The sequence below is a fragment of the Eschscholzia californica genome, unplaced genomic scaffold (assembly GCF_041429995.1).
Source record: "Eschscholzia californica isolate CP2 unplaced genomic scaffold, dmEscCali1.0.p SCAF_2, whole genome shotgun sequence".
In the NCBI taxonomy this organism is placed as follows: domain Eukaryota; kingdom Viridiplantae; phylum Streptophyta; class Magnoliopsida; order Ranunculales; family Papaveraceae; genus Eschscholzia; species Eschscholzia californica.
Genome location: NW_028238309.1, coordinates 60,889,578 through 61,031,368, shown reverse-complemented (window position 1 = coordinate 61,031,368; position 141,791 = coordinate 60,889,578). Strand labels below are relative to the sequence as shown.

The 141,791-nt window shown below is 35.4% G+C and overlaps 13 protein-coding genes across 23 annotated transcripts; 5 read left to right on the top strand and 8 right to left on the bottom strand.

The window, feature by feature from the left end:
* Window positions 1-954: 954 nt before the first annotated feature.
* Window positions 955-1,899, bottom strand: LOC147559883 (uncharacterized). Its single transcript, XM_086659225.1, has one exon. It carries the CDS (start codon window positions 1,897-1,899, stop codon window positions 955-957), a length of 945 nt encoding a protein of 314 aa, XP_086515351.1.
* Window positions 1,900-8,739: 6,840 nt separating this feature from the next.
* On the top strand, window positions 8,740-10,508 carry LOC147559882 ((RS)-norcoclaurine 6-O-methyltransferase-like). Its single transcript, XM_086661823.1, has 2 exons — window positions 8,740-9,700; window positions 10,057-10,508. The coding sequence occupies exons 1-2, from the start codon at window positions 8,945-8,947 to the stop codon at window positions 10,351-10,353; spliced, it is 1,053 nt and encodes a 350-aa protein (XP_086517949.1). The 5' UTR covers window positions 8,740-8,944; the 3' UTR covers window positions 10,354-10,508.
* Window positions 10,509-15,614: 5,106 nt separating this feature from the next.
* On the bottom strand, window positions 15,615-18,118 carry LOC147559881 (uncharacterized). The gene is made up of 2 exons (XM_086659224.1): window positions 17,529-18,118; window positions 15,615-15,804 (listed from the first exon to the last, which is right to left on the bottom strand). The coding sequence occupies exons 1-2, from the start codon at window positions 18,116-18,118 to the stop codon at window positions 15,615-15,617; spliced, it is 780 nt and encodes a 259-aa protein (XP_086515350.1).
* Window positions 18,119-21,897: 3,779 nt separating this feature from the next.
* On the bottom strand, window positions 21,898-29,153 carry LOC147559880 (uncharacterized). 2 transcript variants are annotated; one of them, XM_086661847.1, is made up of 9 exons: window positions 27,882-29,153; window positions 26,593-26,684; window positions 25,749-26,446; window positions 25,046-25,116; window positions 24,080-24,169; window positions 23,800-23,994; window positions 23,438-23,582; window positions 22,651-22,832; window positions 21,898-22,394 (listed from the first exon to the last, which is right to left on the bottom strand). In XM_086661847.1, the coding sequence occupies exons 1-8, from the start codon at window positions 28,254-28,256 to the stop codon at window positions 22,669-22,671; spliced, it is 1,830 nt and encodes a 609-aa protein (XP_086517973.1). In that variant the 5' UTR covers window positions 28,257-29,153; the 3' UTR covers window positions 21,898-22,394; window positions 22,651-22,668. The 2 variants fall into 2 exon arrangements, with proteins under 2 accessions (XP_086517973.1, XP_086517972.1); XM_086661846.1 differs by having other exon boundaries at window positions 21,898-22,832.
* A 9,803-nt stretch (window positions 29,154-38,956) lies between these two features.
* Window positions 38,957-42,751, top strand: LOC147559879 (uncharacterized). The gene is made up of 3 exons (XM_086661845.1): window positions 38,957-39,358; window positions 39,465-41,256; window positions 42,392-42,751. The coding sequence occupies exons 2-3, from the start codon at window positions 39,466-39,468 to the stop codon at window positions 42,599-42,601; spliced, it is 2,001 nt and encodes a 666-aa protein (XP_086517971.1). The 5' UTR covers window positions 38,957-39,358; window position 39,465; the 3' UTR covers window positions 42,602-42,751.
* Window positions 42,752-43,556: 805 nt separating this feature from the next.
* LOC147559878 (importin beta-like SAD2) lies at window positions 43,557-53,658 on the bottom strand. Its single transcript, XM_086661822.1, has 22 exons — window positions 53,445-53,658; window positions 52,984-53,116; window positions 52,796-52,883; window positions 52,517-52,666; window positions 52,089-52,251; window positions 51,801-51,985; window positions 51,548-51,721; window positions 50,834-50,979; window positions 50,599-50,722; window positions 50,335-50,515; window positions 49,283-49,442; window positions 49,137-49,178; window positions 48,937-49,055; window positions 47,550-47,751; window positions 47,271-47,402; window positions 46,157-46,260; window positions 45,809-45,988; window positions 45,406-45,545; window positions 45,175-45,314; window positions 44,893-45,053; window positions 44,487-44,613; window positions 43,557-44,260 (listed from the first exon to the last, which is right to left on the bottom strand). Exons 1-22 carry the CDS (start codon window positions 53,532-53,534, stop codon window positions 44,079-44,081), a joined length of 3,123 nt encoding a protein of 1,040 aa, XP_086517948.1. The 5' UTR covers window positions 53,535-53,658; the 3' UTR covers window positions 43,557-44,078.
* A 1,856-nt stretch (window positions 53,659-55,514) lies between these two features.
* LOC147559877 (uncharacterized protein At5g01610-like) lies at window positions 55,515-58,135 on the top strand. 2 transcript variants are annotated; one of them, XM_086661821.1, is made up of 3 exons: window positions 55,515-56,315; window positions 57,601-57,675; window positions 57,786-58,135. In XM_086661821.1, the coding sequence occupies exons 1-2, from the start codon at window positions 55,794-55,796 to the stop codon at window positions 57,661-57,663; spliced, it is 585 nt and encodes a 194-aa protein (XP_086517947.1). In that variant the 5' UTR covers window positions 55,515-55,793; the 3' UTR covers window positions 57,664-57,675; window positions 57,786-58,135. The 2 variants fall into 2 exon arrangements, with proteins under 2 accessions (XP_086517947.1, XP_086517946.1); XM_086661820.1 differs by having other exon boundaries at window positions 57,601-58,135.
* A 9,209-nt stretch (window positions 58,136-67,344) lies between these two features.
* On the bottom strand, window positions 67,345-83,412 carry LOC147559876 (histone H3-lysine(4) N-trimethyltransferase ATX1-like). Of its 7 annotated transcripts, none has more exons than XM_086661838.1 (27): window positions 82,330-83,364; window positions 82,178-82,229; window positions 82,020-82,094; window positions 81,672-81,891; window positions 80,638-80,761; window positions 80,342-80,446; window positions 79,063-79,262; window positions 78,794-78,886; window positions 78,539-78,636; window positions 77,582-77,749; window positions 76,127-76,243; window positions 75,933-75,980; window positions 75,598-75,715; window positions 75,433-75,498; window positions 75,223-75,284; window positions 74,978-75,034; window positions 74,674-74,742; window positions 74,339-74,537; window positions 73,575-73,856; window positions 72,728-72,789; window positions 72,545-72,622; window positions 71,162-71,257; window positions 69,307-69,410; window positions 69,085-69,227; window positions 68,509-68,683; window positions 67,708-67,766; window positions 67,345-67,618 (listed from the first exon to the last, which is right to left on the bottom strand). In XM_086661838.1, exons 1-24 carry the CDS (start codon window positions 82,932-82,934, stop codon window positions 69,086-69,088), a joined length of 3,240 nt encoding a protein of 1,079 aa, XP_086517964.1. In that variant the 5' UTR covers window positions 82,935-83,364; the 3' UTR covers window positions 67,345-67,618; window positions 67,708-67,766; window positions 68,509-68,683; window position 69,085. The 7 variants fall into 7 exon arrangements, with proteins under 7 accessions (XP_086517964.1, XP_086517961.1, XP_086517960.1 ...); XM_086661835.1 differs by having other exon boundaries at window positions 76,127-76,246; window positions 82,330-83,305; XM_086661834.1 differs by lacking the exon at window positions 68,509-68,683 and having other exon boundaries at window positions 76,127-76,246; window positions 82,330-83,412.
* A 1,485-nt stretch (window positions 83,413-84,897) lies between these two features.
* Window positions 84,898-86,328, bottom strand: LOC147559875 (large ribosomal subunit protein eL33w). 2 transcript variants are annotated; one of them, XM_086661843.1, is made up of 5 exons: window positions 86,213-86,328; window positions 86,074-86,109; window positions 85,725-85,953; window positions 85,575-85,617; window positions 84,898-85,134 (listed from the first exon to the last, which is right to left on the bottom strand). In XM_086661843.1, the coding sequence occupies exons 1-4, from the start codon at window positions 86,242-86,244 to the stop codon at window positions 85,576-85,578; spliced, it is 339 nt and encodes a 112-aa protein (XP_086517969.1). In that variant the 5' UTR covers window positions 86,245-86,328; the 3' UTR covers window positions 84,898-85,134; window position 85,575. The 2 variants fall into 2 exon arrangements, with proteins under 2 accessions (XP_086517969.1, XP_086517970.1); XM_086661844.1 differs by having other exon boundaries at window positions 84,898-85,153; window positions 85,563-85,617; window positions 86,213-86,313.
* A 1,681-nt stretch (window positions 86,329-88,009) lies between these two features.
* LOC147559874 (aspartic proteinase 39-like) lies at window positions 88,010-93,774 on the top strand. Its single transcript, XM_086661842.1, has 11 exons — window positions 88,010-88,309; window positions 89,501-89,630; window positions 89,723-89,806; window positions 89,850-90,013; window positions 90,846-91,070; window positions 91,401-91,563; window positions 91,667-91,740; window positions 91,923-92,019; window positions 92,895-92,970; window positions 93,252-93,323; window positions 93,554-93,774. Exons 1-11 carry the CDS (start codon window positions 88,083-88,085, stop codon window positions 93,706-93,708), a joined length of 1,467 nt encoding a protein of 488 aa, XP_086517968.1. The 5' UTR covers window positions 88,010-88,082; the 3' UTR covers window positions 93,709-93,774.
* Window positions 93,775-95,568: 1,794 nt separating this feature from the next.
* On the top strand, window positions 95,569-139,945 carry LOC147559871 (aspartic proteinase 36-like). Its single transcript, XM_086659223.1, has 11 exons — window positions 95,569-95,604; window positions 95,755-95,927; window positions 96,517-96,646; window positions 96,735-96,979; window positions 97,153-97,377; window positions 134,703-134,853; window positions 134,926-134,993; window positions 136,656-136,752; window positions 137,202-137,262; window positions 137,721-137,792; window positions 139,594-139,945. Exons 1-11 carry the CDS (start codon window positions 95,569-95,571, stop codon window positions 139,692-139,694), a joined length of 1,359 nt encoding a protein of 452 aa, XP_086515349.1. The 3' UTR covers window positions 139,695-139,945.
* On the bottom strand, window positions 99,257-103,625 carry LOC147559873 (beta-glucosidase 4-like). Its single transcript, XM_086661825.1, has 12 exons — window positions 103,133-103,625; window positions 102,967-103,033; window positions 102,351-102,491; window positions 102,186-102,260; window positions 101,668-101,755; window positions 101,322-101,544; window positions 101,036-101,151; window positions 100,437-100,651; window positions 100,225-100,259; window positions 100,041-100,143; window positions 99,844-99,949; window positions 99,257-99,752 (listed from the first exon to the last, which is right to left on the bottom strand). Exons 1-12 carry the CDS (start codon window positions 103,253-103,255, stop codon window positions 99,506-99,508), a joined length of 1,539 nt encoding a protein of 512 aa, XP_086517951.1. The 5' UTR covers window positions 103,256-103,625; the 3' UTR covers window positions 99,257-99,505.
* On the bottom strand, window positions 120,159-125,684 carry LOC147559872 (beta-glucosidase 4-like). Of its 2 annotated transcripts, XM_086661826.1 has the most exons (12): window positions 125,518-125,684; window positions 125,351-125,417; window positions 123,244-123,384; window positions 123,079-123,153; window positions 122,570-122,657; window positions 122,224-122,446; window positions 121,938-122,053; window positions 121,339-121,553; window positions 121,127-121,161; window positions 120,943-121,045; window positions 120,746-120,851; window positions 120,159-120,654 (listed from the first exon to the last, which is right to left on the bottom strand). In XM_086661826.1, exons 1-12 carry the CDS (start codon window positions 125,638-125,640, stop codon window positions 120,408-120,410), a joined length of 1,539 nt encoding a protein of 512 aa, XP_086517952.1. In that variant the 5' UTR covers window positions 125,641-125,684; the 3' UTR covers window positions 120,159-120,407. The 2 variants fall into 2 exon arrangements, with proteins under 2 accessions (XP_086517952.1, XP_086517953.1); XM_086661827.1 differs by lacking the exons at window positions 125,351-125,417; window positions 125,518-125,684 and adding an exon at window positions 124,988-125,072 and having other exon boundaries at window positions 123,244-123,518.
* Window positions 139,946-141,791: the final 1,846 nt, after the last annotated feature.

The following is a 141,791-nucleotide window of genomic DNA, read 5'->3' as shown; positions in this document are numbered from 1 at the left end:
AATCGAGAAAATTTTCCATTATAAGCAACACATCAAATCTCCATACATAGTTGCAGATATCAATCGACGACAAGCTCCTCCATTTCCGGCAAACTTATAATGAAAATCGCAGTGAGTGTAATAGATGAACAATATCATTACTCTTAGAGATAGAAAATCGATGAAAGAAGTTTTTAGAGAGAGAAAGTAAGTGTATACCTTCAAATCACTCTTCAAATATACTCTCTCAAACAACAAAATGGATGAGGGAGGATCAAATGAGAACAAGTAAAACAAGATTGTTAGGATCGACGACAAACTCCTCCATTTCGGCAAACTTATAATGAAAGTAGAGTAATTCACAAAACCAATCTTCTTTCCCACACCCTCACTCTCTCTATATAAATTTTAGTCTTTCCTGCAACTCTCTCTAAAATTTTCTCTCTCTACATTTTATTCATCTCTAATGGTGATTGATCTATTTTGGTCCCCTAGATTTAGTCTTTCCACATCAAAAACTTTATATTCAATCATGGAGGTGTTCAGAGCTGGGACAACGGATTTGGTGTTTCAATTTAAGTTTTGGGGTTTTAATGGATGGTTGTTGATGTGGAGGGAGAGTTGAGTTTTGATGCAAATTAAAAGGCTTGATCTGAAGGGAGAGGAGGAAGTTAGAGAAGTATTTCAAAAATTGAAAAAAAGTTAGTTTGATTTGAGAGACAAGATTTTTTTTTTGTTTGGGGAGAAAATAACTTCATTAATTGCCACTAACGGCTGCTTCGAGATACAATGAAGTTAAATGACAGAATTTAGACCTAACTGAAAATAAGGACTAAATTACAAAAGAAGCGAAAGCTAGCAACTGAAAACTGATTGAGCAATACTGTGGGCTAAAGTGTTGGCTTCTCGAGAAACTGCTTTGATTTCACCCTTTTCGAGACGGGACAGCTGTGCTCTTATCTCCAGTATTGTACCTTAGATGCGCCACGGGATTTGATCCTCGCCGTCCCTTGCCGCATGTGCGATTGATCTGGAATCCCCTTCAAATAAAACCCTACGAAACCCTAGTTCCTCCACTTTCTTACAAGCCAGCAGCAGAGCTTGTGCTTCGCTATCTAGCGGCGATTTTGGGTTTATTCTCTTGCCTTCATGATATAGCGTCACCCCTTCACTATTTCTAAACACAATACCTACTGAAGCCCCTTGAGTCCCAAAAGCTCCATCGAAATTTGCTTTTATCATCCCTTCTTCTGGAGGTGTCCACCTTAGATCTTCATTCATGTTCATGTTTGTGACAGACATGTTAGTGGACTCACGCAAGGTTTTGAGTATGATACCTGGTAAGAAGACCCGAGTGTGGTTGAACTGTGTGCTGTTCCTTTCCTTCCAAAAGAACCATAAAAGGTAAGCATAGAACTTAACACTTTTTGGATTAGATTTACTCAGTTTGATCAAGTTTCTTATTAACATCTCTGGTTCTTCTTCTTTTGCGAGTGGTTCATGAACCTGTGCAAGTGACCATAGCTCTGTAAATTTTGGGCAGTCGCTGAAGAGATGTTTGGTTGACTCGGCTCCCTGGTTGCATAAGCCACACTCAATACTGATGTGGATGTTGCATTTGACGATGTTGGTTAACACTGGTAAGCCGTTGTTTACTAATTTCCATATAAATAAGAGTACCTTAGGTTCAATAAAGTTTATCTTCCATAAGTTTGACCATGGAAACTCCCCACCAGCCCTTGGGTTAGGGTGATTTGATGTGATTTGTTTGAAGAAGGACTTTGAAGAGAAAACACCATTTGCTGTAGGGATCCATATTAGTCGATCTAGAGGAGTAAATCTTGATAACTTGATTTGGTGGATTGCCATTGCTGTAGTATTCTCAAAATACTGAGTTAATATTTCAGTTTTCCATACCATGTTCGTAGTATCGATCAGATCTGACACCCAATGGATATTTGCAGGCAAGGGGGCAGTGCAATGTGGTTTGAAACCTAGAATGTCAGGGATCCATGGGTCTTCAGTAATACTCAACGAAGAACCATCACCCACCTTCCAGCCAGTGGCGGACCCAGAAATTTTATTTAGTGGGGGCACTTTTATTTATAAAAAACAACTTTAAATTGGCAAAAAATTGGATATGATGTTCGACCAATTGATTATGTTTCTTATACCTACACTCTCAGCTTATTTGACTAGTGCTAACATGTTAGTTGCATTAACTATTGTCTTAATAAAAATAAATATTCTTATATACATATGCATTATACAGAAAATAATGTTTATGTTTTATGTTAAAAGATTGAGAGTCCTTGTGTTGAAAAATGATTACCACGTTCTACGTTCTTAAAGAAATTAAGAAGAAAGAGAGAAAACGGACTAAGTTAAAAGAAAATAACTCGAACTATAATATATATAGGAAAAATAAAATAGAAAAGGAAGACATAATAATAATATGAGAAAAATAGGTACGACAAAGTTTACGAGAAAAAACATCGAAGTTAGAAAAAAAAACCATATAGGAACTTATTTGAAAGTATGCAGTCATAAGGGGAAAATACAAGGATCAAATGATGATGAATTGAAAGCTAGGGGCCACAAACAAATTAGCCATAAAAACTAAAAACACAAAAAAGAAAAATTTGGAGATTGGAACTCATGCCCTCATACACATTGAACTCTCACTCTATCCACCCGGCCAAGCAACATTCTTTATGCATAAGGGTTACTTTATTATTTTATAAGGTTATAAACTCATTTAATTGAGAACCCACATAGGTCCGTGGGGGCACGTGCCCCCACGGGTCCCTATGTGGGTCCGCCCCTGCTTCCAGCAACATTGTTTTTGGAGATCATCCTTCACCTTCATTAAAGCCGACCACAAAGGAGTTGAATTTCTTTTCTTTTCTTCATTCCAAAAAGAATTTGTGGTGTAATACTTAGCTATAATGATCTTGGCCCATGTAGTATTAGGTTAGATTAGCAGTCTCCAGGCTATCTTAGCCACCAGAGACTGATTGACCTTGGTCAAAGCCCTAATACCAAGACCACCTAGCTCTTTCGGTATTTGGATCACGTCCCATGGGAGAAAGTGCATTTTATGCATCCCTTCTGACGGAACAATTAACGAAAAAATAAAAAAAGGGAGCCACAATGGAAACTAGTCATCTTTAGGGGCTATTTTGATGATTTGGTCATCTTTAGGGGGCAAAATAGAATTAACCCAAACAAATTAGTAAAACTAGGTTGTTGGGTTTTGTGAAGGAATTTCTCCCAACCTCTCCCCAGTCCCCATGAATAATTAAATCCAAGATGCTCGTATGTACTGAGGCAGTATAATTATATTAAATTGTAGCTTTCACTTGCAACAACAAAAAAAAGTTGTAGCTTTCACGCACCTAACCTGTGACATTATCCCTGTCCAAAGTCTTTATTACAAAGAAATGTTAACCTAATTATTCTTTTGGTACTAATAAAGATAATAATTAATTAATTAAATTTATAGGGTGACATGTTACTCAGTTTATCGAGAATGATAACAATCTTTTATAATTGAGAGAGAGATATACTGGATGAGAGATTTCATATCATCTAAATATAGACATTGAACATCCTGGGCCTCTAAGTCGACTTTGTTAGAAACAAATTCAGATTATATTGCCAACAACCCTTGGCTAGAGTGGTAAGAGGTATAGTCTTCCACTTTAGAGATCAAGGATTCGAAGCACGCTGAACAATTAAAAAAAAAATGTTCAAATTGTCATATAAAAATTATTCAGATTATCATATAAAAATTTTAACTAAAAAGATAAAAAACTTATTTGACAATAACTTCTATGTCAATACGTGGATTTTTTTTCAAGGAACCCCATATGCTCCATACAATGTCAAACATTGACATGATATGTTATGGTTCTTTATCATTTATGGTTGGGTTAATGAATTATTAAAACAGAGTAGTAAAGTCACCAATTACTTAATTAGTAATTAGTTCAATTATACGATTTTTAGCTGAAATTATTGTCTACGGTTTTTATTATATTTTTTTCTTTGGTCAAATGAAGTTAACTAGTCAAGTATATTAATATTGTGATTACATTCACCTGCAAGAATTATGAGTTTAGAAGAGTAAACTCTCCAGATATTAGAGAATTTTGCAAATTAATGTTCCAGCCATAGGTGCACATTGTCATGCTCACTGATGTCTATATCTGCTGATCGTCTGTGATGCTAAGAAGTATTTTGATTGTGATTCCAAACGACTGCTACTGCTACGACCACTTTATTATTATTATTATTATTATTATTATTATTGAAACTTTGAACCTTCACATTTTACACATTCAATGCTACATCTTAGCCTACCATCATGCCCTTAGGGACGGGCCTTGGACATATATTTATTATTTGACCATGGCATTGTATGTGTTTGGTAGGATGTGGATGCCCTACTTGGTTAGGTGAGTGAAAGCAACTCATAAGAATGTGGATAATGAAGTTGATTATCATGAGTTCATGAAATAATCTCATGGTGTGTTTGGTTGCAGGATTCCTAACTAGGATTCCTATCAAAAGTGGAATTTGGTAGGAATCATGAATCCTTGGTCTGTTTGGCTACCAAGAATCCTAGGACTCTTGAATCCTAAGGATTCCTAATTCCAAAATTTGTATTGGACCAAAATCCCACCCTACCCCCTAGGATTTGCTAGGATTTTGGATTAGTGAACCTAAATTTCAAACTAAAAATCAACAAAAAAATATTTCCTTCTACAAAATCATTATTTATTTTTTCAAAATCATTGTTTTTTTCAAAAATCATATTTTTTCTAAAGACGTTAAAAAATACTCAAATAATAATAAATCATAGGATTCTTAGTTGCCAAACAAGCCAAAAAATATTACTTGGATTCATGAATCCGTGGAATCATGAATCCGAAGGACTCATGAATCCGCGGATTCATGATTCCGCCATCCAAACACACCATCACTTGATTTGTTAAGAAGGGAGGTTGACAAGATCCCTTATAGTATTAATAAACCAACTTCTATGTTTTAAAATCCTTATTCTTTTTTCTTTTTTGTAATTAAAATCCTTATTCATTTTTCTTTTTTGTAATTAAAATCCTTATTTTTATAATAATTATTAATATCATGATTTCATGAAATAATTGAATATTATAGGTTTACTACTTGAATATCACCATGTCCAAGTTCAGGGTGGATTAGTAGGTACCTATTAGATTGGCTTTACTTTTCTATACCAACTTAATTTGAATCCTTTAACAAAACAAAAACCTTGAATTTTTATTTAGAGGTTTTAAGTGAACGGAAAAAAAAAACAATATATTTTAAAACTATTTTCTAGGTCAAAAAATATACAAAGGATAAAAATATTTTTTTTGTCATTTTTGTAACAAAGTTTTTTATTTTATTTTTTTTGTTCATGATTATATATTTACAATGGATTTTAATTTGACAAAAAGAATTTGAAGACTTCCATTAATAGAGATCGTCTTTTGGAGAGAAAGATAAATACATGAAGACAAAACAATAAAAAGAGATAAGTATAAGGGACTAAAACAGACATAAAGAATGAAAAGACAAAAAAACAGTATTCGAAAGTTTAAATTCGACTTTTTAGTCAATACATCTAAAAACACAAAAAAAGAGCATCTCAGTGTTTCTCTACTTTAGGATGCCACGCAGAAATCCAGTCACATTTTAGGAGGCCAATCGAGAAATAACCCTACTTTTTTTCCATTCTAAGTTGGAATTCTTTTACAAATAAAAAACCTTAAACGACATATTTTTATTTCTAATTTTATTTTTATTATTTAGGATAGTGTGTCCCGACTTCACCTAACCTACAATATTTGGAAGAACATTAGGCGTACTTTGACTAATTCATGGGACTTGAATAATCTAAGGAATTTCGAGTATTGCCTATGATGCGGAGAGACTTCGGGCTTTGGCAAGAAGTAGCCATGTGTCCTTTTAGTATCGCTACCGAAATTTCAATCAAGTGGCCCACCTCTTGGCTGCTCGAAGATTACTCCCTTAACGGGTCAACTTTACTTTCTGATCTACTAGCGGTTAACTTTTCTACCGATTAGTCCTTACTTTAACTTTTTTATTTTGTTGTGGACCAATTTGTAATCTTTTGTTTCTATTAATATTTTGGCTGTTACTCGAGAAAAAAAGAAAGTAAAATTGACCATGGAACGCCATCCCAGTATTTCAAGATTTCATTGTTTTTCTTGTCCCTTTTGTAAACTTACTTGTGTTGGGGGTTTGACGCCTATGTTGTTGGTCCCCTAACCCTAAGTATCAACTTTCTGACCTTGTGTTACTAATCCATCAACTATAAACGAAAAAAATGAAAGATAAGTTTGAAGGTCAATATTAGTCTAGAAAGGGATTGTACATTAGAGTTACCATTCTTGTCTTCATTAGAGGTAAATGATCTTTTTCAATAAGTTCTTAAATCTTTCATTATCATATGTGAAAAAAATATAACTTGGTTTTGGAATAATTCTTTCCGCGTATATGGGGTAACCTTATTAGTTATTACCTAATTTTTTTTTTGAAACCAAGGGAACCATTTCCATTAAAAGTGACAAAATCACATTGTTTACATGGATAATACATCATTCTTATTTCTCTCCTATGAAAATTTCATGAGAGTTACATACCTTTAAATGTAAAGTGCCTCATGAAGAGAAAGAAATGGGACTAGACACAGACTCAATAAAATGACCCTAAAGGTCGAGAATGAAAAGACCCTGAAGGTCGTGAATAAGAAGACCCTAAAGGTCGCGAATAAAACCCTAAAGGTCGACAAAAAGAAATAATAATACAAAATATTAAATAATACAGAATAAAAACTAATATAAATCCCCGTCGCTTTTGCCGGGAAACCGCCATTGTCGCCGGAAACCACCGTCATCACCGGAAAACCGTCACCACCATTGAAAAAATCCGCCGTCATCATCGGAAAGCATAATTTACTCAGCCGAATTGCTTCTACTTGAAAAGAAGAACATACCCAGATCCTATAATAAATCTCCATTTTCTGGAACCAAAAGAAATCTTGATAATGTTGTTCAAACTCATCCAAAAACCTCCACTGATGAAACTCAAAAAAATCAATTTCTTCAATCCAAACCCTACATATCCAAACTGTTCAAATAGAATAAAAATTCCAAATCCCAATTTCAATTTGTAACTCCTCAACTGTTGAATTTCTTCTTGATAAAGAGAAGTAGAAATGAGACAAGAAGATGATGAAGAAGAAGGGAATAGGGATGTGATCTCTCCATTGATGATTGATGGTGAGAGAAAATAGATGTTCGGTGAAGGGGAAAAGAAGATGTGGAAGAGGAAGAGGAAGAAGATGAGAATAAAGAGTGAAAATGAACAATTCTACAACATTGAAATCTCTAGAAACTATTAATGGATAAAAACAAACTACATGGGAAAGATAAACGGGTTCCGGCGAAGGGATTACCCTTCGCCGGAGGAAAAAACTTAAAACTGAACCTTGTAAGTTAAATGGGACATCTTCAATTATATTCGTATGTCCTCTGTTAAGGTAAAAAAACCAAAATTGATATTTTGATCACACGTGAAGATGTTCAATTACACATTTCTTCAAACAAATTCTACATGAAGTTGAAACAATTTTACAAGGATATTAATAAGGAAAGAGTTTTTTAAGCTCTAACTTTTTATGTACAATTTGCACTACTGGAATGGGTTAATACAATTTGGAGTAGCACATATTTTTCATACATATTTGTGATCTTCATAGATTTGGAACGGTAGTGTCATGTCAACACAACTCTTTAAATGTCATGTCAAAATTACAACGACGCTATTGATCTGTTTGGTATATGCACAACCATGAAATTGGTTGTGTACTTGAGTTGTAGTGTGATCGAATGACATAAGTCCAATAATGTTCCACTCCATAGCAAGGATACACATCTTACCGTGGCGTGTTTATGACATTTAACCTCAATTTTTACGAGTCCACCATCTGTGTTTGGTGACTATCAAAATTCTGAGTTTAATGGACTATTATTATATGAAAGTTAATGATGCGAGACTAATTTAATTATTCACGTCAACTGAAATTGGAAATTGTTACGTGGACTATTTACATATTTGATGAACTGAATTTTCATAGTTCTAACATTTTAAACCATTCTTAACATTTTTACCTTTAAACAACATTTTATTTATACTTTTTTTTTTTTTTTTTTCGTTAACCACTTCTTATGTTTAATGGACCATTTTTTCTTAATGACTCTAGAGAAGTACTCCCTACATTTAAATTCAGGGTGGCTCTATAAGCCCCCATTTGGCTTGCTCAGTTTCAACATAAACTAGGTTGTTCCAGTGTTATTGGACTTATCCGATACGTAGAAGCACGAGAAAGAAAACATAGCTGAGTAAAAATGAGACTATGAGAGCCACCTACGAACGCCTCCCTTAAAGCTGATACGGGGACTCCTTGGTACACTCTCTAATGTATTATGTACTCAACCTAATATGTCAAGGAGTAGGTCAGATCATTTTTGTAATTTTAGTGAAGTGTTGGCTTTTTATGTTCACTCCCTAATCCCTTGCACAAAAATGATTAGGAGCAATCAGTCACGTTTCATTTAATCGGGAGTTCCCACGTTATTCTTGCTCAACTTTCACGTGGGCGCCCCCTCCAAGAAATTTGTACAAAAGATCCCCAAATCTTTTTTTTTTACTCATCAGTTTAACAGTACAGTAATATCCCAATTAAGTCCAAACCACTATAAAAACAGGACTAATCCTCAACTTGTCTTCTCAAATTTACAACATAACCAAATATCTTTCTTGATTCAAGAAAGAGAGAGAGAAATAACATTCTTCTCCATTATTAGTTCTATTCTTCTAGAGAGAAAAATAGAAAAAAAGTAGAGAGAGAGATATGGAAATGGAAGGAGCAGACAAGATTGATCAAGCAACCCAAGCCAAAATTTGGAAACACATCTATGGTTTTGCAGAATCCCTAATTTTAAAATCAGCAGTTGAACTTGAAATTGCTGATACAATTCATAACCATGGAAAACCCATGACTCTATCCGAGTTAGCTTCAAAATTACCTGTTCAACCCGTTGACTTAGACCGTCTTTACCGAGTCATGCGTTATTTAGTTCATATGAAGCTTTTCAAGAAACAAGAAGATGAAGAAGAATCAATTAAGTACTCTTTATTACCACCAGCCAAATTTCTGATTAAGGGTTGGGAGAAATCAATGGTGAGTGCAATTCTTTTAATCAATGATAAAGATTTCATGTCTCCATGGCATCATTTGAAAGAAGGATTAGTGAATAATTCTAATGCTTTTGATAAAGCATTAGGGAAAAGTATATGGGATTATATGAGTGCTAATCCTGATAAAAACAAGGTTTTTAATGAAGGTATGGCTTGTGATTCTAGATTAGTATCATCAGCTTTAGTTAATGAGTGTGGAAATATTTTCCAAGGAATTCAAACTCTTGTTGATGTTGGTGGTGGAACTGGAACTGCTGTCAAAGCTGTTTCAAAGGCTTTCCCACATATTAAGTGTAGTATTTATGATCTCCCCCATGTGATTTCTGATTCCCCTGACATTCCTAATATTGTCAAAATTGAGGGAGATATGTTCAAATCAATTCCAAGTGCTGATGCCATTCTCATGAAGGTAATTACTTATTTTATTTATTTTTCAGATTGTTAGTTTATTATAAACTATAGAAAAATGTTTCTCTGTCGGGGCACTATCTCGGTTAAATCTCCACTGGAGTATGTGTTCGAACAGGATTTAGAGAGAAAAGTGTTTTACTTTCTTTCTTTAAATCCTGTACAGATACATGTCCCGGTCGAGATAGTGCTAGGGCAGAGTATTACAGTTGCGTATGGTTGTGAAGTAAATATGCAAGTTTTAAACTAGGGGTTGGATGTAAAAGACTATAATAGGTTATACTTGAAGATAATTTGATATTTTAATCGTCCGAAAACTTTTGTTAATGCGTTCTAATGGAATTTTATCTAAAACAGTGCATCCTTCACGATTGGAACGATGACGAATGCATTGAAATTCTAAAAAAATGCAAAGAAGCTGTGCCGAAGGAAGGGGGTAAAGTTATTATCGTCGATATAGTTCTAGACATGGAATCAAAACATCCTTATTCCAAGGTTAGACTAACTCTAGATTTGGACATGATGCTCAATACTGAAGGAAAAGAGAGAACAGAAGAAGAATGGAAGAAATTGATTGATGGTGCTGGTTTTGCAAGTTACAAAATCACTCAAATTTCTGCATTACAATCTGTAATTGAAGCTTTTCCTTATTGATCATTAGGATAAAAACTTACTCCTATCTTTTACTTTTCTCAAGACTCTATTTCCTTTACCCACTTTCTATTTTGTTTTGAATTTAGTAATGTCATAATAAAGATTTGTTTTCTCATGAAGGTGGAATGAGAATGTGATGATCTTCTTGCTTTTCATTATTTGTTCCTCTATTTTTTATTGTTATTGCCGGTCACGTTCTCTAACTTCTAAGTATTAAATTAGAATTGGTACCCATCTTTAGTATATTTATTTAATATGTAACTAGTATATCCTTGACTTGGCACGATTATCTCATCTTTCATTACTCACATTTGGTGAAGATAAACTTACAAGGGTGCTTCTATAGGCGCCCCGTCTTTTTTGTTACAGGTGTCAGGCTAGAGTCGCTGACTTCAGTCAATTCCGTTTAATTGGCGCCCTTTGTTGGTGTCCTACTTTTCGATGGACAGTCCCAAAGATTAAGCACACTCACAAACTATCCAGACCCTAGTGGTGTCGGATTATCAAGTTAGAAGGTCTTGTTTACCCCCTCGGACTGGACAGTCTAAGACATTGCCTAGGGCTGAAACCACACCAAGACTATTCATACGTTTTCCCCAAATTTGTTTCACTTCATTACTAGTTCCAAATCACTCTTGTAATCAACCGAAACGTCTAGAGTTTAACTACTTCGAAAATCATTACAAAACTAAATTAAAGAATAAATTCGTCAAAAAAATTGGAGTTTCTAGAAGGGATCTTAAATGGGTAATTAGGTCTTTTGAAGTCTTTTTCAGTCTCTTAAAAGAAAAAAACCAACCACACATAAGTCCCGAGACACTGCTTTTTCTTTATACCATTTTCTTGTATTTTTACTTTAGTGGTGATGGTGATGGTGATGGTGGTGGTGGTGGTGGTGGTGGTAGTGGTTTTTCGGTGATGACGGCAGTTTTCTGGCGACAATGGCGGTTTTCTAGTGAAAGCGACGGGGATTTAAATTAGTATTTTCTTTATTTTAGTATTATTAGATAATAAGTTGACCTTTAGAGTCCTTTATTTCGTGATATTTAGGATCCTTTCATCTTGTTTCTATCTTTTTTCGTCAGAGTCTAGTCCAATTTCTCTCACCTCATGAGGTACATTTTAAATTCTTAGAAATTGCTTATGTAACTCTCATGTCGCTGAACCGAGAGGAATAACAATTATCCATGTAAATTAGTGATCTAATCACTTATAAATGAAAATGGTTTAAAAAAAAAAATATCCATGGGTTATTTTGTTTTGCCCCCTAATTTGTGAGCAACTTCTCTTTTGGACCCTTATTTTTTTTTAATGGCTCACTTTTCTCAAGACCTTAGTTATCTCTAACCGTTTATTTGTCTTTTCCTTTATTACCCTTCCTCTAAAATTAGTTCTCATTTTTTTTCATCTTCTCCGTCCTAGAAGTGGTCGCCGACGACCGGCCCATCAACAACTGGCGACCTTAATGATGACGACAAACTTGTGGCATGGAGCATTACAATGTAACATCCTTACGGATGGCACAATCCTGGTGATAAAAAATGACACCTAGGTGCTTCAGAAGTGGTGAGCATCTTCACTAGCAGTTTCCTATGCTTACAGAGACAAGTGAGCTAAACTTCCTAAATGTGACTATGTGAGTAAGTGGGATTCCACTACACTAGCGGTTGGGATTTTGTTTGCAGCAAGTATGGAGCAGTATAGCACTACAATAGGCATCGATCATGGGACTACCTACTAGGTGTTGGATAGGAGAATACGAGATTACCCTTATCAAGCTTGTCACCTACGATAACATCGAGTGGAGCGCTCGAGTGTATGTAGTGTTAATTTCATAGGTTAGCCAACGTTTATATCGAGTGGACATCTAGCGTCCAGCCTAAGGCTTGGGTAGAGTGCAAGTACCACCAGGCTTCATAGCTTACATGTCTTGTAGGTTAAAGGTTTTGTTGGGCTCGCCAACATGTGCGTCCAGAGAAAGGAGTTTTTGGACACTCTGTTTAGATAAAATCTTGTTCTTACAATCCCACTAGAGGTTGAAGAGCAGAGACTTGGAGAGTAGTTAAGTACGTCCTTGATTAAGGAAGAGCATAATTTTTTTGCTACCCACGTACCAAATGCGGCGCATTGCACTTGGTATATATAACACGCACGGGTATCTCGTGTGTCACTTCTATGCAGTGGTATTTATCGGGTCGGCCTGTCCAGGATTGGGGCAGGCCCGACTGGCCTGTAAAGAAAACGAGCTAGGTCAACTCGGGTTGTATCTTAGACCGTTGTTGGGCCTCTATTCTGGGCCAGACAGGTTGGGCCCAGCAGAAACGAGGTTAGGGTCGACCAGTTTTCTTTTTTTCCTTTTTTTTTTGAATATTTCAATTAGGATTTATATTAATTATCTTTTGTGTTTGATATCATTTATTTTAAAAAGTGTAGGTAACTTGTTCCACATGATATATTTTTGTGTAAGTTTTCATTTTATATTATTCAGGTAAGTTGTCCCACAAATTATATCTCATAACTTTTAGGTAATTTTTCAATTTATATTATTCAAGTAAGTTGTCCCCTCCTTTCAACAAAAAAAAAAAAAAAAAAGTAAGTTGTCTCCTAAATTATATCACATAAATTATATTCCATATAATATATGATATATTTTTGTGTAAGTTTTTATTTTATATTATTTAGGTAAGTTGTCCCATAAATTATATCTCATAACTTTTAGGTAATTTTTCAATTTATATTATTCAAGTAAGTTGTCTCCTAATTATATCACATAACTTATATTCCATATAATATATGTTATCTTTTATTTTTGGGTTGGTTCTATATATTATAAACTAGCGTATATCCCGTGTCCTATGGCACGGACACTTGTATCAATCAAATGTTACGAAATTTATTGTTATATTTTATTGAGAGAGAAAGATTTTTATTAGTTATTATTCTTTTGTTTCTTTTTTCTTAAATTAGTTATTATTTTATTGAGACAGAGAGAGAGAGAGAGATTTTAATTTCTTTTTTTAACCTTAATGAATTTATTTTGTTTCTTTTTTTCTTAAATTAGTTTTTCTATTTCTAAGAAGGAAATGATTATTGTTTTTTAAATATGTAACTTTATTTTAAATTTTGAGAAGCGCTTCTAGACAATATTTTTTACTAAAAAAAAAGGATGTTTGTCCCAGCCATCTCGTTTTCCCTCCTGTTTTATTATATAGATAATATAGTACAATTAATATTTCATAATGTATTCCCTTTTCTTTATATATATTATCTTTTATTTTTATGTAAGTTTTATAATATAGTAAATAACATTTGATAATATCTTTTCTTTATATTTGTTATTTTATATTGTTATCTCTTCTTTTGATTTACTTTTAGATAAGCTTTCTATACAAATATATATATATATATATATATATATATATATATATATATATATATATATATATATATATATATATATATTTTAAATTTGATTTATTAAATCTTTTTAAAATCGAAATTAATCTACAGACAGAACCTGGCCCAACCTCGCTAAACCAGGTCAGGTCCAGATCCCAGCTGGGTCGAGGTCTAGTCAACTCGTGTCCGACCTAGGACTATTTTTGTCCGACTTGGTTGCGCCCAACCGATAACGCAGCTCATTTCCTGTCAGACTGCCCCGGCCTAATAATGATGTAGATTGTTGCGGAAGCGTAAAAGTAATGGAATCCACCATTGTTAATAAACTAAACTAACGAAATAAAACTGATAAAATAACGATAAACAATAAACTTGATTAATAATAAACTTGGTTGATAATATTCTCTGATCTGAATAACAAGAACAGACCTGACTTCCTTTTATAGGAACTTCGAAACTTCTAGATAGACTCAAATTAGGATTCCTAAATATTAAAGATACTCAAATATAGAAACTTCTAAACCTAGACTTAGTAGGAAATACTAAAACATGGAAACTCCTAAACTCTAACCCTAATGGACTCAGCCATGAGACCCTCTAACTAGTTCGGCCGTGAGGCCCATCTTGATGGTCTCCATCAAATAAACACCACTATTTATGTAGTGTGGCACAACGGGGTAGTGTTTGCACCCGCCATGTGTGGGCGAGGGCTCTGCTCTTGCTGTCCTAAAGCAAAGCTTTATCTCTTGCTCTTCCGACACTGTCTTGCCCTCTCGTGCCCTTAGTGCTTGGACTAGCAACGATAGAGTGTGGAGTGTGAGAGCATCTCGAACGAAATACTCAAGAAAACTCCAAATATTCTAGTTGTCGAATGTCAATTAAGATCCTCTTTCTTAAGTGGCAAAATAGAGGCTACAATTTTTTTTTTGTCTCTAATGGGAATCTCCAAATCAAAATAACTCGATTTGATACACATGCCAAATACAATGATAAAAAACTTCAACTACACTTTGCAAAGAAAAGGTTTTTTTGTTAGTCTAGATTGTCGAAAAAAAAAATTTGAAATAGACTACGGTAGTCATTATATGACATTGATACATCATCAAGATTTGATAAACACGATGACCGCCTAAGTTAAACAACCAACTAAAGGGCTTAAAGCCCAACGACGTACCTAAGAGCCCAAGAACCATAGATTTTTCCTCCTTTCAAAATCGAACTTAACACCTGCAGGATTTTCGAGTATACTACAAACTGAGCTATCAATTCATGGTGATTGTCAGAATATTAGGTTACTGAGTATTTGGTGGAATTTAGTTGTATTAGGTTAGAAAATGTTTGCAAAACCACAAATTTCATAATGAAAAATATAAATGTCTCCAAATTAGAAGACAAATCATGAATCAGGGAAAGAGCCTAAACATATTATACTTGGGGAGTCATTGCATCTTACTGGTGTACTAGATGCCTAAGAACATGTGATATATAGAACAAGATGTCCATAGTAGAGGATGTTGCTTCCTCTCTCTCCCCATTTCTTATAGTTCATAATGAAGAAGAGAAAGTTCTAATTTTCTCTAACTATATTCTTGCAGATAAAATCTACAAGATAAGAAGATATTCAGTAGATAAAGAGTTGTCACATTAATATCAATTATGAAAAATATTTCTCTCCATCCCGAATATAACATACGAGTATGTAAACATTCGACTAATGCAAAAGTTCTTTTATTAAAATTGTAGCATAATAGATCTTTGAATATGCTTCAAACTTAGCACATGTTTGAAAGCAGCAAAGCCCAAAACAATCAAGCAGAGAAGGAGCTCCATGGATTGTTGAAGGCTGATTTGGTGGCCCATTACTACTTCCTTCTTGATGCTCTAGGCTTAAACAATTTTACCCACATATCCTTCCCATTCACAATGTATTTAGCTGTCTCTTGTCCTTTCATAATTATTGGGATCACCTGTGGGTTTCTGAGTACTACTTTTGCTGACTTTGCAGGTGTTTTTCCATCCAACTTTAACCTTTCAATCCATGCTCCATATTCTCTGCATTCACATTTTTAATCAAGAATGTTAAGGAATATATCTAATTATCAAAACACAATTTCTTAATCTAATTGGGTTTTCTGATTTTACCCCCTCAATATTAATCTCTTAATATTAAAATTGAGTTTACACTATTCAGTAATTGCTAATTGAGTTTATCTCTTTCGAGTGTGAGTTTTTGTTAAAACTACTAAGGACATGTATGTCGTGTGATAATAAAATCATAGATTAAATAACATTTAGACTTTACTAATCATATTTCAGACCAAATCAACAATAAAGTAAGGTGGAATATAACTTCTGAGAATCGTATTGAAAGAAAATTGTTCTGGGTAATCACATTTCTTTCACGCACGACAAACATAATTTTAATGTTTTTGTTAAAAATAGTAAATCTAAAGGTTAAACTCAATTATTAATTATTGAGGTAATCTCAATAACCAATCAGTGATTTGGTAAAGCCAAAAGAACCATCTAAAAAAAGATCTATGTTTTTAAGCCCTCTAACAAAATATTGCTACAATGACAAAAATTTTGACTTAATAACTCAATTTTACTCTTTTCAAAGTCTGTATCCATTTCCCCTATCGGAAAAAGAATTGAAGTAATTAGAATGTCCATTAGCTAAGTCATCATGTTATTATCAATACAAAATAAAAATAAAAACTAATCATAATTATTGTAATATATAAATGTTTAAATCTTTTAGCCAACTTCTTAAAAATATTACCTTCTACTTTCTAAATAAAATATTAGTAAATGTTTACCAAAAATGAGTCTAATTACCTGTTTCATTTTCTTTATTTCGACTGACTTCATACCAAAATATAAAGCACCCAATGAACATTTAATGATAGAAATTATTATTAGCATTAATTAGTTGAAAAATATGTCAATACTTGATACAATGAAGCTAATAATATTGATTGAAGCAATGAATAATAATAACAATAAGAATGGTAAAATATTTCATTAAATGAGTAATAATAACAATAAGAATGATAAAATATTTCATTAAATTAATAGCTATATTAATAAAAAATACTAATGTTAATAAAATTTATCAAAAGAGAAAATTACAAAATTAAAAGATTAATCTTGCCTTAAAATTCAAACAAGTTTTTAAAAAAATATTATAATTTTGGTTGAGAAGACTTGGGATATAAATCTACCCCATGGATAGAAGATGAACAGGAAATCCTAGCGCAAGAATAAATAAAAACCAAAGTCCAATTAGCAGAAATGATATTTTTGTCTACTTACTTTTCTACAAAAAGTACGTGATAATGACGTTTCGAAAAATAACATATTATATATAATCATTTAGGTGGTATTATTTTGATCAAGAGAGAAACAAAAATTTGTAAAATTGTACATTAAAAGAGTCTGAGAAAGATAATTGTCCATTTCGTGACACATAATGAATATTAAGTCTATTTAAGTCACATTAAAATGTCAAACGTCTCTGGAGTAACTTTTTTTTTTTGTCAAAACCCAATTACCCTTTGTTCTTACGACGTCAAAAGTGATCTAAGTTTGTATGCTATTTTTATATACAGTTGAAATTTGATCAAATTAACAAGAAAAATTAGAAGACAAAAATAAATATATATATATATATATATATATATATATTATATACACAATTGAATTTGATGAAATTAACAAAAAAAATTAGAAGATAAAAATAACATAAAACAGAGTAATGGGATAAATGTACTTGCCTTGTTAAGAAATATTGGACTTCGATAGGAGCTAAAGGATGGCCAACCGAGAAGGTCACAAAGAGTGATCTATGCTTGGGGTGACAATTCATGTTTCTAACACTCATGAAAGGCTCAGCAAAAGGGTTCAAATTTGATGATAAAGCCCTAGAGGAACCATTATTATCCATATTTAGTCCTTCTATTTGTCTATCTTCACCAAATACCACTGCAGAAATACGCTCTTTGGTATTTGTCAATAGTGTATGCAATCTCTCACGATCGTAAAAGAAATAACTTTTGTCTAATTTTTTCTTAAGAACTGAATTAAGAAAAGGTATTTCTCTTACTTCAATGGATGGTACATTTATAGGGTTCTTCCACTCTAAACACGAAACAGTGTCTGCAAATATCTTTTCTACTTGTGCGTACGGTAAAGATGATATTTTTTCAATCACATCACCGAACCCCAACTCTTGCAAAAGAATCCAAAAAGAAATAATAATTTTTATTGCATACTTTATTTTATACTTATCCTCAGAAAGTCTATTAAAAAGTACGCGACCTGCTAAATATTGAGAGCCTCTGCAAATTTCTTCAAAAGTCGCCATGTTTACAGAGGAACCTGAGGTCGAGATAAGCGGTGATGGGAAAATTTAACTTGTAATTCTCGTACTCGATTTTCTTATATAGGGATGGATATTAATGTCATATAAAGTGATTAGGCCATTTTTTATTTAACTTCCTCTTATGCGATCATTTAAAACCGTCAACGTTCAAAATTTGGTAAAGATTTTTTTTCTTAAATGTTATTTTGTTACCTTCGAAAACCAAGTAGTTTAAATACTCTTAATTATCTCAAATATGCTCCTAAAAGTTGTCAAATATTTTACTTTAGCATTGATAGGAAATAGTGCTACAATGTTTTTTCAATGACCCACATTTTTTTGTTAAGATTTCAATGACCCACATGAAATTCAAAAGAGAATGAATAACAAATAACAAATTAAAATTGGTAAAGAGTAAATACTTTCTTGTAATGGGGGTTTTCAAAATGAGATAGGTCATTATTTGTTACTAAAAATAAGAAATTTAGATCTTGGGGTTCCATATTGGTTGGTCCATTCACTATAGTATTAGGGTACCCATAGTACTCCCTCTGTCCCATTTTGTTTGATTGTTATTCCTTTTATAGATGTCCCAAAATGTTTGGCCACTTTTTTTTTATAACATTCATTTCATTATTAAAATGATGAAACTTTCAAGATTACCCTTTAATTTGAATACCATTCAAAGGTTCTAATTGGTTATACGCTTCTACCAATGTTGTATTTAATGACATACTCTATATTAAATGAGGGTAGTTTAGGGGAAGTCTTTATATTTGTAAACAATAAATACTATTTCTTAATAAGTTGAATTTCCCAAAACTACAAACAAAATGGGACGGAGGGAGTATTAATATGCCCAACTATTAATTGGCTCCCAAGCTAAGTGTTGGCTTACCGCCTTACCCTGACTATTCAGTCATCAAAGTTATGTATTTTTTGTCTCTTTTCATTTTATTTTATTTTATTTTTAGTGTTTGTCTGTTCTCTTCTTTATTTATTTTTGTTTTTTCCTTTTCTAGTTTTAAATATGGTGATTTTTACTTTAAAAGGTTAATTTGGTTTCAGTCTCTGATTTGTCATCAATTCATCGTTTTGGTCTCTGTAAGTGTCTAACAGTTCGATTCGCCCTCCAATACAAAAACAACATCAATTTTTTCCCAAAAATTCTCTTAGATACCACAACGGAATGAATGGCAACAAATGATAAAACATACTTTCAACATAAAAAAAAAACAAATGATAGGACATTAATTCCATAAAGGATACAAGTATTTGTCTAGAGATTTAGTCTTTGATGAAAGCTTTTTGGCAAGTAAGATGAAGTATAGATAAATAAGATCAAGTATAGATCGGATGGAAATATATAGAGATACCAGTTTTGCCTTCTTCAGAATGATGTACTTGATTGTCCATGAATAGTTAGTCTAGTTACGAAGACAACCACTATCAGGGACGGAACTACAGCTAGGCCGAAGGGGCCATGACCCCCCTCGACCTAGCTGTATTGACTATTGTTGTTACCTTGATTCACAAGGATTGAAAATATTAGTTCAAAGAGTACATAAAATATGACAACAAAGACTGGTAGGCTTTATGGTATGACCCGTTGCTAATGATTTGAGTAACCCGTATTCAATCCTTTGTGGCTACATAACTTTTACAATATAGTCTTAGGTTGTGTTTGTTTTTTTGTAAGAGTCTAAATCTGAATTTGTTGAATCTGAAATGTCTAATCTGAATTTGCTGAATCTGAAAAATCTGAATATATTTAAAAATTAGGTGTTTGTTTTTTAAATCTGAATGATGAAATCTGAATTACTATTTTGACTATAATAGCCCTCCTTAATTTAGTTCACCAAACAGACCCTAAGCCTATCTAAATAAAATGTTAGAAACCCTAAAATTGTATTCTTTCTCTTCTCAAAAAGTTCAGACATCAGCCTCCCTCTCTCTCTCTCTACCGATGGAAATATCTCGCCGGAAAGTTCATCTCTATCTCTTATTCTTCTTCTTCTCTCTCTCTCTGACTCACTCTCTCTCTCTTTCTACTCAGACTAGGGTTTGAATGTTGATCCCTCGTAAGATGAAGATGATAACTACATTTCCCAACACCAAATGGATCAAGAACTAGGGTTTCATTAAATCCTACTTATCTAGAATCATGTTCAAAGAAGAGAACTGAAAGAGATGATTGTGGTGACTCGATTGGAAATGAAGGGGATTCTGTTTGTTGTTCCATTAGTATGGAGCCATGGTCTTCAGAAGATGGTGGTGGTGGTAGCCGCAGTGTGTGGTGGTCGTGGTGTGGTTTGTGGTGGTTTTGTCAGTGGTGGTGTTGTTGGTTTTGCCAGTGGTGGTGCTGTTGATTTTGCCGGCGGTGGCGTTTCCGGTGGTGTGGTGTTTAATGTTGGGACGTAAATTTCTCAAATACTAAGGGGCATAAACGTCATTTGTCGTATTTCAGCAATTGAACCTAGTTTTCAGACTTGTTTTGAAGTCTGAAAAAAGTTGGCTCTTTTTCAGCCATTCCAGACCTTGGCCAAATTCAGACCAATTTTCAGATTTTCTTAAATTTGAAAACAAACATCTGAAATCTGAATTGGACTCCAATTCAGATTTCAGATCTGAAAAAATAAAAAAACAAACAACACCTTAGTTTTTAAGACTAATTCTATATAAAACCATCTAATTTCTCTGCAACTTGAATTTAAAAAACCTACAATTTATTTTGTTGAAAACCTCACATATATGTCGATTTTTTTTAAATTTTTTATAGAGTTTGAGAAAGAGACCACAACTCACATGGATTGGACAATAAAAACAATTTGTGACTAATTTAGCAAAAGTTTAGTCTCAAAAAATCTCTATTTAGAAGACGGTCTCAAGTGATGAAAGTAAAATGAAGTTAAAAAAATCATAATTTTAACCGATGGTAGTACTCTTATCTCGAATTATTTATACACAGATATCATTTTTTTATAAGCGAAGTATAAGTATGAAATGTAAATAAATTGTCAAACAAAACAACCAAATTCGTATTAAAGTGGCCCCCCTTGGTCTGTAATTCTGGTTCCATCCCTGACCGCTATTAAGATTGTTCTTACTGTTGCACTTCCCAATAGGTAAAGTATTTAGCAGTCGGATGTTTTGGTTTTCGTGCGTGGAACGACGTGGCTTCATTTATCATGTTAGGCCTTCTATGTATGTCACCTTAACCTTGAGCAGACACCTTTAGGCCAAGCCATGGTTTAATCGATTTGGGTCCTTATTGGTCACCTGACTTCAAAAAGAGCACAAATGGCTTACTCCACGTAAGTTCTCTCTACTTCGATCTATATTTATGTGTTTCTTCTCTACGTGGATGACATTATTTTAACTAGGAGTAATAATGCAAATCTTGTTTCCACCTTACAACTCCCATCTCTGAGTGTTAGGGTCTGAGCCCTCTCGATTTCTTATCAGGCATTTAGGTGGTAAAGCGTTCTACATGTCCTCTCAAAAGAATGTTTGATAACTTCTGAAGAAGGCAAACTTATCCTACTGCAGACGAAGCTCCTCCGCCGTCTCTTGTGGCTAAAGAGCTTCTAAGATCAGTTGTGTTTGTTCGTTTCGATATAAGTATGGTAGGAGGTCTTCCATACCGCCTTCTGATTAGGCCTAATACCCAATCAACTACTGGGTTATGAGTAGTATTTCTTGATGCCATGGCGAACCTCTCCCGGCACCTAATTGAAGTCAGCCCAAACTTTGCCAAAACCTGACATTTATAATATTGAGCATAGTGTAAATAGTATTTATTCATATGACCAAATAAATTACGAGAGAGAAGTTATATTTTATGTTTCACATATTGTACAAATAATGAACAGTAAGTAGATTTTACAACAATTGTGATGCCTTGACAAGAGTATCAAAAAATTATCCACCACTACCATCTGAATCTAACAATATGCAACAAACTTCATATAGACATCTACATATATTCTGGGGAAAAGCAGCAATTTAGGGCTCACTCTGTTCTTACAATATCTAGAAACGCCGTTCGCCCACTCATAATGTGGGCAAACCTAAACCATAACTTCATTTTCTTTGTCCTAAAATTACAATCACTTCACATGGGTCCTTATGTTGTCTCGAAAACAGATAATCAATGGTACAGGTGCTTCCTTATACTTGTCACGATCATTGGTCACATCTGAAACTTCTCTTCCTTTTGATACGGTTTATGATCAATTAACGTGACCCATCAACCTAACTTGGATTATAGGCTCTATAGCTATGTTTGATCGAGTGATAAACTGAACAAATGAGATTTTCTGTGATAACAAAGACAATTTTCTAGATGGGAAATGCTACAATTACTTAGAATTTCCTAGATGACATGCTGATTCATTCAGGTAAAAGGAACGGTCCGGATCGTAGTCAAACTTTGAAAAACTGTCTTTTTAGAGAAAGTGAGTCAACGTGTCATCCTATAAGTAATCCTCTAAGTAATTGTAGCATCTCCCTTTCTGAATAGCCCATCACACTACCTGTTGAGTGTCATGATGTCATCTTTGGGTTGTATTAGTAGGACCTGAATCTTTCTTTGTTAAAGCTTCGAGCATAGATTGTGTAGTGATGAATTTTTCCCTCAGCAATAAGTTGTATTCGTACATATTTTGAAGATTCTTCCGGAGGTCCGAGATATCAGTCTCAGAATCAGCTTTAAACTCTGAAATTGAATTCAGCTAGGAAATTATAGTTGATACTTGATACAAACAATAGTTGTATTTGACAAGAAAATGCAATATGTTCAGAAGTCATGGTTTTAGGGCTGATAAATCCTGCATATATCCTTGTAACTATTCATTTCAGGTTTTGGACATAGCATCTTAGTTGAGACTTATTTATGGATGCTTTAAATGAACCTAAAATAGCTTATATCAGCCACAAACTGGTCGGAAATCCTAAGTCAACTTTCAGATCTGAATATGACAAAAAAAAAAATACCACCTTACTCGTAGCTAGTTGGCTCGGGCTATGGGGTCAGCCGAACGGCTCACTAGGGACAGCCTGAAATGAAGCATGCCCAAATGTGTCATAAGAGCAAAGCAAATGAAGCGAATCAAGGTCACACTGGGCAAACTCAGCCAATGATTATATCCGTTGGAGATTATTACTTTTTCCGCAGTGATTATATCCTTGCCCTAAAGTTCAAAGAATAGGAAGTTCAATGGTTTGGAGTGTCCTATAGAAAGTCCCAGCCTCTTTCTGTGGATACATCTATAACGACCAAATTTTTTAAATTCAACGTCAGAAAAGCGTGATAAGTGATACCTAGACCAGGTGGTGGTGGAAGGATTCTCTCATCTGCAAGAGTCCGACAGTTATTCTGCTTATAAGAACAATGTTCAACATTTACTGGAGCGCCTGATGATATGTTTTTCACTATCTCTCCACATGCTGTCTTTGGAACGACATTCTGTAAGGGAATGCAAAAGAAAAAGGATTTAGGTTTGGTTCCATGCTGCATTTTTTTACTAGGAAGAACCTTCTTATTTGTTTACTGAACAAATTTAAAGTGAAAAGTAAAGAAAATGTAGTTTTATCCATAAGAAAATCAGTGTGAAACTCAATATGTATGGTAATCGAAATGTATTTCCATCCAACAAAAGCAAAATTATTAAATAAGCACGTACCATCTCTGTAGATGAGTTAACCTTTTGATTAAGACTGATGGAATCCATTTTAATAGATGCTTTTCTTTTGTGCAAAGCTCCATTTCTGGGAAGAGTACGCACCGTCACACAGCCACAAATAACATCATCTCCGCTATTTATGTTATTATTATCAAGTATCCTACAACCCCATGTGTACATCACATATTTGCGCAACTGCAGAAAGAATGTAAGATAATGAAATGTTAGCATGTTACAGGTGAAAATCCGATAACAAAAGATTGAGATAGATGACAAATACCTTATCCCAATGTTGTTGAGCTTTCTTCCGATTTCTAATATTTTGCAATACGCTATCTTCATTTCGGAGCTTCTTAACTCTGTACTCACACTAACCCAACAAAGTAGAAGTAAATTTTTATTCAAAATTGAATTTATTGTCTCTTCTTGTCTTCGTATAACTGTACGATTTCCTATACCGATGAATGATTTATAAGAATGAGATCGTTATGAACTATTAAGGTGATCCTTGAAAAAATTGAATGGCCTAATAGTCATAATGTAGTGGACTCCACATAGTTCAACCAAGGTATGCTAAAGATAATTCTCCTGTTGTAAGAGATGATGCAGAGCATCAGCAGCAATGCTTTGAGAAATAAGAAAGAACGGCCAACCGAGAGATCGAACAGAGTGGGCAGACGGGAGAAAGAAGGATAAGATAGATTAAAACCATCTATTTTGAATGTTTAATGATGTTTCAAAGAAATTTAAGAACAAATTCTTCTTCAACTCTAATTCTACTTCTGTCCTAGCGTTCATGATTATGTTCTTTTGATTCACCCCTGATATTTTATATCTAACCAACATGATAAAATTTGGTTCTAAAAATGGACTAGAGTTGGTCGACGGGTTAATTTATAGTCAAAGCAGAAACTCTTTTTGAGTTTCTTCAAACCACGAAATAACACATTTGCCTTTTATCTCTTTCTGATGATGGCGGTGGTGGTGAGGCAGCACACGATGAGAAAACAAAAAACAGGTCAAGGTTTTTTTTTCCCACCAGAGGTGTAATGAAAGGAGATTGAGGGCGGGGGATTAAAATGGGGACCGTGGAATTCCCCGTAGTCATTATAAATAATCAATAATAAATATGGCATTCCTACCTTAAACAACATGTAGCACAAATATAGAAAAATCTGTAGACCTGCTTGAGCAAAAATGTAAAATTTAAGCCACACCAATAGCTGTAGTAGCATAAGAAACTTACTTGTATCAAGAGGTAAAAGAATATGGCAAAACTCATGACATAAAGACCACCAAGATCCGCAAAGAAGCTAACTGCATTGTTAAATAATGAAATATCAGTCAGTAGAGGGGATGAACGCGAATAAAATCCATAATTACTGAAGCAGATCAGATATGAACACCATGGATGCATACTAAACTAGAATTTCCTTTTCTCTAAAAGCACAATAAACTACACTTGTGATGATGTTCTTATATCCCATATTTACCAAATAGCAAATACCTTACCTATAATCATTTTGAGTCTTTTGACAAATGATATTCTTTTTTCTTGAAGAGTTAATATATAAGTTATTTTTTCCTTCAGATTTAGAAAAAGCATAGACATTATTTCACAACGGATGTGCAAATATAGAGGGAAGTGAGAACAACCAAATGCAAGTCACTTATTCACATTAATAGGGCTATAAATTACCCCCCTAATCAGTCAAGACATACTTGAATCTGAAAAACATTGGTTAGTTAAATTCCAACAAAAGTAGTATCTTCAAATGTCGTATAGTATTGATAATTGTCACATCGCATACTATTGTTTTCCTAGAGAATATATAAGTAATGTAAATATAACACAAAGTTTTCTCTGAGATAGGGAAAGAAAAGAGGCAGAGGATAGTGCTTGAAAGGAGCAAACCCAAAGACAATATAACATGGAGGAGACTTATTACCAGGTCCTGAAATAGTTTCTTCGTCAATTTCAACAATGTAAGCGGAGAGAAAGTTGATAAATAAAGTGGTGTTGATTAAGCCATCTCTAGAACTTTGAAGAGAGTTTTGGAGCTGATTTGCGTCAACAAAAGATGACCCCGGGACAAATTCATGGAAAAGAGGTTGAATGAGTTTTAAACCATGATGATTACGATATAGTCGAGGGAACAGATGAAACTTTAATATATTTATATCAGATCCTCGGAACGTAGCTGGGTTATCGTCCAGGTTGCTCCCATTCTTCAGTATGCCACTGACAAAACTCACATGCTTGTTGTCGATGTTCTTTGCTGTTAAGTTGAACTGATACCCAACAGCAGTAGCAGGATCACTTGGAAGATCAACGAACTGCCAAGAAATGTATAATTCATCTCGAATAAAACGGCAATTTCTGCACCTAAGTGTAATAGTTGGACCCAAGCTCGTATTCTGACAGGAATAGTTTCCAAATGCTTTCAAAGGAAATACTCTATAATCAATGGATCCTGGAGTTCCAGCCACTAAAGTACCAAGTCCACGTAAACTTGCGCAACTCATACTAGAAATAGTGGTAATATTGAATTCCATGTCATTGTTGAAGGAAAGAAGATCAGGTGCATTTGCTGCTCTCAAATTATGCACCTCGACAGATCTTTTTGAAATTGTTTGGTAGAGCAACCTGTAGAAGAATTGAACACATTTGAAAATTAACACAGTTGACAATGAAAGAATGACTACAAGCAATGTTCAAAGCAGTGCTGAAAGGTTTTAAACGTAGAAGGCATCAACACATTTAGGTGACAAAAAAACGTATCCAACACTTACGCAGCAAACAAACCAACGAAAAGCAACCAACTAGCAATGGAGAAAGCTCCACCCAACTCCGTTTTCCGCTTTGTCACAGCCTTGTGATCATCCTACTCAACAATTGTTTCACCAACAAACCTCAGTCAGCTCTGCTCAGTGATGATTCCAACAGAACAATTAACTTGAATTTGTAAAAGATGGTTGTTGTGTTCCTCAGGACGAGGAAAATATGATTCTATGAAATAAGAGAACAATCATGTTTGCATCTTTAATCAATATAACGCACTGGTCTTTTAGCTTTAATTGTGGCTCATGCCTTCATGCGTTTTCTTTGCTCCCAAAGTGGTCTTGGGACTATCACGCTCCAAAAGCTAGTTCATGAGGTAAGGCTTCCCCTCACACTTATAAAGTGACCACCCCCTCCCACAACCAATGTGATACTAACACCAACATTTTTTCCCTTCACACATTGAACCTAGAAGACTATATTTCCTTTACAATGGGATCTAAAAGGCTATGGTAGACCTAGGTTCTGATACCATTTGGAGGTGTGGGGAATTACTTGCCTCGGAAGTGCTCTTGAGGCTATCTCACCTCAGAAGCTATCTCAAGAGGTGAAGCTTTCTCTCACACTGATAAAGTGACCACCCCCTCTCACAACCAATGTGGGACTAACACCAATACTTTTTGCCTTCAGAATTTGACCTGGAAGACTATATTCCCTCTGCAATGGGACCTGAAAGGCTTTGGTAAACTTGGGGATTACTTGCCCCCAAGTGCTTTTGGGGCTATCTCGCCTCAAAAGCTAGCTCAAGAGGTGAAGTTTTCCCCACACTTACAAAGTGACCACCACCTCTACCACAACCAATGTGAGACAAACACCAACATTAACACCCAATTAAAGGTATAGAGGTTGCATAAGACTAACCCTATTCCATTACTTTATGTCGTGTAAAGAATATGAATTGCTAATACATTTGCAATGTGTTCTTTTAGCTTGTTCGACTCATTTGCAATTTAAACATTCAAATTGTGTCACTTGATTCTCTAACCATCTAATACCCTCAACTTTACAACAAACACCTAACCTAAATGCAGGTAGAAGCTCCAACAAGACCAAGTATGATATCAACTATGGCAGATTCAACTAAGGTATAGAGAAATAAATTCAAATAATCTGAACAAAATATGGGTAAATTCGAAATAGGAAAGTTATTAATTCTGCTGAAATTGAAATAATAATTTACTAAAACTGGAATTACATAAACAAATCAAACAAAGAGATAGAGTGAGAGAGTAAATCTAACCAGCCAATGTCGAGTAGCAAAACAGAAATCCAAACGACTAATCCACCATCTGATCTTAAACCAAATACTAGTTCCATCACCAAGCTTTTTAAACCTAACAAAGAAACAAAATAGAAGCCAAGATACAACCATAACAAGGGTAGCTTCAAGAAACACAGCTTCTGATTGAGTAAATTTCTTGATCGATTCAAATGCAAAAATTGTCTCAGGAAACGTAGCTGAGTACTCAACTCCAGAACTAATTGACCATTCATTGATTGATGATTCAAACAAAGAACAGTTATTACTTGATGATGATGATTTGAAATATCCAGGATTACAAGCACATAGACTTGAATTATATGTAAATGAATTTGATGGACATGATGATGCCATCAATTACTCAACTTCAAAGTTACAATGAAGAATAGAAAGTAGAGAGAGAAACAAGAAGAAGAAGTAGAGAGAGAGAGAGAGAGAGATGAATCAGATCTCAGTTGTGGTTTTGAAGTTTCTTTCTACCTTGTCTAAAAGAGAAGATTTGAGAAGAAAAGGAACCTTTTCTTTATTCTCTCTAGAGAGTTGAGTTGAAGAAGACTTGTAGGTGTAGCTTATTGAATGGGTCTAGATTATTCAACAACATTGTGATTTCTTTCACAAAGATTCTTCATTTGAGATGTAGTAGAAGCCAAACATCTAACTTCCATTATATCATGTGGACACATGTGCTGTCTGAGATTTCGGAAGCCCGTAGCAAGTTTTGAGAGTGTGACCAAGATATGCCTTTAATAAGTATATTGGAACTCTATACATTTTTTGGTTTCTTTATTGTGGGGTTTAAACGTGTTTATCACTATGCATTTGGACTCAAGTGATCTGATTGAGTGACTTAGAAATTAACTCAGATTTGAAGAAATACTAATTGGTCTTTGGTCGAATTTTCGATTTAGTGGTTTAACAAGCAACTCGGTTGGCTTGACGAAGTTAAGAACTTGGTTGGTTTCTTTCTTTTAGAAATAAAAAAATAATAGAACTAAAAGATCAAGATTCCTTGAGAAGATGAAGTAAGAGAATAAAAACTCCATCCTTCTTTATCTTTATTTTTGTGTGGTGGTGTGATAGTGATTGTGTTGATTGTGGTATGATGATAGAGGTGGTTGTAATGGGAGAAGTGTTGACATGTAGTACTAGTAATAGTGATTATGGTTGTGATAGTGGAGGTAAGGTGGTGTATGTTTAGCAGTAGTATTATTGTAGAGGTTGGGGAAGTGGTGGTTGTTTAGATATAGTGGTGATAGTGGTGAGTAATGGAGGTTTTGATAGTGGTCTACAAAAGAGTAGATAAGGAAGGACACAAGGTTTATATGGAGAAAAATAAAACTATAAAAGAAAGGGATAGCATTTGCTTTACAAAATAAGTAAAATAAAAGAAAATTACTTATTTTTGCCAACTAGGCCAAAATAAATACCACATATTTTACCAATTGAATTTTTTTTTTTTGTTAAAAGGACTGAGAGGATAAGCAGTTGGAGAGGTCTTGGAGGGAGTGCCATGAGCGCCTACGACGGTTTTACCTTCCCCATTTCGCTAATTTATCTGCTCGATCGTTGTTTTGTCTGGGGGTGTATGAGAAAATGATGTTGTTGAAGTTGTCTTTGAGGTTGGAGATGTTGTCTATATGTTTGACGGACTGTCGATGTATTGACGTGTTGTTGTTGTGAAGGTGACGAATCAAGTTATGGTTAATGCTTTCAATGTGTATGTGTTGGATTTTGAGTTCTCTTGCCCATTGTAAAGCATAAATGATCACCCGACATTCACATTCTTCTGCATTTTGACCCCTGGTTGTGTCTGTTATTGCTGCAATGGAATCCACTCGATCGTCGTGCATAATACAGCCTATACCCGCTGATTCCGACAGAGAGGTGAAGGAAGCATTGACATTTATTTTGAGGAACGGGGTTGTTGGCGGTTTCAAAGGAATTTGAATTGTTGTGGATGTGTCTGTAATTTTGGTATTCGTGCTAGTTGAGGTTCCATTGATTCTAGTGATTACCTGTATTGGTGATTGTTCCTGCGACGAAAAACATTTGTCACATCTCGCTTTCCATATAAATCATAAAAATTTCGCGTAAAGGCTAACTGTTTCCGCCGCTAGTTCTTTCCATTGGAGAATCCACTCTCTGAGGGTGGTGATATTATCTGTAATTATATTAAAGTGAAACTAGATAGGACGGGTATGACAACAGTGTAACAAAATATGGGTAACAGTTTCGGTGTTGTCACGGTACACACATTTGTAGAGGTTAACAATGTATTTACCTATTTTGTCTCTTACAGGTAAACTGTTCGTACAACATTTCTAATTTTCCATATGAATAGTTTGATTCTTGGAGTAGTAGTGATGTTCCAAATAAATTTCAATTCCATCGTGTCATAAATATAATTGTTGTTTCTCAGATGAAAATACATAGAGCTGACAGTAAAGTTACCTGACTTGGTTAACGTCCATTGTATAGTATCTTCCTTATGCACCTGTAGATTAATGCTAAGAATCGCATTGCCTATGTAACTATTAAAACATTGAGATATAATATTCATATTCCACTGGTTATTACTTATAAGTTGCGCCACTGTCGTTAATTGGCTATTTTTTGTGTTGCTAAGGGGAGGTGGGTGGTCCAGGATTCAGTAGTCATACCAAATACTCCAAAAAATGAGACTCGACACTTTGTCAAAATGTTTAGCTATATATTTCCAGAGCCAGGAGTAGTTGGGTTTAGTGGATCCGGGCTTAGACTCCTTGGGGGAATATTTAGCATTAAGAATTTTGGCCCAATGAGTTTCAAGGTATCTGAGGATACGCCAGACTATTTTACTGAGAAAAACTTCGTTATCAAGAGCGGGGAGCCTGAACCCTAAACCTCCCAATTTGCGGGACATGCAGATTGTAGACCAATTGATGGTGTCGATAGATCGGGTTTTCCCCCATTAAGATATACTACTCACTATTTTAAATATTTTTAATAAAAGATATACGAAGTCGGAGTCCCCTTCTTTTGTGACGTCTTTTTGACCTTGGAGCATGAAGCGAGTCTTTGCTCGCTTTGCCCCAGTATTGGTCCTATATGAACACAAGATCAAATTACATCGTGACGAGATTGAACACGACATTGTAACGACACCATATATACTTGAACCTTTAAAAACCATAGCAAGATCCTGAAAGACTATACTACACCGTTAAAGGTCATAACAAGACCTAAAAGCCTATATTGTCTAAAAAATGATAAAAGATTGTACATAAGTAGACATATTCCATACCAAAATATGAATCAATAGTGTATCAAGTGTGAAAAAGTTCATCAAGAGAGAGTTGACTTCTAAATGATTGTTGATTACGCGTATTCTAGAGTAGATTTTGACCTATAGCCTCTTTTATCATTACTGCATTGCACATATTTTCTTTATGCTATATATTCACGGAATGTTTACATCAGAGTGGTGAAAAAAAACATTTTATGAATTGAATATGTGAGATCTTGGATTCATAATACCACACATCTAACTTCACACTTAGAGGGGAATATTGAGAGTTAATGAGTATGTGGATTAAAGTTATTGATTGAATACTATTGTGCCCAAGCATTTCGTCTGATATGAAGTTGATGAACTAGCTTTGTTGGTGGCTTAATTCTGGCATCGGAGTTGTCAATCTTTAAAAACTTCGAATCATTTAGTTTCTAACCTCTCTAATATTTTGACAAGATGAAGACATTATGCAGACAAGAAGTGAAAGCAAAGTGAATACAACACGTTCGAACAGGTTTCACCTCCATCTCTGAACAAAGATTATTCTGAAAGTATGTAAGGAAACATCTTGAGAGGCGATAATGAAGAAGATCCAACTGAGAGACAAGTTCCTCTTAAACCCTCTTCGGAGTATGACTGCGATTACATCATTCATCATGACAACACTAATAATCTCCTTACAAATTAGAGAGATATAAGAAATAACTAAATTATTAACGATGAGGCAAATATGAAAAATCTTCTTGTTGCTCCAAAAACATCTCGAATCACTCCTCAAAACAAAAACACTTTGAATGTCCATATAGTCCACATCGCTCGAGAGAGGGTTGAGAGTCTAGTTGTAGATGGACTCCCGAGTTTAGTAAGTGACAAGAAAACAAAATTTTGTACCTATGGACTGTTGGAATCGGAGCCAATTTTGGCTCGACCCGACTCGTCAAACTCAGAAACCGAATGCGCCATTGCGTTCGTCTCGTCGAGCTCTTAAATTTAGAGCAAAGAATTACTCGAATCCGATTCCGGATGAATGAGAAATTCGAGTTTGAAGTTTGGGTGAAAAAACGGTTAAGTCAGGGTCTGAAACGTCAAACGGGACAAGTTAGATCAGGGGTCGTTTGAGCGAATACCACGCGCATCCAAATCTGTGGGCACATTTCGGTATTGATCTGACGGTGGGCGTTCCACCCGAGATTTCCACCCAGATCCGACGCCCCAGATTATAACCGACTTCAACAATCAGTTATACTTCATGTTTGGTCCCTAATTCCGAACAGATATGTCTTTTAACCCAACAGACACTATGCATCCATTCAACTCCTATATAAACCAACCAAACCCACTCCATTTTCATTCAATTCATTATCTTCTCTTCTTCTCTTCTCTCCTAACAATTAGAAGTTCTGGTTTGCCTAGAATATCTAATTAAGGGAGTAATTCTAGAAGTTCTGGTTAGACTAGAATATCTAGAAAAGGAAGAAAGAAGTTTTTCATAGGTCGTCTAGAATATCAATTCAATTCATTCTCTTCTTCTCTTCCCTTCTAACAATTAGAGGTTCTGGTTAGCCTAGAATATCTAATTAAAGAAGTATTTTCTAGAGGTTCTGGATAGACTAGAATATCTAGAAAAGGAAGAAAGAAGCCTCGAGTGAAATCTGAATTTCCGAAGCATCTAGAAGATCATCCGCATTAGTCAAAGAGCTCATAATACTGACAAAGGTTCGTCCGCTTTCAGAATATAGAAGTACCATCTTAAAATTCTGAAAGGTTAGTCGTTGTATCCCGAAGGCATTCACCCTAACGTTTGGTACTGTTACGGGGGTGTAAAATGTCTTAAGGAAAGAGAATTTATTCTTGCCTCGACTACATTAACACCTATCTCGGTTAGTCCGAAAGAAGGAATATTGATTAATCATTATTCCTTATTAGTTTATCTCTCTATAAGTTAGAGAAAGGAAGCTCTGTCTAAATTAAGCCAAGACAGAGAGAAATCGACTTATCGATTAATAACCGGAGAACAACAATCTTAAGACATTTTATAACAATTATTTCTCTGGTTATAAGATATTGATCTGGATTATTTTCTGTGTGTTTCAGAAGAAAAAAATGGCAAGAACAAGAACAACCCTACGGGTTCTTCAGCCTAACACCACATACGTGGAAAACCCAGAGATGTTCAAGGGAACTGACTTCGCTCTGAAGCGGAAGCGTCCATCTCAAAACAGAGGCAAGTCGAGGAAAAGGCAAAGGCCTGTCGAATGCTACAAATGTAGAAAGCGAGGCCACCTAGCCAAAGATTGTCACTCCACATATGACAGTCAAGGGGAAAAAGCCGATAACAAAGCTTCATTAGCAAAAGACACCGAAAATCGGAATCACCGTCTAATGATTACTGAATTCGAAAAGGCGTTTGATATACTTCATAAGATGAACCTCTGTGCTGAGGCACATGAAGATAACCTGGTTAACAACCAGAGATGGTGGGTCGATTCTAAGACAAATCATCACGTTTGTAGTGACAAAAGCCTATTCTCTTCCTATACAGAGGTAGCCGAAGGAGAAACCTTATTCAAGGAAAACGGCTCGATCACCCAAGTCAAAGGAAGGGGAAAGATCGTGTTAAAATTCACTTCCGAAATAGAGGTGACTTTGACCGATGTACTCCATGCTCCAGACAATCAAAAGAACTTGATTTCTGGTTCCCTTTTAAGTGAGAACGGGTTCAGACTAATCTTTCTGTCAGATATCGTTAACATATTTAAGAAAATGATGTATATTGGAAAGGGCCACTTATGTGGGGGGTTATTTCAATTAAATGTTACCCATGTAATGCCGAAGGCACCTATTATTAATAAAATTAATAATTATGCGTATATTGTTGAGTCCTCCAATATTTGTCACGAAAGATTAGGACATGTGAATAATAAGTCATTAAAGAAATTAATGAGCTTGAAGTTAAATTCCGAAACTCGAAATTTACTCAAGACGTACATGTCAAACATGTGTATAGTCAAAAATGACTAAAACGTTGTTCAAAGTCTTTAGACTTAATTCACAATGAACCCTATAACCTAAGAACGGTTCAAACATAAGGTAGAAAAAGGTAATTCATTATCTTTATCAATGACTCCACTTGTTTCTGTTATATTACTTACTAAAGTGTAAGGATGAAGCAATCGAAAAGTTCGAGCTTTATAAAGTCAAAGTAGAAACTCAACTTTGTAAAAAGATTGAGGCTTTGAGAAACGACTGAGATGGAGATTATGAATCTCCTTTCGCCGAGATATACGCCAAGAATGGCATAGTTCATCAAACGGCGACTCTTTTGGTATAATGAAAGCACAGAACATTAGAAGGGATAAAACTCGATCAGTGGAGATTAAAAATCGATGATCAATCTAATCTCGATGAATTTTGTGAAATATTTCACTAAAACTTTACTACTAGCCAAGAACAGAAATAAGGTTCAACCCATGGTGACCATGAATATCTTGTCAGAGACATCGAAAAACTAAACGACACCTTGACCACCAAGTATCGACATAAATACTGGGTGTGAAACCGTCTATTGAGAATACAGAGAGCGATCAATAATGAATACATGATCCTAACGGTTAAATTCGATGACGAATCAAAGAAGACAACCACATAAGTAATCGAAGAAGTGTGTCAAGGCAAATGTCAAAACCTAAACGGTTAGACAAGGTCGATGACAGAATGTTCTCGTTATACAAATAGTTACGAGACGATGAACTGTCCCAAAGAAATCATCGGTCTGAGATAATGAAAATTCCGTGAAGCATTCTCGAATACTAAGTTTACGAAGAATGCAAAATTCGAGAAAGTAAGTTATTTCGAATAACATATTCAGGCGGTAAATACTTTTCTAGAAGGTCCTTAGGCCTGTCTAAGAATTACAAGGAATCCTCAGATGTGTTAAAAGGACCTTGGCTGAAAGATCTCAAAATCAGGAGTTATTATAAATAAATCCTTAAGTCTTTGTAAGGAGGTCCCTAGTTCTGTATCATTACAGAATAGTCCTTATAAATCCTCATGGCAACCTAATCTTCTTGGATAGACAAGAGAATTAAGGTTGATAAAACGTAAAGTTGAATATTACATCATTCGGTCTAGACGTGACTCGAATAATAAATTCAAGGGTCTTGATAAGATTTTCGATTCAAGAGTATGAACGAAATCTAAAGACGATAAAGGACAAAATAGGGAATGATAACTTTGATGATCATGCGATAGTCTATCAAGGGAGTATATATGATTAAGACATATAACTTAAGATAGAATTAAAAGAGAAACTCACCTTGTGTTATATCTCAAGGTTCTAATGATCATAAATCATCATAGAACAAAACTAAACACACTACACTAAAGAAATTGTGTACGAAAATAGTTTTGTCAAAAAGGAGAATCCAATGGTTACCCTAGAACTGTGGGGGCAGATATTATTGCATATCTGAACGGTACCCTATATGGAATAGTATAAGATTCCACCCAAGTTGACGAATAAGAGAAAATACTCTTAAAATATGGGGGGACCCGAGAAGGAACCGAAAAGCCAAGTATAAAGAAAATAAAATGGCATATAGAACTCCAAATTCTCCTGAAAATATAACGTCATAATGACGTAAAAAGAGGGAAATTATAGAGTACCTCGGAAACCAGATTTAACCAATAAGAGTGTTTGGTCAATAAGGTTTCATTGAGTTAAGAACTATGGTTATATTCACTAAGTTGTGACAAGAGTCGGAAATCAAGTGTGTGAATATAAGTAATGACGTGAATGTCCAATTCACTCAACTAATCTGGAAAAATACAAATGGAAAGAACTTCTCTTCCTAATCCTAAACTAAGTAACGAGATTCAACCATGAATCATCTGTTCAAAAGAACAGACAATACTAGTTAGGAATAATAAGAAAGTGTTTAAAAAGATATGATGCTTTTCCAGATTGAATCGTTACTCATGATTGATAATCTAAAGTGCATGGTTAAACAGAGAATGGTAGAATAACCACTCAAAAACCACGATAAGCATAAATACTTGAATTTGAACAAATTCAAGAAAGAGTTATCAGAGTAACAAATAGTTCTTAGGTATCTGAGCAGACTCGTATTAATGTTTGTACATGTCATAAAAGAAAATGAAGATATGTGGACAACACTCGAATCTCAGATACAAAACAGTGGATATGACAAACCACTAAGGGCTACGATATCACAAAATCCTCAGAGGCAGACGTGCATAGCTGGATCAACAATGTAATCCTAAAGGCCTTGATGGATACATTGCTTTGGAGAAAGCAAAGGAAGTAGGTGAACTTCCTGGAGGATATTTGTTTGTGATTGAAGCCAGTGCACGCAATAAACCTGAGTAGTTGTTGCGTAGGCACTAATACGGTAAGTCTAGAGAATTCTAAATAAAATAGACTAGCACCGTAAAGCAATTGCTCTCAAGGAATGCATAAATTAAAATTATGCTCAATCCTAAGTTACCTGGCGGATCCGTAAAGAACAAGGGTGAACAAGAGAGTTGAAATTGCATCATCAAGGGGAATGTGGCAAAAACGCCTAAAGTAAATGAGTAAAGGCATGGTGAAACCCTACCTAGATGACTGGAGATCCCACGATCTAGGTTCAAAGGGCAACTGAAGCTATATCCTGACTCGACAGTAACACTGTAAGAGATTTCTATCTCTTACCCATTCCTAGGATGACAACAGTGTTACCTGCATTGAGAGGTTAAGCATTAAGCTTTTAATGAATCCGAAAACTTAGAACTTGATTCTAACGTGAGGTATAGCAGGATACCTTATTACGGATAACCTATATGTGTGTGAATTGATGCCGGTTCTATGGGAAGGTCGTCTAGGCCGACTTCTCTAAAGCACACACGAAATCGGGAATGTTCAGGGCCGAAATGAACACAACCGAGAACCTAAGTCGGTAAGGGATTAGCTGTGTGATAGCTATTCAGGTTTACAATTTCCAGGACTCAGTTCAAGACGATAAGTTCACTGCCGTCCTTGTAGACCTTGTAGTTATTCACTAGGAAAGGTTCAAAGTCGAAAGACTACCTTCTTCCGATGCAGCGAAGTTCCGCATATGAGCTCTTTTAGTATCAGTATGTCAGTATAGTATGTTTGTATATAGTAAACCTCGAATTTTCATTCATGTGGGGGATTGTTGGAATCGGAGCCAATTTTGGCTCGACCCGACTCGTCAAACTCAGAAACCGAACGCGCCATTGCGTTCGTCTCGTCGAGCTCTTAAATTTAGAGCAAAGAATTACTCGAATCCGATTCCGGATGAATGAGAAATTCGAGTTTGAAGTTTGGGTGAAAAAACGGTTAAGTCAGGGTCTGAAACGTCAAACGGGACAAGTTAGATCAGGGGTCGTTTGAGCGAATACCACGCGCATCCAAATCTGTGGGCACATTTCGGTATTGATCTGACGGTGGGCGTTCCACCCGAGATTTCCACCCAGATCCGACGCCCCAGATTATAACCGACTTCAACAATCAGTTATACTTCATGTTTGGTCCCTAATTCCGAACATATATGTCTTTTAACCCAACAGACACTATGCATCCATTCAACTCCTATATAAACCAACCAAACCCACTCCATTTTCATTCAATTCATTATCTTCTCTTCTTCTCTTCTCTCCTAACAATTAGAAGTTCTGGTTTGCCTAGAATATCTAATTAAGGGAGTAATTCTAGAAGTTCTGGTTAGACTAGAATATCTAGAAAAGGAAGAAAGAAGTTTTTCATAGGTCGTCTAGAATATCAATTCAATTCATTCTCTTCTTCTCTTCCCTTCTAACAATTAGAGGTTCTGGTTAGCCTAGAATATCTAATTAAAGAAGTATTTTCTAGAGGTTCTGGATAGACTAGAATATCTAGAAAAGGAAGAAAGAAGCCTCGAGTGAAATCTGAATTTCCGAAGCATCTAGAAGATCATCCGCATTAGTCAAAGAGCTCATAATACTGACAAAGGTTCGTCCGCTTTCAGAATATAGAAGTACCATCTTAAAATTCTGAAAGGTTAGTCGTTGTATCCCGAAGGTATTCACCCTAACGTTTGGTACTGTTACGGGGTGTAAAATGTCTTAAGGAAAGAGAATTTATTCTTGCCTCGACTACATTAACACCTATCTCGGTTAGTCCGAAAGAAGGAATATTGATTAATCATTATTCCTTATTAGTTTATCTCTCTATAAGTTAGAGAAAGGAAACTCTGTCTAAATTAAGCCAAGACAGAGAGAAATCGACTTATCGATTAATAACCGGAGAACAACATGGACTTGGATATGGGTGTAAACAATATTGATAATGATTAAAGCTTATGACGGTATTAATGCTTAAGAGTCAAGGGTGGGGGATAATTTGATCAAAACTTCCTATAAAATTGTTGTTGCGGTGAAAAATAATCACTCAATTTTTTTTAATTTTCCACATCCTACGTAATTTCGTATTTGCAAGAGGTTTGCAAAAAAATTTGCAACGGTTAGCAAGAGGATTGCAACTGCTTGCAAAAGGATTGTAAAATATTACAAGTAAACAAAGTATTGCATAAGGGTTGTAAAATATTGAGAGGGTCTGAACATCCGAATACATTGTCGAGCTCTTTTAAGTTGATTCATGGAGTACTCGTTAAAAATTCCATAAGGGAATTCTGAAGCGGAGATAATATCAATAACTAGGACACCATTCAAGAATTCAGGTATCCGTCGTTTCTTTTCTCACCCCTAGCTGAGGTATCCAAGCAATTTTTTCTGTCCCAAACAAACAAAAAGAGTGTGAAGTTGCCCGAACAAGATAAGAGCTGCAGGTGTGGGAAGTAAGAGAAAAAAAAAGACAGCAGTCAATTGGAAACAGGGGTGGTGGGAAACACCTCCATCCTCTGCTCTCCACGTTGAAATGCGTGATACTCATCCTCTGCTCTCCACGCATCTCATCTCATGCATGAAAAACTTCCCATCTCTCTTTTTCACCCTCGAACAAATCACCAACATCACCAAAAACCATAGACACCCAAAACAACAAACAAAACCCTTCTTAATTCCTCCCCTGAATCATCTTCACCAAATGGAAGAAGATTACCCATGTCACAAATCCTAATAACACAAACCCCCCAAAGCAGTAGTAGCACCAGCAGAAGCTCAGAAGGTAACTAATTAATGTCCAACAACAACCCTTTATTTTTCTCTAGTTTATTTGATGAATTTCAACCTATTTTTAATAATCAAATGATTTTTTGTTCTTGTTGTTGTAGGATGGAAGAAGAACAGAGTATGGAGTGGAGTGAGATTGAAGAAGAAGAAGAAGAGAATAAACCATCAAGAGAAAGTAAATTAAGTTTGATTTGGAACAGAGGATGGAGAATAGGAAAGAAGATTATGATTACAGGAGTAGTATTTTCATCAGCTCCATTTGTTCTTCCTCCTTTAATGGTTGTTTCTACAATTGGGTTTGCTTTTGCTGTCCCTTTTGGTTTTGTTTTTGGTACTTATGCTTGTACTGATAAGATCATGAGTAAACTGCTTTCTAGACCTAATCCTCCTCCACTTCTCATGTTACAACCTAAAATTCAAGAAGAAGATGAAGGTGAATCCATGGATGAGGATGAAAAGGAGTTCATTAATGACACAAAAGATAGTCTAGAAATGAGATTTGAATTGACTGATGAGGATGAAAATATTGCAGAAACAAATGACAGTTTTGATGTTGAAGAGAAACTTAAAGATCATGCAAGTCTTGATAACTATGTTGAGACATCTATAGTTGAACCTCAGCTGGTTGATATTGAAGGAAAATTTGGAGATGAGGTGAAGGTTGATGAAACCCTAGAAGAGGACAAGGAGCCTGTTGGAGAGACTAGGCAAGCGGTCGAAGAAATTGAGGGTGAAGAAAATGTGGGTAAGGCTTTAGAAGATAAGCAAAAGAGTGTAGAAGCAAATGTGGATGATATTGAAGGAGATGATGAAAAAAAGAATGGGGTAGAACAAAGTAGAGGTGAGGAAAATGGGATGGAAACCAAGGAAGAGGAGAAGATTGAAGAGGAAGAGAAGACAGTAAGTGAAACAAATGAAGTTGGAGAAGAAGGTAGAGATGAGAAGAATGGAGTTACAATAGTGGAAGAGAATGACATACCTGTGAAAGATATGGAGGGAGATGTAGGAATAGAAGTTCAAGACAATCGATTCAATGCGGTTAACGAAGAAAGGGAGGTTCCACTAGCAAAGTCAGAGAGAATTGTAGAAGAAACTAAAGATGGTACGCTTTTAGATGAGATTTCGACAAAGGATGAGAGAAATTTAGAAGATATAGAAAGAATTGCGGTAGAAATGTGTGACGAACAAGATGTCTATGATTTTCCAAGGGAGGAAACCTACATTGTTATAGAAGAAAAACCAGTAGTTGATAAAAATGGAGTGGTGGATGAACATCTTGGTGATGTTGTAGAAGACAACTTGGATAATGATAAAGAGGCGAAACCATTCGAAGAGAGAGAACTCATTCAAGAAAGCATAGGTGATGAAAATGTCGGTAAAGGCATAGAGGTAGATGATACACCAATGGAGGACAAATCAATGGGAGAAGGAATGAAGAATGTCGGTAAGGACATAGAGGATGAGGATATACCAATTGAGGATAAATCGATGGGAGAAGCAATGAAGATTGCAAAAGAAAGACGAGACCATGAAAGTGTTGATAGTGCTCTGAATGAAGAAGAAAAGACAATAGAAGAGATTGATGGAAGGTTTGAAGATAAGAAAGATAGCGAAAACATGATAAATCGGGAGGCAAAGAATGCTATAGTGGAGAAGGAGAAGAAAATAATTCTCTCGAAAGACGATTCTAGAGAGATTGCTGATGAAAGTGGACTTTATTTCTTCGACGACGACAATGAGGATCGTTACTCCGCAGAGTACCTTGAGAAGGGGCATCTTTCAGATGACTTGAGGAGAGAAACTACAGATCCTGTCACACATCCTGTTTCATCGGAAATTGTTCGGTCTGACAAAAGATCAGTTGTTGACAACACTACTGATCTTTCCAAAGAGGTGAACTTCAACAACTCTCTCAATTTTAGCTCTCCACATAAGATGACTTATTATATTCATGCTGCTTTCGTATCGAAATATTTGTTCAATCAACACACGCAATATGCGTACATTAATTGCATGAGATAGTTGAATGAGGATTGCCTGTACAGAGTTAGACGTATCCCCTAATCATAGTATTGCTCAATGAGGACTGCCTGTATAGAGTTAGACGTATGCCTAAATCATATTAGTGAAATTTATTAACCATGCGATACTAGGAATCATAAAAGTTCACCCATTTAAGTTGCACGAGATAGTCGAAGTTAGTGTTGGTGTGCATGCACGAGGGAAGACGCACGGGCTCTATAGTAGATGAAAATCGGATATCAAATATTTCACAGAGTTCATAATTTGACTGAATAAGATGCACCATCGGAGATTACATTTATAAAATACTTGCTTCCGCAAATGTTTATTCCACAGTCCATGACGGTAATATTTGTTTGCAAAGAATTCGTGACATATAGGAGTTTATCATCACAACCATGACGAAGTATTCCAGAAGTATTCCAGAGGCGTGGCTGAGAATTTAAGGGTCTGGGCCCAAAATGCAAATGGGGCCCTCATATGACAGTAGTAAAATTAAAGAATAAACGGAAAGTATTGGGTTGAACTAATAGAAAGGGAGAGGGGACTTCTAACATGGAAGGTTAGGACATGTGCATTACTGTGCCCCTAATGTGCCGTAGAGGCTCATCACAGGCTATGTTTATGCATCCAATGATCCAAGTGGCCGGTTAAGAGTTAGATGTATCCTTACAGTCATGACATAATTTTCTCTGTTATAGCACTGTCGTGTTTCTGATCTTCGTAACTTTTATTTTGTCAAAGCTATTTCAATCTCAATGGTGATTGATATAACAGTGAACGAGTAATCTCTTTACAAGAAACCGTAGAAACGGAAACTACCAACTGAAATGAATTAGAAGTAGTTGAGTGCAAGTGATAACTTGGGCTTCGGCCTTTCGTGTGTTTTTCTGATTTTGTATGTTTGATGATAAATTGCAGAAATCATTTGATAATGGAGCGGCGGAGAGTTTAATAGTGTCTAACTAGATCAAACTTATGTTTTGTTTGTTATATCTGTTGGTAGGTACTTTATACCGAAGGAAAGATATGGGAGCAGATCGATGCACTAAGGAAAATAGTTGGTTACAAAGCTGATGTTCAGGCAACTTGCTTAGAGGAACTCAAGGCTCTATATGTTTTCACAGGAGTTGAACCGCCGCCGCTTCCATCTAACGATCTTGCCCAAGTCAATAAAAAGCTTCGTCTCCTCATGTCGATTGTTGGTGTCAAATAAACGATAGAACCGGTTGTGATTGTTATGTCTTGTTTTATGTTAAGAACTGAAGATGTATTTGGGGAGTTCTTTTTTGTCATCTTAGGACCAAATACTTTTATGAAAACTTTTCAGTATTTCAGTAGTAATATTTTGTTTCAGGGAGGCAAAGAACTGTGAAATTTTTTTGATATTTATGTCTTGTCTCTCTCTCTCTCTCTCTCCCTCCCTCCCTCCCTCCCTCCCTCCGTGGGCGCTTGGTGACCAGGCCGGTCAAAACCGCCCAACCGATTCATCTTTTTAGTGGATGAACACGCCCAAGGGGGTCGTCTGGCGTGGGCCCGAAGCTTTCCTTCAGGAACGTACGATTAGAAAAATGGACAACGTCAGGACCAATCCCACCCCCCTGGGTGTGGTGGTGGTGGTGGTGCTGTTCTCTTGTACAATAAAAGGTTGAAGTCAGGTTATTTCAAACCTAAACAAAATCAGATGCTTTCAGTTTCAGGTCAGCACTCTACGACTATCGAGTTGTTGGCTCTATATCTCTATTGATAGATTGTTACTTTAAAGCAAGATTATGTCTGGAGTAGGCGTGTTTTTTGCCTTTTCGATCGTTTTTGTTCAATATGCAACTCTAAGGTTCATGTTGGTAACAGGAATCGAATTTTAGATCTCCAGTAGAAATTCCTCCACATTCTCAAGTAAAGTCCTTTATCGAACATTCACTACTGTTGGAGTCCTTTCCTAAGGTGTAAACCCTAGAAGGATATCTCAAATATATATTCTAGATACAGTTCTCATGTGCTTTAAAACTAACAACCTCACAGTCGAATTGAGTCCCACCCCAATGCTGCTCAAACTTGACTTTTTTTTTCGATGAGATAACTTTATTTGTTTTAAAGTGAGAATATGATCAACCAAAAATTGGTTGATCGAAAAGCTATTTTCATAATTAAAAAGTGAAGTACCAAATATATAAAGAATAAAAAGATTGTGATTCATATTCGATACCAACCCCTATAACAAAAAATAACTCTTTAAATTACAATCTTCCAACCAAAATATATTATTAATACCAAAAATATGTATACTCTATATCTGAACCCCTTTCCTTGCCTTTACACCCAAAAATAAAGACAGTTCTAGGGTTCTCATAACCAACTTTTGCTGCTGCCAAGGTCTTTTCTAGACCCCATTATACCCGGAATATAAAATCACAAAAGAAAAAAAAAATTGTTGGAGATGGGACTCTTCTGCCATAAGAGAAAAACCTGTGTGGTTTACGAGTGCTCGTGACAGACCAACGCATCCGTCCCCTTCAGAATAATGTCTTCGGAACCCTAACACGATCAGGTTTGACACGGGAACACCTCAGTTCACTGATCACCACGACCAGGAGGAACCAATTTCGCTTCACTAAGACTAGACAAATCGAAAAGAATTAGCGAGCACAACAAGACTTCAATAAATAATATAGCGCTCGCCCCAAACTTTATAATCACGCGGTAGCTACTGCTGCTGCTGCTGCTGCTGCTGCTGCTGCCTTCTCGATCTTCTCTTTCTCTATTTCGATCCTCCTTTGGTCAGCATGCTGTGCTATGCCACTGGCTATCGCCTGATGTTGAAAGTCGAGTGTCTGCATAAATGCCTGGAATCTTGCAGGATCCGATGCTTGCAGTACTTGAAAAAGGTGGAAGATAGTTTTTGTTAGGCTAGCGTTAAGAAGAGAAATCCAAACAGATCGAAGAAGAGGAGAAGCGGTATATGGTCGAACCATTTCCACAAGTTATCATTAAGGACTTAAAATAGATATTGTTATTGACTTTTTAAGCCTAGATCAATTTCATGACATGGCCACAGGAACCAATGGAAGTATACGAACTCAAGGAACTGTATGAAATAATACCTTTGACTGTATCAACAAATAAAATGAACGGGTCAACATCATCTATTGGTGATTGTAACTCCTCGTCATCACTGAAATTCTCATCTGATTCGTCGTCATCGTCATCAGTTCGTCGGAAACATTTTGCCTGTCACGTCCAGAACCGTAAACAAAAAACTCCAAAAAATTATTTCTTAAAAGAACGAATGCAAATCCACGTCGATAATGTTAAGCTTTACATAGCCATTTTAAGAAAAATAAAAGTGCACATTAGTCTACACCTACGAAGGGAAAGGCTGATTTTTTTTTGGTCAAATTGGAATGCTAATTTTCAGAACCATCAACGGCGAAAATTATGCTAGGACAAGTTCAAGAATTCAACCGACAGTAACTGAATGGATGTTCTCAAATAGTAAACCAGTCCAACCTGTTCTGCTAGCTTCTGGAGCCTAAGACTGTCAGCTTCATCTCCGTCCTCTACTTCACCTCCCATATCCTTATCAGACTCATCCTCCTCATCATCCTCAGAATCAGATTGGAATTCGTCCATGTCATTATCATCCACACCATCTTCTGCCTTGGCTGCTTCTGTCAAGTATAAAAAATCAAGTAAGCATGGAACAGAATATATCACACATAAATCCAATTGTTTCAGATAACAATGTGAAAGAGATGTTAAAGCAAATAAGAAAAGAAATCACTAACAAACCTGCTACTTGATCCTTGTACGCAACAAGTAAATCAAGGGTCGCCGAGAAAACACGTGCAAACGCTTCATCCGGTAATTGGTCTCCTGGAAGTGTAAGGAGTGATGTCAATCCCAAGCAGCAAACCTTTTTCTCATGTTCCCTGCGCAGTCATTTTTTCGGAAAATGTTAGAAACCACAATTAAACAATCTGAACAACAAGCTAAAATAATAAGTTACAGAAGAAGGTTTACTTTTTGAAGTTCGCGCGGACACCACTCTTTTTTACTTCTTGCAACATTTGAAACCAGAGATTAAACACTTCTGCGGTAACCCCAAGCTTTTGTAGTATGCGAAGTGTCAAAGGTGCATTATAATAAAGAGCATCAGCTATCTGCAAGAGTGAAAGGTTTAAAATGCATTATTTATCAAACTTCTTTCCCCCGAGAAAAATACTTCAATGGTCCAGATAAGATGCAGATAATGATTAAGACCACAAACAAGAGCTTTAGCAAAGTTTTACGAGTTTGTGAACTTCCTTGAACAAATGAAAGGAGGATAGAGCAGAAATTGGAAGAGTGAAACACTAATTTGCTAAAGAAACATGGTATCTAACAAATCATTCATCCTTTCAATGTAGAAGACTAGATTTCTCACCACTTGGATCAGGAGGCATTTCAAGTAAGATGTTTCTGTTCGTCGTAATCTGTCAATGGTTATAGTAAGATATGGCTCAACCCAGTGGTCCACTTGCCCCTTGCAGTTTTGGAAAACCACTTCAATAAGCTTAGGAGCAGGTTCAATGTCATCGTCCTCCAGATTTTTATCCGTCATAACCTACATATAAACAACATATAAAATTGTACAAAGATTACCATACGAAAGAGAGGAGAGAGTCAGAACAAAATATAAAGTTCAACCAATTTTATTGTACCTCTTTTCTGCTACCAATACAGAAACAAACAGTAAGAGAATAATATGAAAATTTTAGTAACAGTGGCTCACATATGAAAGCATATTCCAAAGGCTTTGCTGGTAATCTGGATCCTTGCAAGTGAGAAAATGTGCAGTACTTCTGGATATGTAATTGTCTAGTGGCACCAGAATATCTACACAATGAAAACATACATGATCACACTGAAAGTTCAGTTATATACATTAAATACTAGACCAAGTTCACCAACCACGGCAAACCCCAGATAACTTCCACGAAGCATTCAAAAACAAAATTCACTTGTGATACATCTACAGTTATTCACGTAACAGGACTATAAAAGATGGGATAATATAGACAACTAGACAAGGAAAAAACAAATAACTCAGATACAAAACTGATGGTTTAGTCAATAGTTGAATTAGAGAAAAGGCCAAAAGGAGTTTGATGGCGTACTCAGATATCATTGGCACATTCTAGATAGATAAGACACCCAGCAAGGATTAAGTCATTTACCCAACCGGGAGGTCGTGTACTCGTGTACTGTTAGTCGAACAGGGTAAAGTGGGGTGAGGGACTAGTCATGAGAATTTTAGTAATATAGCTTGCACCATTTTTTCCTAGTAAATGATAAAAGATGGTCCTCGCCTATAGCATGTCCGGAAAATGAAAGTCAAAAAGGTCAAACTGAAAGTACAACCTTGTCCACTACTCAGACTCGTTTAAGATGTTATAAAAGATTACAAGGAAACAGAGGCAAATCAACAGAACAAAATGATGAGAAAATGTATTGATGTATACTATTATATATCCTGAATCCTGATATCAGGTATTCCTATATCATATTAGTGTGACCAAGATTCAGAGGGGTCGGTTAAGTAAAAAATATTATCTTTTCTTTTAACCTGGAGCAACAACAGGTATTATGTTTCTGACAGTGGAAAATCCAGAATGGACAGAATATAGCTGGTAAGTGTAACATTCGCAAGTAACACACTAATACTAAAAAAAACTTTTTATCACATATCCAGATTTAGAGTCTGCATTATTATGCACATAACACTTTCTTCTTGAAATACTAATAGGTAACAGAAAGAACAATCATAAACCAATTGCCGTTTGACACAATAAAATGCCCACTGCACGTAAAGGAGTGGTAAAAAGGAAAAGACAACAGAAACTTACTTGGGAAGAAATCGATGGCCCAGTCCCTCAATGCTTCCATCATCAAAGGCCAAAGGCTCCACATGTCCAATGAGATTGTCGGAGATAAAAAGGTCATGTATGAAACTATTTCGAGAACTTCCTCATAGACCTCTGCAAAAGGAAGTAGTAGTGTCAATCAATATTATGAGGAATAAGAACAAAGACAACTGTCACCTAAAGAGTGATGATGCAATGGTTCAACTACATGATGTGACCGAAAGAGGGAATACAAAAAAACTAATGAGCAAAAATGTGTACCCTGTCCATCGCTAGTCAACATCCTACGCAATATAGGTAAGAGGGTGGGCTCAATTTTGGTGAAATAATCTGGAAGCCTGCTCACAGATTCCAGAATAGTGCTAATGGCACGCAAACAACCAACTGCTGCAAGTGCACCGGATTCATCAGCGTCGTCATCATCAGCGTCAGCAGAATCTGTACACTTCCAGAAGGCAGCAGCCTGAAAAGCGGAATTCTCGTCAGAAAGGGGGAGTTACCCCAAAGATTATTAGAAAATAAGTTTAATACATGGATACAATGTCAACCTATGTTGTAAAAGGCGTCGCCTAGGCGAGCTTAAGCGCCAAAAGCGCCAGGTTGATGGAAGAGGCGCTTAAAATTGAGGCGAGAAACCCAGATTTCCCCTGGTGGCGCCTTTAGCCGCTTAGGCGAGCGCCTTTAGGCGCCCCAGGGGAAGCGTGAGGCGGCCCAAGTCGTTAGGGTGGTGCCCTCAGTTTTTTTTTTTTTTTTTAGGGCTTTAGCCCAAATCAAAGACAGATTCCCTAATCTGTTTCTCTCTCTAAACCTCCCGCCCACCACCATGAACGGCTCTTGAAACCGAAACTTCATCTTCTTCTCCTTCAATCTTCATCAATCTTCATCAATATCATCAGGTAAGTCGGTTATTCTAAGTTCTAACCTGTTCATCTTCTCCCTCTTCTTGTTTCTTTTTCAAAAACTTTTAAAATCGATTTTTTTGCTGTTTTTTTTTTTTCAGCAACTATTTTTTTTTTTTGTTTACTTATTCTTAATCTTAAGTCATAACCTATGTTATTTACTAGTTAGTTAGTAGTTACTAACTTATTAATACTATTAAAATCTCTTTTTTTGGCTGTTTTTTTTTATAATTTTCAGCAACTAATCTTTTTTTTTTTTACTTATTCTTAATCTTAAGTCTTAACCTACGTTATTTACTAGTTAGTACTTAGTAGTTAGTAGTTACTAACTTATTAATACTATTAAAATCTCTTTTTTTGCTGTTTTTTTTATAATTTTCAGCAACTAATTTTATTTTATTTTTACTTATTCTTAATCTTAAGTCTTAACTAATGTTATTTACTAGTTAGTACTTAGTAGTTACTTGTGAATTATATGGTTTGTGTGAGTTTGTGAGTTATATGGTTTGTTTTTGAATGCTTGGATGTTAAGCTTTATACCTTTAATTTTGGCATTTGAGTGTTTATTTTGTTATTTTTATGTTAGGTACTTAGGTATGTATGTATTACTAAATATATATACTATTTGTTTGAGACAAACGCCTCAGCTCGCCTCAGCTCGCCTAAGCTCGCTTAGGCAAGGCGATGGTTCTGTCGCCTCGACTCGCCTCGCGCCCGAGACAACATAGATGTCAACAAAAGAGACTTACAAGATTCTGGCATAATCCAAAGGCATAAGGTGCAATCTCTTCCCCAAACTTATCGACAATGGTTTCAAGGGTAAAGACGATGTCCTCGTTCTCAACCTCGTTCATAAGCTTAAAGAACTCTGAACAAAAAAAGTAGCGTCTAAGAAACATAATAGACCTAAATGTGGACTGATATCAAAACAAAGCCACAATTTGCGTACCATCAAGTAAACGAGGAAGAATTGGACGGATCTCACTTAAATCTGCATGCAAGAGAAATCATAACATTCGTTGATACATGCCGAATAAATGACATCACTAAAATTTGGCATAGTAAACCAAAAACAGAATGCAAGGAGAGACATACCTTCACAAACTTCAATAAAGGACCGCAATGCAAAAACTGAATCAACACGGACTGGAAGCTCAGAATCACACAACCCAGCAAAAACACTGTGCAATGCTTTTCGGAAATTATTCTGGTCCGAAAAGTTAATAGGAGCATACTGGCCAGCAACCCACGCAGCCTATAGAAAAATATAAATTAGAGACGCTGAAGAGATTAAATCAAAAATAAACTATTAGGAAGAATACGAGAGAAGTCAAGCAGTGTTAATGTTAAGACGGTCAACTGACCACAGTGCCAAATCAATCCCATTGGAAACTGAGTTAGCCTAAAAGTAAAGGAGGACTTGAGTATAGCGATCTCCTTGTGAACAAACTTTGTCAATAAACTATGAAGTTTGATAAGATTATTACGTCTACTGTCTACAATCATGAGATCATTTCGCAACCTGGTTTGTGTCTTGTTACCTGCCTCTTTCAATTTTTTAATTTCTGACGTGCTTTTCGTTTTTTTTTTTTTACTCGTCATTTCCTCTCAAGTATTTTCTATCTTTCTATTTACAACTCAAATCACCATGAAATGGAACTAATAGTTGTAGACTATCAATTGCAATGCTTAGCTCAACCACTACAATGTTAGTTGTAACTTGTAAGCCATTAAAGGAACAAAAATGATGAGGCTCTTTCGCCCTACGTGCAAGAGCAGCCACTATAGACCAAATCTTGCGATCAACTGGAAAACTTCAACCATGGAAGTTATCGCATCCACTAGGTGTCCTATCACTCTATCAGCAAACAAATAAACTGCTAATAAATAGATGTTATACGGCATTAACCTGTAAACAACTAAACATGAAAGAAACAAGTCTAAGCCAACAAAACACAGGTAAGCAGTGGATGATTAACAAGAAGAAAAACAGAAAGAACGCATGTTTTTCATATAAACGGGATAACATTCAATTGTGTCTCTCTCTAGCTAAGGATCTCCCAAACATCACAAGCTTTCTGTGGAAACAGGGAAACTGCAGACATTAAATATTGAAACAAGAACATGAAAAAGTGTAGGAAATGAACCTTTGCTCTAAGATGTCCAGCAGGACAGCTGAACTCGGGAAACACATGCTGCACTAGCATATTCTCAAGCTCAGACTTATAAGGTTCAGTTTGCTTCAGTTTATCACATAATGCCCCAATGGCAAGAAGAGCACCATCTTTCTGCCGATATGGCTTGTATTCTAAGGGTGTCTCGTCGTATCTGGATCAGAAAATTACAATATAAAAGACGGATCTCCAGCAGAATAACACAAATTAAATCAACATATTAGGATTTAGCAATACCTTTTGAAAATCTGCACAATAAACTGAACGAACTTTTGCAAGTTCTCCTTCCCACGTTTTCTAACCAACTCGCTTACGAAATCCATGGCAGCTGTCCTAGGACTATATAAATCCTCAATAATATCTGCAGAAAAGCATGAGAAGATTAACCAACTTAGTATAATATGACTATATCGAAGTACATTAATGTACAAAAGTAAAAGATTTGTAACCACAAAATAGATCATAAACCTACCATAACCCTTCCTGACATACTCATGTGGATCCTCCCTCCATAAGATTTCATCATTGTCGTTGAAGCACATGAGAGGGAAAATGATCTCAAATAAGAGAATGTCAAGTTGGGGCTGCAACAGCTGATACATACTATTCTTCGAAATACTGCAAACGAGAAGGGAAAAGATGATTGAACGAACTCAACCAAGTTAAAGACCAAAGACACGGCCCAGACTATATACTAAGACCTTCACTTCGCAGTTCTCAATCTCTGTAAAATCCACAAGACATGGACTTCTACAGGAAGCAAACTCAAGGGGAAAGGGTGTAAAGCAGCTTTCGTAATTTTAGTCACAAGATCTGAATTCTGAGGGCATTCCTCACAACTCTATGAGAAATACTTCACAAGGCTACCCTCTTGCAAAGTTGCGAAGATGAACAAGACAACTATTCCAGAAGTCAAAGTACAGAATCAGAGTCCACTACAACATTGGCTAACACAAGCAATGTTTAAAGAATAGATCTAAGCATTGAGGTCGGTTTCCTTTTATAAGGCAAAGCATAGCCTGAAGGCAGCATCAAGGTGCGTGCTTGTTCAGGGCTCAATACCTTATCAATGTTTTGCACAGTGTTGAACTCCTAATTCATTTAGTTTAGTGCTTCTGATAACTTTACGGGGTGAGAACAGAAGAGACACATAATAGACAAGCAAGAACCATCATGTAAGACAAACCTGTTGCTCAAATATTGGAGAATAAGGTTGATTACTCTATCAGGTAAATAACCACCGACGCGTATGACATTCAACAAGTTCAAGTAACGTTCCAAAATTTTTGCAGCATAGTTCTTCTGAAACATCTGAGCAAAAGCTTTTGTTTCTGGTTTCTGGAGCTTCAAATCTCCAAACCTGTGAATTATAGAGCTTTAGTATAAGCTACCAAGAATACAGACAATTTAAAAGCCAATATGAGAAACCACGCACTCACCGAGTGTACAGTCGGTTTAAAATTTGGACTGTCCATTTTTTAACCTTCCACCATCCCCAAACTTTTCTCATATCTGGATCAATAGGCTGGCCTTCAACAGGAACATGCCTTTCCAGTATAGTCAAGAACAAAACCATCCATGCATTGAAAACGTTTGGATCAAACAACTGCTTTGGAATCTCTAACTGAAAGACAAAAACGAACTTGACTAAATGAGGGTAACTTTGAACAGAAAATTTTGGTGATGCTCCAGAGCAACTATTGTGATAAACTTTAGAGAAAACATACGTATATGGATGACCAGAAAATTTTGCAGATGAGCTTGATAAGATCTGCAATCTCAAGAGGAGGGTTGACCAGTTGGACAAGTCCGTTAAATATATTAAGAAGATAAGGAAATGTTTCCTCAACAATGAGATAAACTGGTGTTCGCTCTTCATCAGACTTGAACCTTCAAAAGGAAGATAACAATTAGTTAAGAGCATAGAAAAATATGGCCCTTAAATTAACAAATGCTGCACAAGTTCCGTGCAAAATAAAAAAGATATTGCATAAAAATGACAAAGTTACTTCACTTATATATTTTTGGATCGAAAGATGTCAAGGGGGGCAAAAGGAAAAATTTTAGATAATAAAGAAAACGATCAATTGGAGCAAAGTGAACAAGAAAGTTTGAGAATCAGATTATAGAAGGATATAACAAACCATACACTTACTCATATTTCCTTGAAAGAATTCTTAGTACAAATAGAGCTCCATATACTTGTTGACCTTGTAAATTATGCTTCACCCAGTGGAGAAGGCTCGGCCACTGCTCAGGGTAATCTGAATGGATTATGGTTTTCAGGCATTCACCAAGTTGTGCTCTATATGGTGGACGATAAACATCAGAACCCATATGAGCAAAGCAAAGCGGCATCAGGGCCAACCACTTAAATTCTCATACCATGGAGAAAGTAGAAGAATAATATTTTATATCGCCACGAATAGTGTACCTTAAAAGAGGTGGAACTTGAGTAACAAAAGCAAGAATGTTTTCCCTCACCAAATCCTTGTCACTTGGTGATATCTTCTGTTGTTCGTCTACATTAAAAAAAAAAAACTGATAGTTAACTTCATATCCGCGTAAACAAAAGAAACGAGAGAAATCACAAGGTAAGTTTGGTCAATATAAAACACGTACCAGGATCAGGTGTCCAATTCTTTGCTACGACGTTCTTAAAGTGAATGCTGGCAAATTGCCTAATACCCATATCACAATTACCATCTACAATAATCTGCAACAATCTCACCAAGTGTTGTGGAGTGTATTGCAACTGAAAAGCAAAGCACCAAAAAGAAATGAACTTTAATCTTAGGTCAACCAATAATACCAATGTCATTAAGCTATACTTTCACAACCCACTTCCCATATGTGTAAGTATGCTAAATGAAGTCAACAAATTCGAATTAATCAAATTAACAGACAAGATACCCAATTCTAATCAATCATAAAATCAAATGAAAAACCTCAAACTGATTATATATATACTCACAAGATCATCAACCACATGATACAATCAAAGACAGATTATTTCAAACCCATGAAGAAAACGAGATAATTTCAGTTCAAAAAAGAAAAGTTCAAGTATTTGAAAAAAATACCTGCTTGAGACTTTCTTCAGCAGCAATTCTTTGTTCAGTATCAGGAGTAAGGGCTGCTTGAAGGATGACGGCCAGACTTGGAAGATCCATTGAAACAGAACTAGAAATCCAAGCAAACCAGAATAAAAAAGAACAAGATTTTGACCGAAATAAGAATAAGAATTGATGAGAAAGGCTAAGAAATAGAGAAAGATTCAAGTTTTTTTCTCTCCCTAAAAACCAGATAGGCAGATAGAAGGTTTCTTATTGTAGGGAGAGAGAGGGATACAAGTGGAAATACTTTATAAAACCCCTAGGGTTTTTGACACCATAGTATATATTTGGGTTGATTTCACATAGACCCAAAACTATTTACTCATATTTGTTTTACCCCATTTTAAAAAATTTGACCCGTTTAGACCTCTAATTTAACCCCCTCAGGTTCTTTAAATGGACGACATTTCGGCGCGTCCTACAGACGCGGCAGATCATTTTTGGCTAACGCAATCAAATTCTATTCTGATTTACACTAATATGCTTCTGTTTTGAGTTGATTACATGAAGATAATTGTGTATTAGTCGTTAAATATAATCTTTATCAAACTCCAAATACAAAACTGACGAGAGTTATCACTCCCGTAACTGACTGACATGTTTTATTGTAATAGATAGCTAACGACATCACATTTTTTTTTCCTGATTTTCACTAATATCCTTTATTTTGAATTTATTTACATGAAGATGATTTTATATCAACCGTTAGATGTAATCTTTATCAAACACCCAATGAAATACGGATTGTCAGACTTATCTCTCCCATAAGCCATAACCGACTGACATGTTTTATTATAATAGATTGCAAGTCTCCAAATCATTTCTACAAGACACATGAAAGTCTACAGAGAGGGGGGGGGGGGGGGGGGGGGTCCATTTCTCTTCAGAACAACTCTTTTTTGAGGTTAAGTTGAAAGTGGATTTCAAATCAATTTCGGTTAGTAGTCTTCAGCGACCTAGAATAAATGTATAATCGATGTGACAAAAATATAACTCAAATCAAATACAAAGATCGAAACCAAATATGTGGAATTCTTGTACACCTACTTGTCGCTCTAAACTGTGTCCAGAGAGATTGCGGGGATGTATAGGATTTTTGTAAATTTAATAACTACTTTAATTTAGAGGGTATTTAAAATAGTAAAACAAAACTTACATATCCCTTTCTTACAGTATATTTTTCCATGTACAGATAGTGTTTTGATCAATTTTTCCACTTTCCACACCAACTACCTCACACTTATTTCTTTCTGTAACTAATGTAGCAATCATGGGACCAACATTCAAACAACTACACTGTGTCGATACTTTTTGTGTGACTTAACTCTTGGCCATCTACATCAATTAAATCCTTCATGTATTGTCTTCTCGTTTTGAGTCATGTGTTATTTTTAAATCAAAGAGAAAACCTAAGCAACCAAACTAGAGCGTCATACAAATAATTGATATAGTTTTTTTTTATCCTCCTATTAATCGCTCAACTTGCCAACCAAGTGATCATTTGCATGTGATGCTTTTCAATCGATAAAGACGGCTAATTTTATTATGATTTAAAGAAGTTTAAACAAACAACCGAGAATTAATATCAAATATTAGGTCGTTTTATCGTTTGGTTTTGAGTTTGTTTCTTACAAAGGACTTCAAGAATCATTATTGTAACATAATAACGCTAGATTCGTAAGATACGATATGAAAGATACAACATAAGCTGAACAAACACATTAACCGTCATATTGTAATCGACGATTAGAAGTTAGACTGTCATATAAAACCCCTTACAGATGGTTGTGCAAAAAAGAACGATTTGTGAATCATGGCCCACACCTCCACTCCACGCACCTCTAATGGCCAATGCTCGGAAGATGACCAAACCGCACCCCTCGATCCGTGTACTCGAAAACACCACAAGTTCTCACAGGATCAAATCGACCTTAGGGTAATTCTAATTCAGGACTGAAACTCCAAGTTGGCCAAATTCAAGTACTTATCCATAATTTATTAGGTGAATGATTTACCGGGTCACCCGTCTCCACCGGTGACCCACCAAACCAATAATTCCCTCCTAAGTTTCTCTCTCTCTCTAAATCCTTGGTTGTGCTATGGCTGGCAATTTTTGTTTCTTCACTGTCCCCATCATTTCTGTTCTACATAATTTTTTTTCCTTAATCATTTCCTCAGAAACCCTAACCCTAAAAACCTCTCCCTACAACAACAACCAAAAAGAATCCCAACCTTAAAACCTAGTAGTATATACTTCAAACAACCCATACCCTAAAAAAAAAAAAAAAAGCTGCAACTTTCTCTCTCTCCACAAAAATGGGTTCTTCTTCTTCAATTTGTTTCTTCATTCTTCTTCTTCTTATATCTATCTTCATCTCTGTTTCTTCTTCATCTTCTGTTAAATCAGATCCAGCAAGAGAAATTTATGAAGTTCTGAAATCACATGGACTTCCAATTGGTTTGCTACCAACAAGTGTTAAAAAATTCAGTTTAGATGAAAATGGTAGATTTGAAGTTATTCTTGATGAAGCTTGTAATGCTAAATTTGAAAACGCAGTTCATTATGATCGTAATATATCTGGAACTTTGAGTTATGGTCAGATCCAATCAATTTCAGGAGTTTCTGCTCAAGAATTGTTTCTTTGGTTTCCTGTTAATAAAATTCGTGTTGATATACCTAGTTCTGGTCTTATTTACTTTGATGTTGGTGTGATTGATAAACAATTTTCTCTCTCTTTGTTTGAAACGCCTCCTGAATGTTTGGCTTCTGGTGGTGTTGATCCTATTGATCTTCTCTTCACTCAAACCAACAATGTTATTTCACAGTCAGTCACTAAGGTTAGATAATCTCTTCCATTTTTTTCCCCAATTCCTTATTTTAATTTGATTATCCAATTGATCTTTTTTTGTTAGAAATGAACGAATTAAGACTAATTTTTTATTTGTATTGTGATTATCACTGATTGAATCTATCGGTTAAGTATGTGGTCGTCCAATTCAAAACCAAAACCAATTGGCCATGAGTGGAGAAGACCCGGCATTATATTTTATGGGACTATTCTCACACGACACGTGTGACATTCTCTTTTGAGCCTAACATGTGTTTTTTTTTGCGGATGAGGTGGACCACATGTGGCTTTTAAACCGGTCACATGTGAGCCTAACTCGGATAGCATATTAAGTTTGTGGTCATCAAACTCAAAACCAATTGGCAATGAGCGGAGAGGAACTAAACATTATATTATTGGTTGCTAGGTTACCCTTACCCCATTCAGGGATGTTCTCACACAGCCCCTCTATTGTTGAGTTCTCTTTTGAGCCTAACACCTTTTTGGGGTTTTCGGGTGATGTGGAACATGAGTGACTTTTTAAACCTAAGTGTGGGCCTAACTTGTATTGTTAAGTTTGTGGTCATCCAACTCGAAACCATTTGGAGATGAGTTGAGAGTATCTAAACATTATATTTTTGGTTACTTGATTACCCTTTTCTCATGTAGGACTGTTCTCACCCCATTACCAAATTGACTGTAATCTGGTATACCCATACTTTGGAATGAGACTTCTACCTTTGTGATTACATGCTTCTTTTATATGTGAATGTGTTCACAACATTCACGTATAACCAGATCGAGTTCACTAGGTTTGAGAACATATTGCTCATCTTAGTCGATTTTCTTACAAATTGTTTCTTTTTAAATCTTCCAACTGATATTTTGGTTGTAATCTTTTCTTCAATTCTATAGAGTTCAGCGTCAATGAATTTAGCTCGATGCTGTAAATGTTAGATTACACAGATAGGCAGATTGGTTTCATATGAGAATTGACTGCCAATTTGTAAAAATTGATACCATTTACACAAGTGATCGAGCTTGGTCGAATTCAGCCGAGTTTACCCGATACGATCTATGGCCAATCCCTGAAGTTAGGGATTCATCGAGTATCTCGGGTTGCTCGGCCTTGGTTGGAGTTTGGCTCTTGGCCGACCCCAAACTGATCCCGAGCCTGAATCCGTAGCATTTTACTCATCTGTTATTCTCATAATCAGTTGTTTAGAGTTTGATTCTAAAATTGTTTGAAAATGGAGTAGTCTTTTCTAACAAAGATAATTTGCTATTGACTGCAGAATCTACCAAGGAAACTGAGGCATGAAAGAGATGAACAAAAAGCTCAAAGGGCTTTTCAGTAGACCAAAAAAAAGGTAAAAGAAAAAAAAACTTCAAGATTCAAATCAATAAATTGTGGGTTTTTCATTTCCCATTAAACGACTATCTCAGGAAGTCTGATTTAGACGGTCTTATTGTTCGATAGTGCTTGCTTGCTTGCTTAGAGTGTTCAGTACAGTCTAGTTGTGCCTGCTCGTTCTAATTGGCAGAGACTGTTATAAATTCGACTGTGAGAAGTGGGGAGAGGATAATCGGGAGCTGCTTTATAATTATAAGATGAGGTTGCGATTAAGGTAGAAGCGGATAATCTTTGAGTCAGAAGGCTATTTTTCTTGGTGTGATCATATTACATTATATTGATATAGATATGGGTGGTGGATCTGAGTCTCTGTAAATGCCGGAATCTGTTTGTTTGTCTGTCTTTTGGTATCATCCTTCCTGTCTTAATTGAGATAAGAACATACCCTTATAGAACAAAATAATATTTTTTGTCAATTGTGTTTGCTATTTCTTCACTTGGCTATTCCTTAGATAAATCTCCGGGTTTATTTCCGTTTTTGGGATTAAACTTCCGGAGTTTGAAATGCATGAATTTATTTACGTCATTATGTTTCGTTCATTTCATTCATACACTCCCAGTAGAACTGCATATTAAGGGCAAGTAAACCAACACTGTCAGCTCTATTGGAGTACCGGTCAGCCCCATGAGAGATGTCTTTACATATAATGGATTTTTGTTCCTTGATGACCTACTGTGTCCCGGCATCTTCCCTACAGAAACATTTTGTCACCAACTCCGTAGTAAAGAGAGGTTTTTGGGGATCGCTTGTATTGACCAATGCGTTAGTGTTTAACCTTTGTTATATTCGATCGCTTTTCGTATTTTTTTCCCGCTTGAAAGAAATCTGATAAGGTTTCCAACATTGCCACTTTATTTTTCAAGATGATACTTTCTTATTCATGGTTTCCAAGAAGTGTCTTCTTTGACCACATAAGTCAAATTTCAGAGTCACATCTGGGACTTTTTAGGAGAACGGCTCCATACTAAATCGACCTCAAACAGTACATTTCATGAAGAACAATTTGGTCATGCCAATGACTCTTCATATATTAAATTCATCCACAATATATTTTGTGTATGTGAATTGGTTTTAGTTCACAAAAGATACCATATTTTTTTGAGTTATTTCCTGTTTGGCCCCTACTTTTTGACCAGCTTCCTTCTTGGCCTTCTATTTTTCATAAATTCAACTATTGTCCTTTTTTTAAGGTAAATGTCATACTACCCTTCCATTAAATATATTTTCAAAATAAAAAATAAAATAAAAAACATCTCTCCACCTCACCTCTCTCTTCTCTGACGAGGTCGCCGGTAAAGAATCCTAGTTTACATAAATATTTACTATTACTTACGATAATTGAATGGGAAAAACAAATGATGTTGATAATCCTAATTCTGGTTGTCAAGTCCACTAGTACCACTGAAAGAAACCTAAAAACATAATTATAAGAAAAATCATGGGGGTTCATATGTGTATTAAATCTGTATTTTGGTATACAGTTAGAACTGTCTAACCAAGCCATAGTAATTTTAGTCTAACATTCTTCATTCACCTGTTTAAGCCCAACATAACAGAGGTAAAAAAAAAAAGGTAGGAATGCTATATATAATGTGGATGATATGTATTTTTCTGATGCGGAGAAATTTAACCACGTTTTGGCTCAAGAAAAGAATGTGATCACTAGGAATTTGAAACTCATTAAGCAGTTTCCGATGTGAAAGTTTGAGTATTTAAAGATGCCCTCGTTATTTGCAATAGACAGCTCAATCACATAATTGCTTCTTTCGAAACACATTCCGCTCATTCCGCTTGCAACAATGCAAGTAGTTCTCCAGGCAAAAAAAAAAAATTCTACATTCCATCCCTCAAAATTGTTTGATTTGGTCAGGAATGGATGAGTAGACATTGGTTTTGTCTTTAGATTATTTCATAAACAATTCCAAAGGAAAAGTAATCACAAACCCCCTATTCTCCAGGAATGTGATTCTTGATGCATTTTGGGTTAACAAATATCATTCCAGAATGTAACTCCTGGTAACCGTGGTCTATTACTGCGCGCCAAGCATGGCCTCAGGCTCTGCCAGAATAATTGGCTAAAAAAGTTTTCCGTTATTTTAATTAATGTTTCAAACTCGGTTAAGCAACTCGAAAATCAGCTCGGATTTAGAAGTAGCCCGAGTTGATCCTTAGCCAAACCCTTGAGTCAGGGGTTTCCCGAGTTACTCAGCTAGACTCATCTAGATTCGGACGCGTCTAGCTGAGGCCTGGTCTTTACCGACTTGGTTAGTCGATTGATGCGTCTACTCAAAAGGTCTCAATACAGGTATTGTCGAACAAGGGGAGAACTAAGTCAACCCCTACCAGAAAAGGAAGCTAAACATATCTTGGGAGAAGAATGAAGACAGGGATTACGAAAGGAATTTAGAAATCTTCTTACACCAATTGTTTAAGTTCCATCCTCCAATAACATCTTTTTCTTTTGATGAAGAAGTTGTTATTAGATGTTTAAGGTTTGTATTTCGACATCAATCTTCTTTTTCTGTCTTCCACATAAATCCCTCCTTTCACGGGCGTTTCATCAAACACTACACTCATGCTTAAAACCTTTTCTTTTATTCAAAGGATCCCATAACTTGTAATCTTTCAGTCCCTTTTCAATACGACAAAAAATGCATTCGAGTGGCTTCACACTCAACTTATTCTTTTCATCACTAGGAATAAGGGCATAAGTTTTCTAACCAAAACCCTTAGAAAACCCTTTTAAGTTTGAGTAGTCCACACCTTTTCTAGTCCATACCTCTTCTGCGCATTTCAAGTCCAATGATTTTGATGGTGAACTATTAACGAAATCACAAGCCAGGTTAACTGCTTCAGCAGAAAATGATTGAGAGGCAACCCTAGAGGCAACCTCATGGATTTTTCTTTCTAAACAAGAGTTTTACTCATCCTCATTGTGGCATTATTTTGTTGAGGAGTTCTCTTTATTATTGATATAATTTCTTCTTGTTTGCAGAACTTAAGGAATTCATCATTCTTATCTTCACCTCCATCTCGTCAAACATTTGAACTTTCTTCCGCTTTGATTACCTACGTCTGCTTTGCATTCCTTGAACTTAGTGAAGACATTTGTTTCTTCTTCAAGAAATCGCCCAAATTTTCCTCATGTAACATATTAGTAGACTCCACCATTTGACCTTGTTAGCAACGACCCCCGTACATCCGTGAGAATATAAAATCAAGCAAACTCGTGATCCCGTATATCCGCGTGAATATAAAATCAAGCAAACTCTTGATTTGAATTTCCTTACCTGGAACATCAAAATCTACTCTGCTTTCGCAAATCACAGTATCAGCATAAATTCAATTTACATGTCTTAACACCTTTCAACTCATGTTGCTTGTTTATTACATACATTGCCCTTTCACTCATGCGGCCAAGTTGATACATTCTTCTCGGTTTTCTTTCCTGGAGTACTTTTTTTCAGCTATCTCTTATGAAATGACCTCTCTCTGCAGTAGTGACATTCAAAGTCTTTCTTACTTTGAGACCTTCAGCCTAGAACCTTTTTTGTATTGTCTGGAACTCCTCTCTAGCATAAGACCTCTGTCATTTGACCTGGATGTTACAAGTCCTTCCTTTTTTACTATCATATTCATTTCTGTCCATCTTAACATAAGATATGATACCTTAATTCACATCTCCCACCCACAAATGGTTTCCCTTCCATACACAAGAGTGGCTCCATATATAAGAGTGGCGCGGAAAGATTTGAACAGGCCAGGCAACGATTCAATATATAAAGAACGTTATCCTCATCTTTATATTGGACACCAATTTTGACAAATCGGAAATGCACCCATGAAGGCATTTAGGTGGTCCTCGAGGTCATCCTCTTCTTCCGTCTTCAAGGCATAAAATTTTTCCTCCAAACACAATTGTTTTGTTACCATCTTGCACATATATAAGGAGGCTCTATGTCAACTATTTTCCCTACACTAACATAAGGTAGTCCAGATCTCAGATATTCTAACCGGAATCTCAGATGTTATATATCTAACATTAGGTTATCTGGATCTCAATCAAGAACTAATAATGAACTATAGTTTAGAGAATTACCTAAATTCGCTTTTTCCCTCAAACTAGTTTGATTGCTTTTCCTGAAGATCTAGAACTCCACTTGTGCAACTCCTCTATCGAGCAAACGACTTAATCTTCTGCTCTTTAGGTCAGCTAAACCCCGAATCAATACCCTTCTTGATCCTTCTTTAGTGGTGAAGATGATGAACTCTTTCTTCTTCAGACTAGATAGATAGTTTGGGAATTCTCTTTTCTACTATTGCTATGTAGCCAGAGAGACAAAAAACTTATGAAAATATTTCACACTTGTTTATGTAATAATTTTTTCTTTTTATAAAGACTTTTAAAGTCAAAATCCTAATCGAATTAGCTTCTAGAAAGAACCAAAAAGCAGAAATTGCCATAAACCCCAAATCTGAGTAGGATTCCCCATTGTGGTTAGCCTTGGGCATGGCCTGGGCCATGAGCCTGACCACCCTTTGCCTGGACGTTTGGCCCACCCAGTTTACTACCGTGGCCTGGCTCCTAGTGGGGCCCTTATGGATACAATTCGGTCGGATCTAATCTGCGCCTTTTATCCAATACCCTCTAGTCAGATCTTCATATTGAGTCCACAATATTTTGTTTAACATGTTGTATGATTTCTAACTAAAAATTACGATCCCTAAAATGAGCTGCAAGTCGTAGTTGATTTCTAACTAAAAATTACGATCCCTAAAATGACCGCACGTGATGATTTTCCACACTTGATGATCTTCAAAATTTGTTATGCCCGACTAATTGATCGCATTGCCATTTTGATCAAAGGGTATCTCTTACAGTCTCCCACTTATCATGAAACAAGTACAATGCTAGATCTCCTTGTCGCTTAGGGGGAGGTAGTGGATTGGGACTTTCACAGACTTTCATAGACAAAATGTTCCGTAGACATTTCAAAACATTTCGGATGACTTTTTATAGACAACATGTCTATGAAGACATTTCAAGACATTGAGTTTGTAGACAAAATGTCTTTATAGACATTTCAAGACATTTGATCCATAGACAAAATGTCTTGGGGATAGACATTTATTATTTTAATATTATTATTATTGTTTAATCACATGAAATAATATATTTATACTAACATTTCAAATATATATATTTTTTTCGACTTTCGTAGACATCTGTGAATATTTGTGGACATTTGTGGACATTTGGTAGACATTTATTATTATTGTTTAATCACATGAAATAATATATTTATACTAACATTTCCAATATATATTTTTTTCGACTTTCGTAGACATCTGTGAATATTTGTGGACATTGGTGGACATTTGGTAGACATTTATTATTTTAATATTATTATTAATGTTTAATCACATGAAATAATATATTTATACTAAACATTTCAAATATATATTTTCGACTTTCGTAGACATCTGTGAATATTTGTGGACATTTGTGGACATTTGGTAGACATTTATTATTATTGTTTAATCACATGAAATAATATATTTAATATTATTGTTTAATCACAAAAAATATATACTAACATTTCAAATATATATTTTTTTCGACTTTCGTTGACATCTATGAATATTTGTGGACATTTGGTAGACATTTATTATTTTAAGATTATTATTATTGTTTAATCACATGAAATAATATATTTATACTAACAGTTCAAATATATATTTTTCGACTTTCGTAAACATCTGTGAATATTTGTAGACATTTGGTAGACATTTATTATTTTAATATTATTATTGTTGTTTGATCACATGATGGACTTCAAATGTCTCTTGTTTTTTGAAAGACATTTTGGCTTCCAAATTTGTCCCAAATCCTTCACAAAATCCATCAAACTATGAAGTCCACCAAAGTCTGGGACATTTTGGAAGACAATCGAATGCCTCGGACTTTCATAGACTCTCAAATGTCTGGATTTGAATGCCTAAGACTTTCGTGGACTCTCAAATGTCTGGATTTGAATGCCTCGGACTTTCGCGGACTCTCAAATGTCCGCGAAAGTCTCAATCCAATACCCCCCCCCCCTTAGTATCCCGTCTGAAACATCATCCATTTCAGACTTTGCTTGATACCAAACACAATTGTAGAACAAATGATTAACTCCTAAGTTCATTGGAGTATGACCATGCATTTTCAATTGCTACTCCTCAAGTGGCTCAGAGAAACCAACTTAATTTAGTAGGAGGACATGATTCATCCTTGTACTCTCACTCAGCTTCATGTCTATCATGCCCTACCCAGTATCTGCCTTAATATCCTCCTTTACGTGGCGACGTCTGACGAAAACAAAATGTAACATTCCCGACATAAGATGAGTGAAACCCTCATGTTTTAGGAATAACTTCAATCTAGTCAATGAGAGTTTATAACGTTCGAACTCTTTGAAGAACTCTCATAATGGGTTATCCAGTGCTTATTTCCCAATCATGGACCCATGTAGTTGACTTAAAATATTTCTATTTAAATAGCCCATGAAACAGCGATGTCAGTCAATCTTACATGTTAGCCTTCATAAGTTATTATTCTCCATGTATTCCTGGGTCAAGGAGCTGATAACGAATAATTCCAAGTTAATTCACTTAACAAGGGTTTCATTTATCAAATCATGCATTGGATAAACCTACTTACAAAATTCCATTATTTTCGGACTGTCGTTCAATACTAAACCAAGATCTAGTGACGAAATAAACTATTTTATTTCTAATAACACTATATTTGTCTACAAATACAAGATCAAGGACTAAACAACAAATGCTTTTGCTGTTACATGGATAATTAATTTTAGCGATGAATGAGAGTGGTATAATATTTTCTCTACGGCATTTGAGGATCATGAATCAAATCAAGCTAAAGATTATAAGATCTTATAACCCATTATGTACATTGTCTTTTTCACTATCTGCTCCCACAAAAACTTATTAATCTCTAAAGTGCTACAAAAATGTATTCTTTTAAGGATTTCTTTTTAGGTGATAACTTGTACAATGTATACGACGTAGGACATACTTTTCCTTCTAGATAGTAAAGTGATACCTAGTTTTCTTTTGATTTTATGCTTTTTTATTTGTTTTCTCATTTCTTTTAAGTTTCAACTACGACTTATTATGATTGCCTATAACATTATATATTAACATTTTTATGCGAACAGGTTCGGCAAAGGAAACCCTTCGGTTCGACAGAACAGTGAAAGGAGAGATAGCAAAAGAGACAAAGCAGTCGACAAAGTGTAGAAAGGCTTACCCCTCTGTCATCTACGTATGCTGGGAGGTAAATGGAAAAGAAAAAGAAATAAAGAGAGATAAAAAAAATAAGAAGGAAACAAGAAAAATAGATATATAGATTTTTATTAATAAGTAAAAAAAGGGGAAAAGCTGATAAAAAAAATAGAGCACCAAATTAGAAGCCTAGACCGCCTGACGTATATTGGAGGCAAAACAGTATGCCAGACGGAGCCAAAACATCATATTAATTAGAAATGGGACGTAAAACATAACTTATTTTTACTTCGTTATCTATGTAAATCATTGAATGATTATTAACCCGATAGCAACAGGAAAATATAGTTAAAACTCCCCATAAATTATTATTTTTTTGTGAAAAAAGATCAGTCAGTTTTTTTTAGTCTTCATCTCTATGTACTTTTTAATTTGCGACAACCTTGCAGCACCTTGCAACAACCTTGCAACACCTTGCAAAGAGGTTTGCAAAAATACAAATTTTGAATTTTTAGCCAAAAAAATATAACTTATCTTTTTAAGTTAAAAAAAACTTAAAATTGGATTTTCGGTCCAATTTCCGGATAGCAATAATCATTTCGTCCGGCATTCATATCTTTTTCTCCAAGATTTATGTATCATTAATGAGTATTCTTTTTGTATTAATTAATAGGCTCTAGTTGTTCCTCTTGAAGTCTGCGTCTTTGAGATTGTTGATACATCATTCTTCATATAAATCATTACCATCCCAAAATGGGTACAACCCATCACTGTCTTTCGCATATGTTGTTACTCGTAATGCAATGTCTATGAATTAATAAATAACTACAGTGACGTAAAGTGAAAAATGCATACCATTAATGAGATCGTAGACCACCTACCTCGGGAATGCTAGAAGTTGGTACCTTCCTCTTTCTCAACTACCTCGGTTTTCTCTCCACCGAACTCACCGTTAAAAGAGTGTAGAACATCACAAACAAGAAAGAAAATAAAATTAGTATGTCGCATTTACAGAGACATATGTCAAAAATCAGATATACGACGTGGCAAAACACTAAACAAATCACAACAAAAATACGCCAAAAAATTAAACTAATTAAACTAATCCTATTTAGAAAACCCTATCATCCTCCCAATTTCAACAATACCCTAATGAGCCTAAAAACCTTAACTACAATTTGACCCCTACTCTCATTGGGATATTTTATCAAACATTTATCATGCATAAAGATCTCCATATCATCCATCTCTTAAACAACATAATAAAATTGGATTACCTACAATTCTGGTCCCTTTTTCCCCAACATTCACCACTCATAAAGGCTAAACCCTTTTTTTTCTCTCCATCTATCTCAACAATATCCTGTGGCAAAATGGATTGAAAATTATAGGAAAGGGTTTTTGTAACCGGTTTCTATTTCAGTCTTCATGTTGGTGCCAACCCAAGACTCCTCTAATTCCAATTTGAAAAGAAAGAGGTTCATACTACTAACTACTGAGGTCGTCCAACAATACCCATTTTGTAATTCATCAAGACAGCTGAATAGTTATACCTCAAACCCCAATTGCTACAACTATTAGCTAAAAGAACAGGAGCATAACTACAACAGAAATTCATACATGAATTGGCTTTGATATACACGAGGATGGAATATGTTCATAACTGCGTCTTGAAGACACTCGTACACCTTACAAGTCATAGAAACCATCCTAAAGGCTATTGTTTATACTCTCTAATATCATGAAACAAAAAATGATTGACTATGGGATTCAGAGTGGATGCACTACCGCTGGAACAAGACCTCAAACGTCTATAAGCTTGCTGCACTTCACTAGACGAATCAATGATTAACCAGAACTGTTTTCTAACAAATCAACTTCTAGATCTGCTCATGAGAGAGATATCCAAAAGCTAGTTTGTAGGAGTAGGTATTAGGAGGTAGAAGTCGAGGATCAGTCGAACATTAAAATACACAAATCCGAAATACAGCCTTACCATAACAATGAAAAATAAGAACTCGAGTCTAGTATGTATATATACATATAAGCAAGACACTAGTGTAGAAAGAGATGGATGACGTAGGAGGCTTAGTACAATAGTCAAGTCGATCAAGTTATTACCAACAAATATAGCCACGGATTCAAGAGTAGACTTCAATAACATAGCTCAAAAGAGAGGCACCTTCTGAAGCAGACTCATAATAGCAAATAAACAAGAGTTTGCTTCTTTGAGAGAATCAATTTGTTCAATTTCGTAATGTTGTCTTAACCGAAAGTGGTAAGATGGGCGAAGATAATGAAACCAAACAAAATATACAAGCAAAAGACTACAACTTAGAAGAAGAAAAGTGATAGATTATCATCATGAATTCAATAATTGTGAAAAATTGTGTTAGAGAGTCAAGTTGATGTTTATAACTGTAATACATTGATTTCTAGATAACTGACTAAAACTATACAGCATAAATATCATCCCAGCATCAAATTTTTCATTACTTCATTGTTTATTAAACAAAGGGACGGAGGAGATAAAGCAGACAAGTCATACAAGATTTTCCGAAGGGTTTCTTCCAAATTCCTCTGGGTTGCAACACGGATGCTAGCCAATCTGAATTAACCCGATAAGTATCGATGTTACTAACATGAATAAAAATTAAAAACCAACTTAAGAGGACGAATTGCCATTAAAATACTCACAAACTACTATGTTACAATTAGTTGTTAGTGTTGATGCTAGGCGTTGACTTCTCATCTATCTGCAAAAGAAACATATGAATTCAGTAAGCAAAGGATGTATCAGAAAGTTCAACATTTAGGAAATGCAAAAATTGGCAGTGGAAGTAGAACAAAACAAAAAGTGTAGCCGAAGTTACATAATTTTTAAAAAATATTGAAATGAAACAAGAATAGACTGGAGTCACTGGACATGGATGACCATGCATCTGTCTCGCTACATATTGACATGGATCATGGATGAACACTCAACTAACTAATAAGTTAAGTATGCCGCTGGACCCACGATTAAGTAATGAGACAAGATAGACTAGACCCACAAATAGCTACTTAATAATCGACAAAGCCAACTCGAATAGAATAACCAGCATTTCTCTCAATAGCCCAACTTAATTTATCAGCCAGTAAACCTCACATTCGCATGAAATCATCTCGAGCTTGAACCCTTAATGATTTTGTCTCAATAGAATCAATCTAAACCTATCTAGCATGGAAAGATTCTACCTATGTTTCATTGGGATCTCTTTTAACCTTCAGTCGGTATTTTGTAAATTTGTATGTACATCGAGTACATACTTGTTTACAATCGTGTTAGAACATAAATACCACATTAAGCCAAAGTTGTCTGTGTTTAATATCATAATGGTTTTTTTTGTTGAAGAATAATATCACAATGCCTTTGGTCCAAAAATTAACAACGCGACTTGAGTAAAAGAAGAAAATCTGAACCACCACATTCCCCTGTTCGCCTTTTCTTTCACTTACCATCACTCGTACGACTTATCTAACTCATGCCTTTGATAAGCACTAGTCAATCCCTTCACCATAAAATACCAAAAAAGATTCGATTTTCTTATGGGGAAGACGCAATTTAGAGTAGGATTGTAGGATGCTGTATTTTGTGTTACTCGATCATTGGTGATTCCATGGAAACATCTTCCTGGAAGATAGAGGATACTATCTGAATGTTAAATACAAATATGCATCAAGATTATATAGAAAACATGCACACTTACATACTAGACTCATAAATATCTGTTTTTGTTACATATGAGAGGGGGGCAATTTATGCCCCCTCGGTGTGCTAGAAGAGGAATTGAAATGTGAAGGAAGATAACAGACGTACTAGTACAGACTATAGAAGACAGTAGCAGCATTTATATAACAAATCAGTACCAACAACTGCGAAGGAAAAGACTCAGAAACAGACAACGGCATTGTTAGCTCGCATCCTCGTAGTGAACGGTCATGTTAGTTTTTGCTGAATGGCATCATGTCGTGGTGCCAAACCATAGGTTTAGATGTTTCTCGGAAAATATGAAAAAGAAATGTTTAGGTCACCTTACACTCCCTCTGTCCAATGAATTAATTTGCTTCGAGGTACAAGCTTTGCCACTTGTTCCTTGGATTCAACATCATTAACAACACCACGACACCTTGGAACTCCACAATAACATGGAAGTTGTTCGTCAATCGAGAAAAACCTGCAAACACATTGTCAACCAAAATTCAGTACCAGTAGAAAGTGAGAAGAAACAAAAGTGGAAGACAATTGAAGTAAACCTGTAATCATATGTCAGTTCCTCCCATTGCTTGATATCTCTTTTGGCAAATATAATTATATGCTCGTCGCCATGCACAGTGATCACTCTTGAATAGCAATTAGGCTGCAAAACAGGACACCCATAATCAGAAAGATACCCAAAAAATATTAACATTTTTTAGCACTTCATAGTCTACCCTAATCAATTCTACAGAACGATAAAAGTGAAACAAGATATAATATTCTCAATTTTCGTAACCATGCCAGTGTAACAAACAGTTATTTGATTGCTTATAACTGACATTGCTGTGTTTTGATGATTTCTGTGTAGAGTTGTGGGTTGTAGTTAAACTCTGGTGGTTAACATGAGAAGTTGTCTTTGCTAAGTGATGTTTATTTTACTTATGTTGTTAGCTTGAGCATGTTGGTTGGAGAATTTTATTTATTGCTGTTCTAGTCTGGTTCCTCTTTTTTTCGTGAAAGGATTCCTTTTGTTGTAGAAAATATCTTCTTGTCTTCGGAGGATTAATACTGCAGATAGTTAAGCCTATTTGCTAATCAAGTTTCTCTTTTATTTGAATAAGGAAACTTACTAGATGAGAGTTGTCACTTATGATAGGGTCAACCCCATAACTTCAAACATGTTATCATGATTTTATGACCTGATTAGATGAATAAATAATGTTTAGAAAAATGGTTAATGAGTCTTAAAATTCTTTTCTATATAAACATCTCTGACTCAATGTCTAGGATTTTCTCGAGCTCATATCGATCTCCCAACCTTTTAAGCACAAGAGACTTGTTTTTCCAAGAATATCATGAGCTCGTAACTTCCATTTTCTTAGTACGACTTGGGCCATCCTTTAATGGAGTACTGTTCCACCTAGGGTGAGTTTTATGATGTGGGCAGCAGCCCTAGGTAAGCTCCCTACGATTGACTCTCTAAAGAAGCGAGGCTGGGCTATACCCAATAGGTGTGGGAGATGTAGGGTGGAAGAGGAGTCGGTTCCTCATCTGATGATTCATTGCCCGGAGGCCGGGAAGCTGTGGTCCTATTTCATTAGGTCTGCTGGAACTAGCTGGTGTAGTCCGAATAGTCTGATTCAGATGCTGGCTCAATGGAGTAAGATCACAGTGAAGAAGTCTAAGAGAGGTCTATGGAACCTTGTCCCTTTTGCTATATGTTGGTGCATTTGGAAGGCTAGGAATGATGGAATTTTTAAGGACTCCCCTCGGGCGTTTAAAGTAGAGGTGGAAGATGTTTTGGGAGTTTTGTTTCATTGGAGTAGGTCTCTAAGTTGGACTAGGGCTTACACGTATTTAGATTTCGTGTCTAGTTGGGATAGTATCTTGAGCATGTAGTCGCTGCGGATTCCCTTTGTTCTTTTCTTGTTGTCTCTGTAAAGTCCCTCCTCTCTTTTTTCGTTATATTAATTCAAATTCTTCAAAAAAAAATGGATGGACAGACTTTGTTACAATGCTCTAAGTATTAGAACCATGTAAAACATCTCACATATTCATTATACCAATATCCGTACGAGCATTGGTGCCTAGAGTCTAGTCATAATTCATAAAATGTAAATTTGTAACTTTATATTGTTCCACAAGAAAGACTAAACATTAAATTAGAACTATCCACACTGCAGCTCTAACACAATGATGTGCACATAGACATAACAAAAGCAACCCATCTCATATTACGATGTGCAAGTGCGCACTGGTGACTTCTCCCATGTCAAACGTGTATAGAGTGTTAAGGAAAGAGCAAAATCCACGAAAGAGCAGTTTGTGTTGCGTGGATAGTGTTAATGAAACTTCTTTCATTATTATGATTGGATAATCAAACGAGAAAACATAATAGATTTATGTACTCACTTCACATGAGTGGTTGATCAAATGAGCAATGCTTCCCGCTCGGGTTGCATCAATGACACGTTCATCGTCAATGCGAAACATGTAGGTTCCCGCACCCTGCAGAAGAAAACAAGCATTGAAGTTACTAATCACCAATGCTTTCTCGTGCTTAGTAATTGCATTGAATGTAAAAAGTTTAAGATCCAAAGGACAACCGGACTGTGCAATTAAAGCGGGATAGAAGAATCGGGACACAGAGCTTTCACATCTTTCCTAGACTATAGTTGGTTACAGATCACTTTTTTATTTTATTTTTTCTCTTCTTTTAGGTGTTATCGTTGGAGACCATAAGAAATTATAGCTTCGTCTGGAATCTGGACTCCACCAGTTGGAAGTTCCCAAGTAAACCTAACTCACCAAAATCATAAAGTGATTAACAGTAATGGGGATTGAAGATATTATTATGATTTGGTTCTACTTCGACAAAATATTGAGTTTTACAACCTTCACTTGATTTAGAACAATCAAAATTCCAAAGAAGAAGAAGACAGGGAGTGAAATTATTATTTGCATATAATTTGATTCTACTTCAATAAAAAATTCATTGTCAAAACTTCCAAATTCTTTTAATTTAGTTTAACCAAAATTTCGATGTGGTTGGTCTCGGCCGAGACAGCCGAGAATCTCGGGTCTCGTCTCGGTCTCGGCCCTCTCCCGAGACGAGACTTGGCCGAGACCCCGAGTTAGGGTTTGGCCGAGATTCTCGGCGAAACTCGGCCGAGACAACCTGAGAACGAGACCGAGACAGTAATTTCTAAATATTTAGAACTTTTTTTTAAAAAAACTCTTAGACCTAATTGTATACTACTATTTATTATCTTCTTAAATCTTAACTACTTATTGTATTCCAATAGATCTAATATAAACAGCAATAATACTATATAGAATTTTTAGGTTTTATGCCTTATAGAAACTTTGAAAATTCTTTCGACATTTTCAAAATTTTAGTAGATTAGGATTTATTTATACAATTATTAGGTTAGAATAAGTAGTAAAAACTAGAATTAAGAACTAATAAAGAAGTAAAGAACACAAGAACCTACTTTTAGTAGATTAGGATTTATTTTATGCCTAAGTAGTGCCTTAGTAGTAGGCCATTAGCTAATAGCTACACTTGCTGTCTCGGCCGAGAATCTCGGTCCGTCTCGGTCTCGTCTCGGTCTCGGCCTTCGGCCGGACCGAGACCGATACCGAGACCAACTACATAGAATTTCGAAGAAGAAAGAGATTAAAAAGAATATTTGAATATGAGTGGATCTACTTCGATAAAAAAAAAACTTTTCTAAAGCTTCAAAAATTTCATTTAATTTGGTTTAATCAAAATTTTGAAGAAGAATGAGTTACCACTAATGAATTGTAAAATATTTGTTCTCTCCTGTCGGCTATTGGGGGTCTAACCAGCTCACCAGTATACTCGATCATCTGCATAACAACGATACTTGCTTCATGCAATAAAACAAAACCAAAAAGGGAAAAAGGAAAGGAGAGAAAAAGAACACCAAAAAATGTAAATTATAAAACAAATACCATGTCCCCTGCTCTATGTGGATGCTTCGCGAATATGCCAAATCCATGTATTGCAGATTTCCCTAAAAGCAATTAGAACAATAGAATATTATACGACTAGATTATTGACCGAAACTTGAGACGGTAAATAACTTCAAGATAAGTCACTGCATGTCCCATTCTAATTGAAAGCACATACCAAAGAACAAAGTTTTTAACCCTACTTAACAGAGAAAGCAACAATAGGTCAAAACTCCATCTATCTTTTATCATTTGGGAATACAACAATATCAACATAGGGCTACAGGAGGATCATAAGGGTGCCAATTTGTTAAGAACATCATTCCGATTACTACTCAGCTAATTTACAACTCGTGCATAATTCCGTAAGTATAAATGCTTATAAATAATGATTATCTAATATAGACTGAGAAATTGCATTGCTTCATTGGATTTATGTGACCAAAATCCTCACAGTATCACGGGGTCGTCATGGCTTGTGATACACCGAAAATCCATGAAAAACATTTAAGTGAATCACAGAGTGATAGTGGATTCAAGTGCCAAGTCACGGTCTTGACTCATGACAGTTATTTGCTGTACAAATGGCATCTGGCTTGTTGGTCGGAATGCCGTAGTATACCTAGTTAACAAACTGACCAACATTTACTTCCTTACACTGAGCAACAAAATGAATGAGGTTGAATTACACAAAACCGGTTGACATGTAACGTCACTTTGAACACAATATTGTGTAGTGGCAGAAGAACATAATCAAGAGATACACAAAAGTTAGGAGTCTACTTCAACTACTTAGTGAGCTAGCAACTTTAGCCAATATAGATGGAAATGATTTATAAATGCTTACCAAATGCTAGTCTCTTTCTAAAAGTCTTCCTCATGTAAGTATACTTCTCGGCCATAGAACATACACCCTTGGGAATCTCAAGTTGAGATATCCTTAACTTTTGAAAGCTATCAGAGTATCTGGAAGGCACGTTATCAGATGACAATGAATTGCCCATCGATCCATTTATACAGTAACCACTGATGATGTATGGCTTGTTTTCCAAAAATAATCTCTTCGACGATGCAGCATCAAGGGCTTCGGGTTCTTTACGTCCTCTCCTCCCAAGGAAATCATAAGGCTCTGCTCATAATGGGAAATGAATAAGAAACAAAACAATACAAGACATGAACCGGACATGTTCAAGTTAATATAGCCATGTTTAAGAGACTAAAGGCCACGGATGAAACTGGAAATGAAAAAGAACATAAATATTAGATTGAGCCAACGTATGATGCGTCATGATTCATGAATACAAAAACTTATAGAAAGAACTATCTGTCTCAATGTTTGAAAATGCAGATGCATACATGAGATGTTCTGCATAGGTTAGGCATGATCAGGTAGGAAGAGCCATAGGATATGGATGGCTTTTGGGATACAAAAAGGAAAAATATCTTCAAAGTTCAAAGAAGCTATTAAAATTCAACGACTACATATATTTAAGCATTTCTTAATTAGTATTTTCTATTAGAGGTGTTTTAGGAACAAAATACAAATTAAATGAAAACAGCCATGAAAATCTAGTGCGCAGAAAAACAACAAAACCAGTTAAAATGTCATACCACTGCGGGCACACCCAGATGGATTAACCGGAGGAGAGTAGTTGGAACAGTGTAGAGTGACTGGCTCAATTGGTTCCTCAGCAGGTGAGCGCTCGTTTGACGTCTGTCTGTGTTTCTTGCAGAAGGAAAGTAACCGAATACACTGATCCTCCTCGTCCTCGTCAAAAGTAATCAAATGGAGTCTCTCTTCGTCTTCAAGCTAGACAAATGGAAATTACAACAGCACATCAGCCACTTACCAGGAGAGTTGAGGACATAAACTTTTCCGAGGAAAAGAAACAAAGGAAAGAATACTGGGAAAAGGGACTAGGAAAGAGTGAACTACTAAAACATACCTCAACACAAAAATCTGCAGCGCGTGCACAAAGCGGATGATAAGCCACACGACAGGTATTATTAGAGCACTGAACAATTCGGGATCACAAGGAATACATTAGTCAGCAACACATTGTACCTCCTTAAACAGAAAATTTGATGCAAGTCGAACAAGAACATGAGAAAGACAAAATAAAAATTGTCCAGTAAGTGGTTATTCACCACATTACAAGTCTTCTTTATTATGTAGAAACATATCCAACACAAAAGGGATATTAAAGTAAAGGTATAATCACATATATGATACTTAGTTCAAGCATATACCTGGATGCAAGCTCCATAAGAAACCCCACATATGCTACATAATAGCTTCCAGCGGTCCTGTGAATTTTCCATAAAACACAATAATTGAATAATGACAGGACACAGAACATAACCTCCCAGCGAAGTGTATTGGTTCATGGGTATCATGGGATCGCTAATCACTTCATTAATGGAGGGGATCCAAGTAGAGTTAAGGCAACTGTTAACTGCAAATATAAAAAATTTAAAGGAACAAAAGGAACTACCTTGCTGATTCTGTTCACACCATCGATGGGCTCCATTCGCTTGATATCTGATAGGCATGTTTCTGCATATCATTGGTAATAACCGAACTTAGATTGGAAATGACACTAAACGCAAAGAACAGCATCAGGACTATAGAAACTAGAAAGAATACCAGAAAAATAGGAATAGCTATAACTAGAACAACACTATTATATTACATATCCACGAACCAGGTATCCATATAGCACAAGCAAGATGAGCCCAGCGTCCATCAGTTGTAGGTTTCATTGCACCCCCTAGAAAAGAAATACAGTGTTAGATCAAATGATGCAAATTATATGTATATATACATACAACTAAAGGAGCTCTTCAAAAGCATTGAAAGATTAAAATACCTATAACAGGACACAGGCAGCAAGGAGGCGGACATTTGGGTGCCCCGGGCCTACATAAGTTACACAACCAAAGTACACCACCAACAGGTTCTAATTCACCATAGCATCTTGCATGTACCTAAGTAATATTGCAACCAAGTGTAAATAGCAATGTGCATCAAACAGAGAAAACCAAGAGATGGGTATAATGGATGAAGATCAGATGCGCAGAGTATGACAACCCTAGACCTGGTTTTTCTCTCTTTTCCGATCTAAGTATCCAACAAAGACAGAAAGAGAAGATGACAGTTTGTAGGGGAATTCAGAGAGAACTGAAGAGAGCACCGAGAGTTTACCATCATTCGACATTTATCACACTGCAGGAACAAGTTGTTCTCATATTCCTGAGACAGAAATCAGATATCAGAACTTGTCGCGTAAATATGCAATAAATAGAAATAGGGCTGCAATCAGTACAAGCAGATGCAATTGTTCGAAGAGAAAGTTCATCCAACTACATGAAAACATTGAAAAGAAGATTGATTCTCACCTCATCCATATGACAAACATTGCACTTGTCAAGATCTTTCCAATCAACACGAACAGGTCTGTAACCAGCAGGTAGGTTGCGTCCCGAGTATATAGAGGATTGTCTAGAATTTGATAACTTCTGCCAAACGCGTATAGTTTAGTTTCTAGAAAGTAGAAAAGAAAGAGAAACCGAAGTTGATGTCACCAAATTTCTCCCAACCATGGAATATTTAACCCTTAGACTGGGTAAATGACGTGCATATCAATATTCAAAGCAAAAGGTTTAGTTCATCTGTCCTGATGCATCCCCTTCATTCCCTTAATTAAAATAAATTTATAAAAGATATAGTATTATCATTGGTAATTCTCACATTGTTATTCTTTTTGGCAAACGAAAGAATTAGACACGGCATTATATAGGGATATTTCATCTTAAACTAGGAGGCAATTTTCGCATAATTGTAATTTGTAACGTTTACTTCTTGATTAGGTTTTTTATTTTCACTTTTATACTTAGTACATTTTTATCAACCAATATAATGATTCCTTTCTTGCTTAGAAAAATGTCTTATAAGCGTATGGCATAGAAAACTCAAACACCGGACATGAAAGTTCGAACTTAATTAAGTTGAATGGTTTGGGATGTTCAAGCTGAAAAATCTATGCTTATGAATTTGAGAGAAAAGTAGGGTTCATAAGTTGATATCCATGTTTAGCAGGCTCTTGAGTTTTGTTATCCAGTAGTTTCCTGCACTGAGATAATTGTTTAGATGGTACAGCCCAAGAACCTCGTAAATCAGAACCACAATAAAATTTCAAAATCCCCCCAAGAAAAATTCATTACATCTCACTAACTCAATTTCATTAGTTTCCTACAGACTTGTTCTAGCTAAAGAATATAAGAGAACAGAGAGGTTCCAAAATGATATTGTATTTGGTGTTGTCTGGAGCATCAAATGTGATCAGCAAGACAACAACACCACCCGATGCTGTGTTTCGGAATTTTCACATTTTGACTAATAAAATTCCAAGCACTCACGCACCAAAAATGAATCAATAGTAGAAACATAATACCATGTGTTTGAATTTTCCATGGTTCCTACTTGTAGCACATAGTTCCTATTGAAGGTTTCGTTTTCGAACAGGCAAGGCATTTTAAACCTTGGTTGTAGACAATAACACCTATTTTAGGTCAAACACCATTCATAATGTAAAGGAAAATGAATAATATGCTTGACAGCTAACAGGTCTACTTCTACATTGCACTCAAACCAGAATGTTAAAGCCTTAAAACCCTAAACTGCGGTGTGCCTTAAATGCAACACCTTAACATTAATGTAGAGCATATCCCATTCAGAAATTCAGAATAACATCAAAAGCATCCGATAACTTCCAAAGTGTGATCTTTTGAATTATGGTCAGGTTACAGATAAGTTACTATCTTTAACTGGAGGTAATGAAGAGTAGCACTCACCTTTATAAGTTTGAAAACTTTATCATTCGAAAACCCAAACATGTAAGAACCCGATTTTTCAGTCCAAACTCCACCTTCAGCATGAAAGCCATTGGAAACATCGGCCTTCAGTTTCTTCAATCTTTTGTAAATTTTGTTCCAGCAAGCAGACGGAGTAGATCCTTTGAACTGAGGGAACAACAGAGAATGAAAAAGGTACATACTTTGCCTCTTGAGGATACCAAGCCAAATGACTAGAAAAGAAAGTAATCTAAGAGAGACTAAAGTTGATAGATATAGGTTCCAGCTGCAATCAGAATAAGACTGGCTGCCAACAGTTGTTTACTTTATACTATGAATTCCTTTGGGAGCACAATGCAATTTATTATTTTACACATAATGATGACACATGAAATAGTATAGAACCATACAAAATTGAAAGAAAATAACATCTGAATAAAAGTTGGAACCAAGTTTAGGAGCAGTATAGTAGTATAAATTTAAGATAAGTTAGAATAAATGGATAAAATATAGTGTATTAACTATTAAGTACATAACAATAAAACCTAGTTGAACCCAAACTCGGCAAAGTTATAAAGATAGTTTCTTTGGAATATTTAAATGCACATTTGTCAAACAATCCTCCAATGTTACATGGCATTGGTTTCAAAATAAGAAACCTAACTCTATATGCATACAGAAACTGATTTTCCATTTATCATAAAATCCTAGGACATACCTTCTCAATTGATCATTCACTAATGGTATACTTGTATACATCACTGTTAGAAGAATGGAGAAGCTTAACTCAAGTCTCAAAAATGCCTAACATATAGTGATATAGGAACTGACATCGGAAGTACATGAGAAATATCCGTTTACAGTATGAAATATGAAACATAAATAAAAAGGTAAATGAAATGATGAAAAGAAAAGTGGTAGCAAGATATAAAAATCTAGCAAAATGTGGGGACTAACCTGTTCTCCGTTACTCGCCTTGACTTTAAATAATGGACGGAATTTAGCTTCTGGGTCTCTAAGGACTTCCATTTTGTAACCCGTATTTATACTGGGATCTGAACCAAGAGATTAGGAGTTCAGAAAACTTGAAATAACAGCACAAAGCAAATATAGAATGAGTAATGCAAAAAAAATATAGAATAAGCAAGATTTTTTATTGGGAAAAGATGGTGATCAACATAAAGAAATACACATTAGAATAAAAGCATCAACCATTTATTGAATTAAAATTCCTGATAGCAGTATATCCTTCGGGCCAAATGTATCGCTCATTACGAAAATATTCGGAGTCCCTGACAATGTTCCCTGTAAGAGAGTAGAGCAAAGTGAGTCAATTCCAGGCATGAATCAATTACCTTAAACTGAATACCCTCTTAAGCCACTAATCAAACAGAAACATGAGCATAATAAGAGCAAATGAAGGTTTCACAGAGTAGTACTAAAAATTATTGAAGTAGCCAGTTGGGAATTTAGAGATTCACCTAAGCTTAGTACACGCAAATCTCCTACTTCAAATGGGCAAGTGTTGAAGCATCCCAGAGTTGTTTCTGCCACTTCATTTTTTCTGCCGCCATTATCAGAACTAGTACTCCCCTTGTCGTCTTCATTTTCAGAATCTTTACCTCGAGTACCATTTTGCAGCTGCAGCATTTGAACAGGAAGCTTTTGTTCACTTAGATACCTAGTAATAAAAAAATGGTCCATACCAAGATTTACATAATCAGAAGCCTTGTAACTCAAGAACCGTTAGTTATGGATGTAAATGAAAAAAAAGTATGATGTATCATGCACATTGAATAAACAACGAATCTTACTTCGAGAAACAACTAAACAAAACAAAGTAGAGTACCACCATCAGAAAATTAACAAATAAGAAAAACAGAGAGTAAGAAGATATACTAATATTTTATATATTGATACGTGTGGAAGATTGCAATTAAGCAAATCTGACTTGGTGATATAAAGAGCATTCTGATGTCCACCATGTGCAAGTTCAACAATAGAGTTTTCAAACCGGGTTATAACTTTAACTTCCAAAACCATCGACAACTATTTAATGTTACCAAACGGAATGCTATACTTTCTAGATAGACAAGTATTCCATTTCCCCTCTAGGTTACGATTTGCTTTCTTCCTTAGTAATGTCTTTCTTGCCGATCAGAAGAGAATAAAAGGTGAACTGGAAGTCTAGAATAGAAACCAGCAAAAATGCACCCTAACAGTTTTATTATCAGGTTAGCAAGTACTTAAAACTCTTGATCCATTAGAGATTCAAGTAACAGACACATGTGATGAAATTTGGTTGTAAGCAAGTTCAACCATTAGCCAAAGCAGGGATCATCGGATGAACAGCCATGCTTCCTTTTACCGGGCATCAGATAGATCAAATATGAAGTAAAAAATGTGTAACTAATTAGGAATTTTAGATTTATAAAAGGGAATAACATTTCTTTATATTTCCTTTCTTTTCCCTATAACTTTTCTTCTTTTTCTGCCTAGAATGCAATACTTTTGCTAATGAAGCTGTACACTCAGAAAGCTCATCAGCCTAAGCGTAACCATGACTGCATGACATATAAATGCATGATAAGACAAAGGTGACGACTATAATTGGAATACATATGCAAACTCAAAAAAAAGTAATAAAAAATTATAAGAATCAAAAACAAGATAAATGTAAACAAAAACACGTATTCATTCTTTCTCTTAGAAAGCAATTTTTCTTATGGATGTAACATTTAATTTAGCAAGAGCCCATACATTTTTGCTTCTTCTAGGCTTCGACGAAATCGTGCTTGCTTGCACTTCAAATGGTATGAACCAAGAAGACCTCTAAGAAACGATATAACCTGTTTCAAAGCAATCCTGTATAATAATAAGAATACTTGGTTTAGAATGCTTAGAACATGATATGTCGTAAAATAGCATGAAAAAATGGATTCATTTACACGTAACAAGACTCGGCATCAACAGCCAAGAATAAGAAATTAAACTGTATATTGTGCAAGAGACTGAACTCTAATATATTTCCTTAAGGACGGATAATAGCAGCAAACCTTGCAAAATCATGGGTTCCAAAGAACTGCACATAAACTGATTTTTCTCCTGCATTGGGTTTAACACCACTACGAGCTGCAACTTCCAATTCATTTACAACAACTGCCGGCCACATTGCATGACCTATATCAACCAACTTATTGAAGTCAGGAAGACTCTATTACGCAAATTTCTACGTTGGGATGAGTTAATGAATTAATTTCTCGCGGCTAGTCTGCCCTCTTTCATTGTACTATACCACTTTTTGATTATATATTAATTCAAACTTTTCAAAAAAAAATTAACCATTAAGCAAGCCGACTACATTGATGACAACGAAACATAAATGCCCATAAATATTTAGTCTTTAAATAGGATGGGACGCAAACAATAGCATAAGAAGAAAGCACGCGCCGTCAGGATACTAATTTACATGATTAAACAAAAACACTCACAAATAAGATGTCTCATACTGCTCGACATATTAACTTGGTCAAGGCCATGACTTACTTAAACTTAATAGATCGAAAAGGGTGGAATTGTAGGATAAAATAAAAGAAAGAGTGTCTAGAGAAATCTCTCAGAAGCTTGAAATCACATTCGGAAAAAACTTCCCCATCATGATCATACAAAGACCATACACATTCTCGATTGCAATGCAAATTACAACTAAAAAAGCCCTCAACTTTCCATTAAAGATATTAATATAATACATTCTTTGGAATTTGAATAAATCGGAATAGGTTAATGTTCTCTAGATGAACTACTTGTGCAACACTAGACAAATATATAGTATTGCCTGTGCATGGATATGTTTGCTGATCCAATTCCAATCTTCATGTTTTCGTGCTTGCGAATTGACTATGACAAAGAGTCAAAGAAGCATAATACGGACGTGGTATCAATAACACAAGAGTGAAACATAAGGTGTATTTCAAGATGTATAATTGTTGACTGCAATTAGAGGTCACAAGCTCAATATTACATGCCCTTCATTAACATGTAAAAGTGATCCTACTTGAGCACAAAACAAACCAAATTAGCTTACACCAACCTGTAAGTTTTGCCCATATAATATCCCCAGGTTCAAGCTCTTGACAGTCATCAAAACCAGCAGCCAACACAAGCATCTCCGCGTAGTCCAGGCCATCAAAATCCTTGTTTGAACCACCACATTTCAAATTTAAAGACTGCATTTCCTCACGAGAAAGATAGAATTTTATCTTTTCATTGGAAAGAATCATGCTTTCGCTGTCTCCATCTTCATAGTTAACCTGGATCAGTTCCGGATATATAACCAATTAGCTATCGGATAGGGTGTCCACTTACAGAGCGAACAAAATGAAATATTTTATAAATAAATGTAAGATTTCTAGAATCATAATGAAAGTGAGAATCATACTTTATGCTGGTTGGTCTCAGGATTGAACACAGCAACGGAACCAGAATACCAATCCTCGTCCAAAGGCCAATAAACCTATAATTCAACCAGCTCACAATTAAAAAAAGAAAAACCAAAAGTATCAATTAATCAAGTGATTAAATCCCTAAATTACTTGCCTTGCATGACAACCCAATGAATGTGTTCGGATCAACTCCCTCATAGTTCAACCTGCAACAGCAACAAACAAGTATGTTTTTTAGTCAAATTCCAACTGACATAAAAAATCCAATCTTGGAAACATCTAAGTAAAAGAATAACAATAACTTACTCAACCCATCTCTTTGTCTGAGCAGAACTAGGAGTAACTTTGTTTGAACTAGAAAATTTACGAGCTCGATTTTCTCTTGCACGAGAAGTATCAAGTATAATACTCGAATCAAGCCCTAAATTTAGCAGCTCATTGTTCTTGAACTTTCTTCTTCCCTTTTTATCAACTTTCTTAGCCTCAATTTCACTGTTTGAATCACAAGCCCCAATCTTTACACCACCAGTTTTCTCAGAATCACAATTTTCACTAAAACTTTCAACCTTTATTTCTACAGGTTCAGTTTTTACCCGATTAAGCAAAGAATCGAAAAATGAGGGTTTTTGAGTAGAAGAACATCGAGCCTTTTTATGACGTCTAGTATAAACACACAAAGAAGGTGATTTCTTTTTATCGTCATCACCATCAAAACCAGTTGAATTTACAAATTGTTCTTCAAGTTTTCGAGCTTTTACCTTCTTTGACATGACATTTGAAGATCCACTTGCAGTGATGTACGGATCGGTTGCTGAATAAACATGGTGAAGAGGAAGGTAACGTATTGGAGTAGTTGTATTATTAGCAGCTTCTTCATCATTATGCATGAATTTCTCCGACGGCAATGTCATCGAATTTTAGAGAGAGAAAATCTGAAAACCCAGTTCGACGGGGAGATGAGTTTGATTATTATCCCTCTTTCTCTCTCTAGGGTTTAAAAGAGGAGAATAGAGAGAGAGAGAGGAGATTTTTATTTTTGTTGATTTTGGGTGGTGTGCTTTTTCCAAAAAGGACCTGTTTCCCGCCGTAGAGAGTAATAGATTTTGGGAGATGAAAAATTGGATTCCTTCTTCCCTTTTCCTTTTTGGCTCTCTTATTGGGATATTTTGTGTGATATAGTGAGAATTTTTGTTGATTTTGAGTAGTGAAGATCCTCAATTTTCGAAGATCACAGTTTATGAGTCGTGTATCTTATCTCTTTGTCTGTAATGGATTTTTCTTCGAAGATCACAGTTTATGAGTCGTGTATCTTATCTCTTTGTCTGTAATGGATTTTTCTTCGTTGTACTAGTTGTTTTTTTCCTATTTGTTTAGTTTGTTAGAATGTATGGTTATGGGATTGATCGATTGATTTATATGTATGTTCTTTTATGGGATTGAATGATTGATTTATTTGTCCGTTCTTTTATCGTTTTGATTGGTAGTAGAGAATGGTTTTCCCCTATTCTTCTAGATTTGTTTGTCATTATTGGTTTTGGTTTTGTTTTTAAGTTCTTTTCTGAACATGACAAATATGCAAATTATAGATAGCGTTTGAGATATATGATCTTGATCTGACGTGTTAAACTTTTTACTGTACGAGCATGTATTCATGACTCAATGAAAGGTTTAGATACTAACAATCTATAGCATGGCATTGCATTGAATATGATTGCGAATTTATTACGTGCAGTCTATATTGATATCCCTATAGATGAGATATATTTGAAAATATTCAACATTAGCTTGAGGTTGCTTAGACGGTTGCACATCGCAAGCTCAAATAGACGTGAAATACAACTTTCAATCATAATATTTCTACATACTTAAGACTCTCATCAAGTTGAAGGAGTCTAGGAGAGACTAGCTTTAATCCCCCAGTGGGTTCTGATAATGGCTCCAAAGCCCACACCATCTCCTATAGAGAACTATCTGCATTGATATGGCATAGCCTAAAAAGACTTTTCATATACATAACTTTCACCAACCACTTTCAACAAAAAAAAAAACTTCAACAACCATTGGAGAGTTGTATTACCTTATCTAATTAGATTTAATTTCAACTTAGTTGCATTTAGTTTTTCATTGGTATTCGATTCTGTTTCTTAAGCATTAAAGTAAGAAAATGCGCGAATGTTTTTTATAGTTTGTGAAGTTAACTTATCGTATCGAAACCAATAACTCGATACCATATAAATTACGGATATGATGTGATTTGTTCTTCACTTCTTCTAAACTCAATACCATTTAACTTATGTAGTTCCTGCTATTTATTCCCGTTGGAATGACTAACTTATGGTAAAGCCTTGGTAAATTAATGAACGATAAATACTAACTTCGCCCAAGTAATATTTTTGCGATTTTAAACTCAAAACCAACATTCTAAATTAATAACTCATTAAAATCATGAGATCCAAAATTTTATAGTATACGTTAACATATCAAAAATTTAATACCTCCCTGAGATAATAATTTTACCGTGTCCGTCCTTATTAATTTATAGACGTTTTACAGTATATAACAATTTCAATATTTACCAAGTGTTATTTTGTGTCGTTTGATCTTCCTCATTGCATTCTTACGACAACTAGAATCTATGCTTTCAGACATTTAAATACTCACCACAATGGACTCAGTAGTCATTCACAAAGGGAAGGAAATAAATAGAAGAGACTGAAAGAATGTGAAAGCACACCAAATAGACAAAAAGATGTAAGATATAACAAGTTGGTTCGGTCGTTCCTAATGACATCAATACTTGACTGATCGAGCACACCATTGACGACGGTTTACTGATCACATAATCTGTTCTCAAAATCAACCAAGATCCTTCGATGATGATTTAACAAAATTCATATTTCTTTAAACCTCATACATAAACTTACTAGCATCCTGAGTTATGCAATGTAAATCAAGAAACCCAACAAAAATCCACTTAACCAACAAAAATAAGTTTGTATCATCTAAACCACCACAGATCTCTACTTTCTCACTCTAAAATAAAACTAGCAATTGCAATAATAGTTCCTCTATCGCCACTGCTCCTAGCTCCGATGCTAGTAGATTAAATCACTGCACCAAAACATGAAAACTAAAAATCAGGTACAAATAAGTGATACGAGAAAAAATAAATCACATAAACCTAAAATCGCATGAACAAGATTTTTCATTCAAAAGCCTACTGATTTGTTTTCGGATTCACCTTTTTACTAGAACAGAGATGGGAAACGAGCTAAGCATTTGCTACCAAGACCCAATATTTTGTTTCCAATTCGGCAAAACCAAAGGGTGACACACTAACAGGATTCAACCTAATTGTTTGAATCATATGTTTTATAAGTTGTTTGGGCAATTCGAACTAAAGAGTAAACTACAGCCAACCCTAACAACTTAAGTTCAAAAGAGATATTCATTGCATATAATTTATAAATCGACTAAAACTAACCACAATGCTAAATCAAATTCGATAAATTAATCAAAGTAAAGTAAGTAGTGAATACTCTAACACATACCTCAGATATTGCTAGGATACATGAAAACCCTAACTCTGTTTCCCTGCATATACCACACAAAAAGATTAGATTTTTCTGACTAAAAGTTGCCCTATATGAAAAATGTTTCAAAATGAAAATCAAAACTAATAAATTTCCAAACTTTATTACCATGGATTTGGGGGGCAAGTTGGATTTGAACTTAGCACGAACGACTCCACTGTTACCATGGGGTCTGGTGACTTTCCCCCAAATGCAACGATAATGAGAACCATTAGTCTTCACCTTAGCCTTGTAAATGTATGCCATTTTCTTCCCACAGTACCAGGCAACATCTTCCTTTGTGTTTACCCCTTCAATCTGAATCAATGATGTGTTTGGGTATTGGTTCGATTTTGACCTAAATTATCACAACCATTATCATTCAAAACTCAAACCCTAGTAATAGATTTAATGAAATCAAATAACTTACTTAATACTTTACTATCTTCTTAATCTAACTAGAGATTGGATTACATACCTCTTGTACCCTAGAATTGTTCCTCTTACATAGAGTCTGAAAATCGAACATCAACAACAACAAAAAAATTTAGAATTAGAGAGAGAAAATGGAAACCTTAGCTTGTTATGGAATGGAGTATACGGAGAGAGAATCAAACCTGACTCGTTCCCCTTGGCGTTCCTTAACCATCTTGCCTGAAAGTGAATACCCTTTCGATTCACCTGCTGCTACTGGCGGTAGAGATAAACAAAAGAGAAACCCTAGAAAACTTGATCGCTTGGTATATATACGTACCCAACTCTATTTACTCGGGTTGGAAATTATCTCTATAGGCACTCCCGATCTTAGGCGGGGCAAAACGGACCCGAGTCAACAGCAGTCGGTTGACCACTTTGATCAGCTCGGCTTTGACCGGTGATTTAGGGCAAATCCACTGTATGGGGGGGGGGGGGGGGGGGGGGGGGGGGGGGGTTGATTTAGGGCAAATCCACTGTATGGGGGGGGGGGGGGGGCTGGGCTCCCAAAATTCCCGGGAGCCCCGGGGCTGGGCCACCGGTGGGACTGGGGGGCTCCCAGCCCCCAAATATGACCGTTGGGTTGTCCCAACGGCCCTATTTGGGGTGGATCACCTAAAAAAGGGGATCCACCCCATTTATATTTAATTTTTTAATTTTCTTAAAATGTTTTGAACTACTTATTTTTCCTCTTTTTTTTTTTGTGGGGTATCTTTTTGAAATTACCTATCTCTAATAATATCACATTTTAATTCACATTCGAAATCTAATAATTCATAGTCGAAATCTAAAATCAAATTTTCGCACACGTACTTCGCGCACGTACATTATTTTGGATTTGGGAGCTTGACGTTGAAATGGAGACAAATGCCCCAGACTTTCACAAACTTTGGAAATGTCATCCAAAGTCACCATTGACTACCCCCTCCTCAGACAAGGTTAAGGACGGATTAAAGAACGAGAACAAGAGAGAAGTACAATCTCGCATACGAGTACTCGGTTAGAGGGAGAGGGTCACTGAGAACGAAAACCAACGGCATCGGGCGTCAAGATGTAACGTTAAAACCTTAAAGTGGCCATGTGCTTACAGGATTCCACGCGGCTATAGAATTTGGAGCAGTTTGAGCGCAAACTAATAGAACCGTAGGCTAACAGTTTGACCGGGTTTTCTTAGAGCGGTCCCGTGGAAATTTTGATATGCTATGCAACCCAATCTTTATCTGCTTTTTATATTTTTTCTTTTGTTGAACTTTATCTGCTTTTTATATGATAATAATGTGTAGGTGGATAAATCTACGTACTAGATTATTAGTAGAATAAAATATCTACATGGGATTTGGATACATATGAAGCAAGATTTTCTCATTATTCAAAATATATAATATGGATTCTATGTAGATATACTACAATCCTTCTGATTCCTACTAGTTACATATATACTATCTTATATTTTTAAATATTTAAAGTCAAACCTTTTTTTAGAAGAAATTGAATAAGAAAATCGTTATTTTCAAATAAAAATCCGTATTTTCAACGTCAAAATTGACTTGTTAACTTAATATGTGACCGACGCCCTCTTGATCAACCGAATTGTTATACCAACGTCACACGTTTGTAAATTTATAGATCAAATATGTAAAATGAAAATTGACAAATCAAATATGTGGCCGAAATTAAACTAGCATTGTGGGCGGGGTAGACTATATTCACTCTTGCTATTTCGGCTAGACTTTTCTATTCTTGCATTTAAATGTGCGGGTCTCACACGTTAACAAGACTCTAATTCCATATCATTTGAAGTTGCATAACTTTTAAACTGCTTCCAAATCTCAAGTCTATCTATCTCATTCTCATTCTCTCTCTAAATCTTGTCAATGCCACTCTCTATATAAGTTTACCCCCTCTCTCTCTCTCTCCAAATCTATCAAAACTTGTCTCGTATCATCAATTGGGTTATATTAAACAAGAGAAAACAGATTAAGAGAGAGAAGAAAAAGAGTGTTGTATTAGAAGATGGGTAGTCTTGAATTGATCATGAAATTGGTTTTGTTAGTGTTAATTGTTAATTATGTTTCAGCTGCATTTGAAGGAGGAAGGGTTTTTGAAGTGAACCACAAATTTGCAGGGAAAGAAAGAAATCTCAAGGATTTTAAGGCGCATGATAGCAAACGTCACAGCAGGAATCTTCTTGCTGGAATTGACATTCCGGTAGGTGGAAATGGTCAACCTACTGGGACTGGGTTAGTAATTCTTATTTACTTAATTTTCTCATTATAAACTTCCCATCTTCTATATTTTAGGTAATGCACTAATGCTAATATGCTATTTATATAGCAAATTATTTTTCGGGAAATATTATTTGGCCCGACCACGAACCGACCATGACTTCGAATAGGCAAAGCTTTTAATTCACTTTAGCACTCAAATTTGAAAATCTTACTTATTCGAGTAGTTTTATTATTTTGTTTGATACAACAATTTTCTAGTTCAAGTATTTGATACTTTTCTATATTTTGAGATGAATTAACATCAATGTAGGACCTACCAATTGCAAAGATCGTCAATGCGAATATTACCCTTAACATATTTCGATCAATACAAACTTGATTAACTATTTTTTGATTCTCAAGGTCATCATATTATTTATTTTGTTTTTATTATTTTTCTAAGGTGCATTTATATGAGATGTTAATAAAAAAACGTAAGAGGATCTAAAATGGTCATGTAATTGTCAACAAAAAAAAAAAAAAAAAAAATGGTCATGTAATAAGTCAAGTTCGAAGTATCAGATCTTAAAATGAGTTTAAACTCAGATTTGTTGTTATAGCAAAACAGATAACTAAACTTGTTTAAACATCTCTCGGCTAAAATGATAAAAAACATGCAAAAACCACAAGCGTGGGTGTGATGCTCAGCCAAAATTGCTGTTGCCCGCCCTCACTCTTAGCGTCTCCCGACTGTCTAATCCGAAGGCATTCGGACTAAACTTAATATGTGTTGGACTTGAACAACAAAGACTTACTCTAGTGAAGCCCATAGAGAGTGCCAAGAAAAAGGTGGCTAATAACAAAGAGACCTTGAAAAAACAAAAGGATGCACCTAAAATTCTTGTCACCATCAAACTTCTTTTAAACTCCACCAGATATTTGTTAGACCTCGTTAATTTTTTTTTAGATATTCAACTACCGTAATCATTATAAAGTTATTATAAGGATGTGATAAACTCGATAACTACCGAATATAAACTTTACAAAAATTACTAGTCTAATGCCTATCTAACTATTTTTTTTATACCGAAACTTGATAATTTTTGGATTTGTACTTCTAAGGGACTAATTACAGAGTCGATGCAATGCACTACCTGACTGGGCTACTAGTTGTTGGCCTCAGACCTGTTCTAATAACTCATATAATTCTACCATCTTTTACAGGCTTTATTACACAAAAATAGGGATTGGATCTCCATTGAAGAATTATTCTGTTCACATTGATACAGGGAGTGATGTTTTATGGGTTAAATGCATTCAGTGTAGAAATTGCCCTAAGAAGAGTGGCCTTGGTGTAAGTAATTTGAAATCTTCTTCTTCCTTTAAGCTTTCATGAAAAATCAGTCAAGAAAAGTCATCATCTTTTTCATGGATTTTTTTGTATAGGTGGGTCTAAGACTATATGATTCTCAAAGTTCTTCATCTGGAGAAATTGTAAAATGTGATGATGACTTTTGTACTTACATTAACCTCCTCAACAAAAAAAAAAAAAAAAAAAAAAAAAAACATTAACCAAGGTCCAAATCCTGGTTGCTTACCTAATTCACTCTGTCCTTATGATCTTCAATATGGAGATGGAAGTGCTACTGATGGGTACTATGTCAAAGATGTTTTAGGGTTTAGTCAAGTTTCTGGAAATCTCCAGACTTCAATTGGAAATGCATCTGTTTATTTTGGGTAAGTCTTATTATTCTTTGTTTTTTAGTTTTGAAAGTTTCATTTTCAGGTTTTTAGGTTAAATTTGAGTAATTTGTAAGCTTCATTACAAGATTATGACTCTTAACTCTGAAGTAGTTTCATATATGTTTTGTTGTTGAGATGATCCTGTAGGAATGACTGCTTGTTGAAATTAGGGCTTAAATTCTCGGTTTCAAGTTCCAACCAAAAATGTTTTAGTTACCGAAGAAAACGTAGATATTTCTTAATGAATCTTTTGGTTTGTTCGAAAACTTAAAATAAGTTTTGTCTAGAAAAGGCGGTAAGTTAACACGATGTGAAGTCATAATTTTGTTCCCAACTTTAAGTGTTGCAGCTTTTTATGAGAAGAACCACAAGTCACTTGTCCGTGCGCAAGATTAAACATAAGCTATTTATGCTAGTCCTATAGCCTGCTGCACCTGAAATTTCCGAGTAGCATCCAGTACGAAATTTGTATACACACACATAATGTTAATTATAGAAAGATTCTCTTTCCTGCGGTTTAGGGATCAAATTCCTACTGCATGAGGTTTGACGTCGTGTTTCAACTATGGAAAATACTATCTTGCTCGAATTGCTCGAACAAGGCAAAAAGCTCTTGTCATGCGCAAAACTTGCCTTGTCGGACTAGTTTGGGCCATGTTTGTCGTGCCAAGTGGCATTGTTCAACTTTGCAGTAAGTTGTGTCTTTTAGGTTCTTAGATGATCACATAAATCTGTACCACTTTCGTTCTTATGTTCTTACTCTTTTATGCATCATTTCTACTAATTGTTGCAATGAAGTGTTCATATGTTATCGTATTTGGGATAGGTGTGGGGTTCATCAAACTGGGGATCTCATTGACTCTGATGAAGCACTTGATGGAATACTTGGTTTTGGTAATGCAAGTTCGTCCGTGATTTCACAACTAGCTTCATCTGGTATAGTAAGCAAGAAGTTCGCACATTGCTTAGACGCTACAAAGGGAGGTGGAATTTTTGCCATTGGAGATGTAGTACATCCAAAAGTGAACACAACTCCGCTGGTTCTTGATCAGTATGAGTTCTTATCTTACTTCCTGAACTTCAACCTTTGTTGTTTTTGTTATTTGATTGTTATTAAGGTTAGTTTTATTAGGGCCATGGAGAGATAACAAGTGGAGAGTCTGTTTCATGATTTTGCATTTTTTTAGTTTGGATATCGACCAACTTTGATCTTTTAGTTTGGTGTCTTCTTACAAGTTCGGCTGTCTTGAATGATCTCTTCTCTGGGTCGTCCTCTTTTATAGTCGTGTTTTTGTTCCTTTTTGTGCCTGGTATTCTTTGTTAATGCTAAGTACATTCCTTAAACGATCACTAACATATTCATTGGTTTATCAATTTTTAGGTCACATTACAATGTGGACATGGAGGCAGTTAAAGTTGGTAATACGGTTCTCAAACTCCCTAAACAAGTATTTGAAGCAAGGGGTGGAAGTGGAACAATAATCGACAGTGGTACAACCTTGGTTTATCTTCCAGAAGTGATATATGACCCATTAATGGAAATGGTACGGAAATATTTCGAAGCCTTTTCATTTTTGAGTACCATCTCGAGTATTATATATATACAAATACATATACATATTACTCATTGTTGCTTATTCTGGTCAGATAATATCAAGCCAGCCTGGTTTAACTTTGTATAATGTTGACAACATCTATTCATGCTTTCAATACAGTGGCAGGTATGCTTTTTTTTTTCATGACCGAGTAAACGTCAATGCGTATTTTCTTAACGACTCTTTTGTTGCTTATATACTAATGAAATACTTTGAGGATTAACGCTTTACGTTTTCCATTGTTTGTACTGAAAACCAGATATCTTCTTGCATTCCTACTTATTTAACATTTTCGTTTATTATTGCAGCGTTGATGATGGATTTCCTACCGTTACTTTTCAGTTTAGAAACAAGCTTGAGATGGTAGTTGCTCCTCATGAATACTTGTTCCTCACCGAGTCAGAGGTATGATTACACATCTTTCATGATCCCTTAATCTTCATCTATCTTTACCATATTTAGAAAATTTAGGATAATGATCGAAGTATAAGGGATATCTCTCGAGGGAAATGTAATTTACTAGTGACCTTCGAATGTCTTTTCTTCGCTCGTCTTTGGAGTTAGTCAAGTGTCTAGTTAATGTGGTATAAGTGATAAAACAACTCCACAAACTAATCATTTTGACACATTATATTCTAGTGTTTCTTGTTCTCCTGTTACTTCCATCGAGTCCTGAGAAATCTAAATGTGAGGTTTGATGTGATAATCCACATTGCTTGGGCGAGCATGCAGAGCTGGCCTATAGGTGAAACTTCAAGCGTAGTAAGTTTGCAAGGCCTTTTAGGTGGGCGCGAGGATCCCTCACTAGGAATAAAACCTTATAGGCTTATACTCGTCGAGTTTAGGCTTGCGTGGCAAAAGGGAGGACAATATTTGGGATGTTACAGACTTCTTCAACCATCGGACTTTCCCGGAGCCTTCTACTACTTCCATTTCAAAGGATTATGAAAAATGCAGACTAGTAAAACATGAAAAATTAGAAAAGGGAGAGTCTATTAAATTTTGCCATAGGCCCACCCTCTCTATTAGTGCCCCCATGACTGGGCCTATTCCGTGCTGGATTTAAACAGCCCGGACTTGGGGCAGTACGAGTGCCCTCGGATTGCCCTGTCTGTAGGCCTCATACTGCTCAGTCCGAGGCCCACATGGAGTGCTAAGAGAGGGCGGGCCAACGGCAAAATTTGGGGGTACTTATAGTTAGGATTTTCATCAATGTTTGCGTGGTAGCTGATGTTAGTTAGCATTTTGAAGTTTCGCTCATTTGTGTAACATCTTCGCAGGGTCGGGAATGGTGTATTGGTTGGCAAAATAGTGCAAATCTCGCCAGAGGAGCGCAGGACACAATTATTTTAGGAGGTAGGTTGTACTAGAAGTTCGTATATCTCGACATCGATTTGAATGTTGTTTTTTACTTTACCCCCTCAACACTAATTGGTGATTGAGTTTACACCCCTCAATAATTGGTAATTGAGTTTACCTCCTTAGATTTACTAAAAACTCGGGCCATGTTTGGCGTAAAGGAATCACGCCCCTGAAAATAGTTGTGGAATAAGACTACCAAAAAAATGCAAGAATCTAAATGGAGTATTAAATTTGACAACTATTGATATCAATTATTCCTATCCCTTTTCTTGCAGATTTAGTTCTATCAAATAAACTAGTGTTGTACGATCTCGAAAATCAGGTCATTGGATGGACAAATTACAACTGTGAGTAGTTCCATTTCTTCCAAAGATATACATGTCAATTGTTTTGCGTCAAATGAGTCGATATAAATAAACAAGTTGAAGAAATAGTTTTTTTGTATATAGTTCTATTATTGCGTTATTGTGAATATTTGATTGTTTGTAAGCGACTTTGTTGATCACTTCCGAAAAGAAAAGGAAAAAAAGGTGAAGAAGGTTGACCATTAATAACGATTTCACGATCTTAACTGCAGGTTCTTCAACGATTGAAGTAAAGGATGAAAAATCTGGATCGGTATATTCTGTAGGTGCTCATGATATTACATCGTCAGTGGCTCTGCAACTGGATCCTCCAAGTTTTACAATTATATTGTTAATAACATACATATGGTATTGTTTAATTCAGTGAAAGGTTAACCTATGATCTTGATTACCATATTAATACATAAACATTAGTTAACTTTATACATTTGTGTACTTGGTTGTGCTTTGGGTCTCCCTTCATTAGACTTCTTTGTATGTGCATATTTTACAGGAATTCCATTAACATAAAACCTAAGTGGAGGTGAGTAAAAGGAGGTATTTTGGAAGCAACCCTGGTACTATGCCCTCGGCTAGGATTCAACCGGGATAGTGGCGGGGACTAATCCAGGATATCTCTTCTGTTACCTAGTTACACTTACATATATCAAGAACAACAATAGGTCAATACCTCATCCATAGATAACCAGAAAAATAAAGTCAACTGTACTAAATTTCATTGAAGGTATATCTTTTTCGATAAGGGGTTGAATCAATCGCCAAAAGAAAATTAGGCAAAATATTAGGATAAAATACTTTGTTATATCAAGTGGAGATGCCAATTCGAGAGAACAACTAAGCATTACAAAGTCTAACCTAGCTAGGCCATTGACATCCTGAATTTTCAAAATATATACTTTGTTAGTTGAGTGAATGATAATAAAATCATTTCATTGTCTATTATGAATTTGGAGGAATGATTTTGACCCAACCATGTTGTCTCAAGTCCGATCCTTTGCTAGTTGAGAAGCGTCGTAGGAAAGGGAAAGAAACTAAATAAATCATAAGGGATCATGCGATATGACTTCTCTTCGTTGTTTTTTTAATATTTTGCGGTAATGTTGCAGACGTGGAGGAAAAATATTTTTCTTTCTACGCGCATATTGATGACGTTGTCTTTGTCAAATACCATTATAAGCGTTACGGGTTGACTTGATTTACCCAATATCTTTATAGCCTAAAGTTGGTCAATATCCTTCTACTTATTATTTGGTCTCTAAGGTTTTAGAGACAATCGACTTAAAAATGTCTTTCTCCTATATTTAAGTGGTAGAGTTTAGCCATTAATTATTTTGATCTATGATTGAGTTACCAACTCTATTTGGTTCAAGAATATAAAAATTAGTGATGTTTTGCTTAATATGGATGCTATATTTATCATTCCTATGTTAGATAAATTCCCAAGTTTTTCATCTAATTTTCCCTTTTTAATTGATTAGTTCCACGACACGCCTTGAATGGATCGAACCCCCTTTATTTTATTTATTTTTGTGTTAGTTTATAACCTCACGACACACAAACGCTCTTTATAATTGCAGGCGACTTGTTCAAGTTGAAAGCTTCAAAATTTGATATAACTAGATAAACTTGCAAAACCGTTAAAAATATTAAGTTGGGCTTGAGATGTATATTTTCACTTAGAAAGCTTCAAAATCTTGTCATGTCAGTAGACATAAATTTATTTTTATATACAAAAAGACTTGGCCATTTTGGAAGTTTTCGGTCTTAAGTCATACGTTTCTGTTTAGTTTGTATACATCTAAACCAAGTTCAAATGTCGACAATTACTCTGGTTGACTTGATCTTTGTCTATGTAGCCAAGTCTATATGGTCCAAGAACACAAACAATAGTACTGGAATCAAAGGATGCCAACGGCTCGGAAATGTGTGTGAGAACGACCTAGATGTGTTAGCTTTAGGTCTATCATGTATGTTGTTTACTTTTTTTTTGTTGAACTTGTATGTTGTTTACTTTTTTTTTGTTGAACTTGTATGTTGTTTACTTGGTCTCAAAACTTTATTTTGTGCATATATGAGAGTACTATTTTCACAAAATCGAAGTATGACATTGTGTCCCTTTCAGTTACTAGTTGATTAATTTAACAACAATAGACTGAATAAAAAAAATCAAATACTAGGTCGTTGAGTGCGACGTCCTTGGATGTTGACATGTCATTCCACCTAAGAAATGGTATTAGCTAACAATGATTGGGAGCAACTTAGAGTGTTCTCTATAAAACCCATCCATCTCTCACGTTGTTTATGTTAAAAGACAATCAAAGAAAAAGAAGAAAACTTTTATCTCGCGATGAACTCAAAATCGATATTTATTATGTCCTTATTATTGGTTTTGTTAATATTGAATATTTTTAAGGTCTCAATTGCAAGTAGTGGAAGAGGAAGAGTGTTTCAAGTAGTGCACAAATTTGCAGGTAAAGAAAGATCGGTGACAGATCTCCTGGCTCATGATATAAATCGTCACGGGAGGAATCTTCTTACCGGAGTTGATCTTCCGTTGGGTGGAGATGGTCTTCTAACCGGAACAGCGTTCGTATTTTCGTTTTCACTTTATTTTACGGCCTCAAAGCTTATTTCGTATAATACTAAGTGCTAAGTTCGCAAATATCACAACCACTAGACCAAGACGTCTATTGGGCCTCGTACAAAGTCCAACAAACTTTTGAAAACGAAAGTAATAGGGCCACAATAAGTCAAAGCCGACTCTGGATAGAATCCGAAATCAACTGTTTTGATTTGAGGGTCAACTCTCTCTAGATTTGTGTATTAGATCTCGAGAAAATCTTAGCCTTTGTTTTCATTTTTTCTGTCAAATCTATCTAGATTTTCAGTGGTTGTATCACTTCTTAATCTAGAGATACCAAAAGATCTAATAAAGAAGCCTACTTTTCGAATACACAATTTTATTGACATTTTTCCTAATACACATAGAACAATTAGAGTTTTCTTGGAGTTTTAGATGCTTATCGAACAACTACATATATACGAGTTTGCATACTTGTTCCCTTCTAACTATCTCTAATAGCTGGATAAAAACAACCGTATCGACATGAAACCATTGTAGTTGTATTATTATTGTTTAAATGTTTTGATTGTTTGTTTGCTCTTTTCCTTTTAGGCTTTACTATACAAAAATAGGGGTTGGTTCTCCTTCGAAAGATCATATCGTCCAAGTTGATACAGGAAGTGACCTTTTATGGCTCAACTGTATCCAATGCCGAAAGTGTCCAAAGAAGAGCACCCTTGGCGTAAATTCTTCTCCTCTACTTAACTAATAAAGAAAAAGATTAACTTATATTCGTTCTCGCTAATTTTCTTCTATGATTTGGGTTTCAGGTAAATCTGACATTATACGATCCAAACAGTTCTTTAACTGTAAAAAATGTTTCTTGTACTAATAATTTTTGTACACTCTCAAGCACATTGCTCGTCGGTTGCCTACGTGATAGGACTTGTGGTTATCAAATTGGGTATGGAGATGGAAGTACGACAACGGGGTATTTTGTAACAGATGTTATAAACTTTAATCAAGTGTCTGGAGATCTCCAATTAACATCTTCGAATGCAAGTGTTACTTTTGGGTAAGTCATTTTTAGTTGGCAACGGCTGCCTACGTTTTAGAACCGTCGGAATTACTATTTCCAACGAATTTTTAGTTGGCAATGGGCTTAATGCTGTAGACAATAGTCTTGATTTTTGTAGTGACATATTTAAAATGGACATTTACGACTTATCTAACATTACGATGAAATAGATGTGGTGTTATTCAAACGGGGAATCTACTGGGAGAACAAGGTGCAGTAGACGGATTAATTGGTTTCGGTAATTCAAGTACATCGATGATTTCACAACTAGCTTCATCTGGTGTAGTGAGGAAAATATTTGGTCATTGCTTAAATAGTAAAAATGGAGGTGGAATTTTTGCTATTGGTAATATAGTTCATCCAACAGTTGAAACAACTCCATTGGTTCTAAATAAGTATGTCATATTTTCTTTACTTATCGAAAATTCGACCCCTTTTTTTCTTTCTTTTATTTGATGGAATTAATCTCACATATTTGATTTTTCATTCTTAATTATTAGGTCACATTATAATATCAACTTGGAGTTAGTTAAAGTTGGTAATGAAACCCTAGAAATTCGTAAAGAAGTGTTGGAGTTGGGAACAATAGTTGATAGTGGCTCAACTTTGGGTCGCCTCTCAACTGAGATTTATAACTCAGTGATAAATAAGGTAATGATAATTTAGTTGTATTTTTGATTTATTTATCAACAATACTACTTGGTCGGACAAAAGAATGGCACGACAAGACAAATTTTGCACATGACATCTCCATGGCATCATCAGTTTTTCTTGTTCGGGTCATTCATGTCATATTTTTGTCGGGTTAAATAGCCCGCTCCTTTATTTATTTCAAGATTCTTTTCTTAGACTAATAATACTTTTTTTAAATCTCAACATAGATTGTCTCTAGCTCGGTCGGCTTGAAAATACATAATATTTCGACCTTTCTATGCTTCACATACGACAAAAGGTGAGCAGATTGTGCTCGGTTCAATCCCTATCTCTACAACTTTTTTTTCTTGATACATATTGTTTTAATATTGCTTGTTTGCAGCGTGGATGATGCATTTCCCGTTGTAACATTTCAATTTCAAAATTCACTTCAGTTGTCGGTTTTTCCTCGTGAATATCTCATCCAAGCAGATGCTGATGTAACTCCTTTATTCCATAATCATATTAGTCTTTGTTGATTATATTTCTGTTCTATGCCTCTATCTCAAGTTTTTTTTTCGTACGAAATAGTTTAGATAATTACTTTAGCTCATGTTTTAATAGGTTCTTATGTAAATGTTTGCAGGAAAATAGTTGGTGTATCGGTTGGCGAGATGGTGGGAAGCTTTCACCTAACATTTTAGGAGGTAATGCTTTCATTTATGTTAATATTATTCGTAATAACGTATAAGTATGTTTCTAATTAACTTCTTGATGCAGATTTTGTTCTATCGAATAAGCTAGTCTTGTATGATCTTGAACGTCAGGTTCTCGGATGGACTAATTACGACTGTAAGTAGTATTATGTGTATCGAGATACTAGTTAAAAATGTTGACGTACCCGTTATAACAATTTTTTTTTTTTAATTTTTGTTTCCAAATTTTAGGTTCGTCGACCATTAAACTGAAAGATGATGAATCTGGATCGGTATATCAAGTAGCTGCTCAGAATATTTCACCCACTCCCAAAAGTTCACCCTCGGAGAATGCTAAGCCTACTAAGCCTTCTTTATCGGGGTCTTTCGTTCATGTGGAAGGAACCAAAGCGACTTTCTTTTGCTTTTTGTTATTTGTTTTTTACTGTATGCTTTAATAGAGCTAGCAACTTGATGCGTGTTGTCAACTTTACTGAATCGACTCTGTTTGTTATACAATAAAAAAGAGACATTAACATTGTTAATACATAAAAAAAATGTCTCTTGACATTATTGATATCTAAAAATGTCTATGATACTGTCTGAGTAGCTTCTTCCCTAGCTATTAGGGCATTTCGCAAAATTTTGACATCCATTGCCACCGAAAAGTGGTAGGAAAAATGAGAAATTCATCTATAAACTTTTCTGAATTATTCAACCAACTTTTCTGATTTTGTTTTTCACTGGGAAGCTAAAACTTCCAGGAGATTTTAGTCTTCCTTTGGGCATGTTTGAACCTCCCTAGTAGAAGCAACTGCATAGCCTTGCCAAAGAAAAGTATATATTCTTGGGCATATACATTGACTTATTTATGCCCACGCCGAACCATTGTCTGCATAAAATTTCCGTCCCACCGCTATAAAATAAGGTAATTAAGAAAGGCACATACACTATTTTTAATTTCATATATAACAAGATCTCCATTGTAGAGGAGGGATACACACTACTCGACCTAGACATACATGGCAGAGTCGTACACACAATCACACAACATATATTTATAACAAGTTCAAATTACTAGCTTATTACACCCAAATAGAGAATAGAAGTATCTATTATAGTTTTTTTCATTATTATTTTATCCTTATATTATATTTAATTATTACCTTAATTTGGTAGATCAAGAGCGACACGATTATTCTTCTACACAATAAGGATTTGGAAATCCAATAGGAGAAAGCGCCTTACCAGTAGTGGGGTTCAAGAAAGGCACATTATTAAGAAAACAGTAGAACCAGAAACAAGAATATTTCGGGTAACGTAAGAGTAAATTAGTCCTGCGGTCTAAATATATTAAACCGAAACGCTGAGTATAGCCTTGACACCATTCGAAGTTGTCTACAAATGACCACGCAAAATATCCCTTCACATTCACTCCATCCCTGTATATAAATAAGAGTTCAACTTAGAATATCGATCTTTAGTTCTTATAATGAACTTCACTTATTAAAATGTTGAGAATAGTTAACTCACTCGATCGCCTGCTTTACTGCAAAGAGATATTCCTTATGATAACGAGCCCTCTTCTTATCTACTATATTAGGGAACGGTGACGTATTATCGCTTTCATCATCCATGCCTATAAAATTCAGAAGGTGTTAGGTTTTTGGCTTTATGCGCATCTCTAATACATATATAAGGAGGGATCATGATAATTTATTGGTTCGTACCATTTTCAGTGATATATATCACAGGATTGCGGTATGTGTCCATTATATACTTGAGACATTTTCGCATGCCCCATGGTACAATGTAGAGCCACTCTGCGAAAGTCTTGTGACAGTATAAACATAATTAGTTAAAATCGAACAAATTAAACAAAGTCGGAAAGAGAAAGAAGATGAGACTACATACTGGTTCACCAATAATCTCGCCTTTCGAATTTTTAACTGTTTGCAAACCATAATAGAAGAAGAAAATTAGAGGAATATATAAATTGGAAATGGAAAAAAAGGAGCACAAAAAAGAATAAATATGGTGCCAAGCCCAATCCCAAGATCAAGCCCAAGCCCAACCTGAATGCTAATTCTTGAATAATTCTTGCTGTTTTTGAGAGGTTAACTTACTAGATCTGTTCATCTGTTGTTCTCGGTTGAAAAAATCAGGTTCAGTGCTTTGTTCCGCGTGAATAATGTATCTTGCTGTATACTGATTAAGACCCACAAAGTCCGACGAGTTCCGCAACATTGCTCTTTCTTCATGAGTGAATTTCGGGAGTCGGCAACCAAGTCTTTCGCGCATTGATCGAGGATAATCCCCAAAATATATTGGATTCAAAAACCTTCACCATAACAAAACACTGTTCAATTATAACTTACTTGCATATGTGTATATATGTATTGGGTGGTAGCCAGCTCCACCGAGCAACATCTTGAAGTAGATGTGAAGATCGAAATACATTTTCCGACGAACGTCTGCCATCGAAAAAGACTGTTTCTCATGATCGTCGGGAATAGCATCCATGGCCATAGCCCATGAAAGATTTCCAGACGGTTGAGGAGAAAAAACCGTCGTTAGTAATACTGTATTCAACGGAACCTTGATATTCCCTTAATTGTTACTACAACTCTTCATTATTCCGTCAAAAATGTTTTTTTAGGAGGACTCTTCCGATTTACTTATTTCCAAAATAGAAACAAGTTATTTAAGTTAAAAAATAAAGTACCATCCAAGTTGAAATTCAAGATGCCTTTGTGCAGCTTTTATATCCTCTGGTTTGTCTGAGAATGGTTCTGCCCATTCGCAGTTAGGTGCTATGCCAATCACTCCACGTTGTAACGCCTACAAGAAAACATCACATATAGATATAAAACGATCGTAAGTTTAAACCTCTATAAACAAACTAAGGTATACGTATAAAAAATAATGTATAATTTAAAAACACCGTCACGAGTATTTTTCATCTCCAACCAAATATTGAGCTAAAACAAGATACTTATATAATGTATTACCCGATATTTATTCTTATATACTGAAACAGCTGCCGCGTGAGCCAGAAGTAGGTTATGTGCAGCTATATAAGGCCCATGAAGTTCGTCTTTTAATCCAGGAGCATGCTGCCCACTACCATATCCTTTTACCACTGTCGGAAGAGGTTCGTTGAATGTGATCCAGTGTTGTACCTTATGTCCAAATTTTTCGAAGCAAGTCCCAGCATAAATTGCAAAGTATTTTCTGCATTAATATTGCCCGGCCATTGCAAGATTTAAGACTACGAGGATAAATGTGCTCTAACTGTTTCCGTAATTCGTAAACACGAAGTAGAAAAAAGTTTAGTGAATGATTGGATGAACTTACACCACTTCCTTACTTAGCCATCCTCCAAATGACTGTTGTAGGTTGTGAGGAAGATCCCAATGGTACAATGTCACGAAAGGCTTCATTCCTGCGAAGAAACAACAGAGATTCAGATATATTATTCTAGGGCCGACCGTAATGTTTAGGAAGCACAAATCGGATTACAAAGCGTGGGCCACATTCAGGATTTTTCATTTTAAATGTTAACGGATTTTAACACAATACATATATATATATATATATTAAAAACAACAAAACTCTATAATTGTTGGACTTAGATCCGAATGTCAAAAAACAGAGAAAATATCGATGACTAAGGCTTGGTTTACATGTTGGAGATAGTTATGTTTCTAAACAAATAAGACTACAAATATTTCACAATATTTGAGAAATTGAGATAATTCTAGGAAATACTATTTTTCTAAGGACAACTCTAAATTTATAAATAAAAAAAAGAAATTCTAAATTTATAGAAAGTATATGCAAGTTTAATTCCATGATACCAAGAAACATAGTACCTCTAGCCAAGACTTCATCAATCACATTGTTGTAGTAAGCAATTCCTTTCTCATTTGGTTTGGTTCCTAAACCATCTGCAAATATTGAAGTAGAACAAATTCATTCAATTATCAAGACGCGGCTATGTTAATGAGAAGGGAAAGGTAAAAGAAGGGGTTGTATACCCGGGAAAATGCGAGGCCATGATATGGAAAAACGATAAAAATCAAATCCCATTAAGGACATAGTTAGGATATCTTGCTTATAGTGACATGGGTTATATTCATCAGCTGCAACATCTCCATTGCTTCCATCTTTTATGTTTCCTGATGCAAGATCGGTCACAATATTCGGTGTCAACACTTCTCAGTAAAGATTAATGTAAGAACATTCAATAGAATCAAACTATAAATATAAATAGTACTCTACAACATTTTAGAGTCACAATATGAACAAACTATGGTTTTTTTTTCTATAAAACGGATAATTTAATCCCAAGACGACACAACAGGCATATCGGGTCTAAGAAAGTCTCAAAAATGTCAAGAAAAAATAAAGTAGTTACATATATATAATGGATAAAAATATATTTGGAAAATGCTATTTTGCCTGACAAAAAGTGTCCCAAATGACTCGACCGGGTCAAATTGTTAAAGTCCTGATAATGTCGTGCTGGCATCATGTGAAAGTTTGGTCGTGTCGGACTATTCAGGCCACTTTTTGTCGGGCGAAGTAGCATCCGAAAAGGACAGCCTTTATTTAGGTTCTATAAGAACACTGCCCCAATGAGCATTAGCTTACCAGGTATATGTGCATAAATATCCCAAATACTAGGGCCCTTGCCATCTTTGTTATAAGCTCCTTCAACCTAAAAAAGAAGCAACACAAACATATTTTGATTAATAATTTGTTTTTGCCGATCAAAAATTGAGAGAAAATGTTAATTTTTGTCAAAGATATATTTTACTTGATACGCGGCAGTAGCGGAACCAAAGACAAAATTTGCAGGGAAATCCTTCCGAGAGAACTTCGGGACACCAGGGGGAACAAACGGACAGTTGCCTTGCAAGAGTTGTTTGATCGGATCCATCAATATCTAGCTAGTAGATTATGTAGACTGTATTTGTATGAAGTATTTGTTGGGAATTCTTTAGCTTTTATAGTGCTTGAAAATACAAGTTGGAGACGAGCTAGTAGAATAATATACAGAGTGGGGCTGAGAATTTAAGAGTCCGATACTATACTTCAATCGAATATGAGGAAAGATAATAAAAAAGATAAGAATATTTAGAATGACGAAAGAAAAATACGAAGGGAATAGAAAGATCGATCTGTACTTTCTCGAAAGGTTAATAATGAACATCAAAAGTTTCAAATTTGTATTACAATTTGATATTAGTTATGCTTATTTATTCATATAAATTATTGGAACACTTCTTAAATGTTAATTGCATAATGTCAAGAATTTATTTACGTGCAAGACCCTATTTAAAATACTATATTACACGCGTAAGGTTCACGCCAATACTTCAAAAATTGAAAAAAAAAAGTAACAAAAAATAAAATATTCGAATGAATATTTGGATAATTTTCCTTTTTTACTTTTAGATGAATATTCACTCTTATCCTTCCCATTTGCTTTTATGATACATATCATCAATAGGCTCCATATGGTCCTCTTAGAATAAAGTTGGGAAAATAAATAAAAATGAAAGGATTAAATGCTCGGAATATTGAAAGGAAAACGAGATATCTTGTATTGGGTAAATGGTAATAGATGTATATGTTTTAAGTGTAGCGAAAGGGTCACACTTTAATGAAATTTGTAGGTTGGGTCGCAAATAATCAAAATACTAGTTTGACTTAGTTAGATGTAATTAAACTTAACATACTTCGATCAGATGGCAAATAACTTTTTCAGTTTTCATTAGTACTATCTTCGGTAAATAGTTAAGATTTTAGTACTTATGTTAATGCAACGGCCAAATTCTCAGTTTTCAAAATGTTTAGTCGATGAATATATAAACTTTTTTTGAACACTTGTAAATGTTTTCTTTTCTATTTCTTCTCAAATTTTCAATTGTTAATCTTTCTTGGAGTTTTTAGCTAATCTGTTGGAGAAGAGCTTAGGAAGAAAACCCTGATCTCTTACTAAAATTTGATAATCAGTTGCTCAACACAGTGAGGCATTAGGGTTTCAACTTGGTCTAGATGTGGCCGATGAGCTTGGTCTATATGCCTTTATAGTCGAAACCGACTCTACGGTTTTGCTTGCCTTTGTGTCTGACGGTGAGGAGGAAACAAGGTGACGTCTCCAACATATAATCGACGGCCTCAGACAGCGCACGCATGACCGGCACGTACAAGTGGAATATTGTCCAAGAAATCTCAATCAAGTCGCACATGATTTAGCGGCTTCATGTTTAGTCCAAACTTAGCACTTAGTGATTCGAAACCCATATAAAGTTAACTTTGCCCCTTTAACTTTCATTCTCTTTGGGATTTGTATTTGTAAAATTGTCGGTTTATTGGAATGCTATTATCAAGAAAAGAAGAAGTTATGATCAAATTATTTGATTTGTTCAAAAGGGTGAAAGACAGGATTCATTCACAACCATGCTCTTTGCAATCAAATTGTCACAATAAGAACATTCAATTCTCTAAGGAGATAAGTGATGGGGACAACAGGGCGCAATGAGGCAACTGAATAAAGTTTTCCCTCACTTGTGTTAGTTTATGAGAAATATATATATATATATATATTATATAAAATAGAAGGGAAAACGATGACTGGGACAAACATCCTTTTTTAATTATGGATATTGTCTAGAAGCCCTTCTCAGAATTTAAAATATAGTCCTTCGTAGAAATAAAGTTACCTATTTAAAAAATAATAATCTTATCCTTCTTAGGAATAAAAATTCTAATGTAAGAAAAAAAAAGAAACAAAATAAATTTCAAGGGTTAAAAAAAGAAATAAAAATCTCTCTCTCTCTCTCTCAGTAAAATAATAACTAATTTAAGAGAAAATAAACAAAAAAATCTATTATATAAAACAGAAGGGAAAACGATGACTGGGACAAACATCTTTTTATTGTCTAGAAGCCCTTCTCAGAATTTAAAATATAGTCCTTCGTAGAAATAAAGTTACCTATTTAAAAAATAATAATCTTATCCTTCTTAGGAATAAAAATTCTAATGTAAGAAAAAAAGAAACAAAATAAATTTCAAGGGTTAAAAAAAAGAAATAAAAATCTCTCTCTCTCAATAAAATAATAACTAATTTAAGAGAAAATAAAAAAAAATCTATTATATAAAACAGAAGGGAAAACGATGACTGGGACAAACATCCTTTTTTAATTATGGATATTGTCTAGAAGCCCTTCTCGGAATTTAAAATATCGTCCTTCGTAGAAATAAAGTTACCTATTTAAAAAATAATAATCTTATCCTTCTTAGAAATAAAAATTCTGATGTAAGAAAAAAAGAAACAAAATAAATTTCAAGGGTTAAAAAAAGAAATAAAAATCTCTCTCTCTCTCTCTCTCTCAATAAAATAATAACTAATTTAAGAGAAAATAAACAAAAAAATAATACAAAAAGTAATAACTAATAAAAATATATCTCTCTCAATAAAATAATAACTAAAATCTCTCTCAAGTGTCCGTGCCCTAGGGCACGGGATATACCCTAGTATATATATATAGAACAATGACAACAATAATTTGCAATTTGCATGTAGTTCTTGAATTTGAGAACCCGTTGTAGTAGCTTTTATGAAGATGTCGGCCAATTACTCATTGGTATTGACAAATTGAAGTTCAATGTCTTTTTGTCGTACCATGCTTCGTGCGGTGGTGAAAAACCGGATTGTTCGTCATTGCTATTGCAGCCCAAACACTGTCAGTAAAACCAATTAATTTGTTTCCATCTTTAGTCACATATTTTATTCCATGGTTTTTTGTTCCTTGAATATAACGTAAAATATGCTTGGCAACGACAAAGTGAATTTTACTTGACTCACTCATAAATCTACAGATAAGACTGACGGGATAAACAATATCTCGCCTTGTATTTGTTAGATAAATGAGAGACCCAACCAGACTTCGATAAATTTTAGCATCGATCTTAAGGTGCTCCGTCATTTAATTGCAATTTTTCATTTACACCAATGGGTGTAGCAACAAGCTTGCAATTTGACATTTGAAATCTTTTGAACAAGTCTTCAACATATTTCCCTTGGAAAATAAACATTTCTCCTTTAGATTGACGAACTTGAATTCTGAGAAAATATTTCATGAGACCTAAATCTGCCATCTCATATTCCTTCATCATGGATCTCTTGAATTCTTCAACCATCTTCAAATTTGTGTCTGTAAAAATTAGATCATTTACATATAAACAAACAATTATAAAATTATTGCCTTCTTTCTTCACATATAAAGATGGTTCACTTTTGCTTTTCTGAAAATTATTTTGCTGAAAATATCCATCAATTTTACTATTCCATACTCGGGGGGCTTGTTTTAAGTCATATAAGGCTTTCTTTAGTCTGTATACTTTATTTTTCTCTCCTTTTATTTTGTACCCTTCCGGTTGCTCAACATAATTAAAATGTTGATTTAACATCAAGTTGAAAAACTTGTAGTTTTATATGATCGGCCAATGCAAGAATTTCGTCTCCATCCTTTGTAACTAGGATTGTTGAGGATAACCCTTTGTAACTAGGCGAGCCTTATGTTTTTTAATTGAGCCATCTTCATCAAATTTGGTCTTCTAGATCCATTTTAATCCAACAACATCTTTTTCTTTTCGAGGATTTACAAGTTCTAAAGTTTGATTTTCTTTAATGGTTGACAATTCTTCATTCATGGCATTCTCCATACTTCTTCTTTTTCTGCTTCTCTAAAATTTTTTGGTTCATAAGTGAAGAAAGCAAATCCACATGATTTATAGATATCATTTAGATAACACGTCTTTCTTGGAGGTGGTTCAGAATCCGAAGAATCCTCATCAAAATTTGGAGAATTTTCAAATCTTCCATTTTCATAAATTTGTGGTCTTTCAGATAAAGTTGATGAAGAAGGACTTTGATCTTCTTGACTATAATTAATTTGGAAAAATTCATATTTATTTTGACTTTGAGAAGAACATTCTCCTCATTAGCGTGATTTCATCTCATCAAAAATAACATCTCGAGAAATTACCAATTTATTAGAGGTGGGATCAAGAAGACGATAACCTTTGGATTCATTAATATAACCAATGAAGATGAATTTCTCACCCTTCTGATCAAATTTTTCCTTTTCTCAAGGGAATGTAAGAATATGCCAAACAACAAAAAAGTTTGAAAAAAAAATCAACATGAGGCTTTTTCCACGCCATGCTGCATATATGGAGTAATATTTTGAACTGCGATTGTTGGAGACCGACTTAATAAGAATACCGATGTACTTAACGCCTCAGCCCATAGATTATTTGAAAATCCTCTTCCCTTCAACATGCTTCGAGCCATTTCTGCAATTGTCCGATTCTTCCTTTCCGCCACACCACTTTGGTGTGGACTATAACGAACTGTGATCTATCTTTTAATTCCCTTTTATTTGCAATCATTCATGAAGGGTTTATAAATAAATTCTCCACCTCGATCAGTTCTGATAGTCTTCAATTTTGACCACTTTGTCTTTCCACAAGGGCAAAAAGTCCTAGAAAAAACCAAATGCTTCTGATTTTTTCTCAAGAAAATAAATCCACATATTCCTTGTATAATCATCAACAAATAAGAGAAAGTATCAAGTGAACGTGTTTTAGCCGGTCCAAAAATATCGGCATGTACCAATTCAAGTAGTGCATGTGCTCTTGAAGAGACTTTTGGAAAATGAAGCCTATGCATCTTTCTGTAAATACACCCTTCACAAATTTCATCATTTTTTGTAAGAAAGACCAACCACCATATTTTTATCTTTAATAGTTTCAGACCTCTATAATTCAGATGACCATCTCAAATGCTTAATATAAGCCATGTCAACTTCACTTTTGAATGAAACATTCTTACATTTTGACATGATAAGATAGAAAACATTATTAGAGGTCATTTGGATAGTAGCCACAATAAGATTTTTTTCTTTTATCAACAATCTCACATTATTCGTTGTTAAAATGGAGAAACTAATTTTTCCTTATCAGTTGCCCAACACTTAAGAGATGTTCTATTATACCAGCTACATAAAGAACATCATGAATAAATTTATCACCTCTATTTGTGGCTAGTGTAATCACACCTTTTCCTCTAACCGGTTTTAATTTTCCATCACCAAGCTTTACTTGTGTAGAAACATTTTTTTCAAGTTCTACAAATAGTTCTCTATTTCCTGTCATGTGATGGCAGCATCCGCAATCCAGATACCGAATATCTGATGGGTGTTTCAACATTCATGCAAGAAAATAATTGTGCTTCTTGTTTGTTCAGAAAAATTAGCTTCACTTTTTCCTTTTTGAAACCAACAATCTCTTTGAGAATGATTGGGAATTTGCATTTGGTGCTTATAAACCAACAATCCTTAGATTCATAACCAACTTTCTTGCAACAAAAACAATAAGGAGCGAAATTACCTTGAGAATTTTTTGTGTTGAAAAAATTCCCTCGATTACGTTCTTTTCCTTGAGATTGAAAATAACCTTGTCCTTCTTGATGTTTTTCAAAAGAACTTCTTTTTTGAAAAAATTTACGTCCTTTTCTTTGTTGTTTGGACACCTTGTTTTCTGAAATACTTAATTTGGACTGAAATGCTTGCTCCACTCGATTGATATCTATTGATTATGCTTTCATGAGCTTCAAGAGAACTAATTAGTTCATAAAAAGAGAGAGAGAAGATAAATCTTTGGATTCTTCAATTGCTGCTAGAACATGATGAAGTTTTTGAGGTAGTCTTCGAAAATTTTTTTGAACTATCTTTTTGTCTTCGATAGTATCTCCAAGACTTTTAATTTTGTTAATGAGTTTAGTAACACAAGATGAAAATTGTTGAATATTTCACTCTCCTTCATTGCCAAATTATTGAATTCTTTCTAAAATAATTGTAGCTTGATAATAATAACTTTTTCAGAACCTTGAAATTCATTTTTCAAAATATCCCATGCAATTTTAGCTTTAGTTGCATCCATAATTCCATGGAAGATCGATTTACTAACCCCTTGTTGGGTATATTGCAATGGTTCTGCATCCTTTTTAATTAAATCTTTCAACTGAGCTATTGTTTTGCCTTTTTCTTCATAACCTTCATCAACTACTTCCCATAAATCTTATGATATGTAAATTGTCGGATGCTCCAATAATCATAGTTCTCCATAAAAAATTGGTGTGAAATTAGGTGAAAGATTAAATGTGAAAAAGACAAGGGGATAATTTGCTCTAGATACCAAATTTGTTGGGTGCAAGGTAGATTATGTATTTATATAACTTGAGAATGTTATTCGAATTGCTAGATAACTTAATTTTTTAGTTGATTTTTCTAACTTCTTTTTGCTTGATTAAACACATTACAAAACACCTCTATTTATAGCAGAAGATTTAACCCAACTATCAAAGCCTAGAGACTTCCACATTAGAACTTACAAGTTAATCAATACATAATCTAAGCTTATCTTATAGTATAAACTTATCTCTAGTCTACCTTCTCTAGACTCATCTACCTTAAAGACTACCACAACTAATTAACTTTCATCTAGATTTTTCTAATACAATTATTAATTACAAATTACATCTTTTAACAGTTTTTTCATTGCTGCAAAATCTGGTACTTATCGAAGTGATTAGGGTTATTACTGTAACACCCCTATTTTTTTATATATATCAAATTAGGTGAAAATAACAAAACTCTAGGTCAATTTGGGGATGGGCCTAATATGAAGAGTAAGTTAGTGTAGACTTGAGCATCATAAAATAGAAATGGGTTAGAAGGAAAACTAGGGCTGCTTGAGTTAATTATATAAAAAGGGGTCTAGAGCTCTTTTTGTAGATCTAGAACAAAACTTAGAGAGAAAAAGAGAAATGGTATTCTTTGGAGAAGATTTTGATGGATAAGTTGAAGAAATCTATGGATTGTTTATGTTATGGTTAGTATATCTTCTTAATCTTCAATAGGCCACTCTTAGTGAATGAAGAATGGATAAAGAAGAAAAGAGGTAGAGATGGAGTTTTCTAGAGAGAGAAAGGGGCATGATTGTATTCTTGATGTCATCTAAGGCAAAAGAGGTAGATTTCTTATCTCCTAATTCTTTTGTAGGCTTTTTCAATTGATTCCATGATAGGTTTAGTATTGCTAATCACATAAAGTTCTATAAAGAATGATTGAATGATTTAGATATTAGTTCTATCTTGAATTCCATAAAATATCTATATAGGACAATGTTTTGGTCTAACTTCAAAATTAGATCTGGATTTATTGGTAACAAATATAGGTGTATCCGTGTATATCTTATATGGTTGGAAAGGTCTGTTTGTCTACTTTCTAGTGGTTCAAACGGTGAGTTAATTGGAGTTCCGAGCGAGTAGTTACAATAGTTTTCGTGCGAGGTGTCAGAGCAGTCCCTACTGTATTTCTGTCTAGATTAAAAGTAAATCTGATATTGATTGGTAATGAATCTTGGTGTGTATCTTATATGGTTGGAAAGGTCTGTTTGTCTACTTTCTAGTGGTTCAAATGGTTAGTTAATTGGAGTACCGAGCGAGGATTTATAATAGTTTTCGTACGAGGTGTCACAGCAGTCCCTACTGTATTTTAGTGTAGATTAAAATTAGATATGGTATTGATTGGTAATGAATCTCGGTGTGTATCTTATATGGTTGGAAAGGTCTGTTTGTATACTTTCTAGTGGTTCAAACGGTGAGTTAATTGAAGTTCCGAGTGAGAAGTTATAATAGTTTTTGTACTAGGTGTCGATATAATCTCCAATGAGCGAATTGATTGAGATAATTCACATGGTTTCTATTCTGTAAGCAATGTATTTCCTAGGTATATGATACCTTATATTGGTGAGTCTATATTTGTTAACTATTATTGTTATTTGTTTGTTTGAGGTTGTGATCCACGTGGGGATCTATTATGAGCATCATCCATTTTGACTTGCCATGTGTTGTTGGCTTGAATGGTTTGGTAAACTTGTTTGTAATTCTATATTAGAGCCAATGTTTGTGGTGTGATTCTATTATGATGCTATTATGTGTGTGATGCGATGGATGTGATGGAGGGTTGAATGAGTTTATGTGGTTGGTTCGACCCTCTCTACCGAAGGTGATGTAGGTATGAAGCGTATGGGGTCGGCGCTAACACAATGGATGACCTTGTGGGCCACACTCTCATTCGACTTATGTTTGTTGTATGATGCTATTATGTGTGTGATGTGATGGAGGGTTATATGAGTTTATGTGGTTGGTTCGTAGGTATGGAGCGTATGGGGTCGGCGCTAACACAATGGATGACCTTATGGGCCACACTCTCATTCGACTTATGTTTGTTGTATGATGCTATTATGTGTGTGATGTGATGGAGGGTTGTATGAGTTTATGTGGTTGGTTCGACCCTCTCTACCGGAGGCGATGTAGGTATGGAGCGTATGGGGTCGGCGCTAACACAATGGATGACCTTGTGGACCACACTCTCATTCAACTTATGTATGTTGTATGATGCTATTATGTGTATGATGATGGAGTTGATGGAAGGTTGTATGAGTTTATGTGGTTGATTCGGCCCTCTCTACCGGATGTGATCTAGGTATGGAGCGTATGGGGTCGGCGCTAACACAATGGATGACCTTGTGGACCACACTCTCATACAATGTGGACACCAACTTGTCATATCATTCGACGAGAGTTGGATGATTGTGTCTTTGGCATAATGTTTTGTTGACTTAATCGTCAAGTTAGGGTTCTATAAAGGTCTATCTTGGTGAATAGTGTGATCTATTCATATCTATTGAAAAAGAGAAAGATTATTATCACGAGAGTTAATATTGGATTAGAATACGAGGATGTTGAAAGCCTAATAACCAAGAACATAAATTACTAATTTTCTACATGCGTGTGGTAAATCTCGTTGTATTATGTTAGTTGTCACGTTAAATTGCAGATAACACCAATAATGAATATGAATGAAATACTTCCTTGATTGTGGATTGAGCTTGCCTACCCGAGACTTAGGTTTGAGGAAATCTACTGCAGTTGGGTTTTAACCCAGCTATTTCATTTTTCAGGTTTTGATTGTGCACTCATGGTAGGCGTCGCTCGTGGATCCAGTTTGAAGGTCTCAAATCATCGATTTCAAGGCGGCTTGAGATTTGGGATTTGGGGCGCTACAATTACAATATATTCGAGAATCCAGGATCCAATGTTCAAGATCAAAAGATTAATGACCAATATTCAACAAATCAAATTGAGATTTCCAAGATACCAAAGGGTCTACAGAATCACAAGTTTCTAATATTACTAGCCTACTTGACTTGTTTCAGACATGTATGATTTCTTACTATTTTTTTTTTTTTTGGAAGTCGACTACGATCTACGTATGTCGTTACATTTGGCACTTGATACATCATAGATGTGATAAGCTCGATAACCGCCCACTCGATAACCGGCACTTGGATTTCTTACTATTATTATATGCTACATATTTATAGAATTATATAGATATTGTTTCCTAACATACTTTTTTTTTTTATGAAGATTTCCTAACATACTTGAAGATGATAACTACATTCAACATCTGATGGCCCATATCGACATCCAAAGAGTAATGATAAAGATTCAATAAGATAAACAATATTGGACGCGGAAAATCTGTGGGCACTTGTTGCACAATTTTTTTTTGTCTCTAACGCCCACGTTAACTCACGAGACATTTCGTCGAAAAAAAGGCCGCGACTTTGGAGAATAAAAAATTTCTACAAGATAAGTCAACTGAGATTGACCTTTTAATTATTTTTAATTGTTGCTCAAGGGCATCCAGTTTTGAGAGTTTAAAAATTAAACTTTTAGAATATTCAATAAAAGAATTTAGAAGGAATTTTTATATATTTAAACAAAACCTTTCTAAGGATTTAAACCCTAAATTCATTCAAGTGTTTCTTCTTTTCTACATCTTCTTATTCAAATCTTTGTTTTTTTGGTCCACGGGTTTTAGGCCCAAAATAAAATTCAAAAAGGGATTAAGGTCTAATCTTCCCAGAAAATAGGATTTAGTCCTTTTCTCTTTTGGAAGAAACATTGTTGATACATAATGTGTTATGTATGACACATATAAAAAAATGAAATAAAGTTTGAAACTTTGACAATAAATAACACGTTATTTATGAAACAAAACAATAATCAATAAACAAAAAAACACTGTAACTTTGACATCTAGACATACTTTAACTATACTACATGTGTTTTGTTGTAGAAATATACGTAATTGATACTAAATAACGTGTATATTACGAAACAAATAGTAAGTTTGAAATCAATCGAAAAAATCTGAGAAAAAAAAAGAGAATTTTGAGGATTGGTTTTCAAAATTGGGTTTTTTCTTATATAAAAGGTTATAATGGGTATTATGATTAAATAGAAATGATAGAGATCTATTTTTTTTATAGAGATGTGTCAATTTGGACTAAATATCCATTATAATTATTATTTTGGCCTAAAATCCTATATTAATATTAGAGTGGACTAAGTGTGTGTAGGTGTTGATTTTTGGACTAGGAACCCAAAAATTATTGTTTTTTTTTCAATCACTAAACCCTAAAAATATTGAAAACAACCCTAATATGTTTAGAAGTGATGGAAAATATGTTTTAGGGCTCTTGGAGGGGATCAATGGATGAAGAAACTTGATTTGAAAGTCCCGTGAAAGATGTATTAAGAGCTTTAAGAGATTTTTTTTGATGATTTCTAGGATTTAGAATGTTATTCCCTCTTTATTTCTCTAACATGATTTCTGATTTTAGAGAAGTAAGGGTAATATGAGTTGGAGATTTGGAGAAGATAAGTAAGAGAAGTAAAAAATGAAGAAGAAAAAGTTTGACTAGAAGTTATGGAGGAGATGAGATGAATGAGTTTTTCTCCATAAAAATGAGAGGAAGAAGAAAGAGAGGGAATGAACTTTTTTTTACTTCAATTTTTTCTGTATTCTCCGTCGAAAAATATGTCCTAGAGATTTTACAAAAAATATGAATCCCCGGAGAATTTTCTTTATTCCCCAAAGCCGCGACAAAAAAATAACATCACGAGGCTTAGAATTATTTGAGTAACTCAACCAAAGATTCAAACTTTTATGTCATTCACATTATTAATCCACACAATTATCAATTTCCCACTCTTGAAATCAACTTGTGATTTAAGATCTGCTGTTTTAATCGAACTAAGATTATCAATATTCAAACCAACATGAATCATTAGGATCATCGAATTGAGAATCCAAACGGGTAATTGCAATAAACTTGTTCTTGGTTAGTTCTGAAGAATTAACAAGACCCAAGTACCCAACAGAGCTTCCAATTGTAAGATTATCTTGAGATATAAAGAATGTCAACCCATCACCAAATGAATCTGGATTGGTATTTGTGATTGAAAAAGAGAATTTTGTTGAAAAAGAAGCAGAGATGTTGGTTTTTGGATCAAAGAAAGTAATTGGGATACCATAGACAATACTACCAGAGCTTGAAGAAGGAACATTAAGATCTTTGGTTAGTCCAATTACACCATTTCTAAGATAAGAATCACCAAGTAAAGTTAGATTTCTTAAACTAAAAGAAGTAAAATCAAATCTTACATTATTTGCACTTGTTGTTGAAGGAACCATGAAGAAGTTGTAGAGATAGAAGAGATAGAGAAGAGGGAGAAGGTCTCTTCTTCTTGGAGATGTATTTTTCATGTTAATTAGCAAGAGTTCTATTCAAGAAGTAAAGGGTAAGTTATGAAGAACACAAAAGACTTTTAGTTTTGAAAGAGAGAATTAGGAGGTGGGAATTGGATCATAATAGGAGGAAGAAAGCGAGAGAAATAGACAAGTGCGGGAATATGGTATAGATTTTTTGTTTGAAAACTAGGATTTGTAACAAATATTTATAGAAAATTTGATGGAGACCATCTGATGTAGACGCAGCGGAATAATTAAAGAACAATAAAATAAACTAAGAACAATTAAAGAAAACTGTAAGAAACGATAAACTAAACTTAAATTCTTAATAACTTCAATTGTTTTTCTCTTCAAGGTCCATAATAACATAGACTAGATCCCCTTTTATAAGATAATAAACCTTCCTAGATAGACTCAAACTAGGATTCTTAAAATAATAAACTACTCAAACATAGAAACTTTAAAATAAAGAAATATCAAATTAAAGTAACTTCTCTTCTACTAAATAAACTACTATTATGACTCAATAGGGTGTGGGCACGCGTGGACGTGGGCCCACACGCCTATGCGCCTGCATCAGCACCCTGTTCCCCAGAAGGTTCGTCCCGAACCGATTGTAGGATGGAGAAAACAAGTTGATGCACCCGCAGACGATGAACTTTGTCATGGCGATCCGTAATTTCCACTTCGAACGAAGTTTGCACTGGAATGGAAGGATACTAATGTGCAAGTAATCGTCAACCTCGTACCCAAACTCATATGCCAATGATTCTCGCAAAATTAACCTTAGTGAATAAATAATGTTGATCTCGCCATCTTTCCACGGTAGGCTCAACCACTTAATCTTCAAGAAAGTGTGAAGTACTATGAGCAAGTGTGAAGTAAGAGTAATTGTAACAAATTTCCAAAATACTTCATCAATAGCCAAAGTATAAGCATAACCATCGCTAACTAAGATATCGATATGGAACCATGTAGTGTAGATATGCCACGCAAAATTGACTTTTCCACGTTCATCTTCATGTAGTTTATGTACTCTAACGTGATCAATACCTGGAGCCCACTGTTTGTTTTCTTCAATTGATATGTGAAACCTAGATGGAAGTTGTTCAATTGGTATGTGATCTTTGACCATTGAGTATAGGTTCATTGTAAGAATTGGAAAATTGATCCTATTTTTCTTAATTGTTTGAAGAAAATTTTGTAGGAAGAGATTTGATAAAGAAAGCGGCGATGTGGGACATAATTGATTCAGAAAAATTTTATGATTCGAACCATCATAAGTAGGCACTTCCATGCGAATACGGTAGGAAGAAGATGAAGAAGAACCATCATAAGGTGGCAAAGCCTGATTTGAACCAGATGGAACTATCAAATCATCAAATTTAACAATATTTGACATATCCCAGTCACATGAATTCGAAAATCCATCATGAATCCCTCCACCGAATACTAAAGACTGATCATTCACATCATCAAACTTAGTGTGTGTAGTGACTAATGGGTGTTTCTCTTGTTGTTCTTCTTCTTGGTTTTGATGGGTTTTGATAATTTCTTTTTGTTCTTCTTTTCCTTCACTAAATTCTGGGTTTTGATTACTTGGGTGTGTTGATAACTGAGTTTCAACTTGATGAGAAGATTCAAAATTTTGTGGTAGAAGTGTTGGGGATATGGAATAATAAGGAGAGGTTTGTTGTGTTGGTGATGGTGTTTGACACCAAAAGATTGGGAGGGAACCAGGAACATGTTGGTGACATTGGGGTAGGGTTATTTGGGTGGTGGCTATAGATGGGATTTGAATATTATGTATAGGGAAACTAGGGGTGCCTATAGAATCCGGGTTGTAGCCTACATAACTAAGGTTTGTATATGTGTGGTGGTTTTGGGTTTGGGTTTCGAGTGGGATGGTGTTTGGTGAATAATATTGCCGAGGTGTTTGAAAGGGGTATGGTTGGGTGGTACTTGGGTTGGTAGTGGAATAATGGGAGAATGAATCGGGTTTGTTCGATGTTAGTTGTTCGTTGAAAGAGAAAGGTGGTGTTGTGGGGTTTATGTATGTGAGTGGGAAAACCGGTGATAGTGGTGATGTAGGGTTGATGTGAATCGGGATTGGGGTAGTGTTAGGTTGTCCAAGTAGGGAATTTGAAGTTGGTGTTGTGGTTGGAAGTGGTAATGATGCTTGAATGGAAGTAGTAGAAGAAGGAGTAGTGGTAACAGAAGGAGACTTACATATGCCTTCGAGTTGTTTAGATAGCTTCATGATCGAATCATTGACTTGATCGAATTTTTCCATAGTTTCCTTCTTGTGATTATCGAATTTTTCCATAGTTTCCTTCTTGCAATTTTCGAAAGCTTCTTCCAATTTTGTAACCGAGGATAACTTTTTGTTGATGTTGTCCCATTCGGAGGCAAAAGTTGGTGTCTTCTCTTTGATTGTTGGAGTAGGAACGGTAGGATTAACCATTGTGATTGGTTAAAAAAAATGGCTCTGAATACCACTTGATGTAGACGCAGCGGAATAATTAAAGAACAATAAAATAAACTAAGAACAATTAAAGAAAACTGTAAGAAACGATAAACTAAACTTAAATTCTTAATAACTTCAATTGTTTTTCTCTTCAAGGTCCATAATAACATAGACTAGATCCCCTTTTATAAGATAATAAACCTTCCTAGATAGACTCAAACTAGGATTCTTAAAATAATAAACTACTCAAACATAGAAACTTTAAAATAAAGAAATATCAAATTAAAGTAACTTCTCTTCTACTAAATAAACTACTATTATGACTCAATAGGGTGTGGCCACGCGTGGACGTGGGCCCACACGCCTATGCGCCTGCATCACCATCCTCAGCCGCATGGGCCTCTCGGCCATAGCAAAGCTGGGCCTCATGGTCAAGTTACCTAGATTTAGAAATTAGGTATTTTAATTGTTTAGGAGTTTCTAAGTTTAGGTATTTTATTTGTTTCTAAATTAGAATTAATAGCAACAAAGGAAAGTAGAGTTTAACAATTATTTCCTTCCTAGTTTATGTGTATGTAGAAGTGTCTAAACCCTATAAAAGGAAGTCCAATCTGTATTTGTTATTTAGTCTTAAAATATTATCAATTAAGTTTATTATTAATAAAGTTTATCGATTTTATCATTATTTTATTAATTTATTTAGTTATTTTATCATAGTTTTAATGGTGGATTCCCATTACTTTAACGCTTCCAGAACAATCTACATCAGCTAGTATTCAGAGCTTGGAGAATCTAGGAATAGATGAATATTTTTTTTATGGATATGCCTCTTCTTGAATGTTGGAAAAGAATTTCACGTTTATGTTGGGGTCCTATTCGAAATGCATATCAATTTTATGTTGACCGAGAAGATGAAGGAAGAATTAATAGAGTTTCTAAAGTTCTACTCTTCGACAATCAATGTCACATAGATTTCTGGATTCAACAGATGAAGGATTTTTTCAGAAATCAAAAAGTTTATGCCGAAAATAAGGTTTTTCTTGTTGAATAACACTTGTCTAAGAGAGTTTATGAAAAATTTAACGAGATGCAATGGAGACTCGTTGATCAAGGAAAAGAATTCATAGATGATTGGGCTCAATTGAAAAGTATTTCCAGGTATGTTTTTTTTTTCCTACGAATGAATATTTATTTCAACATTCTTTTCTTAAACTAATAATACTTTTTTTAAATCTCAACATAGATTATCTCTAGCTCGGTCGGCTTGAAAATACAAAATGTTTCGACCTTTCTATGCTTCACATACGACAAAAGGTGGGTTCGATCCCTATCTCTACAATTTTTTTTTCTTGATATGAGTATTATTAACATATTGTTTTAATATTTGCTTGTTTGCAGCGTGGATGATGCATTTCCCGTTGTAACATTTCAATTTCAAAATTCACTTCAGTTGTCCGTTTTTCCTCGAGAATATCTCATCCAAGCAGATGCAGCTGTAACTCCTTTATTCCATAATCATATTAGTCTTAGTTGATTATATTTCTGCTCTATGCATCTATCTCAAGTTTTTTTTTCGTACGAAATAGTTTAGATAATTGCTCTATCTCATGTTTTAATAGGTTCTTATGTAAATGTTTGCAGGAAAATAGTTGGTGTATCGGTTGGCGAGATGGTGGGAAGCTTTCATCTAACATTTTAGGAGGTAATGCTTTCATTTATGTTAATATTATTCGTAATAATGTATAAGTATGTTTCTAATTAACTTCTTGATGCAGATTTTGTTCTATCAAATAAGCTAGTCTTGTATGATCTTGAACGTCAAGTTATCGGATGGACTAATTACGACTGTACGTAGTATCATGTGTATCAAGATACTAGTTAAAAATCTTGACGTATCCGTTATAACAAATTATTTTAAATTTTTGTTTCCAAATTTTAGGTTCGTCGACCATTAAACTGAAAGATGATGAATCCGGATCGGTATATCAAGTAGCTGCTCAGAATATTTCACCCACTCCCAAAAGTTCACCCTCGGAGAATGCTAAGCCTACTAAGCCTTCTTTATCGGGGTCTTTCGTTCATGTGGAAGGAACCAAAGCGACTTTCTTTTGCTTTTTGTTATTTGTTTTTTACTGTATGCTTTAATAGAGCTAGCAACTTGATGCGTGTTGTCAACTTTACTGAATCGACTCTGTTTGTTATACAATAAAAAAGAGACATTAACATTGTTAATACATAAAAAAAATGTCTCTTGACATTATTGATATCTAAAAATGTCTATGATACTGTCTGAGTAGCTTCTTCCCTAGCTATTAGGGCATTTCGCAAAATTTTGACATCCATTGCCACCGAAAAGTGGTAGGAAAAATGAGAAATTCATCTATAAACTTTTCTGAATTATTCAACCAACTTTTCTGATTTTGTTTTTCACTGGGAAGCTAAAACTTCCAGGAGATTTTAGTCTTCCTTTGGGCATGTTTGAACCTCCCTAGTAGAAGCAACTGCATAGCCTTGCCAAAGAAAAGTATATATTCTTGGGCATATACATTGACTTATTTATGCCCACGCCGAACCATTGTCTGCATAAAATTTCCGTCCCACCGCTATAAAATAAGGTAATTAAGAAAGGCACATACACTATTTTTAATTTCATATATAACAAGATCTCCATTGTAGAGGAGGGATACACACTACTCGACCTAGCCATACATGGCAGAGTCGTACACACAATCACACAACATATATTTATAACAAGTTCAAATTACTAGCTTATTACACCCAAATAGAGAATAGAAGTATCTATTATAGTTTTTTTCATTATTATTTTATCCTTATATTATATTTAATTATTACCTTAATTTGGTAGATCAAGAGCGACACGATTATTCTTCTACACAATAAGGATTTGGAAATCCAATAGGAGAAAGCGCCTTACCAGTAGTGGGGTTCAAGAAAGGCACATTATTAAGAAAACAGTAGAACCAGAAACAAGAATATTTCGGGTAACGTAAGAGTAAATTAGTCCTGCGGTCTAAATATATTAAACCGAAACGCTGAGTATAGCCTTGACACCATTCGAAGTTGTCTACAAATGACCACGCAAAATATCCCTTCACATTCACTCCATCCCTGTATATAAATAAGAGTTCAACTTAGAATATCGATCTTTAGTTCTTATAATGAACTTCACTTATTAAAATGTTGAGAATAGTTAACTCACTCGATCGCCTGCTTTACTGCAAAGAGATATTCCTTATGATAACGAGCCCTCTTCTTATCTACTATATTAGGGAATGGTGACGTATTATCGCTTTCATCATCCATGCCTATAAAATTCAGAAGGTGTTAGGTTTTTGGCTTTATGAGCATCTCTAATACATATATAAGGAGGGATCATGATAATTTATTGGTTCGTACCATTTTCAGTGATATATATCACAGGATTGCGGTATGTGTCCATTATATACTTGAGACATTTTCGCATGCCCCATGGTACAATGTAGAGCCACTCTGCGAAAGTCTTGTGACAGTATAAACATAATTAGTTAAAATCGAACAAATTAAACAAAGTCGGAAAGAGAAAGAAGATGAGACTACATACTGGTTCACCAATAATCTCGCCTTTCGAATTTTTAACTGTTTGCAAACCATAATAGAAGAAGAAAATTAGAGGAATATATAAATTGGAAATGGAAAAAAAGGAGCACAAAAAAGAATAAATATGGTGCCAAGCCCAATCCCAAGATCAAGCCCAAGCCCAACCTGAATGCTAATTCTTGAATAATTCTTGCTGTTTTTGAGAGGTTAACTTACTAGATCTGTTCATCTGTTGTTCTCGGTTGAAAAAATCAGGTTCAGTGCTTTGTTCCGCGTGAATAATGTATCTTGCTGTATACTGATTAAGACCCACAAAGTCCGACGAGTTCCGCAACATTGCTCTTTCTTCATGAGTGAATTTCGGGAGTCGGCAACCAAGTCTTTCGCGCATTGATCGAGGATAATCCCCAAAATATATTGGATTCAAAAACCTTCACCATAACAAAACACTGTTCAATTATAACTTACTTGCATATGTGTATATATGTATTGGGTGGTAGCCAGCTCCACCGAGCAACATCTTGAAGTAGATGTGAAGATCGAAATACATTTTCCGACGAACGTCTGCCATCGAAAAAGACTGTTTCTCATGATCGTCGGGAATAGCATCCATGGCCATAGCCCATGAAAGATTTCCAGACGGTTGAGGAGAAAAAACCGTCGTTAGTAATACTGTTTTCAACGGAACCTTGATATTCCCTTAATTGTTACTACAACTCTTCATTATTCCGTCAAAAATGTTTTTTTAGGAGGACTCTTCCGATTTACTTATTTCCAAAATAGAAACAAGTTATTTAAGTTAAAAAATAAAGTACCATCCAAGTTGAAATTCAAGATGCCTTTGTGCAGCTTTTATATCCTCTGGTTTGTCTGAGAATGGTTCTGCCCATTCGCAGTTAGGTGCTATGCCAATCACTCCACGTTGTAACGCCTACAAGAAAACGTTACATATAGATATAAAACGATCGTAAGTTTAAACCTCTATAAACAAACTAAGGTATACGTATAAAAAATAATGTATAATTTAAAAACACCGTCACGAGTATTTTTCATCTCCAACCAAATATTGAGCTAAAACAAGATACTTATATAATGTATTACCCGATATTTATTCTTATATACTGAAACAGCTGCCGCGTGAGCCAGAAGTAGGTTATGTGCAGCTATATAAGGCCCATGAAGTTCGTCTTTTAATCCAGGAGCATGCTGCCCACTACCATATCCTTTTACCACTGTCGGAAGAGGTTCGTTGAATGTGATCCAGTGTTGTACCTTATGTCCAAATTTTTCGAAGCAAGTCCCAGCATAAATTGCAAAGTATTTTCTGCATTAATATTGCCCGGCCATTGCAAGATTTAAGACTACGAGGATAAATGTGCTCTAACTGTTTCCGTAATTCGTAAACACGAAGTAGAAAAAAGTTTAGTGAATGATTGGATGAACTTACACCACTTCCTTACTTAGCCATCCTCCAAATGACTGTTGTAGGTTGTGAGGAAGATCCCAATGGTACAATGTCACGAAAGGCTTCATTCCTGCGAAGAAACAACAGAGATTCAGATATATTATTCTAGGGCCGACCGTAATGTTTAGGAAGCACAAATCGGATTACAAAGCGTGGGCCACATTCAGGATTTTTCGTTTTAAATGTTAACGGATTTTAACACAATACATATATATATTAAAAACAACAAAACTCTATAATTGTTGGACTTAGATCCGAATGTCAAAAACAGAGAAAATATCGATGACTAAGGCTTGGTTTACATGTTGGAGATAGTTATGTTTCTAAACAAATAAGACTACAAATATTTCACAATATTTGAGAAATTGAGATAATTCTAGGAAATACTATTTTTCTAAGGACAACTTTAAATTTATAAATAAAAAAAAGAAATTCTAAATTTATAGAAAGTATATGCAAGTTTAATTCCATGATACCAAGAAACATAGTACCTCTAGCCAAGACTTCATCAATCACATTGTTGTAGTAAGCAATTCCTTTCTCATTTGGTTTGGTTCCTAAACCATCTGCAAATATTGAAGTAGAACAAATTCATTCAATTATCAAGACGCGGCTATGTTAATGAGAAGGGAAAGGTAAAAGAAGGGGTTGTATACCCGGGAAAATGCGAGGCCATGATATGGAAAAACGATAAAAATCAAATCCCATTAAGGACATAGTTAGGATATCTGGCTTATAGTGACATGGGTTATATTCATCAGCTGCAACATCTCCATTGCTTCCATCTTTTATGTTTCCTGATGCAAGATCGGTCACAATATTCGGTGTCAACACTTCTCAGTAAAGATTAATGTAAGTAAAACATTCAATAGAATCAAACTATAAATATAAATAGTACTCTACAACATTTTAGAGTCACAATATGAACAAACTATGTTTTTTTTGGCCGTTCTTTCAGCTCTCCCTATCTATTTTCTGTCTCTCTTTTCGATGCCCATCGGTGTGGTTTCTAATATAGAAAAGAGTTTCAAAAACTTTCTCTGGAACTCGGGAGAAGAGGGGAAGAAAATCCATTGGGTGGCTTGGGAGTTGATTTGTAAACCCAAATCGATGGGAGGTTTAGGAATCAAAAATCTCAGGATTATGAACGACGCTCTTTTATCTAAGTGGTTATGGCGCTTCGGGACCGAAAGAGATAGGTTATGGAGGACCATCATAGGCCAAAAGTATGGGGAAGCTTGTGGCGGCTGGATTTCTCTCCCTCCGAAAGGAACCTATGGATGCTCGGTTTGGAAAGGAATCTACAAGCGTTGGGATGTATTTCACGACAGGACCATGATCAAGGTTGGTTCCGGGAATAATACAAAGTTCTGGCAGGACACTTGGATAGTGGAGAAACCTCTTCGAGAGGTTTTCCCCATATTATTCCGCACGTGCGTTAACAATGAAGGCAAGGTATCTGATTTTTTTAACTCAGTGGAAGGGAAATGGACGGTCTCTTTGAGACGCGAGCTTAGAGAATGGGAGATGGAGGATTTCAATAGATTGACGGTTTTATTGGACGGGGTTATTTTATCATGCAGCCTGGACGTGAGGGTATGGATTTCATCAAAGTGCAAGGAGCTCTCGGTTAAGTCTTGTTACGATACATTGGCAGAGGGCACGGATCAAGAGTCCAAGGTCTTTTTGGATGTTTGGAGAAGGAATGTTCCGCAGAGGGTGTCTTTCTTTCTTTGGGCTTTATGTTTAGATCGGGTTCCTACAATCGACTTATTGAAAAGGCGGGGGGTTGTAACCCCTAATAGATGCCCGATGTGCAAGAAAGATGAGGAATCAGGATCTCACCTTTTCATTCATAGTGACATAGCATACCATGTGTGGCGGTATTTTATTGGCTCGTTGGGATTCTCGTGGGTAACCCCAGCCTCAGCTTCAGATTTATTGGCAGCGTGGGGAGGATTCAAAGGGAGAAACCCGATCATGAATATGATTCCAAAGGCGATTCTTTGGGCCATTTGGAAATCTAGGAACGCGGCGATCTTCACCGATGAGACGGGGACTACGGAAGATATAATATTTTCAGCTAAATGCTTTGTGTACCACTGGAGCCGTAATATGCCAAGGTTTAAATATAGAGGGTTCGCTGAAATTGTGGGAAATTGGGGGGCTTTCATATTATCGTTGTAGTTCTGCTACTCTTGTGGGTTTCGGGCATAAATTAGGGCTGTTTTCTTTTGTGGTCTGTGGGGATTTGCGTTCTTTTTTCTTTTTCTTTTTGGGCTCGGCTTTAATGCCTTGGCGACTTTTGTCGCAGCTCCTGCCTATTTAGGCTTGTAAATTCTCTGCTCCTCTCTTTTTTTCTCTTTCAATTCAATCATATTATTCAAAAAAAAAACAAACTATGTTTTTTTTTCTATAAAACGGATAATTTAATCCCAAGACGACACAACAGGCATATCGGGTCTAAGAAAGTCTCAAAAATGTCAAGAAAAAAATAAAGTAGTTACATATATATAATGGATAAAAATATATTTGGAAAATGCTATTTTGCCTGACAAAAAGTGGCCCAAATGACTCGACCGGGTCAAATTGTTAAAGTCCAGATAATGTCGTGCTGGCATCATGTGAAAGTTTGGTCGTGTCGGACTATTCAGGCCACTTTTTGTCGGGCGAAGTAGCATCCGAAAAGGACAGCCTTTATTTTTCAAACATTTCCTATATTTAGGTTCTATAAGAACACTGCCCAAATGAGCATTAGCTTACCAGGTATATGTGCATAAATATCCCAAATACTAGGGCCCTTGCCATCTTTGTTATAAGCCCCTTCAACCTAAAAAAGAAGCAAAACCAACATATTTTGATTAATAATTTGTTTTTTGCGGATAAAAAATTGAGAGAAAATGTCAATTTTCGTCAAAGATATATTTTACTTGATAAGCGGCAGTTGCGGAACCGAAGGCAAAATTTGCAGGAAAATCCTTGCGAGAGAACTTCGGGACACCAGGGGGAACAAACGGACAGTTGCCCTGCAAGAGTTGTTTGATTGGATCCATCGATATCTAGCTAGTAGATTATAATGTAGAGTGTATTTGTATGAAGTATTTGTTGGGAATTCTTTAGCATTTATAGTGCTTGAAAATGCAAGTTGGAGACAAGATAGTAGAATAACATACACAGTGGGGCTGAGAATTTAAGAGTCCGATACTATACTTCAATCGAATATGAAGAAAGATAATAAAAAAGATAAGAATATTTAGGATGACGAAAGAAAAATACGAAGGGAATAGAAAGATGAATCTGTACCTTTTCGAACGGTTAATACTGAACATCAAAAGTTTCAAATTTGTATTAAAATTTGATATTTGCTTAATTATTTAACTATTCCATTAACTGTATTTCATTTACATTAGTTATGCTTATTTTCTTCATATAAATAATTGGAACACTTCTTAAATGTAGGCTTTAAGCCATTTAATTTCTTCAGGTTTTAGGCCATTTAATTTCGTCAGACTTTAGGCCAGTAGTATTTTGCCAGTTATCGTGTTCCATCACATCGTATCGATGTATCAATGCCTTTGTAATGACCATTGTAGTCAATACTAAAAAAAAAATTGCATAACGTCAAGAATTTATTTACATGCAAGACCCTATTTAAAATACTATATTTTACGCGTAAGGTTCACGCCAATACTTCAAAAACTGAAAAAAGTAACAAAAAATAAAATATTCGAGTGAATATTTGGATAATTTTCCTTTTACTTTTAGATGAATATTCACTCTTATCCTTCCCATTTGCTTTTGTTATACATATTATCACTAGGCATATTTGGAGGTTTTGCTCCATATGGTCCTATAAGAATAAAGTTGGAAAAATAAATAAAACGAAAGAATTAAATGATCGGAATATTGAAAGGAAAACGGGATATCTTGTATTGGGTAAATGGTAATACATGTATATGTTTTAGGTGTAGCAAAAGGGTCACACTTTAATGAAATTTGTTCGGGTCGCAAATAATTAAAATACTAGATGTAATTAAGCTTAACTTACTCTAATCCAATGGCCAATAACTTTTTCAGTTTTCATTAGTACTATCTTCGATAAATAGTTAAGATTTTAGTACTTCGTTAATGCAACGGCCAAATTCTCAGTTTTCAAAATGTTTAGTCGATGATATAAATTTTTTTTTGAACATTTGTAAATGTTTATCTTCTCAAATTTTCAATTGTTAATCTTTCTTAGAGTTTTTAGCCACTCTGTTACAGAAGAGCTTAGGAGAAAACCCTGATCTCTTACTAAAATTTGATGAGTCGATTTTTGCTCTACACAAAGAGGCATTAGGGTTTCAACTTGGTCTAGATCTGGCCGATGAGCTTGGTCTGTTTTCCTTTATAGACGAAACCGACTCTAGGGTTTTGCTTGCCCTTGTATCTGACGGTGAGGCAGAAAAACCGTGGCGCCTCCAACATATAATCGACGGCCTCAGACAACTCACCAAGAAATCTCAATCAAGTCGCACATGATTTAGCGGCTTCATGTTTAGTCCAAACTTAGCACTTAGTGGTTCAAAACCCATATTAGGTTAACTTTGTTATAGATTGCCCCTTACTTTAACTTTCATTCTCTTTGGGATTTGTATTTGTAATATTGTCGATTTATTGGAATGTTGTTATCAAAAACAAAAAAGTTATGATCAAATCTATTTGATTTGTTCAAAAGCGTGAAAGACAGGATTCACAACCGCATCTTTGCAATCAAATCGTCACAATAAGAACATTACAATTCTCTAAGGAGATAAGTGTTGGGGAAAACGAGGCGCAATGCGCAGCGGAATAAAGTTTTCCCTCACTTGTGTTAGTTTACGAGAAAAATATGTATAGAACAATGGCAGCCATAATGTGAAGAACAAAATGTAAATAAGATAATGAATTTAACGAGAAAACCTCCTCAATATGAGAAGTAAAACCCACGCGACCGTAGTCCACTCAAAGTCCATTATATCAAGAAATTGAGTTACAAACTACCCCTCACTGTTCTTATGGAACAACTCTCGAGACTCAGACTCTAAAGAATAAATCTCAAACACAATTCCGGCTATCCCCGACAAACTTCAAGTTTTTTCCTTTCAGCAGGGCTCATGGCAATACCTCCCCTACTCCCCATAGTAAGCATGTTCCGTAAGGTCTTTCGTTTGTTCCATTCAAGAAAGGATCTATATATGTGTGTGGTAAATTTGTTTCAATAAGTTTTTGAGAAGTCCTAGGAAACTATACGGAAAAACTTGTGGAATAAATTTAGTATGAACCTGATTTGGTCTGGATTTCTTTCTGCAACTTTGTTTTGATATTTGAGTTGAAATCTCTTTGTCAATGGCATGTCTCAATTGAGTTAACCGACTAGAATTTCTTTCCGTTGAATAAAATTATTATATTTCTTTTCTAGTTTTTAAGGTTTACAATTTTTTTTTGCAATCTTTCAATGTCGTACCTTCATCGGTTTGGCTTTATAAGCTAGAAAAACTCTCCATAAATCATGTCAAACGGTGTATTCAGTTTCATAGCGGGCATACTGTACAGTCTATACTCACCATGTCCCAATCTTCTTGCCCGAAGTCGCAGTCTTCTCGACCATCTACTCGGTCATGCTCCCCCCAGACCAAGACTCGTCCCAAACCGACCATCATATGTCTGTCAATGGTGTAAAAATACCAATCTTACGGCAGACCAGTGCTTCTTATTTGCTCATGGTCCCAAAGCAAAACACCCTTAGCCTAAAAAGGACACACAGCCCACACCTTCTGCGGCCTGAGCAGACTCCACCTACTTTAGATGTAACCAGATGTTGATAGTAGTGCTTCCACTCATATGACTTCCTTCTCTAGTAAGCTCTCTTCTCTTGTTCAATATTCTGGTTCCAATTTCTTCATCATTGGTGATGGATCTTCGTTGTCGATTTCCTTTCACGGTACCTTTCTCTTCTTACTTCTCATGGTACGTTATATTTCCCAATTCAATTCTCATGGTACCTTTCTTAATCGGTTTTTCTTCTATTTCAGGAGAGCATAAATTCGAATATGGTGAGTGGAGAACCCCATTCACCATATCCGATTTGGTGGAGAGCAGAACATAAGTGCCTTTAACGTATCGATCAGAAAGACGAAGAGAAAGATATCTAGCCAATTCCTTTAGGCGAGCATAATCAACAACAGTTTCTTATGTAAATCGTTATATTATGTATGTTTGTAGGGAGATAGCAATGATAGAAATGAAGAAAATGAAGGAAATATAAAGTTCATGATTGAGAATCAAGAAGATTCAACTTCGGAGTGCTATTTGTATTACTCACGTGAAGATGAAGATGAATATGAAGCGAAACAAGACTATATCAGAAAAAACATAAACAAGATGAGAAAATGAGAATGAGGAAGCGGAATCGGATGAGGAAATATTATTTGAAGAAGGGATTCCAAATCCTATCCACTAAAGGCAATTTAACCCAATACTGATAACAATGAAATGGAATGGGAACCTAACACGAAAAACACTTAATGGAAAGCTTATAACCATTTGAAGCATTTGAGAAAGGAAAACTATTCATGGTGCCTTCTTCTTTGAGACAAATTACACCACTTGTTCAAAAATAAATAAATAAGTATCATGGTAAATCGTTGATCTGATGAAGAAACTGTTTAAACTATACTTTCTCTGTAACTTCAAAATTGTGACAGTCGGGATGAGTAAAAGGTTTCTCCAAGACATGAAATAGACAAATAACATAATCAAATAATGTCCGAACATGCTAAAAGTCAAAGCCTACGCTAGACCTAAGCGAAATCAACATCTTCATCTTCGGGTCAACCGTCTCTCTCTTAATTGACTTTTTTCACTTTCTTAATGGACAGTTGGTTCGCCTATGTAGTCTTCTCTATATCTCAAAAAAAAAAAAAGTCTTCTCTATAGTTTTTCAACAAAACCCCATCTTAGAAAAGATAAGACTTAATTGAAATGAAGAAAATTGAGATGATTTATTGTCTCTTATGGAAAAAGAGAGTGATGCTATTTCATTGCTGCAAAATTTGGTACTTATAGAAGTGATTAGGGTTATTAAAATATATTGGAGATTCCACGGTCTAATGTTCAAGGTCCAAAGATTAATGATCAAAGATTCAACAAATCAAATTCCTAATATTTCATTTTCTCTCCTTACTCAAAATTTTCTTCTTCTTCCTCTTCTTTATGTTTATGTTGATTGAATCTTGTAGAAGTTTGAGTCAAGACACCCTCAACAGTAGGGTAGCCATTAGTATTTATAGGAGAAATGTACTTATGAAGAATTACATGAATAACCTCACACAAAAGATAAACTACACAAGTGTACACACCCACACTATACTAAACACTATCACTTAACATCCCCCCTCAAGCCGAGCATCTCTTTAGAAGTGAGAGCTTGAATTTGAGTTCATTGAACCTTGAGGTCGAGAGTCCTTTTGTTAAAATGTCAGCAACTTGTTCACTTCCAGGTAGATATTTGACCACCAACTTCCTTGTAGCTACTTGTTCCCTTACAAAGTGAAAATCAATTGAAGCATGTCTTGTCTTTGAGTGTAGAATTGGATTGACAGCAAGGTATGTGGCACTAATGTTGTCACAGTGCACAATTGGAGTTGATGGGGTTGGAATTCCTAATTCTTGAAGAAGATTCTTTAACCAAATGACATCTGCACTTGTATGGGAAACTGCTCTGTATTCTGCTTCAGCTGATGATCTTGCCACAGTTTGTTGAGTCTTTGAAGACCATAAGATTAAATTTGGACCAAGAAAAACACAAGAGCCTGATGTTGATCTTCTGTCATCAGGAGATCCTGCCCAATCTGCATCAGAGAAGCCTAAGATTGGAAGTGATAGAGACTTTCTAATGCAAATTCCTTCATTGAGTGATCCTTTTAAGTATCTCAAGATTCTCTTTGCAGCTATAAGATGAATTGAAGTGGGAGAGTTCATGAATTTGGAAACTTGGTTGACAGCATAACAGATATCAGGTCTTGTCATGGTTAAGTATTGAAGTGCACCAACAAGACTCCTGAATATATGTGGATCAGATAGTGGGATTCCATCATGTTTTGATAACTTCTTTCCTGATAAAACAGGTGTTGTAACTGGTTTTGAGTGTGTCATACCAAATTTGTTTAATAGGTCCTTGATGTATTTCTGTTGAGTTAAGAGAATTGATGTGGTAGCACGAAAAGCTTCCATTCCTAGGAAGTATTTGAGATCCCCCAAATCAGACATATCAAATGTGACTTTTAAGTTGTGAATTAACTTTTGTAACCCAGAGGAAGAGGCACCAGTGACTATAATGTCATCAACATATAGGAGAAGAATGATGGAGCCCAAATGAGAATTGTGATAAAACATAGAAGGATCAGATATTGATTGTTTGAATCCCATGGTGGTTAGGAAAGAAGTAAACTTTGAATACCATGCTCTAGGAGCCTGTTTGAGGCCATATAGAGCTTTATGTAACTTGCAAACATGATTAGGAAACTTGGGATCAATGAAACCTTTGGGTTGATTCATGAATACACACTCAGATAATTCCCCATTTAAAAATGCATTCTTAACATCTAATTGTCTAATATTCCAATTTCCAGCCATAGCTAAAGATAAAACAGTTCTAATGGTAGCAGGTCTTACCACAGGACTAAATGTTTCCTCATAGTCAATGCCTTGTTGTTGGGAGTAGCCTCTTGCAACTAATCTAGCTTTGTATCTTGCAATCGAACCATCAGCATGCTTTTTAATTCGAAAAATCCACTTACAGTCCACCACATTCATTGTTGAATCTCTTGGAACAAGAGACCAAGTTTTGTTTTTATGGATAGCATTCATTTCTGCATCCATTGCTTGTAACCACTGTTTGTGTTTTGAAGCTTGAAGAAATGATGATGGTTCTTCAAGCTCAAAATCAGTGGCAGGTATAGGTGATTTGGGGGAAACAGAGGTAAGGAATATTTTAGGTTTCCTAGTGCCAACTTTACTTCTCGTTACCATAGGATGAGTAGAGGTGTTGGAAGAAGAAGGTGGAAGAATGGAGGGGGCAGCAGGTATGATGCTCTGTTCTGAAACTGTTGTTTGAGTTGCAGTCTGAAAAGGTAGTGGAGGTGAAGAAGGAAGAAGACGGTCGTTATTGGTAGTTTGTGAAGGTGGGACCACAAGAGGTGGAGTGTCCAAATGGACATCAGTCTGGTGAAGTGGAGCAGATTGGTCGGGTGGAGACAAATCATGTGAAGATGACGTGCGAGATGGTGAGTGACGCTGACCATGGTTTTGAGTCGTTGGATTGTTAGGTAAGCTATTGAGATTAGAAGAAGGATTTTGTATAGCTGGACAACGACCTGCGTGCATAGGGACAAGTGGAACAGCTTGATGTGGTACTGTCCATGTCAGCGAGAGAGGTGGGAAATTAGGGTTTTTAATTTGGGGATTTTTCAAAGAGGACGTTGAAGGAGAAGATGAGAAAGGGAATTGATCTTCATCAAAAATTACGCTTCTGGAAATGTAAATTCGAGATGAATTTATATCCAGACATCTATAACCCTTATGATTGGTACTATAACCAATGAATATACATGGTTTCGATTTGAAATCGAGTTTAGAGGATCTATATGGTGTTAGTAATGGAAAACAGAGGCAACCGAAGGTACGAAGAAGATTGTAATCTGGTTTCTTGTGAAACAATTTTTCAAAAGGAGAGAGTCCTTTATGAACAGAAGATGGAAGTTGATTAATGGTGAAGATAGCTGTCTGAAAAGCATCTGGCCAATATTTCATTGGTGCAGAAGATTGATGAAGAAGACAAAGTGCAGACTCAACTAAATGGCGTATTTTACGCTCGGCCACGCCGTTTTGCTGTGGCGTGTGGGGACAGGTTCTGCGATGGAGAATGCCATTTTGAGTAAGAAAAGCAGAGAATTCATTGCTGATGTACTCTCCACCCCCATCTGTTTGCAGAGTTTTAATGGGTTTTGAAAATTGGTTTTCAACCATGGTTTTGAACAGTTTGAAATGATGAAAGACTTCTGATTTGTGTTTTAAAAAGTAAAGCCAGGTAAATCGGCTATAATCATCAACAAATAAAAGCACAAATCGAAAGCCTAAGTTAGATAACTCAGGGGAAGGACCCCATAAGTCAGAATGAATGATCTCATTTGGGAATTTTGTTTGATGATTAACAGAATGAAATGGAAATTGATGATGTTTACCCAAAACACAACTATCACATTTAAGTTTTGTCATTACAGCATTGGACAATGGTAACAACTTTTGATTAACTAATAACTTGAAATTAGAAAGATTAACATGGGCAAGACGACGATGCCAGACTTCTGAAGAGGTTCGAGAACCAGGAGGCAGAAATTGAGCAAACAAGGTGAGAGGCTGAGCTTTGTGGCAGATTGGAGAAGATGATAGGCGAAACAGACCATCAGACATCGTTCCTACGAGTATTGTCTTCCCTGTGGGAAGATCCTGAACCATAAAACCATTTCGATGAAATATAGCAATACAATTTAGATCATGAAGAAGTCGAGACAGAGAAATGAGGTTTTTCTTAAAAGAAGGAACTACTAATGTATTTTTAAGAATGATATTTGAGAAGGGTAGAAGAAGATTACCAGCTCCAGACACAGATGCAACATTTCCATTTCCAACCATGACACTTTCAGGTACAGAAGTATCTGCTCGAGATATGATAGAAGAAGCATCTGAAGCTATGTGTGATGTCGCTCCGGAGTCCATATACCAATTTGGATCAGAGGCTATTGAATCAATACCAAGAGCAGCAAAGGACTGATTAATATCAGTAGTTCGATTGAGATAATAGCATTGACGAGCAGTGTGTCCATATTTCCCACAGTATTGACATATGAGTGGTGGTCGAGATGGTGGTGGCCCAAGAACTGATTGCCTTTGGTAACCACCTCTACTGAAATTTCGACCTCGACCACCACCTCTATTGTAGGATCTTCTCCTTGTGCCTCTGTTGAAGTTTTGATTTGGATTGTAAGAACGAGAGATAGGGGGTGAAGGTGATTGAGTGATAAGAGCAGTGGGAGTGGGAACAGAGCTTGCTACAAACTGAAGTCTGAATTCATGAGTTAACAAGAGAGAATGAAGTTCAGAGGAGGTAGGAGGTAAGGTTCGAGTAGTAATGGAGGTGACAAATCCTTCATATTCATTACCAAGACCAGCAAGCACAATAAGAACCAGTTCATCATCTGCAACTGGATGGCCAATGGCAGCTAGGGAGTCAGACAAGGTTTTGAGTTTTAGAAAGTATTCAGAGATAGAGAGAGATCCTTTCTTTGATGTTTGAAGCTGAAGCTTTAAGTTCATTAGCCTAGCTGAGTTGAGAGAGGAGAAGGTTCTTTCAAGAGATTCCCATACTGCTCTTGATGATGTGAGACCAAGAACTTGAGTTAAAATAGGCTCTGTTAAAGTTGCATTCAGCCATGAGAGTAGCATTTGATCTACTCTGTACCAATATACATATTCAGGGTTTGGTGTGGAAGAAGAAGAAGAATCAGAGGAGGAGGTAGAAATGGTTGGAGGAGGAGGAGGAAGAGAGCCATCAACAAATTTGTAAAGGTCTTGTGAATGAAGAATAGGGAGTAGTTGGCTTTTCCAGAGTAGATAGTTAGTGTTATCCAGACGGATTGAGATGAGATTGGCTATGTTTGTGAGAGTGGGAAGGGTAGTGATGGTAGAAGAAGAAGAAGGAGAAGAGATAAGAGTGGGTTCCATTGTTTGTTGAGCTGTTGGAGTATCCATTTCGAGAAAAAGAAAGCACTGAAAGCAAGGTGAAGAAGAAGAAGAAGAAGATTGGCACTAGAAAAAAAAATTCTAAGGTTTAGTGGCTCTTGATACCATGTAGAAGTTTGAGTCAAGACACCCTCAACAGTAGGGTAGCCATTAGTATTTATAGGAGAAATGTACTTATGAAGAATTACATGAATAACCTCACACAAAAGATAAACTACACAAGTGTACACACCCACACTATACTAAACACTATCACTTAACAAATCTCACATACTTGTTGGTTTGTTACTTGTAGGGCACATTACAATGTGAATTTGATGTCAATTCAGGTTGGTAAAGAAAAATTGAAAATTCTCCAACAAGTACTTGACTTGGGAACAATAATTGATAGTGGGTCAACACTTGCTATTCTTCCAACAACTATTTATGATACATTAATAAACAAGGTAATGGAATATTTAAAACTAGATGTTTTTTATTCAATATCATTTTTGAAAAATGCTTATGTTGCTTATCAGATTATTAGCTCGGTCATAGACTTGAAAGTAAATACTACGGATGACATATGCTTTGAATACAAGAAAAGGTATTACCTATTTCTATTTGATAACTATTTACGAAAGGCCGCGACTTTGGGGAATAAAGAACAATCTTCGGGGAATAAATTCTCTAGGGAATCCATGTTTTTCTGTATTTTCTCGGGAGAATATTTTATTTTAGTCCAAAAACTGACGTGATCAAACATTGCCCCCTAATCTTCATCTTCTTTATCATCTTCACCATCACAACTTCACACCACCACCATTCCGACCACCATTGTCAGCTCTTCTCTTTCCTCTCTTCTCCCCTCTCTCTCTCTCTCTCTCTCTCTCCCTCTCTCTCTCTCTCTCACATTGACTATCTCCATGTCATTCTCACTCTAGATCTTTCTCTCTTTCATTGTAGATCACTCTCATTATGTCTCTCGTTGTAGACATTTTTGTCTCTTTCTCGCAGTCCCTCTCTCTCTCTTTCTCTCTCTCTCTCTATCGGTCTGTATAGATTATCTGTGAAACTTCAGGTTCCGGCAATTTATGTTCTTATACATTCAACATGAATTAGGGTTTGGGATTTTGGTAACGTGTACAGTTCCCATATTCAGTATGTATCCTTCTCATTTGTTGATATGCTTAGAAGGTTAGATATAAGTATAAGTTTCAAAATTTGTACAGGGAGGCTTATTGATATGTGTGATACGGTTGTGGCCTTTGTAGACGTAGTTTATCTAGAGAAGAAATGGTGTGCTTTAGTTGCCTACTTTTTTAGTCAACTTCTTCATTCATTTAGCCAGTAAACTAGCTGTATGGGTAGAAGATTTACTGCCTCGCTTAAAGATCTGGGGTGATCACAGGTGAGCCTAATGAAGTAGAAAATTTGAAACAAAGTTATCTAGTATCTCTCTATCTTGAGTATTTCTTTTCCAAGGTTACTAGTTTTCGCTTTTAGAAGTTCAGGGTTCCGCCAATTAATTGTCGTTGAAGATGGAGACCGAGAGAGAGATAGGGAGAAAGAAGATGAAGATTAAGGAACAATGTTTGATCAAGTCAATTTTTGGACTAAAAACAAAATATACCCATGAGTCAATATTTATTGACTAAATTTTTATTTTCCGAAGAGTTTTCTTTATTCCCCAGAGCATTTTCTTTATTCCCCAAAGCCGCGGCCTTTACGAAAATGCAAATACAATCATTTGGATTTTGCAAAATCTGCGACTTGAACCATTTAATGTTTTTGCATATTTAAAATTTGATATGAAATGCAAAAGTTATTTGGCTATTTTTTTTTTTAAATGACATTCTCCTTCACAGAATTGAATATCTCTTTCAGAAGGAAAAAAAAAGTATTTGCCTTGTGAAATGTCTCAAAATTTGCGTTTGAGAGTTTGTAATACATTTTACCCAAAAGACATTTTTTTTTTTTGTTAAAATTTACCCAAAAGACATTAGTAAGACGAAAGTGGTAAATGAGAAAACTATGAGTGAAGAGAACAACGCCATTTATATCTAAATATATTTACGAAATATTTGGAACCAATAGAGCTTATTTTGTTGTTGGATGCACTACATCAAAAGAGCATTGGCCCGTATAGGCTTGTTTATAGTACTGTATTAAAGCATATAATTACATCTCGGCTCGTAATGGATATATATTGTTTAACAACTTTGATTTGCTTTCTTTCTTTTAAATAACCTTTATTTTCATATTGCAGTGTCGATGATGTATTTCCTACTATAACTTTCCAAATTCAAAATTCACTAGAACTGTTGGCTTACCCTCATAACTATTTGATCCGGGAACATGCTGGTGTAAGTATACTTCAATATTTTGTCTTTCTACGAAATCATGTAATAGTATATGGAAAAGAGATCATGAAGCATCTAGCTATAGAGAACTAAGATTAGGAAAAAAAAAGGACACAAAGATCTTCATCACATTACAAAAAAAAAAAAAGGGTATAGTAGGAAGTCGTTTAATAGTAACTATTTTCGACGGCTGTACAACAAGAAGTTGGAAATAGTGCTTCTTACCACGGTTTTCTTTAATGCCGTCGGAGAAAAAGCGTCACGAAGAATCCTGCCTTTTATAGTCGCAACAAAATAACTATACCTCTTAACACTATTAGAGATTAAACTACTTTTGAAAATGTCTCACTTCTCTTATATTTGTTCCTTACAAATAGGGCACTTATTGATTTTGGAAAAATGATAATGTATCTTACACCCATACTCAATTTTCGCCCAAATTGGTTTTGCAGATAAATATGTTTTGTATTGGGTGGCAGGATGGTGGGAATGACTCGGAAATCATTATAGGAGGTAAAATTAATTTTACTAGTCTTACGAATATCTGAATCTGAATTACTTTTGTTATAAAGTATTTTGCTCATTATAAGTTTTTTTGCGTTCATTTTTATGGATAGATTTTAAAGTATGTTTGTTTTGGTAAAATGTGATCGCTTAAGTTCTTTTCTAGTTTTCAGCTATCTAATTAAGTATTTACGTAATTTGCATGTTACAGAAAGGTTTGTGAGATATTTGCATTGGTTGCATTGTATTTAGGTTTTTAACTAAACAAAATACAAATATATATGAACTTTTAACCAAATAAAACGTCAGTTATCTTTTCAACTAAAACAACTTGAAATTAAGCCTTTGGCCTAACTTTTGTAACGAGTACCGGAAAAAGGTGATGAACTATCGTAACGTACTTTGCCATTTTTCTAAGCATTTTCTTATTTATCCTTCATTAACCCAACCTTCTCATACAAATGCAGATATGGTGCTCAATAATAAGCTAGTGGTGTACGATCTCGAGAATCAGGTCATTGGATGGACAAATTACAACTGTAAGTACCTAATATTACTTATTCTCTAGAGATGCTTATATAAAGGGTGTCGAAGGTATCAATCAATCAGTAGATATACCTCCTGTGTTCTGTTACTAAGAACAAGCAAACCAAGGAAATTAAATAATGGAAGTTAACCTTTCATACAGAATCAAGAGTTTAACGTGGTTCGGTCGGGGACCTACCACACAGTGAACTGTGTCGCGACAATCTTCACTGTGTATGAAGAACAAGATTATAAAGATGTCCAGAGATTTTAGTATATGTAGCTCACTAAATTCTAGCATTGTCCGATTCGAGTATCCACCCTTAATCTGGTTTATGTTTGTACTGTTAAAAATTAGCCTGATTATATTCGAGGTGTCACTTTATCTATTTTGTCAAATGAGAACGGAGAGATTTTGGTTGTACACAAACCAAAATATCCCTTTCTCTAAGTATTTGAGAGATCGACTGCCTAACGCTAAACGTTCATTCAGACAAATGTGAGATAGACGTCAAGTGGGTTAAGTCAGAGCGATATTAAATTATCTTTTCTCAAGACATTTTACACTCCTATAACAATACCAACAGTTGGGTGTATGCTTCCTAGGAAACTAATTCCTTTCAGGGTTGTGATGGTAGTTCACAACTCTGAAAGCATATGAACCTTCTTAAGCAATATGAACTATTTGACTTCTTTTAACTTGACTTCTGACTTGATTTTTAGACAATTCAAGATTTGGTTTCAAGATAAATCCCGTCTTCTAACTTGATTTCGATATAATTCCTGATTTTGGTTTTACCTTCTAGGTACAATAGGATATTTTTGGACTCTAAGTTCTAGAATATTCAGGACATACTGGAAGGCCCTCGATTCCATATTGAATCCTCCTAACATTTTACATAGAGCTTCTATTCTAGACACACTAAAATGTTCCTTACTTTTCCATAAAGTTGATATTCTAGACAGACAAGAATATATAACTCCAAATGTTGAAAGCATCAGAGAAAAAAAAATGAATTTGGGGTTGTTTTGGATCCTATTTATAGATTTCCAATAGGTGAGTTAAAAGAGATGCATCTGTTGGCCATAATGATGTGTTGGTTGCTGTTGGAATTCAAAATAATGTTGGCTGCGATCTCCACCATCAGATCTGGTAAAATCTCACTGAAGAACATTGTTTGTTGGATATAAGGACAATACCGAAAGTGTCTCGAAGAGAAGAGCATCAAGACCGCCCGACTGCACCCTTCGGGACCTTTTAGAGGGTTGCCCAAAGCGCACACAAGGTCCTAACGAGAGCCGTTTGGTCTCTTGCTTTCGGCATGATGTTGTCCATTTGATCGAAATATTTCCCAGTTGTAAAGGAACTCACTTGAACCAATGTTCGTCCAAAATATCTCATTCATCCGGAACCAGATTTGAGTGATTAATTCTTGGCTCTAAAAGAAAGGATCAGTTGAGACAAACGCATTGACACATTCCGCTTCTGAATTTGACGAGTCAAACCAATCTAAAAGAGGCTTTGTTCCAATACAACTGTCCTTTATAAGACTAAGACAAACATAAAGTAAAAGTATTCGGCTACAGTTTCGGGCCCTAAATAGTTTCTTGGATCTCTTCAAATTAGATATCAACTCATAATCAAGCACATACAACAACCTCCTATAACATGATCTAAAAGGTGCAACTCATAAATTCTTTCCATTATAAATGGCAAAAATACTCTTTGTGGGTGTATATATATGATAATCATTTGATTTCCACAATGTGTTCTTTTACATATATTCTTGACGAATTAGTGTTGAGGATTTGCAGGTTCCTCGAGTATTCAACTGAAGGATGACAATACTGGATCGATATATCAAGTCGCTTATGGCAATATTTCACCTAGCCCCCATAGTAAGCATGTCCCATAACGGTCTTTCGTTTGCTCCATTCAAGAAAGTATCTATATATGTACGTGTGTAAATTTGCTTCAATAAGTTTTCGAAAAGTCCTTTTGGAAAAACTTGTGGAATAAATTCAGTATGAAACTGATTTGGTCTGGATTTCTTTCTGCAACTTTGTTTAGATATTAGAGTTCAAGTTTGTTTGCCAATGGCATGTCTCTGTGGAGTTAATCGAGTGTAATTTCTTTCCGTTGAATAAAAATATTTTATTTCTTTTATGTTTTTTAAAGTTTGTAATTTTTTGTGATCTTTTGCGAAAAATGACGTAGAAAACTTAAAACACGAGCAATGCTAACAATCAACCATAAGAAGCCGATTAGTAGTCATGGGCTCATGGCTAGCAATGTAAAAGAAGTGGTAGATGATAGGTTGAATGTCCCTTGAAGGGCCAAAAATAGGCCATCATCAGTTTGGCTTTGTAAGCTAAAAGCTCTTCATAAATGATACCAGATGGTGAATTCAGTTGGCATACTGTGAAAGATTTAGGTTTTGGATGAGGAAAACCTTATACCTCCATATTTATTTATATTAGAAGAGAATACAATGGATGGAAATAAATAATGGAAATATAGAAATAATCCTAATTCTAGTACATCCATATCTTAGAGATATATATGAGAATATTCCTTTGAATTTCTTGTGTAGGAATATTTGACTTGAATGCCTCTTGCCCGGCATAACACCCTTCGCCCAAGAACGACACTCGGCCTACACCTCCTGCCCGGCCTGAACAGACTCCACCTACTTTAGATGTAACCAGAATCGACTATGCTGCTGCCGCCCTTACCAAACTAGACCATCTCTGACACTAGATGTTGATAATAGTGCTTCCACTCATATGACTTCTCTAGTAAGCTCTCTTCTCTTGTTTAATATTTTGGTTCCAATTTCTTCATCATTGGTGATGGATCTTCTTTGCCGATTTCCTTTCGCACTACCTTTCTCTTCCTCATCTCATGGTACTTTATGGAGTATTTCCCAATTCAATTCTCATGGTACCTTTCTAAATCGGATTTTCTTTTATTTCAGGAGAACAGAGAAAGAGCGCATAAATCTGAATATGGTGAATGGAGAACCGATTTAGTGGAGAGCAAAACATAAATGCCTTTAACTTATCGGAAAGACGAAGAGAAAGATATATAGCCAATTCCTTTAGGCGAGCATAATTAGCAACAATTTCTTATATAAATCGTTATATTATGTATGTTTTTAGGCCGATAGCAATGATAGAAATGAACAAAATGAAGGAAATATAAAATTAATGATTGAGAATCCGTGGAAATTTTAGTACTCGGATGGAAAGAAGAGTCCAAGACGAACCCGTAGTGAGAACAGATTTCAAATCAGAGTCCGGACGAGAAAGATATAGTAAGTCAAAGTTTGGGTCCGAATCAAATCTTCATATAACACATGGCGCAAATCCGAAGGGCGAGATGAGTATTTGGGTATACCAGTGGGAGGATGTACATCGGGACATAAGATAGAGGCCGATTGGATGCTTTGCCCAAAGCCAAACTTCCATGCTCCCGCTCGGATTCAATAATCCATGTTGTACACATGTATATGAGGTAGATCCAACGACCACGTTGTGTAAGTTATCCAGTAACTCGCAAAGCATGTGATCATTTGTATAGCCATTAATCTAGCATTCACGTGTGGACCCATGACCAAGTTTGAACAGTCCCACTTTGTTTTTCTCCCCTCAAATTAGTTACGGTAAGTTAATACATGGAAAGAGAAATAAGCCGTGAAGAAGAGATGGGTTGTTAATGGCAAGATATTTTCTACAGTTTCTCATATCTCTCCATATTTCCTATCCTCTAGATGAAAGTTATAGATTTCCAAAAGAATTTCATATTTAGAGATAAAACGACTGATACGATTCGATTGGATTCAATTTACTTCTCCTTCTACATAAAGGAAGATCAGAGAGAGAGAGGGCAAGTGGAAGATTTCATAGATATTTTCAGAGAGAAGATGAAACCTTTCTCTTAACAGTAGAAAGAGAAAGCTGTGTTGATGAAGACTTACCTAACCGAGCTAGGGAGATCAATGAAGATTATC

What these genes read in the sequence shown, in the direction of transcription:
- LOC147559883 (XM_086659225.1), bottom strand. Translation starts at nt 1,899, where the DNA reads ATGGTATGGAAAACTGAAATATTAACTCAGTATTTTGAGAATACTACA.
- LOC147559876 (XM_086661834.1), bottom strand. Translation starts at nt 82,934, where the DNA reads ATGACATTGCCGTCGGAGAAATTCATGCATAATGATGAAGAAGCTGCT. An exon ending in TATATGGGCAAAACTTACAG is followed by an intron (nt 80,762 to 81,671) that starts GTTGGTGTAAGC and finishes TGGTTGATATAG; the next exon opens with GTCATGCAATGTGGCCGGCA. An exon ending in ATGTTTGTCATATGGATGAG is followed by an intron (nt 75,981 to 76,126) that starts GTGAGAATCAAT and finishes TTTCTGTCTCAG; the next exon opens with GAATATGAGAACAACTTGTT.
- LOC147559880 (XM_086661846.1), bottom strand. Translation starts at nt 28,256, where the DNA reads ATGGCATCATCATGTCCATCAAATTCATTTACATATAATTCAAGTCTA. An exon ending in TTGCTACTCGACATTGGCTG is followed by an intron (nt 26,685 to 27,881) that starts GTTAGATTTACT and finishes ATTGTTGAGTAG; the next exon opens with GATGATCACAAGGCTGTGAC. An exon ending in TTCGTTGGTTTGTTTGCTGC is followed by an intron (nt 26,447 to 26,592) that starts GTAAGTGTTGGA and finishes ATTCTTCTACAG; the next exon opens with GTTGCTCTACCAAACAATTT.
- LOC147559881 (XM_086659224.1), bottom strand. Translation starts at nt 18,118, where the DNA reads ATGGCGACTTTTGAAGAAATTTGCAGAGGCTCTCAATATTTAGCAGGT. An exon ending in GTCCAATATTTCTTAACAAG is followed by an intron (nt 15,805 to 17,528) that starts GCAAGTACATTT and finishes ATGTGAATGCAG; the next exon opens with AGAATATGGAGCATGGATTG.
- LOC147559872 (XM_086661826.1), bottom strand. Translation starts at nt 125,640, where the DNA reads ATGGATCCAATCAAACAACTCTTGCAGGGCAACTGTCCGTTTGTTCCC. An exon ending in TATATAAGAATAAATATCGG is followed by an intron (nt 122,054 to 122,223) that starts GTAATACATTAT and finishes GTTTTCTTGTAG; the next exon opens with GCGTTACAACGTGGAGTGAT. An exon ending in GCGAGATTATTGGTGAACCA is followed by an intron (nt 121,046 to 121,126) that starts GTATGTAGTCTC and finishes TACTGTCACAAG; the next exon opens with ACTTTCGCAGAGTGGCTCTA.
- LOC147559871 (XM_086659223.1), top strand. Translation starts at nt 95,569, where the DNA reads ATGGTATTAGCTAACAATGATTGGGAGCAACTTAGA. An exon ending in ACTCCATTGGTTCTAAATAA is followed by an intron (nt 97,378 to 134,702) that starts GTATGTCATATT and finishes TGTTACTTGTAG; the next exon opens with GGCACATTACAATGTGAATT. An exon ending in TGATCCGGGAACATGCTGGT is followed by an intron (nt 136,753 to 137,201) that starts GTAAGTATACTT and finishes TTGGTTTTGCAG; the next exon opens with ATAAATATGTTTTGTATTGG.
- LOC147559873 (XM_086661825.1), bottom strand. Translation starts at nt 103,255, where the DNA reads ATGGATCCGATCAAACAACTCTTGCAAGGCAACTGTCCGTTTGTTCCC. An exon ending in TGGCTAAGTAAGGAAGTGGT is followed by an intron (nt 101,545 to 101,667) that starts GTAAGTTCATCC and finishes ATATTAATGCAG; the next exon opens with AAAATACTTTGCAATTTATG. An exon ending in ACAACAGATGAACAGATCTA is followed by an intron (nt 100,260 to 100,436) that starts GTAAGTTAACCT and finishes GTTTGCAAACAG; the next exon opens with TTAAAAATTCGAAAGGCGAG.
- LOC147559877 (XM_086661821.1), top strand. Translation starts at nt 55,794, where the DNA reads ATGGGTTCTTCTTCTTCAATTTGTTTCTTCATTCTTCTTCTTCTTATA. An exon ending in TTTCACAGTCAGTCACTAAG is followed by an intron (nt 56,316 to 57,600) that starts GTTAGATAATCT and finishes TATTGACTGCAG; the next exon opens with AATCTACCAAGGAAACTGAG.
- LOC147559874 (XM_086661842.1), top strand. Translation starts at nt 88,083, where the DNA reads ATGGGTAGTCTTGAATTGATCATGAAATTGGTTTTGTTAGTGTTAATT. An exon ending in ACTTTTGTACTTACATTAAC is followed by an intron (nt 89,807 to 89,849) that starts CTCCTCAACAAA and finishes AAAAACATTAAC; the next exon opens with CAAGGTCCAAATCCTGGTTG. An exon ending in GGACACAATTATTTTAGGAG is followed by an intron (nt 92,971 to 93,251) that starts GTAGGTTGTACT and finishes CTTTTCTTGCAG; the next exon opens with ATTTAGTTCTATCAAATAAA.
- LOC147559878 (XM_086661822.1), bottom strand. Translation starts at nt 53,534, where the DNA reads ATGGATCTTCCAAGTCTGGCCGTCATCCTTCAAGCAGCCCTTACTCCT. An exon ending in CTGGACATCTTAGAGCAAAG is followed by an intron (nt 49,443 to 50,334) that starts GTTCATTTCCTA and finishes ATTTTTCTATAG; the next exon opens with GCTGCGTGGGTTGCTGGCCA. An exon ending in GTTGACTAGCGATGGACAGG is followed by an intron (nt 47,403 to 47,549) that starts GTACACATTTTT and finishes TTCCTTTTGCAG; the next exon opens with AGGTCTATGAGGAAGTTCTC.
- LOC147559882 (XM_086661823.1), top strand. Translation starts at nt 8,945, where the DNA reads ATGGAAATGGAAGGAGCAGACAAGATTGATCAAGCAACCCAAGCCAAA. An exon ending in CTGATGCCATTCTCATGAAG is followed by an intron (nt 9,701 to 10,056) that starts GTAATTACTTAT and finishes TATCTAAAACAG; the next exon opens with TGCATCCTTCACGATTGGAA.
- LOC147559879 (XM_086661845.1), top strand. Translation starts at nt 39,466, where the DNA reads ATGGAAGAAGAACAGAGTATGGAGTGGAGTGAGATTGAAGAAGAAGAA. An exon ending in CTACTGATCTTTCCAAAGAG is followed by an intron (nt 41,257 to 42,391) that starts GTGAACTTCAAC and finishes ATCTGTTGGTAG; the next exon opens with GTACTTTATACCGAAGGAAA.
- LOC147559875 (XM_086661843.1), bottom strand. Translation starts at nt 86,244, where the DNA reads ATGGTTAAGGAACGCCAAGGGGAACGAGTCAG. An exon ending in CGCCAAGGGGAACGAGTCAG is followed by an intron (nt 86,110 to 86,212) that starts GTTTGATTCTCT and finishes TTCGATTTTCAG; the next exon opens with ACTCTATGTAAGAGGAACAA. An exon ending in ACTTGCCCCCCAAATCCATG is followed by an intron (nt 85,618 to 85,724) that starts GTAATAAAGTTT and finishes TGGTATATGCAG; the next exon opens with GGAAACAGAGTTAGGGTTTT.